The following is a 111,437-nucleotide window of genomic DNA, read 5'->3' as shown; positions in this document are numbered from 1 at the left end:
CCCAGGGATTGCTGAGAGAGGCTGAGTGCAACCGAGGGGGCGGGCCGACAGCCCCCCACAAGAAGGCCAAGAAGGCTGGGAGGGGGTGGGGAGAAACCACAGGCCTGTCCCTGAGGGAAGGCTGTCAGGCAACATCTGACCCAGGGATGGGAAGCGCCAGGCCCTGCCTCCACCCCAGGGACCACACACCCGTGGCAGAGTTCGTGGCAGAGTTCGCTCATTGCACAAGTATTTATGGGGCACCCATTACCAACTGAGCACCCACGGAGCAGCTATAGGAGAGTTTCTTTCTCTTGGAGCTTATGTTCACGGGCATGAAAAATAAATAAGCTAACGTTTTCAGCCTCTAGTAAGTTCCATAAAGACCATAAGTCAGGGTGATCCAGCAAAGAGGGACGGAAGGCAAGGGGGACCACTTCAGATTGTGTGGTCAAGGAAGACCCCTGTGAGGAGGTAACACCTGAGTTGCAGTTTGAATCACGCGATGGAGGCAGCCACTGATGACCTGGGGAGATCATTCTAGGCAGAAGGAATGGTCAGTGCAAAGGCCCTGAGATGTGACAAAATGAAAGACCAGGGGGAGAAAGGTTCAGGGTGAGATCTGAAAGGCAGATTGGGGCCAGATCATAGCAGACCTGGAAGAGAGCATGGATTTCACGCCGACAGAAGGAGCCATTAGTGTATTTTCAGTAGCAGAGGGACATGATCTCACCATTAACAGACCAGCGTGGTATCCAAGTAATCCAGCTGGGTTCAGCATGTAGTTGGGAGACAGAGCTGACAGGAAGTGCACGTGTTTTGAATATGGGGGTGATGGTGGGAAGAGAACCCTTTCCACTGAGCCCAGATGTGTGGGACCTCAGGATCTCTCTCAACAAAGTGCCGGATGTGGAGCGTGTAGGCCGTTCCCCATCTGGTCCAGCCTTAAGTTTACAGACAGGGAGACTGAAGAAAGAGCCTTAGAAGTCTCCTTGTCCAGCCTCCTGGGGGCTGTGAATTCTCCAAGGTCCCCCTGAAATTCAGTGGCTGAGCTGGCACTCGAACCCAGGCCTCCTGGGCCCTGGTCCAGGCCTGTTGCTAGCCCGCCCTGCTGCCTCTCAGCGAAGATGGCAGAGGAGGGAGGAATCACTGCCGGGAATGACCTGACTAGTCACGACGATGTGGTGAGGTCACCCAGGAGAAGCGTCGAAAAGCAGTGGAGACTGGAGAGGGCAGGCCGAGGTGTCAGGACACTGCCGTGGAAGCAGCCAAAGGTTGGGGGAGGGCACCCTGGAAGGCTCTGAGGGCAAGGAGCCCAGGTGAATGGAGCAAGGCAGCATTTTCAGGCTGGCATGCCTGAGGAGGACCTCTTAGAGCAGAGCCTGTGTGGGCCACTGACCCCTGAGGGTCTTGGGAGAGACCCAAGTAGGAAGACCCCAGAGAAACTTCTTGCAGGGGCTTCCTAGAACCAAGACCACAGGTATAGACAGAGAGTGGGCAAGGCCAGTGGCTCACCGGGCCCAGCTAGGACTGCATACCTCCAACCCACGCCCACCTCGAAGGGGCTGGGGGCGGACCCTCCAGGGGGAGGTGAGGTAAGGAAAGAAGCTGGAGATGTAGCCTGCACCGCTAGAGAGAATCCGAGACCGGCAGCTGCATTCACTCCCTGTCCACTCCTTACAACAGTAATAGGATCAACGTCTTCCTCTTACTCGGGGCTGCTTCTGGACCAGGGCGTTTCTGTGCGTGAGCTTGGGCATTACCTCCATTTTACAAATGAGGCTCAGAGAGTTTCAGGAGCTTTCCTAGGGTCCCGTAGTTCAAAAGTGGCAGAGTCAGCATTTGAAGGCAGCTTCTTAACCACGGTGGGCTGCTGTCTTGGATCCCCTCTGTGACCTTGAGCAAGGCTCCCTGAGTCTCTGCCTGTGAAATGATGGAGTTGGCATAAATGAGCCCCACTAGGCCCTGTGGCTCTCAACTGGGGCCCAGAGTTGCTTCTCTAGTAAGGGAGCTCAGGGGTCTGATGGAGGGAGCCAGGGCCCTGTCCCGGAGCTGTGTTCTCCACCGGCCTGGGCGAGGTGGTTAAGAGAGTGGGCTCTGCCAGGCCGCTATCTCTGCTGAGGATAGATGCGAGGACCGAATGCACGTATCAGGTCTCAGAGAGGGCCTGGCACACAGTAGGTGCTCAATAAGTGATAGCTCTTCATGTGTCCTCAGAGAGAGTGGAGGCTGTCCCTTTACCATCCAACCATTCACTCATTCAGCAAATATTTGTTAAATCCCTGCAGTGCGCCAGACACCAGTCTTGATACTGGTGATGCAGTGATGCCCCCAAAGATCTGTAACTCCCTGCTTTCATGCAACTGATACTCCAGTGGGGGAAGCAGACCAAGAAAAACAAAAGTCAAATAAGTGCCATATAGAATAAGTTAGGTAGTGGTTAAGTGCCAGGAAAAAAAATGAAGCAGAGAAGGAGAGACAGATCTTAAATCAGGATTGGAAGGCCTCCCTGTGAAAGGGACTTGAGAGTCCTGACCTGAGGGAGGTGAGGTGCACAGCTGAGGGAAAAGTGCCCCAGGCAGCGGGAGAGCCAGGCCTGAGGTCAACCTCAGGGCACAGATTGTGTAGGGTCGTTTTAAGGACCCTCCCCTGCTGCGTGGTAAATCCATGGTGACCTCCTCCTCCCCACACCCCACCCCCAAGACTCAGGTTGCAGGTCCCTTGGGGGTGGTGCTGAAATCTTTCTCGCCGTCACCGGGCACCGCAAGATCCCCAGCCCCGTGCTCTGGGGTGCCGGGGAAATAGGAACAAACCGTCTGGAACGGCTCCCCTGACCAGTGCGGAGCAGCTAAAACCCAGGGTGGGACCCAGTGATCAGCTCTTTACTGCCACCTGTCTCAGCCGGACACACCCTTGGGCTTTAGAGTTGCGAGTTAAGTCCCAGGAGGAGTCATTGAGAACCCAGTCTGGAGAGAGAAGTCAGGCCCAGAGGCTGCTAGAACTCTGTTGTAAGTTTTCTTTCCCTTTGGAACCGCCTCCCCTCCTTGGCTAGGTTTTGTGTCCCCTCAGTTTCTCCTGAGAGTTGAGCTGCGAAGTGCTTCAGAAGGACCCATGGGTGGTCTCAGAGGGGAGTAGGGAGGAGGAGAACTTGGGTCCACAGAACAGCTAATCAGGGAGGGGGTGTGGGGAGCATTCTTCCAAGGCAGAGACTGGGGGGCGATGGGATGGGGTGTGTGTGTGTGTGTGGAGAGGCTGGGGGCAGGCCTTCAGGGGAAGAGTGGGTCTCAAGACTGGTTGACCAGGATCTTCAATAGTGGTGCAGAGGGGGGTCAGTTACAAGTTCTGGAATGGGAGGGGACATGTGACAAGATTGGGAGGGGAAGCTGGGACATCTGACTGTTAATGTGTACCCTGAGGCAAAGGTGAGGAGCCTCAGATTCCCCTCTGAACCTGGGAAAGGACAGAGTAGGATTTCATCTGTTGTTGAGAGGATTACATGAGATAACACCTTTCCCAGTGCCAGGTACTTAGTAGATGCTGGAGGAGTATCAGTCCCTTCCTGGAGAGGGAGGGCCGGGAAGCAGGGCCAGGTTGGAAGGCTGGGGTGGTAAAGACAGAGGACACAGTGGTGTATCCACCCTGCTCAGTAGTGCTGGGGGGCCCTCTGCCTGGGACCCTAGGCCTGGCACCTTGTCTCACGTAGGAGAACCTGCAGCCACAGGGAGGGCCGGCTTCCCTGGACACTGGAAGCAGGATTCAGGGTCGGTGAGATTGGGATGGAAACAGATGACGAAGGGAAGGGCATTGGTAGCCGAGCCTGGTGGCTGGCCTCTAGGACGGGTCACATTTGGAGACCTCCAGGAGATGAGGGAGTCATAAAAATGGGTAAAACAAGTGGGGGCCCTTGGGCTTTGATAAATGTGGGTGGCTGCCGCCCAGGCCTGCTGAGTATGGTCAGGGCCCAGGATGCGTTTGGGCCCAGAGTGGCAGTTCTCCCAGTGCTTCGAGAGAAGTAGGGAATACAGACCTGTCATATGAAATCTTCCCATTTTAAAACACTGGGAATCAGTTAACAGAACAAAAGAAATAACGAAAAACACCATGCAAGCCAAGCAAAGCCCACCACTTTTGCTGGTGACCCTCTTCTCTGCAAAAGTGGCTTTGAGGGCAGATCCCCAGCTGACTGCCCCAGGCCTCTCCTGGGAGGCTTGTCCTCACTCTCCTGCTTTTGGAAGTGAGATCATGATAGACTCATTTTCCCAGGGACCTATGAGAGAACAGAGCCATCTTGTGCTGTGTGGTCCCAGGCCAACCCCTTGCCGTCTCTGGGCTGCAGTTTCCTGGGCTCTGAAAGAAGAAACCAGTCTGTGGGGCTCCTGACAGTTTGGAGAGCGTGTGTGACTAAGTCCCTCAGGCTCCAAGGAAGGTGTGATTGTTCTTGAAGTGACTCTTCCCAGGAACCTTGCTTCTGGGACGGGATGCAGTGCACTCCAGCATTTTGTGTGTCCACAGCCACAGCTGTGTGCGTGAATGGATGTGTGTCATAATTTGGAGCTTTGCATGGTACAGGGTAAATATCATTTTAATAACTCTGCCCTGGAATCTTTCATCACCTGCTCTGGAAGCCAGTAGGAAGCCTTAATTAATTCTCTGTGACCTGGGGAGGGACGGGTGCTCCCTCCCGATTTGCAGATAAGGAAACCCCAGCCCAGAGCTGGGCGGGGACTTGGCTAAATGTGCACCACTTGGGGGACCCTGGCTCAAGTGTTGGCTCCATGGCAGTGTGTGGGGTCTCTCATTAAACGAGTGAGGACAGGATTGGGTTTGAGGTCAGCTCTGTACCCATCAGTTTGAGCTGCCGGAAGAGGAAGAAGGGTGAAGAAAAAGGTCTTTGCATTTGTTTTTTCCATGGGGGCAGAGCGCAGCATAGCCCCAGCTACCTCTCTGGGCCGTTTGTCAATATCCCTCCGTCTCTTGCTGTCCGGTCAAATCGCTGGCCCCTGAGTCAACCTGGCCTGTGTGCTCTGCAGCACTCAGAGCCCCGAGGCGGAGTGTCCCCCAACACTGTAAACATTCTCCTTTTGCAAACACCGGCCTTCAGAGGGGCCCACTACTAGGGTGTGAGAGGAGAGAGAACCGGACAGAGGGGAGAGGAGTGTTTGGGTCTAGAAGAACCCAGCTTTTTGTGCGCCCTCCTACTCCCCAACCCCTCCCAGGTTTTTCCACCTGTGCCCCCACTGGATCAGGGTGTCAGTGTCTGTGTGCGCTCCTCGGCCCCACACGTAAGGCCCCGTTCCTGCAAGGTGCTCCTCGCGAGGCTGGGGGGCCGTGTTTCCTGGCTGCGGGGCCCCCCAGCGTCCCCGGGAGCGGAGGGCGCGGGCCCTTTAAATCCTCCAGGGCGGCGGCGGCGGTGCACTCGGGTATGGGGGGGCTGCCCGGGCGCCGCCCGCTCGGCCCGGCGAGGACAAAGGCGCGACTGGGGACGAGGAGGAGGAGGGTGACTATTATTTTGCAGACTTGCCCGGGGGAGGCCCCCCCAGTCCGGCCCGCCTCCCCCTCCCCCAGCTGGACCGTTCAAGGCCCCAGCCAGCCGGGGCGGCCACCCCAGGCTGCGATTTGGGGACGCTGAGGGAGGGGGTCCGGGACTGGGGTGCTGGGGTGCACCCGATACTGTTGATTCGGAATTCTCTCCCAAATCCTGGGGCTTCGGTAGGGTTCACCAGAGCATTAGCAGAGCCCCCAACCCCTTCGCTCCTGGCTTGGGTGCTCCAGACCTGGGGGTCAGCAAGGCTACTCTCCCGCATGTTGGCTGGGGGTGCTTGGGGGCCCTGGGGTGATGGGGTGTGTGGTCACCCAGCCACCGATTCTGTTTTCCTTTGTGGAGAGAAAGAAAGGGGTGGGGGTTATTTATCAGATCGGATTCTCCCGTTTCTGCGTGTGAGAAATCCATGTTTTGCAAGTCTCTGTGGAACATAAAACTATGTTTGTGCCCGGGTGTCCTTAGAGAGAGGATTCCCAAGCTCTTCACGCCCAAACTCAAAGTGGGGTGAGCCCCCTCCCCAACTTTTTCCCTTAGTTTTCTTGCATATTTTCTTTTTGGATCAGCCTTCGTCAGCGAGCTAGATTTGGGAACAGGGGAAGGGGATCCTGAGTGTCTAAGTTGCACCCAATAAATGCCTGTTTGGGGCTCCTTTGCCTGGGTGTCTGGGATGTTCCTCCACTTTTTATTTTAATGGTCCAGGGACTGGGGCCCTGGCTGGGGAGGGGGGTGGGCAGGGAGTAAGAAAACTGCCCATGTGCCGTTCTGCTTGGTAGTTTGTCTAATTTTTTTTAACCAGTTGAAACTCCGGAATCTTCATGTCTGCCTTTTTTTTTTTTTCTTCGTTTATTGCAACGCCAACCCCCCCCCCACCCCCCAAAGGAGAGAAGCAGCAAAGAACTGGAAAGCCTCTTCCATTCCTGACTCAAGCCTCTCTCCTCTCCTCTGGGAGGCTTTTGGGGAGACAGTGCTGGGACAGTCTAGGCTCTCCTTGGGGCCCTGGCCCCCCGGGTGTAGGAGGAACGCTGGCGGGTCTGGGTGGTAGCCCAGAAAAGTGGTGGTTGCCTGCAGGGCTGATTGTTTGCACCCTCTCTTCTCTGCCCTTCTCTGCCGACAGCCCGGTGAGTGGGGAGGGGTTGGGGGGTCATGTGCATTGTGTTTATGTAAGACACCCAGACGGAGGGCACGGGTATTTATATAACCCGGCGTGGGTATTTATGTAATATAGGATGCGGGTGTATTTATGTTCCTTTCCTAACCTGCGGCTTTCCCGGCTGCCATGTGTGGTCTCTGAATTGGCCTTGGCGGAAGACGGACGGGGCCGGGGGTGGGGGTGGGGGTTGTTTGTGTGTGTACACACCCGCCCGCCCCCCACCCCCTTCCCCAAGCAGGGCTCACAGTGTATGTCTGCGTTTCTTTCTTCCTTTGGAGTGTACACACGGGACGATGTGTATGTGAGGTGTGTGGCATGTGAGTTTCCCGCATATGTGGAGTGTGTTCTGCTGGCAGCCCTGGCACCTCAGCTGGGACTGGCCAGGCGTGTGGGCAGAGGCCCTTGGTGGAGAGCCCGGAGTTTGGCTGGCGCCGGGTGGAGCTCCTTCCTTGTGACCATTGGTGAAGGGCTAGTGGCGGCTCCCTGGGAACTAGTGTTGGAGCTGGATGTCTCTCCTGGGCAGGAGCTATTGGCTCCTTGCCTCCACTGGGGTGGAGAGCTCCAGCCTGACCAACTGTGGAATAAAGCTCTCCCGTCTCCCCTCCTGGGTGGGTCTGGCTTTCGGGGTAGTCCTTGGCATGGGGAAGGGGCAGAGCCTCTGTGCCGCACACAGCTGCTTTTCCACCTTCCTGTTTTGTTTGCCTCCTGGCCCTGGCATGAAATAGGTCCTGTTTGAGAGGGTGGAGGCTGCCAGGTAGGGCAGCAGGAACCCTGTCTGGGTCTTAGGGGAGGAAACTGTCACTAACTTGCTGCCGGGGTGGGGTGGGGAGCAGGTGGCGTGTCCTCCCTGGGCCTCAGTTCCCTGTGCAGGGAGCAGCACCTCTTTATAGTTTTCTGCACTTGCCCTCTCGTAGACCCTCTGAGATCTTAGGGACCCCCCATCCCTCTCCTTATTCCATAGGCCAACCCTCTCCATCCCCCAGAACAAAAACCACCTCCTCCTGGCCTTTTGAGTTTCCTCCTCAGCTGCCCAGACCTTTGTCCCAGGCCAGAGCAGAGGCATCCCTACCAGGGTGGCCCCTGATGTTCCGTGAGCTTGGACACCCAGGGTGGGGCACAGGAAGGAGGGAAGTGCTCAGGTCAGCGCTTTCCCCCCAGACCTCCTCCCACACCACAGAAGCTGGTCCTTCAGCTCAAAACCTGGCTTTGGTCCCCTCAGTTGCTCTGCAGGGCCCTCTTAGGAGACCCTCCTGATCTGGAAGAAAACCAGCCCCAAACTGTTCATCCAAAGAGATCCTTGCAGAGAGTCCTTTGTGAGGTTCTTGGTGTTGTGAGGTCGAGAGAGGGAGAGGGCCAGAAGGTGGATGTTCTGGGGGCCCCTTTCTTGCCTTCCCCGTGAGTTGGGGAGGAGACCTCTCTGGCAGGGCACACTGCAGACTTGCAAGGTCTGCCTCTGGGAAGACCAGCCCAGGCTGTGAAGACCTGGCCTCCAATTCTTGGTGCTGGAAGCTGGAGGCCTGGGGTAAGGATGGGGGCACAGGGATCCTGTCAGTCCTGATGGGGCTGAGGAACTCCTTTGGTGACAGTTCAAGCTGTCCTCCTATCCCTGGAGGTTGGAATTTGCTGGTGGTTGCCATGGCCGCACCCCCAGGGTGATCAGCTCCTGCATCCCACCTCCCCATCACCCCCTTTGTCCTTGATTTTCCTATCAGAGTCTTTGCCCATTGTGACTGGCCTGCCTCTGAGAGGCTCCTATCGGAGGGTCCCTGAATGAGTAACCCCCGAGGAGATGCTTGCTTTGCTCTTTTCCTCCTGGGCCTTGTCTCTAGTCCCCCTTCTGCCTGGCTACACTGACACCTGTTCTAATAGCCTCAGCACAGGTGGAGGCTATTGGGCTACCTGACACCTGGTTGCTCTTAGGCAAAGCAAGGCCAAATCCCTTCCTGGACGGTGGGAGGGAGGATGGTGGTGTCCTAAGTTTCTCGTGGCTTTTCCTGACCTTTGGTGGGGGAAGAGTGGGCTCTGGGAGCTAGGCCCCCTTCCCAGCTTCCCTCTTCTCTGACCCTGTGTTTCTGCTTACTTTTGCAGCAAGAGTGAACCATGGAGCTACGTGTGGGGAACAAGTACCGCCTGGGCCGGAAGATCGGGAGCGGGTCCTTCGGAGATATCTACCTAGGTGAGTGCTTCTGGCTCCAGCTCAGTGGCTCTGGAGCCCCTGGGACAGCCCTGGGCACTAGGAGGAAAGATGCCAACATTTCATGCTTTGAAGTCAGAACGTGGCTCTGGTGGCATGTTTTGGTCATTTTGTCCCCAGAACCGTCCCAGGTGGGGAGGGAAGCAGCAGGCTGGGGGTGAGGCAGGCCGAGGGGCTCCTCAGTCAGGGCAGGATGGGATCCCGCTTGCTGCAGTCTGGGCAGGGGAGTGTATTTTTAACTCTGGTTTCTAGCTGCAGATGAGCTGGGTCTCCAGCTGGGCGCGAGAAAACTCAAGCTCGGTTAGCACCCCTGTCTCTTGTCTCCTGGGGGAAGGATGCTGGTGGACAGAAGAGGCTTGAGCAAGCTGATTGCTCCCAGCTAGGCCCCCTCCCTGTGGTCCGGCCTCTTGGAATTCAGCCCAGGAAGGCTTCGGAATGACGCAGGCTCCCCCGTAACCTCAGGGCCAACCTCAGGGCTGGGGCGGGGGTCGGTCTTAGCTTTTAGGATCTCTCTCCCTGGATGTGCTTCCTGTTGAAAGTCTGAGTTTGCTCTCTTGTTGTTGATTAAACAAATCACGGACATCTCACCCCGTCCTTGACCCAGGAGAATGCCCCTTTCTCAGCTGCCCTGGGGGTGCGGGGGCACAGTCAGGGGGCGCGGCCCTTCCTTGGCAGTTGTTGGTCTGGAGGGGAGAGATTGTGTTGGTAATCGTGGATTGGAGTTGTTAGAGCAAGGTGGCAGCCCCTGGGGTTTCTCCCCATTCCTGTCCCTGTGCCCTTGGAAGCATCTGTGCCTCTGTTTCCCTCCTGGGAAAAGAACAATAAGTCAGTTCTGTCCTGGGCTGAGGAAACTGACAGGTCAGCGTGCCGTGCTTGTTGCTTCAGAACTCGGGGGCTTTCTCTTACTCAGTGATCTGGGTCCCTACCCTCTTAGGGTATGAAATCTGCTTCTCAGTGAGCTGCCCCTTCCCCATCAGAGGGGAGGGGGACACGTATGCCCACACTCTCTGGACAGTACTCAGGCTGGGCTGGGCCCTGTTTGAATGCTGTCTTCCCTCACAACAGCCTCTAGAGATGGTGCCGAGCTGTCCCTGCTTCACACATTGAGACGGGGGCGGCACAATCAAGTTGGCCACCGAGGCTTCTCTCCAAAACTAGAGAAGACAGGGAATTCCCTGGTGGTCCAGTGGTTAGGACTCCGCACGTACACTGCCAAGGGTGTGGGTTTGATCCCTGATCGGAGAACTAAGATCCCGCAAGCCGCAAGCTGTGTGGCGTGGCCAAAAAAGAAAAGAAAACAAACAAACAAACAAACTAGAAAAGGCGAACTTTCTACCCACAGCCCTCCACGGGAGTGAGAGTGTAGAGGACAAAACGTGGGAGAGAGCCGTCAGACCTGGCTTTGTGCGGTTGGTGAAGGTTGTGTGATGCTGCTGCCTGGCCCACTAAGGACTTTCATGAGGCACAGGTGAAATGGGCGCGTGGGAGAGCATCTTGTAAACTGTGAAGTGCCAGCCAGATGTGCAGGTCATTGTCAGATACCTAGTAGATCACCCTCCTGTAAGCACTGCAGAGCTCAGAACAGAGGGAAGGAACAGTGCAGGCTGGAGCTGTTGGAAAGGTTTGCTCTGTGACTCTGAGCCCCTCTGGGGGGAGGCGGGGAGGCGTTGGGTTGTGTCCACCTTCTCGCCCCGGCGCCCAGCACGTGGGGGCTCAATGAAGGCCTCTCACATGAATGAAAGAGGAAATGGGGGCTGTGACGTGCAGGGGCCTGTGAAGCGGCTTCACTTATGGCAGGAGAGAAGAAGGTGGGGATATGGGGGCAAGTTCAGGTCCCCAGTCGATTTCTCATGTGCTGTGTGACCTGGGATCTGAGCCTCAGCCTCTCTTCTCATCTGTGAAAGGGGGTGCCCATCTCCTTACTGTGTGTGAAATTGGGGTGGCTATAAAGGACCCTCTTATCATGGAGGCTTTGGGCTCAGGACTGAAGCCTGGAGCCACTGGCTTGAGGGCAAAGGGCAGGGAGAGGCAGCTTTTGGCTGGTGCATACCTGCTGCTAGACAACACCCAGCCCCAGGCCTTCTCTTTGCAGAAGGGAAACTGAGGCCCATAGATGGAGGGGCAATCCAAGGTCATTCAGAAAGTCAGTGTCCCTGGTCCCTGTGGTGGGACCTTGCTGGGGGCAGTACTTCCTGTTTATCCAGTAATCATCTAGTTCATTTTTTAAAAAATATATTTATTTTTGGCTGCATTGGGTCTTAGTTGCTGCGCACGGGCTTTCTCTAGTTGCGGTGAGTGGGGGCTACTCCTCGTTGCAGTGAGTGGGCTTCTCATTGCGGTGGCTTCTCTTGTTGCGGAGCATGGGCTCTAGGCGCGCGGGCTTCAGTAGTTGTGGCACGAGGGCTCAGTAGTTGTGGCTCGTGGGCTCTAGAGCGCAGGCTTAGTAGCTGTGGCGCACGGGCTTAGTTGCTCTGCGACATGTGGGATCTTCCCGGACCAGGGTTCGAACCCGTGTCCCTTACATTGGCAGGCGGATTCTTAACCACTGCGCCACCAGAGAAGCCCCCATCTAGTTCATTTTAAAAACTAGGTCCGGGTTTACTCCCCTTTGTACAGGCTTTGGAGTAAATTCTACCAGGGTTTAGGTACTGGCGTTTCTTTTCCTCACTGTATGCCCTTGAGCAAGTGATGACCTCTGCCGGCCTTGGCTTCCCCATCTGTAAAATGGAGTTGCGAGGCCTCCAGGATGGTGAGAAGTAGTGAGGTCACAGCATGCAAAAACTCTGCACATGCTCAGCCCTGCAGTGGTGCTTTTATGTTGTGTCTGTCCCCCAACCCTCAGTCTTGGTTAGGATTTGCTACTGTCAGGAACTGGGTCCTCTTGGGCCTGAGCTGGGGGGTAGGGAGCTGGTTCTCTGCTGACTGTCCAGCCTTCGCTGGCTGCACAGGCCTCGGGGACCCTGGCCTGATGCAGTGTCCTGCCAGCTCCTTCCCGGGCCCCTCTCGCTGGTGTGGGGCTGGTAGTGATTGTAGGGCCTCCCCGGCTGGCCTCACTGGCTCCCTTTGTTCAAAGCTCTGGCCACATCCTTGTCACTGGTGCCAGTGCCAGGGCCTGACTCCAGATGGCCTCTGCAGGTGGGGCTGGGCGCGGCCTGCAGGCCCTGCTTTCCAGGATCCGCTGAAGGCGAGCACATTTGTGGATGTGGCCGCAAGGCCTATACTCCTCTTCCAGCCCCTCCTCCCCCTCCCCTCGGCATCATGCGGGGCCAGCTCTGGTAGGGCCTCACCTTGGCTGCGTGGGGTCCGGAAGTGGCCGAGCCTGTGCCACCCACGCTACCAGCCGCTGGCCATGTGCCTCAGGAGCTCTCTACACCTCTTAGTCTGGTCCTCAGTTGCAGATGGGGGAAGGAGTGGTGCACCCCAGCGGGTGATGGTGTGGGTACTGCCCGCCTGCAGTCCCGCCCGGCCCCCCGGTTGTACCGTCTGTGAGCTCCCGCCTGAGCTTGATCATCCCCCTCCCCGCCTAGAACTTGCCGAGGTCCCAGACCCTCTAGGGCTGGCCAGGTCTGAGCCCTTCTCTACATCCAAGTTTGTTTTCCACACTGGCTCGTCCCCCTACAGGGCTGCTTGTTCTCCGAGGGGCCACCTCTGCCGCCTTTGCCTGGCACTTTTCACTTAATCAAAGTTATCCTTTGTTGTTCCCACGGAAGGTGAGCTGAGCTCCTCCAGGGCAGGGCTGCCTCAGGTGGCCCAGAGCTCGGTATGCGTCTGGTGATTGAATGAATGAGATGCTAGGGAATTGGAGTAGAGAAAAAAGCAGGGGTTCTAGAGACTAAGTTTCAGATCCTGGCTCTGCCCCAGCCAGTTCTGTGTGACCTCAGGCCAGTTACGTATCCTCTCTGAGCCTCAGGTCAGTGGTTGTGAGAAGTGAGGGAGGTCAGAGAGAAGACTGGCAGCTTCCTGGTAGAGTTCAGAGGCAGTGCAGGGGTCTGGTGGTGGTGGGACCCGTAGGCAGCTGTGACAGCTTTCCAGCAGTTGCTTGGGGTCAGAAGCCTTTGCCTGACAGCTTAGGTCCCTGATCAGGAAAGTTGTGTGGCATTTGGTCATTGACCTTTGGTGTCTCCGTTTCCTCATATGATACAAACAGTAGTACTGGCAGGATGGTGTAAGAGCTCGAGGGGACAAAGGGCTTTTCCCCTCCACCTCCCCATTTCGGGAAGGGACGTTCTCCGGGCACCTCTGCTCCCTGAGCAATCTGCTGAGTCATAAGTGCTGAAGGCCCTGCATCATCCAGTGTCTCTTGGTCTCTTCCCCCTGCCTGGGCGGGGCCGCCATCGACTGGACAATTGCAGCAGCCTTCTAATACACCAGTGGGTCTCAACAAGGGGAGGGAGGCCAGATTTTGTCTCACAGGGGACGTTTGGCAAGGTCTGGAGACATTGTTGGTTGTTTCACCTCAGCGTGGGGGTGTGCTGCGGGCAGCGAGTGGGTAGAGTCGGGGATGCTGGTAAACACCCTGCGGTGCACAGGACTGCCCCAGAGCAGGGCGTCAGCAGTGCCCCTGGAGTCTCAGGCTCATGGCCAGGATCGTAGCTCGGCATCTGAGCCCCTTCCCATCTCCCCCTGACTCACCTCTTCCACTGTCTTCTTCAGCCACCTCGAGCTCCAGCTGCACCAGACCACCCAGCGTTCACTGCACCCGCTCCTGTCGGGCCTTTGCACGTGCTGTGACCACAGTCTGGGATGGTCCTGCTCACACAGCAGGAGCCCTTGCAGCCTTTCCTCCCACTGCATGGCCAGTGGACTGCAGTGAGCCCCAGCTCCCCCCCACCCCCACCCCCATCCTCACTGTTGCCTGGAAACGTGTGAGGCTCTCCCCAGTGATGAGCTTTGACGTGTCAAAAGCACTTTACAGTTTGCAAAGCACTTTCTCTCCCATTGCTCACTGGATTTGGGAATCCACTTTTTTTTTTTTTTTTTAAGTTTTAAGTGGTTCAGAAATGAAAACACAAAACCAAAAACCAAAACACAAAAACATGCTAAGTGAAAGAAGCCAGTCACAAAAGATCACATATCCCATGATTCTCTTTATATGAAATATCAGGAGTAGGCACGTCCATAGAGACAGAAAGCGGATTAGTGGTTGCCTAGAGCTGGGGCGTTGGGGGAGATGGGGAGCGACCACTAAGAGATGCAGGTGTTTTGGGGATGGTGAAAGTGTTTTAAAATTGATTGTGGTGTTGGTTACATGACCTTGTGAATATACTGAAAACCACTGAATTGTACACTTTAAAGAAGTAATTGTGTAGAATGTGAATTATGTCTCAACAAAGGTGTTGAAAAAAATGACAAGACGTAACATGGTATCAGAAGTGTCCTTTTCCCCTCCTGTCCTTATCCAACCCTGCCCAGTCTTGACTGGTTTCTCATGTTCCCTTTGAGTGTTTCTTTATGTTGATACAAACAAACACAGATACATATTGTTTCTGCACTTTTTTCTTTAACCACTGAAAGGAGAGCATATAATACATACTGTTCTGTACTTTGCTTTTTCACTTCCTGTATCTTTGAGCTCTTTCCACTTCTGCACCGAGAGAGCTTCCTCTTTTCTTTCTCCATTGTGTTCCGTTTTATGGATGGGCCTTTCTTTATTTAACCAGTCCCCACTGCTGGACATTTGGGTTGTTTCCAAGCTTTTACTGTTGCAAACAGCCTAAGTGGACAGCCTCGTCCAGGCCTTATTTTGCACCGTGCGAGGGTATCGAGTAAAGTCCCCAGAGTGGGAGCTGGAGGGAGCCGAGAGGCCTTGCAACCAGGCTTCCCCGGTTCACACGGCAACCGCTGGGGAGGAGTGACCCCTCCCACCGAGAGCGCAGGCCAGCTTGGGTGGGCGTGGTCTTTTAATATTTATTTATTCATTTATTGTGGCTGCTCTGGGTCTTGGTTGTGGTACTCGGGACCCTTAGTTGCAGCATGCCTGCAGTACCTAGTTCCCCGACCAGGATCGAAACCGGGCCGTCTGCATTGGGAACTCGGAGTCTCACCCGCTAGACAACCAGGGAAGTCCCTGAGTAAGCCATTTTTATACTAATGATTTCTTTCTTTCTCTGTGAAGTGTGTCTGAATCCTTTACCCTATTTCCTATGGAGTCATTGGTCCTTTTCCTGCTGCTTTGTGGGTGCCCATATATTAGTGTGATGTTAGCTCTTTGCTATTGATTAGAGTGTGCACTGTTTCTTACGACTTTGTTTCTGGTGTTTTTGCCGTGGAGAGGGATTCCTTTTTTTGGAGGAGGGAAGGGAGCCTTTTTTTTTTTTTTTTTCCTTTAATGGCTTCTGGATTTTAAGTCAGGATAAAAAGCCTTGCCTACCCCCAAATTAAAAGGCAGTGCTCCTTTCTTCTAACATCTCATTGTTTTACTTTTTTATTAAATGTATAAAACATGTCCATGGTATAAGGCATCCTTCCCAACACCCAGTTGGAGGGGGACATTACCTGTCACCTTGAAGGCCCCTGGTACCCCACCCCACCCCGTCCCGCCCTCTGCTTCCCCCACACAGAGGTAAGCACTATCTTGACATTTTAAGTTATTCTCTTCTGTTAGTTTTATCGCATGTTTATATCCCTAAACTATATATATTTCAGTGTTGTGTGTTTTGAAATTGAGACAATTAGAACTGTGCTTGCATCCTTCTGTCTCTTCCTTCCTCTTTTTTTTCCTTAAATTGAGGTGAAATTCACACAAAAAATTAACCATTTTAAAAGTACACAAGTTAGTGGTATTTAGTACAGCCCCAGTGTTGTGCGACCACCATCCCTACCTAGTTCCAAGACGTTTTCATCACCCAGAAGAAAACCCTGCACCTATTAAGCAGGCCCATCCTATTTCCCCCTGCCCCCAGCCTGTGGCAACCACCAGTCTACTCTTTGTCTCCATGGATTCGTCTGTTCTGGGCATTTCATGTAATGGAATCAGACAGTATTTCTTTGCCCTTCGGTGTGTGACTTATTCACTGAGCGTAGTGTTTTTAAGGTTCACTGATGCCACAGCATGTGTCAGTGCGCCGTTCCTTCTCAGGGACAGGCAGAGTCTGCTATCCATGCCTATTTTTTTTTTTTTGGTACGCGGGCCTCTCACTGTTGTGGCCTCTCCCATTGCGGGGCACAGGCTCCGGATGCGCAGGCTCAGTGGCCATGGCTCACGGGCCCAGCCGCTCCGCGGCATGTGGGATCTTCCCGGACCGGGGCACGAACCTGTGTCCCCTGCATCGGCAGGCGGAGTCTCAACCACTGTGCCACCAGGGAAGCCCTATCCATGCCTATTTTGATGGACGTTCAGGTGTCTCCACCTTCTGGCTCTTGTGAACGGTGCTGCTCCTTGCTGTCTGCACTCAGGGTTCAGATGCTGAGAGCCACCCGCTTAGCCATCGGGTATGCCTTCCACTGTTTGTGGCATCCCCGGGGCGCTTGCACCACCCTGTAGCCATCCTTCTGGTGCTGGACTTTGTGGTCTTTGTTGCTGTGCAGGTCCTTTCGTGTCCTCCCGGTGCTCACGGTTCTGAAGGGCATACACTTGGGAGTGGACTGGCTTGGCCGAGGGTTTGTGTGGGTTCAGCTTTACCAGGTAGAGGCCAGCCTGGTTTCTGAAGTGGCTGAGCCAACTTACACTCCGGTTTTTTCCCCCCGTACTATATTTTGCTCCACTTTGGACTTCCGGTGCGTGCTGTGAGCTGGGCTGTCTTTCCTCAGATGCCAGTTATTCCAAGGACGTTTGTTGCATAGCCCCATCTCGTCCCCTGATTTGAGGTGCTGGCTTTATCCTGCCTGTCCTCCGTTCTTCCAGTCGTTGTGCCCTCCTCCGGACTTTCTCTGTTGTCTGTGTGCTAAGACTACACCGTTTAGTTGTGGCAGCTCAGTCCCGCTTGGCCCCAAGAAGGAACCAGCCTCTCAGCCTAGCCCCCAGCCCTCCAAGTCAGCCCACCCCTTACTGTAGCTGGGGAAACTGAGGCCAGGTGCAGCGGGGATTTGGGTCTTTCTTGAGACAGCCTTGCCCCCCTCCCTTCTCTCCTCCTCATCCCCACACCCCAATGACCTTAGCTGTCTTCAGCTCGGGAGTCCTCAGTAGCTCCCACGCTCCAGGATGAAGTTCCCCTTACTGGTCTGTGAGCGTTTTTCGGCTGTGCCCTGAGCCCCCTCGCATCCAGCCTTCCTGCTGCCCCAGCCTCCGGTTCTCTGAATGGTCCATAGCCCTCACCTCCTTCCCCTGGCATGAGCTGCAGCTCTGGCTCTCCCCTCCCACCCAGGCTGGGTCAGGTGCCTGCTCTGTGTCCCACAGTCCGTCCGCTTCCCTTGGATACAGTGCTGGGCCCTCTGTACAGCCTCCCCCAAGGGGCGCTGAGCTGCTTGGGGGCAGACACTTAGTTGGTCCTGGTCTGGTGCTGCCTGCCCTGCTGAGTGTGACCCCGGTCCCTTGCCCCTGGCAGGTGCCAACATCGCCTCTGGTGAAGAAGTTGCCATCAAGCTTGAGTGTGTGAAAACGAAGCACCCCCAGCTGCACATCGAGAGCAAGTTCTACAAGATGATGCAGGGGGGAGGTGAGGGCTGGAGGGGGCTGGAGGGGGCGGGGCCTGAGGAGCTCTGTGCATGTGCATGCTTGCGCACGCGGGAGGGGCCCTGGGGCTGGGCCGGGTGGGGAGTGACCGACCCTGACAGCCCTGCGTCCCCCTCAGTGGGAATCCCGTCCATCAAGTGGTGCGGAGCCGAGGGAGACTACAATGTGATGGTCATGGAGCTGCTGGGGCCCAGCCTCGAGGACCTCTTCAACTTCTGCTCCCGCAAGTTCAGCCTCAAGACGGTGCTGCTCCTGGCCGACCAGATGGTGAGTCCCCCACCTGCCCACTCGGGCTGGGGACTGGGCTCCCAGCTTCCCTTCCAACCTCCCCTGCCCCGTCGTGCCAGTGGGCACTGGGTACCCAGCTGGAGGATGCTGGAGCAGGAGGCAGTGACAGCGACGTAGGACGGGCCTGGTTCCTGGACCAGGACCACGGGACCTTGACCATCAGCCATGGTTGGGGGGTAGGTAAGGAGGGGGTATTAAAATGCAGGCTCCCAGTTTCCACTCCAGACCTGCTCGGTTGGGCTTCCGGGCAAGGCCTGGGACCCTGCCCTCAGGTGAGTGTAAAGCCTGTTGTCGCACAGACCTGGGTCCTGTCCCCGTGGGGTGACTTTAGGTGAGCTGCTGGGCTTCGGTCTCCTCAGGAGCGTCTTCCCTTTGCTGGGTTGTTGTGCGGTCACCTGGGATGCCACACGGTGCCTGGACCAGAGCAGGAGCCCACGGACAAGCAATGCTTAGGTCCTCAATCCCTTTATAAGTTCAAAGGAGGAAAATTTTAGGAAAAGAAAATTTTAAAAGCATAGAATTCTAGCCCTGGAATGATATGTGGAGATCTTGTTACATAGGGGTCTGTAGCTGTGGCTGCCCTCCAGAACGTCTGCAAACATCCTCCAGTTTTAGGCTAGATGTGTGTGTGCAGAGGAGGGTTGTCAGATTCTCATAGGACAGGAGACTCAAAAAGGGTTTAGGAGATACTCAGAAGCCTGAGGCCCAGGGAGGGGACCAAGCTGCCAGAGGACCTATTGTGTGCCTATATGTTAATTTAAGTTTCTAACACATTGTTTAAAGGAGGACAAGGGCCTGTGTGTCCGCCTTACTTTGGTGTCCTCTGGAAGCCAGGGGACAAATCCTGTCGGTCTGCTCCATCTCTGTCACCCCTGCCAAGTTTAGGGTTCACTGGTCCTCCTGTTCCCCCCAGTCTGGTTGCCAGAACAGCCTTCGCGATGCCTCTTTGGTCCCTTGAGGGCCTCTCATGTCCTCTGTGGTGTAGAGCCAGGCAGGTGAGGCCTGAATGCCTTTCTGGGCTTCATTTCTAGATCTTGCCATTCGCTTTCCTGCCTTGCTCTCTTTCCTTTGTCACAGCGAACTTGATGAACTCTTCCTTCAGAGTTCCTCTCTACTGTCACTTCCTCCAGGAAGCCTTCCGTGACCTGACCCTTGAAATCATCATACATGGTGATTGCAGACTGATCTGGCCCTCCCCCCGGCCCATGGCAGGGACCACGGATGTGTTTTCCATCTGTACGGCCCCAGCCCCTCTGTGGAACGTGTGCTGAACGACTTGCTCTCCCCTCCCCCAGATCAGCCGCATTGAGTACATCCACTCCAAGAACTTCATACACCGGGACGTCAAGCCCGACAACTTCCTCATGGGGCTGGGGAAGAAGGGCAACCTGGTGTACATCATTGACTTCGGCCTGGCCAAGAAGTACCGGGACGCCCGCACCCACCAGCACATCCCCTACCGGGAAAATAAGAACCTGACTGGCACTGCCCGCTACGCCTCCATCAACACCCACCTGGGCATTGGTGAGTGAGCGAGGCCCGGGAGCAGAGTACACCCACAGGCTGCTGGCCAGGACCCTGGCTTTCCTTCTGCAGCCTGGGTTTATTCCCCTGGCTGGCCGCACAGGCAGGTCTTCTCTTTCACAAGAAGAGCTGTGGGGTGCTGAGCACCCGCCCTCTCGTGCCTTACTCATCCCCGCAGCAGCCTTGGTGCGCAAGGCTGTTTCCCCATTTTTTTTTTTTTTTATAAATTTATTTATTTACTTTTGGCTGCCTTGGGTCTTTGTTGCTGTGCGCAGCCCTTCTTTAGTTGCAGCAAGCGAGGGCTACTCTTCATTGTGGTACGCGGGCTTCTCATTGCGGTGGCTTCTCTTGTTGCAGAGCACGGGCTCTAGGCGCGCGGGCTTCAGTAGTTGCGGCACGAGGGCTCAGTAGTTGTGGCGCGCAGGCTCTAGAGCGCAGGCTCAGTAGTTGTGGCGCAAGGGCTTAGTTGCTCTGTGGCATGTGGGATCTTCCCGGACAAGGGCTCGAACCCGTGTACCCTGCATTGGCAGGCGGATTCTTAACCACTGCCCCACCAGGGAAGCCCTGTTTCCTCATTTTTACGTGTGGGGAATGCTGGCTTACCGTGTGACACAGGTCGCTTAAGGTCATACAGCTTAGCAAGTGCCAAAGTCAGAACTGACCCCAGCCCTGTCTGATGCCACTGCTTGAGCCTTATCCGCGGGGTGGGCCAGGCAAGAAGGCCCCGGGGTGCCTACTGCATAGTTGCTGAATGAATGAGAGCCTGAGCTGGAAAAACTAGGCCTAAGTTGTGTTGGAAAAGCTCAGCCTCAGGCCCCTTCTCTGTAGAAGGGGGTGATAACAGTGCCTGTTCGTAGTGGGGCCGCAGCAAGCCAGCATGTGACAAGGTGGGGCTCGTGCTGGGTGCACGGGGGGGGTTGTTCCCCTCAATCAAGGAGCATGTCCTGGAGAAAGGGGTCCTGACTCCCACCAGCCGGGAGCCCAAGTGGACCCTGCCCCTCACCTCGTCCTTGACTCTGCAGAGCAAAGCCGTCGAGATGACCTGGAGAGTCTGGGCTACGTGCTCATGTACTTCAACCTGGGCTCCCTGCCCTGGCAGGGCCTCAAAGCGGCCACCAAGCGCCAGAAGTACGAGCGGATCAGCGAGAAGAAGATGTCGACGCCCATTGAGGTCCTCTGCAAAGGCTACCCCTGTGAGTAGCCCAGTGGGGCAGGTTGTTAGCCTGGGACCCCTGAGGCCCCTTCTGAGGGGCAGACGAGCCTGTCCTGGGCTACCACTGCCTGGCACCAGAACGTCAATCACAGGCTCTGCCACTGTTCAGGCACAGCTGGGAGGCCTGGCTGGTAAATAGCGAGTGTCCCCAGCCCACACTCCGGCCTCACCTCGTAAGGGCTGAATGTCAGGAAGAACTCCAGACCTTCCTCTTCCTGGGAGTCTCCTTCACTACTCTCACGGAACACCTCACTTCTGACACTTCTGGTCACCAAAGGTCTGGGGTTCTTTTCCCCTCAGCAAGCCATTCTCTGACACCAGCCGGGTGTCCTAGAGTTTAACTCAGTTCCGACACTATCTCCCTGGAGGTAGTGTCAGATCCCACAGGGTAAGGGCTCAGTCCCACAAGGCTGTCCCCACCACACTTCAGATGCCGGTCACGAGTCCAGGTTGCCACCTGTGCGTCTGGTTGATGGGCTATAAATAAACCTGAGGTTCCCATGACTCCCTCCTTGGGTTTGATTAATTGGGCTCACAGAAGTCAGGGAAGCACTTACTTGTTTACCAGCTTATTATTAAAGGATGTGGTAAAGGATACAGATGAACAGCCAGTGGAAGAGATAGGTAGGGTGAGGTTTGGGAGGGTCCCGAAAGCAGGAGCTTCTGTGCGTGGAGTTGGGGGGTGTCACCCTCCTGATGTGGATGTGTTCACCAACTGGGAAGCTCTCCAAACCCCATGCTATTGGGATATTTATGGAGGCTTCATCACGTCGGCACGGGTGATCATTAACTCCATCGCCAGCCCCTCTCCCTTCTCTAGAGAAGTGGGTGGGGCTGAGGGCTGGAAATTCCAAGCTTCTGATCATGGATTGGTCTTTCTGCTGACCTGCCCCCATCCGGGAGCCCTAACCCAGAGTCTCCTCCTTAGAGCAAAAGACACTCCTACTGCCCTTACCACTTAGGCAGGTACAAGGGCTTTAGGGGCCCAGGGGCAGGAGCCAATATGTATATTTCCTGTTGTCTCACAAGGGTCCTCTCTTGCCTCTGATTTTCAGAGGAGGAAAGGGAAGTTCTCCTCCTGGGGCTTAGAGTTCCCATCGGGCTCTTGACAGGCTGAAGTTCATGGATTGTTGTAGGGAGGACGGCCTCTTGGACCTTGTCTTGACCCCTCTTAGACCAGCAGTATCTGTGGGGACGGTGGCTGGGTGGGACTCCGCCGGCTGTTGGGGGCCCTGGGGGCACATGGGCCTCATGGTGACACCTTATGTCCCCTCCACCAGCTGAGTTCTCAACATACCTCAACTTCTGCCGTTCGCTGCGGTTCGATGACAAGCCCGACTACTCCTACCTGCGCCAGCTCTTCCGCAACCTCTTCCACCGTCAGGGCTTCTCCTATGATTACGTCTTCGACTGGAACATGCTCAAATTCGTGAGTCACCTGGAGGCCGAGGCGGGCTTGGGGGACTGGACTGGGAAAGCCAACGTGACCCCGTAGCGGGCGGGGCTCCCGGAAGACGGGAGCTATGAGCCGGACAGTGCAGGTGACGTCACCGGGGTCCCGGAGCCCCCGTTCTCCTCCCACTCCAGCGTCATCTGTGCTGACGGCACGTGCTGCTGCGGTCAGCGGGGCCCAGGCGGGGCACCACCTCCCACCACACCCAAAGGGCCTGTTTGGGCCTCGAGTCCATCGTGGGCGCCTGGATGGGTGGGGCCCGGATGGCGCTGGTGGGCCCCCCTGCTGTCTTGATCGTGGCCTACACCATCCTGCTCTTGTTGCTCTGTACCTCCCAGGTGGCGGCCTTCACTGAGGCCCCCTTGGCCTGCCTGGACCCCTTCATTGTGGTTTCCTTCTTCCTGGTCATGGGACCCTGGGTCTTGCTAGGCGCCTCCTCTCTGTCTCTCTCTCTTTCTCTCTCTCTCTCAAGAGTCTTGGGGGTGGGGTGGGGAGAACTGTTGTAGTCAGCTGGGCCTAGAGCCCCGGAATCTGTGAAATCCTATGTCTTGTTTCCCGTCTCTTCTGGAAAAGGGGGCTTCCTCGAGCCAGGCTCAGCCCCGTGACAGCGACGCTATTGCACTGCCCAGGCCCCGCCCCTGTGCCTGTGCCGGGTCCATGTACCCACCCACGTACTGGTAAGGACCCTCCGAGACCTGGCCTCCAAGACATACCGCTCGGTGGGGTGAGCACAAGAGGCTGAGCCCCTGCTGTGCTCTCTCTGTCCCTTCCAGGTGCCTGGCACCCCTGGGCACCCAGGACCCTCCAGATAGGCCCATGGAGGAGCTGCCCCACACACACTCCTGGCCTGTGGTCTGGACCTCAGGGCCCCAGTTCTGACATCCCCAGGTGTGCCTGAGCCCACCGGGGCTAGGCCCAAGGAGACATCCCTTGGCATGGTGGGAGTACAGTGGAGAGGCATGATGGAGAAGGCCCCGCTGCGAGATTCTTGGGGACAAATCGGCTGCCTGATGAACAGAGCCTGAAGGAGGGACGATGCTCACTGCCCTGGAGGGGCCTGGTGGCAGTGGGCCCAGGAGCAGCCTCAGCCAGGCCCTGTCGGTGGCCTCTGCATCGAACCTGAACTCATTAAACGCCGCTGCCGTGTACGGCGTTCCATCGTGGCGTGCCTCTTGGTGGGTGCCCTCGGCCTGCCCCACCAGATGCTCAGGACCGAGGCCTTGTTCTCCAGGACGCTGGGATCGGCACTTGGTCTTGTGCCCCTCCTCCCTCTGGCTCTCATACAGTGGCCTGGTACTGTTCCCTAAGGAGTGGGGCAGAGGTTGGGGGTCCCACAGGCCGAAGGGCACCAGGGGTGAGAGATGGGCAGTGGGGCACCTTTCACCCCAGACCTTCCGGCTGGGAGCACAGCTGAGGGCCCGGGGCCAGCTCTTCTTGCCCCAGGGCACTGCTCAGGGCACTGGGTACCTGCTCATCCATGTAGAAAGTCATTCCTGAGCCTGGTTCTGGGCTGAGTTTGGCCCTTTTCTCGGTATAGCTCCAGGAATGGATTTTGCATCGTCCAGGCCTGTGCCCTCCAACGTGGTAGCCACTGGCTACATGTGGCTAATTTTTAATTAAAATTAATTAAAGCTGAAAACGTACTTCCTCAGTTGCATTTGGCACATTTAAAGTTCTCAGGAGCCACAAGCGGCTGGCTAGTGGCTGCCATACCCAGCAGGGCGGATGTGAACATACCCATCATCACAGAAAGTTCTGTGGGACCTGCTACTCCAGATGGCTCCTCACAGAGCTTCTCATGGGACCATCCAGCCGACAAGATCTTGCCTCAAACCAGGCCGGGAGCACGCTCTCCACCCATTGCTGGCACGCTGACCCCTTCCTGGGATTCCCTTAGAGACAGGCCCTGGACTCAGAAGCTGAGCAAAGGTGCCAACAGCCTTATCCTGCCCCGATCTCTGACTTGAGGGCCATCATACTGGATAATTGGGCACCTTTGACCCGTCACCACTGTAGTGGGGGCAGAAGTATCTGCAGACACGTGATGGAGACCTTCCACCTTTCACCCCGAGGCCGAGCGCCTCCCACGTCACCCCCCTCCCCGCAAGAAACCTTCATCAGCACCTACCAGCAGACTGGACACCATGCTGGACGCCGTGGGCCACAGACTCTTCCATGGGAAGGATCCTGCCCTTGACTGAGAACTTCCCTCCTTGGAGTGGCCGCCTCATATCATTTGGCATCAGGGCCCTGGAATCCCCGGATACCTGGAGCCTGGGGTGCTGCTCTCAGCACACAGAGCCACTGTGTTCCGAGGTCTAACTAGCTGACCAGGTGGAAACTCGACACAGCCAAGGACAGGGGTCCATACGACACTGGTGAACGCTTGTGTGACTTTGACGTTGACCTTTCTGTGTTTTCACATGGGCAAATAAAAAGCCAAGAGACCTCCCTGGTGTGCGTTTCTTGAGGCATCACTTGGGTTGGTTGGAAATGGAGAGAGTAGCTCACCTCAGCCTGCCGCGGGCCTGAGCCTGCCGTTGGCCTGAGCCTCCTGAGGTCACAAAGGGCAGGGGCTCCAGCCCTCCGCTCATCCACGGCCCCTGGGCTGTGCACCTCTGAGTGAATCCCTTGGCTTCACTGAGCCTGAGTTTCTCCCACCAGGGAGTGAGTTCATACCTGCCTTGTGGGGTTGATGTGCCCTCTGGCCATGGGATGGGATGTTTAATGAGTGGCTGCTGCAGCTCGTATCATAGGTTTTGCTGTGCTTCTGGCCAGACGTTCTCTTTGCCAATCTGTAATTGAGTGGGTGGGAACCCGGGGTGAGGAGTGGAGGTCGGGAGATGGTGCCCTGGTGCTTCCATCTTCCAGGCTTGTGGGTGGGAGGGCTGGGAATGTGCATCCCTAGAATGTTCTGCTAAGTCCTCTGGGGGTGCGGAGAGCAGAGCGGGACCGGGTGGCGGAAGCCTGGGTTCACACCCCAGCTCTGCTCTGAGCTGTGTGGCCCCAGGAGGGTCCTGAGGCCTCTCTGGGCCTTGGTTCTTCAGTAGGATTCAGGGATCATTCTGATCCCCAGCTGCTATCTCTCGGAATTGCTTAAAGTCAAAGGGCCACCCCTACCCCATCTCCCAAGGACAGCAGGGCCTTCTCCGCCAGTTCTCTGGGAGAGACAGGGTTGCAGGAGCCCGCACCCCGTGGCCCGTGAGCAGGCCCCCAACTCGGCCTGCAGGTCTCTCCACAAATGCGGCCCCCCTCATGCCAGCCCCCGCCCTTCCCTGTGGACGACCCCAGGACCAATTAGGTGACGCGGCCTGGCGCTGCTCCCATGCTGCACTCCTCTCTGGGCCTTCCTCCTCTCCTCCTGCACTGGGGGTGGCTGTGGCCAGACGGCAGAGCCCCCAGGGGCTCACGCATCCCTTCTGCCACAGCCTGCCTGCTGGGCCTCTTTTTCTTCCATGGGGCATCTAGCCCATTCCTTCTCCAGCTCCTATCCCAAGGCAGGCAGCATCTGTGCGGGTCCCCCGGGCCTCTTGGTTGTGGTCCCCACAGCACCTGCCAGAAGCCATTGCCAGGTCCAGGGGCAGGGGAAGAACAGCCCTTTGAAAAGATTCCCTGGCTAGGCACTGGGAAGCCTGGTTTGAGTCCTGGCCCCACCTTCAGCTAGCCTTGTAACTCTCTCTCTGGGCCTCTGAACACCTGCCCTGCTGTATTTGGAAACCTTGAGGAGCTGGGGCCCCTCTGTACACGGAGGGGACCCAGGTTGGGAGGGCCACGGAGTACCCTTGGTTGTCTTGGGGCATGCGACCTCCCTCTGCCCCTCGGGCCCAGCTTCCTCCTTCCGGGCAGTTGCGTGTCTTTGTTTCTCTGGGCGGTGTGATCATGGGTCATTTCCAGGTCTCTTGGGCTTCCTGCTTTGTGGGGAGGAGGTCGGACCAGAGGGTTTCTGAGACGCCACTTCCCCAAGACGCCCACCTGGCCTGCCTCCCCCTGCTCTGACCCCGAGGGAGTGCCAGATCCCGGAGCACACTGACCTCGCAGGGCTGACCAGGTCTCATGTCACACCCACAGGGTGCAGCCCGGAACCCCGAGGACGTGGACCGGGAGCGGCGAGAGCACGAGCGCGAGGAGAGGATGGGGCAGCTCCGGGGGTCCGCCACCCGCGCCCTGCCCCCTGGCCCACCCACTGGGGCCACCGCCAGTCGGCTCCGCAGTGCGGCCGAGCCTGTGGCTTCCACCCCTGCCTCCCGCATCCAGCAAGCTGGTGAGCAGACACCTTGGGCAGCGCGGGGCCCGGCGGGGGGTGGGGGCGCGGGGTGGCCAGGCCCCAGGTGCTGAGGGCAGCTTCCCCCCGCTTCGCTCTCCAGGCAATACTTCTCCCAGAGCGATCTCACGGGTCGACAGAGAGAGGAAGGTGAGCATGAGGCTACACAGGGGCGCCCCCGCCAACGTCTCGTCCTCCGACCTCACTGGGCGGCAAGAGGTCTCCCGGATTTCAGCCTCACAGGTGAGCTGCCCTCACGCCAGCCCTTCTGTGCCTCACAGCCGAGCCAGGAGAGGTAACCGCCCCAGCAGGCAGTAGAGCTGGAACCCAGCCCTCTGCCAGGGGCCCAGCCTGCGTGGGCGGCGGGGCGCTCACAGAGGAGGGGCTCGTGGTCCCTGCCATCAGCGAGCCCCCGCCGTCCCGGTCCGCACAGCATGGAGGGATGGGTGGACCCTGTCGGCTGGCCCCACTTAGGGACCATGTTTGGGCTAGGGAAGTTGGGAAGGGGGAATCCGGGGTTGCCCAGGGAAGGGGTCCGGCAGAGGTGGGCAGGAGACCTGCTCTGGGCCTCCTGCCTATGGTGGAGGAGTCTCAGCAGGACAGGCCACAGGCTGGGAGTCCAGCGGCTCCATTCACATGTGGCCTTGAGCAGCTGCTTTGTCGCTGGGGGCAGGGTTCTTGTCTTACAAAACAGAGACATCCCGGGTCCTTGAGATCACGTACCCCTGCCCTTGGCTTGAGGGGCTTGGGTTGGGGGTGGGGCTCCACGGTGGGGAGAGACTTGCCGAAGTGCGGTGGCCAGCAGCTCACCCCTCCCACCTTTCTGCCTCCCTTCCCAAAGACAAGCGTGCCATTTGACCACCTCGGGAAGTGAGGAGCCACCATCGGACCAGTATTTGCTTAGGTGAGCCGACGTCTGCTGCAGACGTAGCCCCATCAGGTCTGGAAACACCCACGGCCCCCTGGAGGAGCCCAGTGTGTGCGCTGAGAGGGCCCGGCCCACGCCAGCTAACTTCTGCTGGAAAACTCCCTCTTGCGTGGGGCAGTCCTCCATCCCCGCTTTGCCTTAACTATTCTGGAAGGTTGGTAGCAGGGACTGAGTCCGGGGCCCCACACCCCGACCTTCCCCAGGGCTCTAGCCTTGTCCCAGCCTCTGGGCCGTTAAACGCTTCATTCATGCAGAGCACGGAAGACAGGGCCCTGTACTTAGGAGTTTATCTGCTGTCAAAGAAGGCCCTTGGTGGCTCCGCAAGCCCAGGAGAGGCCCTCTGGCTAGTGTGAGCCTCCATGGAGCTTGTGGCTGCCCGAGGCCTTGAGGTGGGATGTCGCAGCTCTGCATTCGGGCCCCGCTTGGGAACCCGCTTGGGGCTCCTTTGGCGGTACGTAGGGGGATGTCGGATCTCCCTGGGGAATATGTACATGGCTGGCAGCGGCTTACATTTCACAGGCTTGACCTCGCACCAGGACATCTTGAGTACGATCTGCTTTTTGGAAATGTATTCCACAGGTAGCTCTGGGGCATAAATCGGAGTTTACCTTCGTCAGACCTCAGGCCCAGGAACCAGTCCATCCGTGGCAGGGTGGGGCAGATGTGTGGCTGGGGGTTGGCTGCTCACCAAAAAGAGGGAGAGAGGTTCTGTGTCTTTTCTGTGAAAATGGAGCACCTACTTTGTGCCCCAGAGAGGGACCAGCTCAAAGCCTCTGGGGCAGGAAGACAGGAGCTGAAGGCCGCTGGCAGATGGGTAGCCAGAGGCAGATGTGCACCTGATCTGTCTTCTCTCTCCCCCTTTCTAGTGTCTTCACTGTATTTTCTTTTAAAAAAACAACAAAAAGATGGGGAAAAAAAAACCACTCGAACAAAAAGAAAAAAAACCCAGCACAAAACCAACGATGGATTCTATTTCGAGTCTTTTTTTTTTTCTTTTTTTGCCAATGGCAAGAAGATGGGATGCCCTCGGCATAGAGGATCCTCGTCCTTTCACACTTCCCGCTGCCCACAGCCTTCAGGCTGCCAAACGCTCCCAGACATCAGGCTCCACTTGGCGGATGCCACGGCCCTGCCACGGCCGCCGCCTGACGTGGCTGGGAGGGGGGCACTTCTGCACTGGAGCTGCAGCAGGTCCTCACGGGCCCTCAGGAGGTGGCCTGAGGAGCTGGGGGAATGGATTGGTTGGTCAGAGGCAGGTCCCACTGGGTGTCCATGAGCCTTGGGACCACGGGAGACGTGCGCAGCCCCACCCCCCTGAGATGACGGCCGCCGACTTTCTGTGTTGGGCTTTTGCCAGTGCCCCCCTCAGCGTTCGGGTCCCTTCTTTGCCCGTCCACAGAGACCTTGAGGAGGGGGTAGTGAGGCAGGGGGGCCAGGAGTCCTTGCGGGCGTGTGTGTATGTATCTGACCTGTATCTCCCAGGACAGCAGGTGTGCCGCCCACCTGCCAGGCCGACTTTGTGTTCTCATGCCCCTGACAAGGACATGGGGGTGAGCGGTGACCTCCATGTCCCTCAAGGAGGGCACAGAGGGTCTTTGACACCACTGACCCCTGAGACTGTCATAAGCCTGTGGTCCCCCTTTTCTGGTCTTAGGGCAGAATCTGTGGACACTGCTTCCAGAAGGCATCTGGCTCCTGGGTTATAAATTAATTCCCTGGTCCTGACACTCACCTGGGGTCAGGCCTGGGCACTGGATTTATCCATCCTGCCTAGTTAACACTCGTTTTTACTTTATTTTTGTTTGTTTTTTTCCATGTGTGTATTTCCTAATTTATTTACCTCTGTTTCCCCTTTATTTTCTTTTTCTTTTTTTTTAATTAAAGAGCAAAGCTTTTTATTACTTTGTAATTTAAAAAACAAAAAAAATACTGATGAACTTTGGGGGGAATTTTGTACTTTTTTCCTGTGTAAATATTGGACTTTTTTGAGCTTTATTGTGGTTGTTAATTTGAAGTAATAAAGTAGAAAAGGATAAAGTGACATGGGCAGCCCTTGGTCCACCCACCTCTTTGCTCTAGGGGCTTCTGTCCAGCAGACCTGGGAGCCGGGGATGGCTGAGGACACTCGGAGAGTACTTGGTACCTCCCTGGGACTGTTTTAACCCTGTGCTTCAAAGACCACACACAAACCACCTGGGGACCTCGTTTAAAAAAAGCAGCTTCTGACTCAGGAGGGCTGGAGTGGGGCCTGAGAGTCCGCATCCGAACAAGTTCCAGCTCATGTCCACAGCCCAGGACCACACTGAATAGGAAAGTTCAAAACGCTCTTCACGTTGTCTTATCCACAATTCTGAGTTATCTTAGCCATTAATTCTGAGTTAGGTGTTAATCTCCCTGCCTTCAGATGAAGAAACAGTGTGAACGTAAAATAACTTGCCCAGGACCACAGCTCTCCTGGGTCCAATGGCACCTGTGCCACAGATGAGCCTGGGCAGTTCCTTCGGCCAAGCTTTGATAAAGGAACAGCCCTCAGCCTTGGCTGCCTTTGTCTGGCCAGCTTATACAAGAATTTGTCTAGCAGTCCATGTTTATCCAGCACACGTTACTTTCCTGCTTCTCATTCATTAACCCAAAAGCCACTGTTGCCACGATCTCCACTCACAGGCAACAGCTCAGCCTGGGGAGGAGGTGGAGGGCTCTGAGAGACCGCTTGTAAGTCCTGGGCATCGCTCAAAACCCTCATAATTCAGGTCCCTTCCAGTGCTGGCATTCGAAGACCCTATGACCCCACAGCCTGGCTCAGGCCTGATAAAGGGTCTCCTTCTGGCCCTCCTTGTGAGGCTGAGGCAAAGGTGGGTCCTTCTTCTTAACCACCAGGAGATGCCAGAGCTCCCTGCATTGTAGGCAGTGAACCACAGGGAGACCTGCCTTGGAGCAGGGTGACAGTATAGTTGGTGATTCCTAGCCCCTCCCATCTGACATCAAACAGTGTGATGTTACCAACTGTGGGCCCTAAGGGGAAATACAAGGAGTTAACCTTTTTTTTAAAAAAAATTTTAATTTATATATCTTTTGCAGTGAAAATCTTAGATCCTATTAATACTAATGTGCTTATTTGCTGTATCCTATAATATACGTAAGTTTCAAAATTACAATTTTAATGTTACTACTAAAAGTATTCCTATGGATGGGAATTCCCTGGCTGTCCAGTGGTTAGGACTCCAAGCTCTCACTGCCGAGGGCCCAGGTTCAGTCCCTGGTCAGGGAACTAAGATCCCACAAGCCTTGTGGCCAAAAACAAACAACAAAAAAAAGTATACCTATGGAGTAAAAAGTTTTTTACAGGTTTTTTTTTCCCCCTTAGAATGTATCTAAGGAAACTGTCAGAGTATAGTGCCCAGAAGTAACTTGAAATTACTCTTTTCTCTGTGCTCTGTGTGGTTATTTTATTAATTTAAATAATGAATGGGTGGGGCTTCCCTGGTGGCACAGTGGTTAAGAATCCGCCTGCCAAGGCAGGGGACACGGGTTTGAGCCCTGATCCGGGAAGTTCCCACGTGCCGTAGAGCAGCTAAGCCCGTGCACCACAACTACTGAGCCTGCCTGCTGCAACTACTGAAGCCCACGTGCCTAGAGGCCGTGCTCCGCAACAAGAGAAGCCACTGCAATGAGAAGCCCGCGCACCGCAACGAAGAGTAGCCCCACTCGCCGCAACTAAAGAAAGTCTGCACACAGCAACAAAGACCCAACGCAGCCAAAAATAAACAGATAAATAAATAAATAATTAAGAAGAAAAAAAATAATGAGTGGGCTTCCCTGGTGGCGCAGTCGTTAAGAATCCGCCTGCCAATGCAGGGGACGCGGGTTTGAGCCCTGGTCTGGGAAGATCCCACATGCCGTGGAGCAACTATGCCCGTGCGCCACAACTTCTGAGCCCATGTGCCTTGAGCCTGTGCTCTGCAGCAAGAGAATCCACCGCGATGAGAAGCCCACGCACTGCAACGAAGAGTAGCCCCCGTTCGCCGCAACTAGAGAAAGCCCGGGTGCCACAACTAGGAAGACCCAATGCAGCCAAAAAAAAAAAAATATATATATATATATATAAATAATGAGTTAGTGTGTCCCTCCCCTTTTGGTTTAATTCTGTTTTTTTGGAGGTATTACATATATGAACGTCAAGCTATATAAAAGTCAAGTAACAATTAGAATCACTCCCATCCCTGCCCCCTCCACTGTGTTCCTACCCACGATCCTCATTGGTTTCTGGTTTGTCCTTCCTGTGTTTCTTATTCAGGGAGCTAATGTATAAGAAAGGGGGTGGTGGCTGACAGCCTCTGAGGAAATGATATTTAAGCTGAGGCCAGAGGAGTGACCAGGATGCGTCAACCATGCAAACAATTTATTTTTATCGAGTATGCCAAACAATTGCCCAGAAGTTTTGCCCAGACTGGAGGGGGCAAGCATGCCACTTGGTGAATCATTTTTATTCATGCAACAAACAATGACTGGGCTTGTGGATGCCAGGTGCTGGGCTGAGGTGGAGTGGAGTGCAGGGGTGAGGGGTGGAGAGCACAGGGTTGGAATCCAGAGGGCTGGCTCCATCTCTCTGTGATCTTGGGCACTGTCTGGGTCTCGGTTTTCTCTGTAAAGTGGAGGTGGCAATACCTACTTCAGAGGTTATAGGATTAAATAAAACCACAGATGCACGTAAGGGCTGAGGAGGCTCCTTGTGCCAGGCCCTTTTCCCACCCTCTGCTCATAACAATCCTATGAGGTTGGTGCATTATGATGCCTGAGCTGCAGTGTCCCATCCTCTTAACCTTCACTACAGTCAGGCCCCTCTTAAGTGCTCAGTAATGGTAACTACACATTTCAAACACAAGGTGTGGCTTTGGCTTCCAGGGGCCAAAGTTAAGACTCAGGTTAGCAAGTGGTTCATCCCAATCCAAGATCCAGTGTGAGATACCCAGTGTGAACTAGGGACAAAAGAGGGAGGAATGTGTCTGATGTCATCAGGAAGGTGTTTCAAAGATGCTTGAACTGGGACTTCCCTGGTGGCCCAGTGGATAGGACTCTGCGCTCCAATGCAGGGGGCCCGGGTTTGATCCCTGCTCAGGGAACTAGATCCCGCATGCATGCCGCAACTAAGAGTTCACATGCCACAACTAAGGAGCCGGTGAGCCGCAACTAAGGAGCCTGCCTGCCACAACTAAAGGAGTCCTCCTGCTGCAACTAAGACCTGGCACAACCAAATAAATAAATAAATTCCTTTTTTTAAAAAAATGATATTTGACCTGAGCCTTGAAATGTGAGTTTACTGGGAGGTGGGGGCCGGGTTTGGGGAAGGTGGTGAGGTGGAGACAGTCATTACCAACCAAGGAAACAGTATGTGCAAAGGATCAGCTTGATACAGAGTTTCCAAGCTCAGAGGGGGAAGAAGATCTACAGCAGCCAAGGCTGGGAGAGGCAGAGGCCAGATCCCAATGGCCTGCTTTCCATCTGCCAGCACCTGCCCTGCGGGGGACCGCTGATTAGAGAAGAGGACACCATGGATGTGAACTTGAGGAATGTGCATCTGGGAACAGTGGATAGGGAGATTGGAGGATGGAGAAAGGGAACAGGGAGAGTTGTCAGGGAGCTATGGTCACAATCCAGGCAGGAGGCAACCAGAAGGCAAGGATGACTGAACCGTCTCAGAACGCGGTGTGCTTAGCCAGCTGAGAGAGGGAGTCGGAGGCTGTGAGGTTCCCTGCCTGGGAGCCTGGGAGCACAGCAGGACCACTGATAGAAAGCTAGAACACCGATGGGGGACGTCCATTCTCAGCTCGAAACTAAGGGGGCGCGGCCAGGGAAGGAGGAGCAGGGCTGGGGGCGGGGCAAGAAGGAGGAGGGTGTGGTCAGCGGGCTCAAAGCCACCGGGCAGAGGAAAGGGAGGCTGGCAAAAAAACAAGCTTCCTACTGATCATTTTCCCCTAGTTCTTTATCTTTTTCTTTTCTCTTTTTTAAATTGAAGTATAATTCGTGTACGAAAAGCGCACACATCTTAAGTGTACACGGATCCATAGCTCTTTACCCGTTTCTATATACCCGCGTAATCACCACCTGATGCAGATGTGGGCGATTGTCAATACCCCAGCGAGTTCGCCCATGCCCCTTCCCGTGCAATACTCCCCCTCACAGACACACAGGTGACCACTCCTCTAAAAATCAACAGGTGACCTTTCGACTGGGGTGGGTGGGAAGTGGGGGGAAGAGGCAGCTGAGGGTGAGGCGTGGAAGGAGGTGGTTTTGAGACTCCAGGAGGTCTGCTCTCGTTTGGAGGCCAAAGAACCCTGGAGAAGGGGGATTGACGACTGGATGGCAGAAGGTTTGGAGGAGGAAGGAGGGGAGGAGACACCGGGAGAACGAGGTCTGGGACAAAAGGAGGGACTAGGCTTCCTCTGAACTTGGTTCATTCACTCTCCCCCACGCCCCGTAAAACACGAGCCACCCACGCCCTGCGGCTGCTGCCTCCTAGGTGGTGGCATCCCCTCTCCTTTCCTACCTACCTTTTGATGCCTTCCCCCTCCCTCCGCAAGCCAGGGCCTCCCATGGAGGAGTGGATGGGGCAGACCACTGCCGTCAGCTCCAGTCGGGGGCGGGGTCACTCCAGCGTAGCTTTAGAACCTTCCACTCCTGTGTTCCGTCTCATTCCCTTGCCTCCCCCTCCCCCACCCACACTCTATTTCAGAAACAGATACAGGAATAGTTACAGCCAAAATGCTGAGCCCCCATGTCACATCCTCTCCCAGAGCCTGCAACACAGGTTCCCGCAGGAACCCATCTAATCCTTCCAAGGAGTAAACCCATTCCAAGCTCCAACCTCAAGCTGCCCAATCACCAAACATCTACCCTCGCTCAAGCCACACTTCTCTGGGGCCTGCTTTCCTGGCTGCACGTGAATTGGTGAGGGAGAAGGGGTCTGGCGAGCCGGATAAATGTTGCCATGGTGACACGGAGCCACCTTCCTCCTCTTCCTCTGGCCTGCTCCCTGCCATCCTTCCTTTCACCCTAGCCTTGAGGCACCAACAGCATCTCCCTGTCTTCCCAACTGTCCCATGTGAGGCCATGTCCCGTCGCCTATTGAGGTTCAGGAAGCTGCACATCTGGAGCCTGGCTTCACTGAGGCTGCGCTACCCATGCAGGAGACACTGATGGGACGGGAGAGCAGTCCAGCCAGCAGCCAGGGTGAGGGGAGCAGAGGGCCGAGTCCTGGGGTACTGCCCGTTTAAGAAGGCCCCACTGGGGACCTCTACAACAGATCCCTGCAGATAGTAACTTGGGCTCCTGCAGGCTCCTGGGAGAATAGCATCTCAGGTAATTATGCCTCTCAAAGCCTTTCATCCCAACATCTTCAAAGCACCTATGGTCAAGGTGCAGCCCCTCCGAAGTCATGCCCTCCAGGTCACTGGGACACCAGGCCTCTTGCTCCTCCTCTCCTCTCCTCCCTTTTTTTTTTTTCTTTGTGCAGTACGCGGGCCTCTCACTGTGTGGTCTCTCCCGTTGCGGAGCACAGGTTCCGGACGCGCAGGCTCAGCGGCCATGGCTCACAGGCCCAGCCCCTCCGCGGTATGTGGGATCTTCCCGGACCCGGGCATGAACCCGTGTCCCCTGCATCAGCAGGCGGACTCTCAACCACTGCGCCACCAGGGAAGCCCCTCTCCTCCCTCTTATTAAAGGCTTTCTCAGGAAACCCTGGACCGAGCTTCCCCAGCTCCTGCATGTCCCTGACCTGTGGGAGGACCTCCCTCTCCTGATGGCAGTGCTCAGGATAGTTGGTTGCAACCTGGGGTTTTGTAGAGAAGCTGAAACAAGTTCCTAGTGATTCCAAGGAAACTGGCAGTAAATCCTTCTCTTTGGCCTGTTTTCTTTTGCTTGTCTTGGCTAGGTGAATTTGAAGTGGGACCCACCTCACTTCTGTTGGAGGTACAGGTGTGCACGTTTGTGTGTGTGTGACTGACAGGCAGAAAGAGGAAGCTCCTTCTCTCTGTGTCTCCAACTCAGGGTCTTTTCACAGCAACCTGTAAATCATCACCAGCCACATCCCTGATTCACACACATACATACACACGACCTAGATGGTGTCCCCAGGAATGGCCTTGTTCTGCTTGTGGATGGCCACTGATGCCCTGAAGATCACCACCCTAAGAGGAAAGGCTTTGTGAAGTCAGAAGCATTTTCTCTCACTGGCTGATTTTCCTAGTTCCCTGTGGGGGCTACTGTGGGTTCCGGGTTCATTTAACAAACATTCATGAGGGCTCCCTGTGTGCCGGGTTGCTCAGGTGTGACCTTGGCCAAGTAATGATGCCAAGGTCTGTGCCTCAGTTTCCTCATCTGCCAAACGGCCGTCACTGCTGCTTGTTGAGATAATGAGGAGCTTAGTATATGACGAGGAGCTGCCACATAGCAACTGCTCAATGAAAAGGAATTGTGATGAAGATGATGACCCTGTGCACCAGGTTCTGAGCAGAGATGACTAAGACCTAGTCCTTGTTTGCCCTCTGTTCACGTGAGGGTCCATTCTCAGGAATTCCAGAAAGTTACTATGCATTTTATTTCTTTTTTAATTTTTAAAATTTTTTGGCCACACTGCACAGCTTGTGGGATCTTAGTTCCCCGACCAGGGATTGAACCCACACCCTCACAGTGAAAGTACAGAGTCCAAACCACTGGACTGCCAGGGAATTCCCTACTATGCATTTTATTTATTATTTTTAAAAATATTTATTTTTATTTTAATTAAATTTTTAAAAAACTTTTGGCTGCGTTGGGTCTTCGTTGCTGCGCGCGGGCTTTCTCTAGTTGCAGCAAGCAGGGGACTCTCTTGTGGTGCGTATGCTACTCATTGCGGTGGCTTCTCTTGTTGCGGAGCACGGGCTCTAGGCGCGCAGGCATCAGTAGTTGTGGCTCACAGGCTCTAGAGTGCAGGCTCAGTAGCTGTGGTGCACGGGCTTAGTTGCTCCGCGGCATGTGGGATCCTCCTGGACCAAGGGATTGAACCCGTGTCCCCTGCATTGGCAGGTGGAGTCTTAACCACTGCGCCACCAGGGAAGTCCCTATTTATTTATTTGGCTGCACTGGGTCTTAGTTGCGGCTTGCGGGATCTAGATCCCTGAGCAGGGATCGAACGCAGGCCACCTGCATTGGGAGCGTGGAGTCTTAACCACCGGACCACCAGGGAAGTCCCCCCTACTATGCATTTTAAATCATACACGCACACAAATAGACATACACACATATATTTCCATAAATGATACACCTAATACTGTTCTGTGTGATATTTTCTTTTTTCCACTTAATGACATACCCAGGGGAACCAACGTTTTATCAGGGACCTGAGGGAGGGGCAGGAATTAACTAGGGAAAGGAAAGGGTGTGAGAAGAAATGTGTTCCAGGTGATGGGAACAGCAGCAGCAAGACCCTGACACCAGACACAAAGTGGCTGCTGGGGTTAGACTCACTGATGGCAGAGTTTGAGGCAAGTTCATCAAAATCATCTCAGTTGGGCCTGTTTATGTTTTCAGCTGCAAACAGGAATTTCAAAATAGGCCTTCTTACTGTTTATATATATTAAAAACAGCACTTCCAGGACTTCCTTGGGGGTCCAGTGGTTCAGACTCCGCAATTCCAATGCAGGGGGCGCAGGTTCGATCCCTGGTCAGAGAACTAAGGTCCCACATGCCATGCGGCGAGGCCAAAAAACAAAAAAACCAAACAACCCCCCCCCGCAGCACTTCCTGAGTGCTTATAGCATGCCAGGCCCTGTGCTAACAGCCTTACTTGTGTTATTTCATCTGCACATCAGCCCTGAAATGATGGTGTGGTTATTAACCCCATTTTACAGATGAAGAAACTGAGGCTCAGAGAAGCTTAGTGATTTGCCCAAAGTCTCACAGACTGTCAGTGGTGGAGTCGGATCTGAACTAGGCAGTCTGGCCACAGTACAGGCTAAAGGCTTCCAAAAAGCCACCCCATCCAGATGGCTCTCGTAGTTCCCTCCATCTCTGCTCTGGTTGAGGTTACACTTCTGCCTGTCCCTGATCTTCCTTTCTGGGTGACCTGGGAGAGCCACTTAAACTCCCTGAGCTGCTGAACATCTGAGGTTTTTTTCCTCCCCAGCACTCTTTCTTGGTTCTTTTGGTCACAGCATCCCATTTTCCTTAATGGGCCCACCCTCCGTCTCAGTGCTTTTGGTTCGGTAGGAACTGACTCCTCCCACTGGCTCCAGGGGCGGAGCCATTGACCTAGGCCTGGCCAATTGGAGCACTGCAGTTCCTGGCTACAGTGATTGGCTCAGAGATAGGAAAGAGACCCAAGATGGGCCAATCCGAGGCAAGTATGGAACAGAACTTTCGGAATTCTTAGGAAAGACGTATTCTCTGTGCCTTTGCGGGGTAAAGACCACCTGGGAATGAGTCAAATCCAGCTCTGCCTGGCACTTCCTAATTAAGTGAGCCCTTAAATTCCCTTCCTTTGTTTAACTTAGTTTGAATTGGGTTTTAGTCCGTTGCAACCAAAAGGGTCTGATTCAGGTAAAAAGTTAGCTGGGCCTTCAGCAGCCCCATGCTATAGACTGCAGCATGATCGTCAGCTGCGTGCAAAATACCGTGTCGACATTTTCATACATATTGATGGGGAAACGGAGCCTCAGAGAGGCAAAGCCACATGCCTAAGATCATACTGCTAGGAAGTAAATGGAGCTGGCCCTGTGCTCTGCCCTCCACACCACACTGCCTCTCCAGGACACCTGGCCAGGGCTCCCACAGCATCCTTGGGGAAACGTGGGAGACGCAGAGACTGCAGGTAAATGGATTCAGAGTGCTCTGGGCTCTGGGCTCTGGGCCACTCATTAGCTAGCACCAGTGAAACTGGAGGGAAAGGGGGCAGGGCACAACCTTTGAAAGAATGACATAGCCTGAGGACATGACATAAACTGATTAGAACCAAATGGGTTCACTATGGCAGACAAGTCACTTCCACTAAACCTTGAGCCTCAGTATTCGATCACATCAGCAAGCTAAATGACACATCCACAGGCACTGTGACAGTTCCAAGACAGGCCATAAAGATCAAAGGTGGATGGTGGCCCAATTCCTGGAAATCCCCACCCCTTCCTAAAATAGCTGGAATACCCCTCCCAATCATTAGCCTACGAAATTACCCACCCCCATAAAAATTGACAACCCCATACCCTGGTGCCTTTCTCACGTTCTGAGATGGCCCACACCCTGTGGAGTGTGTTTCTCTCTAAATAAATCCACTTCTTACCTATCACTTTATCTCTCACTGAATTCTTTCTGCCATGAGACATCAAGAACCTGAGCTTCATAAAGTCGAGAAACCAGGTGTGTTATCTCAGTTGGAAAACTGGGTTTTGGCCAGGTTCGAGTCCCAGCCACGTGGGTTCAAGTCCGAATCTGAGATGCACGGTTTCACCAGCACCGCTGAGGCCCTGGCTCTTTCCTCTGCACTCTCCTACAGATGCTAGGAGTGGATTTTGGATGCAGAGATAATCCAACTTGATCCCTATTACCCTTGAGAGGCCCTTAGTCTGGTGGGGGAGACAGATGCATTCAGATGAATTATGACGCACAGAGAGAAGAAAACAGAAGGGAACAACACACCATTTCTTCTTTTTTTTATAAATTTATTTCTGGCTGTGTTGGGGCTTCGTTGCTGCGCATGGGCTTTCTCTAGTTGCGGTAGGCCGTGGCTACTCTTCCTTGCGGTGTGGTGGCTTCCCTTGTTGTGGAGCACGCACTCTAGGTGTGCGGGCTTCAGTAGTTGTAGCACGCAGGCTCTAGAGCGCAGGCTCAGTAGTTGTGGCGTACGGACTCAGTTGCTCCGCGGCATGTGGGTTCTTCCCGGACCAGGGATTGAACCTGTGTCCCCTGCATTGGCGGGCAGATTTTTAACCACTGTGCCACCAGGGAAGTCCCAGACCATTTCTTTAAATAACTTTTTTCTTATTTTGAAGAGATTGCATGCTTTTTGCAAACATTTTGGAAAATACAGAGAAACAAAAATTAAATAAGGGAGAGAGAGACGGTAACCAATATTCATAATTCTGCCACTTAGGAGAACCCACTGTTAACATTTTGTTATATTTCCTTCCAATCTTTCTTCTAAGCCTAAAAAAAAAAAGGTTTTTTTTAAACAGTTCAGTGGGCTTCCCTGGTGGCACAGTGATTGAGAGTCCGCCTGCTGATGCAGGGGACACGGGTTCGTGCCCCGGTCCGGGAAGATCCCACATGCGGCTAGGCCCGTGAGCCATGGCTGCTGAGCCTGCGCGTCCGGAGCCTGTGCTCCGCAACGGGAGAGGCCACAACAGTGAGAGGCCTGCGTACTGCAAAAAAAAAAAAAAAAAAAAAAAAAAAAAAAAAAAAAAGATGTAAACAGTTCAGATCAGGCTATCATGCAAATTTATTACTACCTTTTCCAGTCAGTATTATTCCTAATCATTTCCCCTTATTATTTGAAATGTGTAAAGTGGCTGTTTCAGTATCTACACAATATACCATTGTATGGATCTACCATAATTTGCTTAACTATTCTTTGATGAATTTCAGCTTATTTGCAATTTTTTTGTTGGGGAGAAACTAATTAGACCAGAATGGAGGAGAGGAGAGTGAGGGAGGTGAGAATCAAGAAAGAACCAAAAGATGACATCGGATTTGGCCTTTGAAGGAAGAGTAGTTGGTTGCTGGAGGTGGAGAAAGGCTCCTTCAGTAGCCAGTGAGCTGGGGTCAAGGTGACTAGTGGGTTGGGGGACTGTTACAATTGTCCAGAAATAAGGGGACCTGAACCAGGACAGTGGCCCCAGCATGGAAGGGAGAGGGGCCGAACTGAGTGGCATCTTTGAGCCAGGGTGAATGGGCATTTGCACGGAGTGGGGTGGTGACTGAGGGGTAAATTTTTACTTCTAAATTAGACAGCCGGGGGAGAGGATGAGGAAAGCCAGGGAGCAACAAACTAGGGCTCACAGTGCCATCTGCTGCTGACCTGCCATGTCACTCAGGCCAGGTGACTTTCTGTCTTTGAGCCCCTTTCTGGCAACCCAAGCCTAAAAATACCCACCACCTGCCCCTGCCCCTGTCAGCCTAGGGCCTCTGTAAACTGAGACTCGGAGCGCCCTTAATGAACAGGGGGTAACAACTTGAGTTAGGGTGTGGTTTGGCCTGACCACTCTGGATGTCAAATCGTGTCGGTTTCTATGCTAAGCATAAGATATGGTGGTAATTACGACAAGGACTTTGCCCTGGGGGGGCGGTTCATGTGCAGGGAGGAAGAGCTGGGAAGTCATGAACAAATGATGATGATGCAATTGATGATAAGCCTTGTTCGTGTGCTGGAAAGCCCTGAGCAACTTCCTACCTGGGGACTGGGAAGGACTTTTCCTAGAGGACTCTTCATGCTACAGAACGTTTTGAAGCATGTTCTCTATACCAACCCTTGTACTAGGTACTGGGATTATATCAGGACACAAAAAGGACAAAAATCTTTGTCCTTGTAGCGCTTACGTCTTACTGGTGGAAGACAAACAGTAAAACAGGCAAACTATGTCACGATAGAAATTAAGTGATGTGGGAAAAACTAGAGCATGGAAAGGGGGAATCGGGACCGCATGTAAGGGGTTTGGCAAGTTTACTAGGGTGGTTAGGGCAGGCCTTACTGAGTGGGGAACACGTGAGCAACCCCTTGAAGAAAGTGAAGGAGGGGGCATTCAGGTGTCTGAGGGAACAGCAATCCCAGCAGAGGGAACATCCAGTGCCAAGGATTTGAAGTCAAGCGTGCTTCATTTGTTCTAGGAACAGCAAGGGGTCAGTGTGGAGGGAAGCAAGAGGAGGAGATGAGGTCGGACACTGCTGGGTGGATGGAATGTTAGATGAAGCAAAGCTCTGCAGGGATTTGTAAGAACTTTGGCTTTTATTCAGAGTGAAATGCACAGCCAATGGCAGGCTTTGGGCAAAGAAGTGCAGTGTTCTGACTTAGGTTTTAAAAGAATCCCTCTGGCTCCTGCAATGAAGTAGACTGGGACACGGGGCAGGGCTGGAAAAAGGGAAACAGGTTAGGAAAATGTTGCAATAACCCTGATCACCTTGGGCTGCTATAACAAATTACCATAGATTGGGTGGCTTATCAACAACAGACATTTATTTCTCATAGTTCTGGAGGCTGGAAGTCCGAGATCAGGTGCCTGCTAGCGTGATAGATTCTGGTGAGGGCCCTCTTCTGGATTATAGACTGCTAACTTCTTACCGTATTCTCACATGGCAGAAAGAAGGCTAGAAAGTTCTCTGGGGTCTCTTTTTTAAGGGCATTAATACCATTCATGAAGGCTCCACCCATATGACCTAATCACCTCCCAAGGCCCCAGCTCCTAATACCATCACATTGGGGGTTAGGATTTCAGCATATGAATTTTGAGGGGATAAAAACATTCAGTCCATAACAAGAATATTGCAATAATCCTGGACAGAAAGTGGATGGGGTGGTGGCAGTAGAGATGGGGTGGAAGAGGTCAGAGTCTAGATGTATTTTGCAGGTACAGCCAACATAATTTCCTGCTCCAGTGGGTAAAGGGGTGAGAGGAGGGATTCAAGGATGATTCCAGGAGTTCTAGGCTGGGGGCTGGAAGGATGGAGCTGCTAACCGTTCTGGTGGGGAGGCTGTGAGAGTGCAGGTCTCTGCGTTTGAGAGGAAATGGTTCTGTTGTGGGCATGTTGACTTTGAGATCCTATTGGAACCTCAGGTATGAGATGGTGAGTACACAGTTCACGGGAGGAGCCTGGGCTGGGGATAGAAATACATTTGGGGATCTTGAACACACCAAAGCCGGAACTTGATTGGATTTTATGTTTTTTAGTTAAACTGAGTTGGGTGTGAACCTGGCAAACAGAAATGGGCTAGGCGGTTTGAATGATATCTGAAGAATTTTGCCGGTTAGACCACCTAGAGCTCGGTGGGGCAGGAAGGAAGCGCTGCTAGGTGGAGTGGGAAGAAAAACCTCTTTCTCTGTTTTGCAATTTCATTTCGCGTTATTGCACACAGCACCTCAGTATGCATTCATTCCACGATTCCACATGCATCCTTCACTCGACAAATAGCCGTTAGATATTGTTTCATCTTCAAACAGGCCCAAATGGAGGAAAAGAGGTGAAGCTCCATACAGCCAGCGAGTGCCAGGCACAGAGCTTGGAGCCCAAGACTCTGTCCCTGCACCCCAAGAAGCTCACTGGTGGGCAGGGTTTGGGGTGGGATGGAGGTTGGGGAGGCGACTCTTGACTGGTTTACGATCGGCTGGAAGAGAGCCGGGATCGCTCCCACCACCTGGGGTTTGGGACGGCGGCTCCTTTAAGGCCGGGAGGGTGATCTCAGCCTCGCGCTCGCCGCCCCGCCCTCCCCGGCGGCGCGCTCGGTGCGCAGGCGCGCCGCGGCGGCACTCTGCTGGGCCCGGGACGAGCCGCCGGCGGCGAGATACTAGGGCTGCTGTGCCGTCAGCCTGCCTCGCTCTCACAGTCCGGCTTCCGCGCGTCGCCCGCACACGCGCCGCCATGGGCTCCTGAGGTACCCTACCCACCGGCCCTGAGCTGTAGGCCCCGAGGGGGTCGGCCGAGGGCTTCCGGGGGCGGCGGGGCTGCCCCGTTCTGGAGAGGCCCGCTCGGGGGGCGCCCCGCGGGTCGCCTTGGCCGCGGGTCCCCGGGCGGGGAGCGGACGAAGGTGGCCGGCCTGGCGGGGAGGGAGGGGGCGTCTGCGGCCCCGCCCGTCTCGCCCTGCGCTCTCTCCCCACCTTGCGAGGTCGCGGGCCGCCCGTGGGTGTGCGCTGCCCCCTCCTCGCCAGCGTGGCGGGGCCCGCGCCTGGAGTGTAATCGGACCTGCCCGTGGGGGTGGCCGGGAGAGAGGAGAAGCGGATGGACAGGCCCTTTGCAAGTGGGATGGTGTGCGCCCGGTGGGTGTGCTGGCGCCTGGCACAGCCTAGTGAGTGGGGGAGTCGGCCTTGCCCTGTGCGGGTAGCTGTGATCTGGGCTGGTGGCTAGCCTGGCGAGGCCTCTGGGGATGCGTGCATGAAGGTGTACACGCGTTGCATACAGGTCAGCAGTTTGGAGGGGCACCGGCAGGAACCTGGGGCTCCAAGGATATGTGCTTGGAAAAGGAACACAGAGACTGGTTTAGGGTGTGTGCATCCATCCCAGACATTTCTTCTCTGGGCACACTGCTTGGGTCTAGTGCTAGTTGACTCTAGGCCAAGGCAAGGAGATGGGGTTGAGAGGTGGGCGTGAGTATCTGTTCCCAACCCGTATCCCCTCTGGGGTTGTGCAAGGCCAGACATCACACACCCACACACGCACACACCCACACCCAGGGCACTGTGGGGCAAAGCAGGTGTTTGCACGTCTGATACCTGCATGTGAGGAGAAGGTCATGTATTATTTATCTGACTGCTGGGTGCTTTATGTAAGGAAAGAAGCAGCAATCTGTGCCCTGGAGGCCTTGTGCTGTGGAGGCAGCCAGGCAAATAAGCTCACGCACCTGCAAAGGCGACGCAGGTCTCAGAGGTGTGACTCCTGCCCAGCTTGTGTGTGCAGCGTCCCTTCCTATCTCCCTTCCTTTCCAGCGTGCTTGGTGGGCCCCCTGGGCTCTGCACATTGGGACATCTTGATGGAGGGTGCCGTGTGTATGAGAGCTGGGACCGTGGGGTGGGAAGGCCCCAGCGGTCAGGTCTGTGTGCCATTTTATTAGGCTTTGAACAGAAACACATGATGCCCCTGGGATCCAGGACCTCTCAGGTCGGTCGGGGAATCAAACTTAGAATCAAGTAGTCACAATGATGTGAAAAATATAAAGCAATAGAGGGGATGCAGAGTGGGTTCAGTGCTGGGGGAGGGGAAACGTGGCCAGCAGAAAAGGTTCCAACATGGAGTGGAGGGGGCGAGGGGAGCTGAGCTGAAACTGGAAGGCTGACTAGCATTCCTCTGATGCTTTGGTGCTTTCCACGTATATTTCCCCACTTAATTCTCTCGGAGGCTGTGCGTGTACAGAAATGTTTGTTATCCCTCTTTACAAATGAGGAAACTGAGACCCAGAGGGAGTACATGACTCCTTGTCCATGTATGTGGCAGGCCTGGATGGAGTCATCCATGAACCAGGACCTCTCTTGCTGCCAGGTGTGCTGCCTTGTAACTTACTGAGCATCTACTACATGCCAGGTACTATGCTAGGGGCACAGGGGTCTAAAGATGAATGGGACCTGGTGCCTGGCCTCTAAGGGCTTCCAGTCTGCTGGGGAGATGGACATAGACAGTGACCCCAATCCAGACACAAGGCCCCCATAGCCAGTGTGTGTGGAGAGGTCACCATCAATTCCCCCCCAAGAATTGGCCACTGGCAACCTGGCTCCTTTGTGCAGCCTCTGGGATTCTGGATGTGTTTTAAGTTGCTCCCATGTGGTAGTGGGTTACCCCAGGAACCCCTTCTAAAGGCCTCCAAGTGGGTGGGAAGAAGAGCTTCAGGGCAGAATGGGTGCAGGTGATCTTGTCCTAGTTCACTGGTGTTGGCCGAGTTCTGTGGAGCTCGGGCTTCTGTCTGGAGGCTGTTTTCTCTTCCTCTGCCTTTGAGGTTTTGCTCCTGGTTTCTGGCGGGCCGGCCGAGCTCTCTTCCCCAAGAGGAGCTCCATGCTATTTCCAGTCCCTCCTGTGCTCATTTCTCCCTGTGAATTCCCTGGAGTGGGAAGGCAGAGTACGGTCCTTTATTGTTTTGAAACCAAGTAACTGTGAATACCCTTCTCACTCTGCTGGGCCTTGAGACTGGGGATTTGGTGTGTGAGTTGTGGAAGGCCGGCTGCCGGGCCCTGGGAGAACTCTGGCGGGGGGGTCTACCACTGGACCGTCACAGGCACTAAGCACTTGCTGAAGACCTACTGTGTGCCCAGCACCGTGCTGAGTCGTGGGTTGTGTCGTTTAAGAGGCTGTGGTTGGCTGAGGCTGTCCACCGTGTAACAGATATGCGACAGAGAGAGCTCTGCTTGTGGTGGAAACAGAGGGCCCTAGTGGGGCCGGAGGACAGTAGGAACAACAGCCTGTTCATTAAGCACTTACTGTGCACCAGGCACGGTTCAAAGTTCAAACCGACTGAGTTTCATCCTCCCACCACAGTGAGGTGGGAACAGTTACCTTCACGTTTTGCAGAGGAGGCAGCCTAGGAGGGTAAAGCCGCGCTGGGCCGTGGAGCTGACCTTGGAGCCCACACTCTTCCCCCACTAACCCTGGGGTGTGCGCGACATCATCGTAGAAGCGAAACCTCCTGCACCTTGAAGGACGACGGGGAGTGCTCTGCCTGTGGAGGGAGAGGGCATTCTAGGCAGAGGAAGCCCCCCTGCGCAGAGGTGCGGAGGCCTGAAATAACCACGCCCAGACATGGCTATGGTGGGCCCAGGGCGTGAAGACCTTTGAAGGCCCCACTAAGGAGTTTGAGCTTGACCCCGGTGTGGTCACCAGGGAGCCCTGAAGTTATCCAAAAGGAAGCGACAGCCTCAGCCGCGTGTTCCGGGACAGTGTGCCCGCGTCTCCTTCTTCCTTCATTCCTGCAGGTAACTCCAAGGAGACTGGGCCTTTCCCTCCTTTGCTTTCCCTCGGGTCACTGGCATCCTTTTCGGTCCCTGCTGCCTTTCGCTTCTATTCTTCCAGCAGCTTCTGGTCCCGACAGCCCTGTGTGACTCAGGACAGGCCTCTGGAGCTCAGTGCTGTAATGGTGGCTCTACCCTGGCCTCCGTGGCTGGCGGTAGGGTGGCCCCCTGAACTGGAACCGGGTTCTTCCTGGCCCTCCCGGGTCTGGCAGGTCCTTGCTGACCTCTCACACTGTGGCTGTGGACAGGGTGGGCCTCTCCTTTTTCCCCATCTTCCATCCTCCAGGCCCCCATGCTCATCAGTGCTATAAATACAGGCAAAGGGGGGTGGGGATGTGTGGGTTCACTGAGGGGATGCCTGCCCTCCCCGGCTGCTTTGCTGGGTGTTGAGCGGCCAGCTGAGTGCCCCAGTGTGTCCCTCCCTCCAGGGCTGAAAGACTAGGGGTCTTCGCACAGGATGTCTGCTGAAGCACAGCTTTGGCCCTGGGAGCCCATGGGTGTAGGACGTGAGGGGAGGAATCAAGGAAACCTTCTGAACTGAGTGCCTGGGGAGAGGAGGCGGAGAATTCAGGAAGGGGACAAAAATGGTCACTGGGAGCATAGGAGAAAGAAGCACCCCTTTGGGCACCGGGGAGAGAGGGAGGTAAGCTGAGCCTTCTGGAGGAAGAATTGGGAGCTGCGGCTCTCTCGTTAGCTCCGTGGCCTTGGACAAGTTGCTTACCAGGTTCTGATTCCCATTCGTAAGGAATAGCGGGAGATGCTGCAACTTCCTTCATTTGTGAAAGAGGAGTAATAATAGTGCAGCCGTGATACGGCTGTGACCTCTGATGTCTGCACGGAGCTCAGCACAGCATTTGGCTGTACGTGGTACGTGCTCAGTAAACACTGGCTTTTATTGTTACCTTACAGGCTGTTTAATTTATTCAAGAAAGAGGTGTTGCACGCCTGTATGCCAGTGCAGGGAGCTGAGTCCAGCTGGGGAGAGCCATTCCAGTTGTCATAGGTGCTCTGAGGGAACACTGAGGCATTCCCGCCTGGGCAGGCACTTCTCTGACCAGGTGACGTTTACGCTGTCACCGTGTATAAGGAAGCAGGTTCCAGGCAGAGGGAACAGCATGTGCAAAGCAAAGGTCTGAGTTCTTTGTCTGCAAAATTGTTTGGCATTGGGGCTCAGCACGTAGTGGGCCCTCAGTAAATGTTAATTGAATGTGATCTTCTTGGCCTCAGAGAGGACAGGAAGGGGAAGAAGTAAAGTGTGAGGGGCCCTGGAGAGAAGATTTGGAAGGTCCCCCAGTTTCGGATTGTCTCCCGTTTCCTGCCCATTTTGTCTACCTCTGCCGGGTGGCATGTGGTGCAGGTACCTTAATGCAGTGCAGCTGAGCTGCCAGTGTTCTCTTCAGGGACTCGTGCTAGGCCCCTGCTTTGTCAAAGTCCTGGGAGGGGTGGTGCTGGAATTAGGCTGCGTTTGTTCACATTCCTGTTTGCTGCTGTTTTAGTGCATCTGAAACCCTGTGCTTGGGCAGAACTTAGAAGGATGACATGGGGCCTCTGTCTGGTTGGTTGTTTTTCCAGTCTTGGATTAATGGTGGCTCAGTGTCTGTCACGATGCCTTGCACAGAGTAGGTGCTGAAATCGCTTTGACTAACAAACCAACAGTTGGATGGGTTAGTATCATTGCCACACAGGATAAAGCTGGAATTATTCTTGAGAAGTGATAGGTCCGAACAGGATTGTTTATTAGAACTGAGTTATATCAGGAGCTGACAGGTACATTAAACAGCCTTGGGTGTGTTCAAGGACAGGCTCCGTCCAATGGTCTGGAGGTCTCAGGCCTGGGCTGAGAGGCAGGAAGCCCCACAGTCACCTCCTTTTCCTTCTCCTCTGGGGCGGAAACCAGAGAGGGAAGATCCCACCCAGAAAACTTTTGTTCCTAACCTACTAATCACTTCCAGTTCTACCATGTTTTTAAAAAGTCACACGCAACAAAATGAGTATTTCATGGAAGGTTTCAGCCTGTGAAAAACAATGGGGTTCTCTGCTTTTGAAAATAGTACTTGTTGATTATAGTAAATTTGGAACCCAGAAAAGATTGGAGGATAAGAATAGAAATCACCCCAAATTTCTAATAACCAAGAAATAATCACTGTTGAAGAGTGGGCATATTTTCCTTCTAGGCATCATCCCGCATTAGCTCATTGTTCACATAACACCAAGTTGCAAGCGTTTACCCATGACATGAAAGTTAGCCGTAGAATGAAAGAATCAGAGAAGTTCTAAAACAGAGCCCCTTGGTGCTTTATTTCAAGGTCTGTAGGAAAGACGAGGTCTCCACCCTTTTTGCTGGATGCACCATGATGTGAGGAGCAGGTGGGGCACTGCACAGAGTCAGAGAACCTGGTGATGACCTTGGGCCAGTCACTTGCCCTCCAGTGGGGTTATTCATCCTCCTCTGCCCACCTCCTGGCTGCCGCAGGGCTCAGATGAGGTCCCAGGTTAGAAAACCTTGAAATCCACCCCGCCCACAAGAGGAGGGCCTGGTTTCTGTCTTGGAGGGAGAGCTGGTCTTCACTGTCAAGTGAAGATGGATAGAGAAGGGGTGCGTGTGTGTGTGTGTATGTGTGTGTGTGTGTCTTATTTTCCAACCTGCAGTCTGTTTTGTGACCCCCTGAAGACTTCAGTATCCTTGTTCAGGAGCCACGATCTGAGGACCCTGTAGCTTCAGGCCATGGGTGGTCCCAGGATGGCTGTCCCCAGCCCTCACCTCAACGAAGCGGGTGGCATGAGACCTCTGGAAGTTACTACATCTGCCGCCCTGAAAGTGATTTTCAGATAAGACAGCCTCCCCACCCTGGGAGAAGTGTGTGGAGTTTGGTGCCTTTATTTTTCTTCTGCTACAACCCCTGTGGGCAGCCTGCACCCAGGGAGGCCCCCGTCCTGTTGGCAGGTGGCTGAACACCTCCACTCTGCTGGGTGGGGCTGTTTCCCAAAGCCCTCTGGGTTATCTCTTACAGGAAAGCTCCAGGGGGAAAATAACTAACCCCACAGCTGCTGCTGCTGTAGCCACTGGCAGAGGCGTCTCCATCTCTAGCAGCTGTGGTTTTTGTTCTGTCTGGAATGAACAGAGAACCTGGGATTCCATCAGCAGTCATTTCGGGTGCCTGCAGGCACGACGATAGGTGTTGGTGAACGGATGTGTGTGAGGAAATTAATATTAATTAATGTTAACATACTATTTATTACTAATGTTACTCTTTTTTTTTCTTGTTTTTAATCTAGTTTTTAAAAATTTTTATTGGAGTATAGTCGCTTTACAATGTTGTGTTAGTTTCTACTGTACAGCAAAGTGAATCAGCCATACGTATACATATATCCCCTCTTTGTTGGATTTCCTTCCCATTTAGGTCACCACAGAGCATTGAGTAGAGTTTCCTGTGCTATACAGTAGGTTCTCATTAGTTATCTATTTTATACATAGTATCAATAGTGTATATACATCAATCCTAATCTCCCAATTCATCCCACTCCACCCCACCCCTTCCCCCTTGGTATCCATACATTTGTTCTCTACGTCTGTGTCTCTATTTCTGCTTTTTATTTATTTTTTTAAAAATTTATTTATTTTTGGCTGTGTTGGGTCTTTGTTACTGCACATGGGCTTTCTCTAGTTGCGGTGAGCGGAGGCTACTCTTCCTTGCAGTACGCGGGCTTCTCATTGCGGTGGCTTCTCTTGTTGTGGAGCCCGGGCTCTAGGCGCCTGGGCTCAGTAGTTGTGGTGCATGGGCTCTAGAGCACAGGCTCAGTAGTTGTGGCGCACAGGCTTAGTTGCTCTGCGGCATGTGGGATCTTCCCGAACCAGGGGTTGAACCCGTGTTCCCTGCATTGGCAAACGGATTCTTAACCACTGTGCCACCAGGGAAGTCCTCTGCTTTGTAAGTAAGATTATCTGTACCAGTTTTTTCAGATTCCACGTATATGCATTAATATATGATATTTGTTTTTCTCTTTCTGACTTACTTCACTCTGTATGACAGTCTCTCTGTCCATCCATGTCTCTACAAATGACCCAATTTTGTTCCTTTTTATGGCTGAGTAAGATTCCATTGTATATGTACCACATCTTCTTTATCCATTCCTCTGTTGATGGACATTTAGGTTGCTTCCATGTCCTGGCTATTGTAAATAGTGCTGCAGTGAACATTGGGGTGCATATGTCGTTTTGAATTATGGTTTTCTCTGGGTATATGCCCAGTAGTGGGATTGCTGGGTCACATGTTAGTTCTATTTTTAGGTTTTTAAGGAACCTCTGTACTGTTCTCCATAGAGGCTGTATCAGTTTACATTCCCACCAACAATGTATGAGGGTTCCCTTTTCTCCACACTCTCTCCAGCATTTATTGTTTGTAGATTTTGTGATGATGGCCATTCTGACCGGTGTGACATGATATTTCATTGTAGTTTTGATTTGCATTTCTCTAATAATTAGTGATGTTGAGCATTTTTTCATGTGTTTGTTGGCCATCTGTATGTCTTCTTTAGAGAAATGTCTACGTCTTTTGCCCATTTTTTGATTGGGTTGTTTGGTTTTTTTTGGTATTGAGCTGCATGAGCCGTTTGTATATTTTGGAGACTAATCCTTTGTCAGTTGCTTCGTTTGCAAATATTTTCTCCCATTCTGAGGGTTGTCTTTTCATCTTGTTTATGGTTTCTTTTAGTGCAGAAGCTTTTAAGTTTCATTAGGTCCCATTTGTTTGTTTTTGTTCTCATTACTCTAGGAGGCGGGTCAAAAAAGATCTTGCTGTGATTAGTACTAATATTTCTTATCCTCACTGGAATTGGTGTAGGGCTTTGCAGTTTGCAAATTGCTTTTCACATGTATCATCTCATCTAATCCTCCCAATGGTCCTGGCAGCTTGGAATTATTGTGCCTACTTTGCAGACGGATAGACTGAGGCTCAGAGGGGTGAATTTGCCTAAGATCCTGTGGAAGGAAGCACCCAAGTTTTTGATTTCGAATCCTGTGTGCCCTTGCTCCCCTGAGTGACCCCTTCAGCACAGCCGTGGCCCCCAGAGAGCCTGCATTCCCACTGGGAAGGCCAGCAGGTGGAACTGCTGCTTAGACTTGGAAAGAGCGTTCATAGAGGATCCGGTCGAAGCTGTGGGGGCCCCAGGAGACAGCAGTCTGCTCTGCCTGCAGGTGGGCGGGGGGGCCCGGGCTCCCTGGGGGAAGGGCAGTTGAGCTGGGGGCTCTGATGGACAGTGGAGGTGGGCAGGTGGAGAAGCAGGGGAGGGCTTTCCAGGTAGCAGGACCACCTGGAGCACAGGTACAGGCAGGTGAGCAGAGGAGTGGAGGGAGGGAGCTCTCCCAGAGCAGTTGGCGTCAAGGCCTCACCTCCCGGAAGAGAAACACATCTCTACATGTTTGTCAGTAGGTTTTAAACAAATAGGGTGTGTGAAAATCTAGATTTAGCAAAACAGTACATACTTGCTTTACAAAGAAAGCTTGATGCCCTGGGCAGTGGTTAGAAAAATGTTAATGGCGATATAACCTCGGTGCATTTAAGTATGATTCGATTTACAGGCGTTCCTGGCTGTCCAGTCTGTTGGAGCAGAGCACGGGCTGGGAAACGGGAAGGTCGGCGAGGGTTCTGCCTCTCAAATGCTGGCTTTGCTTTGCCAAGAGGCATCTCCCGCTTGGTTGGGGGCGGAAGACCACTTCTTCCATTTGCAGTTCTCAGTAGTTGAGCCAGACTCGTGAGGGTGGGAGGAAGCCCTGCCCTGCCCGCTGCATTTACCCAGCTGTCCTCACTCACAGGGAGGACACTAGGTATCCAGAGGCCCTCCTCCATCCTCTGCCAGCCACCGCTTGATGCGTGAGGTTTAGGTGGCCGTGGCTGTTACGTAACAGGTCCGTGATGGACACAGCAGTAAATGTCGTGGAGCCTGAGTGTGTCTCGCATGGCTGTGGTGTCCCTACAACTCACGCACAGGAAGTGGCCAGAGGTGCTTGTCACTCGTTCAGGATAGCTAGACTGGAAGCACCCCGCCGTCTCGGGCTCTGCACTCCCACCTGTCCCCTCCAGACCTGCTTCTGGTGCACGCTCCGTGGCCTGCCTGCTGTTCCCATGGCGCCTTTGCCCAGGGAGACCAATTAGGGCCGGGTGTCGTGGTGACTCCAGTCATCTCCCACACTTGCCCCTGTCCTGGGACCAGGGCACCAGAGCCTGTCCGTTCTGGGAACGGCCGAGGGGCTGAGCGGGTCTGGCCCTTCACTCACAGGTGAGGAAATGCGAGTCCATGGACCAGGACGCTGGGCAAGTTGGGGCTGATTTGGGTCCAGAGCCATCTTCCGACCTAGTGCTCTCTCTGTGTCTACTGTGTCTTCATCTGGGCATCCTTGGAACTACATGTTGTCAGTATTTTCCCCAATAATTAGGCTTATTTTTTGGATGAGCAATTAAGATGTATCCTGCCTCTCTAGCAACATTTTCAAAATTACAGATCCTTGAAGGCTTTCACCCAGCAGTTGCACTTCTAGGAATTTATCCTACAGATGAGTTATCACGTGTGCAAGGTTAGTCATGGCTGCCTCGTTTTTAATAGCAAAAGGTTGGAAGCAACCTGAAAGTCCACCAGCAGGGGCCAGGGACAAATTATGGTCCATCCAAACCATGGACTGCTGTGCAGCCATAAAAAATAAGATGGAGACTCCATGCACGGGTACAGAACAGTCACCAAGATAGATTGCTGTGAAGGTAGCGGGTACAGGATGTATGTCTGGTGTGCTTCCATCTGCGTGAAAGTGAAGGGAAATAGAAAGTGCATTTGCTTATGTATGTGCTCAGGGTCTCTGGGGATTCACACGGAGTTGGTGACTGCAGTGCCTCTAGGATGGTGGCTGGTGCCGGGAGACTGTTCACTGGAGACCCTTTGTACGCTTTGAGTGCCAATTCGTGTGAATATGTGACTTTTTCAAAAAGTTAAACTGAATGCAATTAAATAAACAAGAACCATAAGAAATGTATCCTCACCCTCTTGCCCAGTGCAGGAAGGTCAAGGCTACCCCCTCAAGGACCAGCCATCCTCATTCAGGCCCCTGACCATCAGCTAATCAAGAATGCAAGCTTGGGTCTCAGGAAGGGGACCAGGTGTATCTCGGGAAATCTGACCCGTGGCCCCAGCCCTGGAGAAATGTAACCACCTCCCTGTTGTCTGGCTTGTCATTTAAATCCCTGCTCTGATATGCTTATTTCCCCTGAAACCTTCAGGGGCTTCCCCACTGACACATAAATAAAGACCCTGTCCCAGGCCCTGTTTACTGGGTCCCCTGTTGTTGGGCCACACTTGACTGGTCGCTCTTTTCTCCATGTGCCCCCTCGCCTTCCCGCCTCCGTGCCTTTGCTCATCCTGTTCCCTCTGCCTGCTTGCCTTTCCCTCTCTAGCAGTCTCCACGTGCCCAAATCCTCTCTGCCTCTCAAGGCCCAGCTCAGACCTCCCCTGCTTCTTTATCTGTTCCTCTCCATTGGCACTTAAGCCTTTTATATTGTGTCCTAGGTGTCTTGATTCCCCACTGGGCTGTGGGCTCCTTTAGGGCAAAGTCCACTTCACAGCCCCTGTTTTGTTAGATGTTTGCCGAGTGGGTGAATGGTGGCTGCTCTCTTCATGGTGGGATCGGGAGCCATGGGGGGCGGGGCCCGTTTCACATCTGTGAACTGTGGTGCCTGGCACAGGGCAGGCCCCCCCCGCAACAGGAATAACAAGTCTTATGCCCCAGTGCTTTGTGTACATTCTTTCCCTCATCCTCACAAGGACCCATGAAGTGCTGTGGTTCAACTGTGGTTCCCCCGTAGCATGAAGCAGAGTGAACATCTCGTCCAGGTCACACAGTTAGAAATAAGATTTGGACACAGGTCTGGCTGCCTCCAAAATGCCTGCATTTGATCAGCTTATTCTACCACTTCCCCTGACTCATGAGTAATACTGATCCCTTGGCCCACTCTTATTAACTACCCCACTGGCCACGGGCAATCTTATATTGTTATTTGAGTGTATTTTCTTCCCCACTGGACTGTAAGTTCTTAAGCAGTTAGAGTCTTGCTGGAGATACCCTTTGGACTTAGCACATAGAAGGTGCTTGAAAGTGTATGTTTATTAACCTACTCCAATAAAATACACAACTAGATGTACAGTGTGATGGATTTTTACCTCTGTAAATACCCGTGTAAACCGCTGTCCAGATCAAGCTGTGGAACATTCCCAGCCTCTCCCTGGGGGCTCCCTGGAGCCTCCTCCATCCAGGTCATGAACCTCTGAGGTAACCACTGTTCACACCTCATCACTTCTGACTGTTTTTGACCTTTTTGCAAATAGAGTCTCATATGGGAAAACCTGTAGTGAGAGTCACCCAGGTTGTGTAGAGCAGTCCTTGCTCACTGTGCCACGGAAGTTCACACTGTTTAAATATACAGTTGACCCTTGAACAGCATGGCTTTGAACTGTGTGGGTCCACTTATACATGGCTTTTTTTTCAATAAATACATACTGTGCTACATGATCCACGGTTGGTTGAATCCGAGGATGTGGAACCGTGGATACAAAGGGCTGACTATAAGTTATATGTGGATTTTTGAGGGTCGGCGCCCCTGACCCATTGTTGTTCAAGGTTCAGCTATCACTATTCATTCTGAGGATAGGCATTTGGGTTGTGTCCAGGCTTTTTCTGTTATAAACAGGCCTGCAGTGAAATTTCTTGTTCTTGTCTGTGTGGCACACATGGACTCCTGTGGGCTGTGCACCTGGGGTGGAACGCTGACATGCCATCCACGTTGGCATGGATGAAGTTCAGGCTAGGATTTCTCACCGGGCTGGAGCTGGGCTGCTTTTTTTTAGTTTTATTTTATTTATTTATTTATACAGCAGGTTCTTATTAGTTATCCATCTTATACATTATTAGTGTATACATGTCAGTCCCAATCTCCCAATTCACCCCACCCCCCCCCCCACCCCGCCACTTCCCACCTTGGTGTCCATATGTTTGTTCTCTACGTCTGTGTCTCTATTTCTGCCCTTGGAGCTGGGCTTCTTGTCAGAGGGGTCCCAGGGGTCAGGGCAGGTTCAGGGATCTCAGTTTAGACAGCCTGCACCCAAGGGCTAGCGGGACTGTTGAGGGTTCCACATCCCAAGGGGACCCGTTTGCTTAGGGCTGGGTGGGGTTTAGCTGGATGAAAAGGTGGTCTCATTAGAGGGACACAGTCTAGCTAGAGAGACCGAGCACTGGCCCATCCGTTCTCAGTTTGAGAGAAAACCGTAAAGATCAAAATTTGGCCTGGTATGTGTTGAAAAAAAAAAAAAAAAGACTTAATTACAAGGCTGAATTAAGTAAGTGTTTGCTGAAGGATTTTGGATTACTTTGTTGTTCTCTTTTTTTTCTGCACCTACCCCCTGCCCCCAACACCACGTGAAGGACAGATACATGATTGGATGGTTTTTCTTTCCTGTTGAGAGATTCGTGGGAACTTGACCCCAGGAGAACAGGAACAGATGTGGAACCGCTAGCGTGGCCTCAGCTTGTCCGTGTTGATCAAAGGGGCGTGGAACTGAGAGATGGGACCCTGCCCCCTCGTGAGGGCATGTGATCCTTTTTCCAAAGGCTAACCAGGCAGCACTGCCCAGCCCATGGCTGCGCTTTCCCTCTAATCTCTGGAGAAGGGCCAGGCTGTGGGTTGCTGACCTGCTCTAATGTGGGTCAGCCTCCCCCAAAAGATAGCCACCCAGAAGTCCACAGAACAAACAGCCCCCAGAGACCGGAGGGCCCGTCATCCCCAGGCAACTGAAGTGAGCAGTGGCCAGTTCAGATTAACCATGTTCAGGTCAAGTGCTGCCTGGTGAGCTCTGCGAAGGTGGAGATTCCTCCGTGTATCTTAAATAAAAGAACCGAAACCCCGCCCAGGCTGCGTTCGTATTCCGTATTCTGGAGATGTGCGTGCGAGCGTGTTGCCAGCCCAGCTTGGCCCGTGGGTGTGTAGCAACTGCCCGAGCGAGCACTTCATGGGTGCAGCTCAAGAGGCTTTGGATCTGAAAGTGATGAATGAAACTATGACCTCAGAAGATTTAAAAAAAGAGCCAAGTACCAGAGACAGGACTGGCCCGGGTCTCAGAGGCCGTTGGGAGTGTGCTCTCTTGGCCTGGCTGAAGGATGCAATGATTGAAACGGGAGTGAGTCATCACAGGTAACATCATACGGTGCCGGGCCCTGTTCACAGTGCTTTCCTTATAGTGACTTGTTTCGGTGCCGGGTCCTGTTCGCAGTGCTTCCTTATAGTGACTTGTTTCTTCCCTACAGCTCCCTCGGAGCTAAGTGTGGCTACAGCCCATTGTACCGCTGAGGAAGCTGCAGCTGGGAGAGGTTGTATAACTTGCCTGCAGACGCAGAGCGAGTAAGTGACGGAGCTGGAAGTCAAGTCCAGGTGTCTGACTCCAGAGCCCACGGCTCTTCAACAGCCCTTGGATATCTGGGCCCCTGACAGGACGGCACGGGCAGCGTGAGGAGCCGTTTACCAGGATTCTGGGGACTTTTTAGCCCTCCAGGCCTCTGTTTCCTCATCTGTAAACTGGGTGTATTAGTTTCCTACTGCTGCTGGTAACAAACTGCCGGAAACTTAGTGACTTAAAATGCAAACTTATTATCTTCTGGTTTTGAGGCCAGAAGTCTAAAATGTATTTCACGGGGCTAAAACCAAGGCGCTGGCAGGGCCGTGTTCCTTCCGGAGGCTCAAGGGGAGAATCTGTTTCCTTGCCTTTTCCAGCTTCTAGAGGCCACATGCATTCTTTGGCTCTCAGGGCCCTTCCTCCAGCTTCAGAGCCTCTCTTTCCCGCTCCTGTAAGAACCCTTGTGATAATATCTGGCCTACTCAGATAATCTGGGATAATCTCTTTATCTCAAGATCCTTTACTTAATCACACCTGCAAGGTCCCTTTGGCCATTTAAGGTAAAATATTCACAGGTTCAGGGGTTTAGGATGTGCACATCTTCGGGAGGCCATTATTCAGCCTTCCAGGCAGGAAATCCGTGGGAGACACGAAACAGCAAGGTGTCTCCCAAGCATGAAGCGAAATGGTCGAATAAGATCTGGGTGAGATGGTGAGATTCTCCGAAATACCTAAATTCCAAGGCAGGTGTCTGAGTCTAGTGACTACACAGAGCTCTGTAGCTTTTCTGGAAAAGGTGGGTGTCTTCAGAAAGGGAGTCAGCCAGAGACGTCCTTCCCAGAGAAGGACGGGGTGGGGCTTGTGTTAGGGGAAGTGAGCGTTTGCATCACTCTGAGTTGTTTGCTAAGGCGTGGCTTGGTTCTTCAGGGCTCGCCAGGGCCTGGTTGAATTTTACTCGAGACCCCTCACTTCCCTGTACTTCGATCCTGTGCTCTCAAGTGCCCTTCTGGCAGCTAATACGAGGTGGACAGGACATTCATAAACTGGCACTCCTCCCTTTTCTTGGGAGCTGGGTCTGCCCGACCCTGTTCCCTCGATCCCCTGAAGCCTGGCTTTCTGCACCCACAAGGTGCACTCTGTCCAACCTTGCAGCCTGGTGCTCCCCAAGGCCCTCTCCGGGGACCTTGATACCCCTGCCAGGATGTTCTGACTGCAATAAGACCTACTCCACACGGCTGTCAGGAGCGCTTTGTCAACTGTAGAGTGCCACAGGCCTGCTCTGGGTACACCCCCGGCCGAGTGTCTGTCAACATATCCCCAAAGCAGTCGTTCAGCAAGTACTTTTTCATCACAGTACTTGGTCCCTGCCCTCATGGAGCCCCACTCACAGGATGTTAAGGGAACAAATCTAATCACAGTCATGGTAAAGACCAGGGAAGACATGCCACGTGCAAACTGTAATAGGCCGTAGAAGGGGATAGCTACAAAGGCAGGTGGGAATAAAGATCTGGGGGTGTGAGGGGGGAGCAGGATAACATGCCATTCCCGGGACTTGGTACAAGGATGGTGGAGGGTGTCAAGGAGTTTTAGAGTTGGAAGGAACTGCAAAGCCCAAACATTCATTCGGTTGCCCCCTTATCCAGCCAAAGCCTGTTGAGTGCTAACCATATCCAGGCTCTGAGGTAGGTGCCGGGGATCAGAGCTACACATAAGACATGACCTCTGACCTCCACAAGCTTGCAGGCTGGTTGGGGAGAAGACAGGGATGAGCGATCACCCTTCAGAGGTTCCTTGATCAGTGTTCCTGCCGGGAGACTTCTAGCCCTGTTTGATCGGGAGCTTCCTTATTCTGGCAGAACATTGCTAGATTGCGCCAGCTGGTAAAAATGTGTCTATCTTGGCAGGTTCTCACCTTCCTGTTGCTCGCACCAGGTGGACTGGGCTGTGTCCTGATGGAGGCACGTAGGACAAGTTCTTTGCCCTCATTGGTGTGGCTCTCCACGATGGAAGATGTGTGTGAGATGGTGTGACTCAGCCTCCATCCTTTGCCCTCACCCAGCCCATCCCTCCCTCCAGCCAAATGTCCAGGTCCTTAGCTGAGCTCTGGATGGTGGGGAGGGGACCAGGTGACGGAGAGCTGGCAGCGTGCAGCACGTGGCTTAATGCCGGACATTCATCAGTCGTCTGATTGATTCTTCTCTTCCAGGTCCCTGCTGTGTGTCTGGCACTGTGCCAGGCCTACAGAGCGATGACTCAGGTGTGGGGAGACGGGAACACTGTCAGAACAAACCTCATGGAGCAAGCACGGTGCGGCTGGGCGGGAGTGAGTGGGCCGGCCCTCGGTGAGGCCGTGACGTTGAGGATGACCTGTGAGTGAAAGTTGTCACCTGCCACGAGGACCAGGGCAGAGGGGAGGGTGCGTTGGCACAGGGGCCAGAGCTACGTGTGGAGGGACCCGGTATTGCCAGCACTTAGGGAGGGAGGCTGGGACCCAGCTGGCAGGACCCTGGGCTCTGCAGAGGAGTCAGGACTGCATCCCACCTTCAGAGCCTCACATGTTCTCAAAGGATTTCAGGTCAGGAGGCGGGATGGGGTCATGTTTGAAAATAAGTGAAAAAATAAACCACACTGGATTCCTGCTTCCTTGAGCATCAACCTCCCCGGAGCTCTGGAGGATGGTCCACGCCCAAGTCCCTTCTCCACCTTTCTGGAATCCAGAGCGCTCGAAATCCCAGAGGTTCTTCCTAAGTCTGCAGCAAGCTAATTTCGTGGCAAAAATCTGACCTGAATTGATGCGAGACTAATTAGGGTCTTTAAAAATATCTCACCTTTCTCTGTGGAAGTACTGTGTGTTTGATTTCGGGGTGCCGCCCAGACCCCTCTGGGGGTGTTACTGCCTGAGCACCACATACAGCACCGTAATCCTTCCTAAAGTCTGAAAAGCTCTGAATTCCTAAACTCATTTGGCCCAAGGGCCCTGGTTATAGCACGATGCACCCAGGAAACAAATTCAGAGACATCCAGTCCCGGCAGGGTGGTGGCGCCAAGATTCCAGCTCAGTTTCCCCGACTCAAAGCCTAGGACTGCAAGGGAGGCGGGTGAGTGAGGGCCTGGGTGTGGAGCCACCTTGCCAGTAGGTGGGCCACTGGGAGAGAGAGGCAGGACCGGGCCTTGACTGGGCTTTTGGTCTGATTCAGCCTGGGACTGAGGGCGGCGGGAGGGCAGAGGCAGAGACATTGCAGAGAAAGTTAAGAGCCATGTCATCGTCTGGCTTTTCCCACTGCTTACAGCACCACTCTTTAGACCTTCTCTACCCACACATCCCTATCAGTAGAAGAACTTTGGGGGCATGCACCCCCAATATATGGATAGTGATGAAGTTATTCTATACTTGTATTACGTTAGTTATACTTTGTAAATCATAAAACCTACACCAAAAACAGAAATCAAAGGATGAGTTAAAGATGTAATAATTTTTAAAAATTAAAAAAAAAAAGTTTTGTTGGTGGTACAAAAGCCTTTTGACTTCATGTACTTATTTTTGGAAACTGTCCTCTGATGCTCTGGGAAAGAGCCGTTTGTTTAGATACTTGGTTTTAATGGCCACCGTCCCTGAAAAAGATCCCTGCCCAGGACATGTAGCTGCACACAGAGGAAATGCATCATTGGCTTTTTTTCTAAATCGGGTTACTCATTTTTCCATCCCATCCACTGTGTACGCAGAGGATTTGTTGAAATTTGGCTAGTACATTTCCATCGTCCCTGATGCCAATCAGATGTTCTTGTGAACTAAATGGAAGGTATTTTAAAGTTCTTAACACATGAGTCCAAAACCCACTCAAATGCTTTGGAAATTTTTAAACAGATTAGAAAATTCTGTTACGTAGGCTTTTAGGAGCTCAGATATGAGCGTTTTTTGTAAGTTACAGACATGCTGTTTTTGGTGATAAAATCCTACAACAGGAGAAGCATTTTCACATATACTTTTCCAGAAAGCTCTGCCCTAACTGAGGTTTCTTTCGAAGAGCAGTTCCTTTCTCATTCATTGTGATAACATGCCTTTCCTGTGAAGGGACATATTAAATATGCCTTAAGATGTTTTTGAAACATCCCTGGGAAGCATCTTTCTGATAACCAGTGGTCATAGGAAAAAATGGGGAATTGGAACTTTTTTTTTTTGGTAAAAGAAAGATGTGTTGGGCTTTCCTGGTGGCGCAGTGGTTGAGAGTCCGCCTGCCAATGCAGGGGACACGGGTTCGTGCCCCGGTCCGGGAAGATCCCACGTGCCATGGAGCGGCTGGGCCCGTGAGCCATGGCCGCGGAGCCTGCGCGTCCGGAGCCTGTGCTCTGCAACGGGAGAGGCCGCGGCAGTGAGAGGCCCGCGTACTGCAAAAAAAAAACAAAAAAAAAAGATGTGTTGAGCTCCGTTGTTAGGTTTGACAAATCTTTCTGATTGCATTTCTACAAGATAACCAGTAAATCTCTGATACAATTTCCTGAGTGACTGCCCATCTCTTTACAAATTTGGTGGAAAATTCTACTGTTCTACAGTCTAAAGCTTTTTATTATGGAAAATTTCTAACACAAGTAGAGTGCATAGTATTGATAGAATGCATTTCTACCCGTCAGTCACTCAGCTGCAACAGTTAGCAACATCTGGCAGTCTTGTTGCATCTGTCCCTCTCCCCCTTTTCAAAGAGCAAAAGCCCAGATGTCATGTTCTTTTTTGCCCTTAAGTAGTTCATTGTACAGCTCTTCTTAATAAGAACCCTTTAAAAACTTTTAAATTTGGAAATAATTATAGGCTCACAGGAAGTGGCAAAAATAGTATGTAGAGTCCCATGTACCTTTTTTCCCCCCAATGGTGACATCTCAAATTACTGTAGGACGGTATCAAAACCAGGACATGGACATCAGTACAGTACTGTTAACTAGACGAGAGACCTTATTCCGTTTTCACTGTTCTTACGTGTGTGTAGTTCTATGCAGTTTTGTCTCCTGTAGACCCCTGTAGCCACCACCACTATCAAGATACAAAGTATCTCACCGCCTGGAGGGAACTCCCTGTGTTATCCTCTGGGTATCTGTGCGCCCACTTTCCTTGCTGCCTCCGCCAACCACTAATCTGTTCTCCGTCTTTATAGATGTGTCATCTTGAGAATGTTATATAAACGGAATCGGGCAGTATGTGATCTTTTGAGATTGGCTATTTTCACTAAACATAGTGCCCTGAGATCTGTTTGGACTGTTGCCTGTGTCAATAGTTTGTTCCTTTTTGTTGCTGGGTAGTATTCCATGGTCTGGATAGAGCAGAGTTTAACCTTTCACCCGTTGAAGGACGTTTGGACTGTTTCCATGTTTTGAGGATTACACACACAGCTGCTGTGAACATTTGTGTATACGTTTTTGGGTGAATGTACAATCATATCTCTAGGATAAGTGTCTAAAAGTAATTACTGGGTTGTATGGTAGGTGCATGTTAGTTTTACAAGAAACTGCTAAACTCTCTTCCAGAGCCGCTCAGCCATTTTATACTCCCACCAGGAACGTATGTGAGAGCCAGTTTCTCTGCATCCTCACCAGCATTTGATGTCACTATTTCGTATTTATATGTGGGTAGTGATATCTCATTGTGGTTTTAGTTTGCATTTCCCTAATTGCTAACGTTGAACAGCTATTTATGTGTTGGCCACGATCCTTCTTGAGTGAAATGTCTGTTCATGTCTTTTGCGCATTTTCTGATTGGATTGTTTGGGGTTTTTTTGGTTTGTTTTTTTTTTTTTTTACTGTTGAGCTTTGAGCATTCTTCCTATACTCTGTATTCTAGGTGCTGGTGTGTTAGGTATGTGGCTGGAAGATATTTTCTTCCACTGTGTGGCTTGTCTTTTCATCCTCTTCCCAGAGCCACAGCATGAAAGTTGTTACTTTTAGTGAAGTCCAGTCAATTTTTCCTTTTACAGGGTCATGCTTTTGGTGTCAAGTCTAAGAACACTTCGCCTAGCCCTAGGTTTCAAAGATTTTTCTCCTGTGTCTTCTAAAAGTTCTGTAGTCTTACACTTTACATTTAAATCCATGATGCGTTTTGAATTAATTTTTGTATATGGTATAGGGTTTAGGTTAAGGTTCTTTTTCTTTTTTGCTTCTGGATATCCAATTGTTCCTGCACTATTTATTAAAAAGATTATTCTTCCTCCATTGATAAGGACTTTTATTTTTACATACCCACCATGCACCTAACAAAATCGTCAAGAATTCCTGTGTGCTGTGTATTTCAAAGAGGTCTTCTTTTAATCATTGGTTTGTTCGTATCAGGACCCAACAAGGTCTAGTAGACATTGCATTTAGTTGTAATGTCTCCTTGGCTTTGTTCTATAACAGCCCCTCAGCCACCTTTGTTTATAAGCCCCTAATTCCTGGGAGAAACCAGGTCATTTGTTCTATAGACCGTTCCCATGGTCTGGCTTTGGCTGCTACTTCCTGGTGGTATCATCTGTTTTGCTGCTCTCTATTTCCTGGATACTGGTGGTTAGTTCTAGCGACTTGTTTTGATTCCAGTTCACTTTTGGGGTGAGGTCCTTCCTAGGTGGTGCTGTGTGCTGCCTGTGCACCTCACTAGGGGGCTTCTGGCTGCCCCTCTTTAGTGATGTTGACCTTGACTGTGGGTTTGGAGGGTGCTGCCTGTTCCATCCCTTATCAAGTTGCCCATCAGCCTCTCACTTAGTGGTTTCATCATCCACTGATGATCTGTATCTTTGCCCATTATTTGTGTTAGGAGTTGCAAAATGGTCATTTTTTTGGTCGCATTCTGTCTCCATTTACTAATGGGCTTGTGTAAAGCGGAACACTCCCCCGACAATGACGTCGTTACCCTCAAATATTATAGATGCAGCAGCTGAAGCTCTGAGAGATGAAGTCAAGCCAGCAGGCGGTGGAGTCCGGCAGGAACTCGGCTTGGTGACTTCACAGCTGGAGCTCGGTTTCGCTCCATAGAGACTCTGCCCCAAAGTCCCTGCCCCTTCAAAGCCTGCCCCACCCCTCTCCCCAGCCTTGGCCAAGGCAGTTGGTGCTTCCTCGGGGCTCCCTGGGTGCTCGGCACTCACCCTTGTGCAGTGCGGTGGGGTAAGTAAGGCCTCTGGGTACCCCTGTTGCATCGAGCAGGCGTGTAGAGGAGCCGTGAGTCCTTGAGGCCGAGGCCGGGTCTTCCATGGCCAGCACAGCACCCAGAGGCCTCCGGCTGTGTTTGTTGGAAAGATGACTCCAGTGTGTCCCCTCAGGCTCTCTGCCTGACCCTGGCAGAATTTTAACGTTCAGTCGATTAAGAAAATACAGGGGACCTGCCAGAGCATCTGGGGTTCTGAGCTGCATCCGTGTATCCCCCCCTCTGGCATGTGTGTGCCGCGTTGAAGAAAGGCAGCTGGGGGGGTGGGGGAGGCTTTTCCCCGGGGAGCAAACTCCCACTTCTCCCAGGTCCGGGGCTCCACCGGGCCAGTGTCCTGCTCACCTGTGGGACCCAGGCAGGCAGAGGTCCTTTCCAGGTAGGTGCCCGTCCCGAGTGTGAAAGGATGGGACCCCAGTGTACATCCTCTGCCACCAGCACCCACAGTCTGTGAAGTTTGCGGGGTCTAGTGCCATGAGCTGCCTGGGGTGCTGGGAACAGGGTGAGCTCTGGGAGGCAGCCTTCCAGGAGCTGCCTTCACCTGCCTCTCTGGGTGCCGGGGACCCTGCGTCTGTAAGTCAGAGCATTGTCTGAAGTATTTTGAGGGGTTATTATGAAAACCCTCAAGTCATTTGGTGCTACCCCGGGAAGCTGTAAAACCCAGTTTCACATCATTTTTCTCATCTCTAAGATGTAGATAGTGTTACTTACTTCAGAATTGCTGTGAGAGAAAGCATGAGATCATGTTGGGGAAGATGGTTTGCAAACAGCGAGGGCCGCCCGAGAGCGAAGTAAATGGTTTGTATATCACAGGGCCCCCAGTACGAAATGTGGCCAGCGTGGGTCGGGCCGCCAGAGTGCTCGCTCAGGTTGTGGCTTCCCCTCCTGGGAAGTACCTCCCTCCCCTTCCTGCAAGAAGAAGTCAGGGCCCTGGTGAGACGGCCGTGACCCCTGTCCTGGAAGGGGGCTCTGGAGCCCGAGGGCAGCTCATCCACGGCCCGGGTTGGTAGACAGTAGGCACCTAAAACGTGTTATAGGACCTGGGTTTAAGTCCAGCATCTAATTTGGGGGCAAGTCACCTGCCCTCTCTTGAGTGGACTTCTTGGGAACCAGATGACCTACATAAGGACGGCACTTGAGTGTGAGGAAGCAGAGTCCCAGCAAGAAACGGGGCGGAGCCTTCATCAGCTCCCACAAGCTACATAGATGCCCTGGAGGGTTACCTGTGGTGCGGGTTAGGGTGGGGTCAGAGCTCAGCCGTCTCCCCTCTGGGGAGTCTGTACAGGGCCTTCTCAACGCTGCCGTTAGTAGAGGACAAAACAGCCTTTGACACACCCGGCCCTTGCTCAGAAGGAGAAGATTGGGGAGTATTTGTACTTCCTGAAGCCCCCCCTCCCATTTCCTTGTGTTTGTTCATTTAATTTGGGATGACAGACAAAGATGATGATTTACAACCCAAATCTTCTTTTTCTGGAAATATTTCTGGCACTGCTTTTCAGTTTTGCAACCATACTTACAGGAGCTATTCTTAGACTTGTCACTGTGTCTCTTTTTCAAAGCACCACCAGTCTTTATATAGGCACCTTCTCCAGTTTTGAATTTCTTTATATAGATGACGTCTCCAGTTTTGAGTTTTTAATCTAGATTCTTCTCTTGGTTGGTGTGTTAGAGATCATTTATTTTTATAGGAAAATAGCAATATAGAGGGCTCTCCTGGGGTAATAACTTACAGCTAAGAGCAGACATGGCTCAGATGGAGGCAGAAGGGTGGGGAGATGGTGGGCAAAGAACCTCTTCTTCATTGCGGGGTCATGGTGCACCCCAGGAAGGCCCAGGGAAACCTCCCGTTGGTGTCAGAATGTTTTGGCTGAGAATATCAGCTCAGACTGGGAAGGCACTGAGAGAGGTCATCTGGGCTGACCTCGGGGTTCAGGCTGAGATGGTTGGGTTTGGGGGTTTGGCCATTTTCTGGGTCAGGCAGTGGGGACCCTCTGGGCCCAGTGAGCCCGTGCAGACACACGGCTGGTTGGGGTGGAGCTGAGACGTGAGCCCCGGCCAGGACTCTTTCAACTCTCACCTTGGCATCTGTTTGCATCAGTGGTTGGTTGGTCCCCTGGCCCATTGCAGGTTAGTCTTCCAGGGCCTCTGTTGCCAGGAGGCTCCGTGGCCCCAGGACGGCGTGCCTAACCTGTCAACAGGTGGCAGCACTGAAAGGCACTTCCGTCAGGTCCGTGGGTCTCGGAAGCTCGCGGACGCAGGAGTGGCCAGCCCTCCCAAGAGCAGTTCCGGGTGGTTCTGACAGAATGGCTTTGCTCTTTGAGAGCGGTTCTAGCCCCTGGCCAGCATTGGTCCCTGTTTGTAAACTTGCCAGGAGATCCCTAACAGCAGCTCTTCCCGTAATATCTGGGTTACCATCCAGCGTGAAACCATTAACTTGTTGCCACCAGGAAGTGCGGGGCTGACATGACAGCCCACCTGGGGTAACTGCCTGGGACCCTGGAGTGCCATCCTGTGTCCCGCCCACTCCCATCTCTCCCACCCAGAATCTTCCTTTAGGCCAGCTTCCTCAACTCTGTTCTTTGCTTCTCTCTGAAGTACCTCAAATTCCTTTTGGAATAAGTTGTGAAAATCAATAGATAATAAAATAAATGTTACAAATGGCCTTGGTGCTCAGCTCGGTGCTGGGGGTTTAAAGATGGAAAAGTGGTCTTGCCTCAAAGAGTAGGCAGACTTAGGAGCATAAACGTGAGCAAATGACAGAACTGCGTGTTACGTAGAACAACAGAGGCGGGTGAAATGCGTGGAAGTACCTGACTGGGGAAGGTGAACAGGACAGGCTTTTAGGAAGAGTGATACATGAGCTAAATTAAAAGGTGAGCAGTTTGTTGGTGGGGAAGGGCCGCAAAGTCTCCAGAACGGCACAGCTGGTTGGTGAGGAGTGGATGTTAGCCATTAGGGAAACGGGAGAAATGGCAAAGAAAAGACACATACCCGTAGAGGGGATGCCTCAGTGCTAAAGTGATCTTGCTAGACCCGGAGGTGTAAAGATGGGCGGAGCCAGCAGGTAATTACTGAGCACCTGCCGTGTGCCCACCCTGTTCCAAGTGCCAGAGATGCGGCCGTGAGCAGAGTGGGGCCCCTGCCCTCAGGGAGCTTGTGTCTCCTGCAGGAGGTGGTTAACGAACATGTGCGTAAGGTACAGTTTGTCAGATGGAGTCGGATGGTAGTGAGTGCTCTGGAGAGAAATCGAGCAAAGCAAAGTGGTCAGGAGCGCCTGGGGTGAGGGAGGGCTTGCCACATTTGAGCAGGTGGTCAGGGCAGAGGCCTAAAGGAAGTGCGGGAGCGAGTTGTGTGGCTGGGCAGAGACAGCCAGTGCAAAGGCCCTGTGGCAGGAGCAGGCTTGGTGTGTCCAGGAAACAGCAGGAGGCCAGTATGGCTGGAGGGAAGGATCGAGATGGGAACTGTGATGAGATCAGAGAGCACGGAGGGCTCATGTGCTCTGTAAGAACAGCAGCTTATACTCCGACGGAGATGGGAGCTGTTGGAGGGTTTTGAGCAGAGGAGGGACCCAATCTGGCTAACATCTTAGAAGGTTCACACGGCTGCCGTGTGGGGATGGTGTGGGCAAGGGCAGAAGCAGAGAGATTGGTCAGGAGCCTGTTCCATTAATCCAGGGGAGACATGCTGGGGGCTGGAGTGAGACGTGGTCAGGGTCTAGTCACATTTTGAAAGTGGAAGTAGAGACCTGGAAGGTTCTTTCCAACACCGCCACTGATGCTTGGAAGGAGGCTAACGTTGCGGTTCCCTCTCTCTAGGCCAGCTCATCGCTTACCCCGAGGGTTTCTCTCAGGAAGCCCCCTGCTTCCGGGCACCATGACTGTGAGGGGGGCCGCACTGGCCCCAGATCCAGCGTCGCCCACAACAGCAGCAGCCTCGCCCAGTGTCTCCGTGATGCCCGAAGGCAGCCCCACAGCTATGGAGCAGCCCGTGTTCCTGATGACAACCGCCGCTCAGGCCATCTCTGGCTTCTTCGTTTGGACGGCCCTGCTCATCACCTGCCACCAGGTACCCAGGCCGGGCAGGAGCCCCTGAGCCAGTGAGCCCCAGCCCTCTAGGGAGGTCCTGAAAGGTTTGTTGTCCAACAGAGTATTAGTTAGGCCAGGCCGGGCTACACTGCAGTAAAAAATAAGCCCGAAATCTCAGGGGCTTCACCCGGGGGAGTCAGGTTCCTGCTCAGTCAGCCCAGTGCAGGTCAGTTTCTGTTCTGTGGCTCCAGCATCTTGCAGCTTTTAAGACATCATCCATCTGACAACTGTGGGGAGGGGCGTGTGCAGAAAGCACTCTGGGTGTTTAACTTTCTCAACCAGAAATGGCCCACTTCCAAGGGCCAGAACTGGTCATGTGTCTAGCCTAAACTGCAGGGGAGCCTGGGAACTGTTCAGGGGCACAGGATGGCAGTGACCCCTTTGCAGATGAGAAAATTGACACCCAGAGAGGGAGGAGGGAGGGGAACTAGCCTAGTCACGTACAGGTTGGTGGCGGAGCTGGGATAGAAGTGAAGTCTCGCGTCCCCCTGTGCTCGCTGTCCCCGGGGAGGCTGCCATGGGCTGGGATGTGCCTTGGCTGCCCCAGGAAGAAGGTTTGAAGGTTGCCAAGTGAAGAGGGGAGGCTGAGCCTGTTCGGGTCCCAGTGTTCCCCGTCCCTTCTAGAACTCGACTGCTTCCAAGGTGGTTGGCTCACAGCAGATGGGGAATACTTTGTTCTCTTCCTCCCAAGCCCAGGGCTCGGCTGGGCCAAGCATGAAGTCATGGGAGCGGAGACGAGAGACTCTGGCTGCTGGGACTGTGCATCGTGGTTAGAGCAGTTCTTGGCACTTGTATGCAGCTTTTTTTTTTTTCTCCTGCTTTCTAAAAACCACATTGCATTCTCCCAACTTCCCAGCAAGGCAGGCAGCACTGCACCTGTTCAACAGATGGGAAAATGAGACAGGCCATCACTGCAGCCATTCAGCCAGGAAGTGCTCCCACCTTCTGTGAAAGCAAGGGTCCCGTCCCTCCCGCCCTCTACACCATAAGTTAGTTAAGGGACGGGGTGGGGTGGGCGACCACCTGGACGCCTGTGTGTTAGCTCCATGCCCTAGGGGCCAGGTGTTTAGAAAGGCCAGGCGGCGGAGGGACACGCACACGCATGTTAATAGCCTCCTCTGCACCAGGCACCCAGTTCCCAAACCTGGCCGTGCACACGGGTCCCCAGGGAGCTTGTCACAGCTGTGGATGCCGGCACATCCCTGGCTGTTGTGCACGGTCTTGGGCGTGGCCTCGCGGCCGGTGTCTGTGTGGTGGCCCCGGCGCCACCACACGCAGCCTGCAAGCTTCACGCGCCCTGTGGTTGATGCTCCCACAGCCTCACGACGGAAGTTTTGTGTCATCACACTTTACAGAGGAGGACGCCAAGGCTCAGGGTTGAGTAACTTGGTCCCAGCGCTAGTGAGGACGGAGCTAGACACGGGCTGGTCTCCTCCTTCTGTGGAGCAGGCGGGCCAAGGCGGGCCGTGGGCCCTGACTGACCCGGCCCCTCTGCCCCCAGATCTACATGCACCTGCGCTGCTATAGCTGCCCCAACGAGCAGCGCTACATCGTCCGCATCCTCTTCATCGTGCCCATCTACGCCTTCGACTCCTGGCTCAGCCTCCTCTTCTTCACCAACGACCAGTACTATGTGTACTTTGGCACCGTGCGCGACTGCTACGAGGGTGAGGACAGCGCGAGCGGCGCCGGGAGGGCCAGGGGAGGGGGTTGCAGAGCTGGGCCGGGGGCTGTGCACCCACCTTGTCTGGGTGTCCCAGCTTCCTCCCTGAGGGGCCAGCCGTCACTTCTTGAACCCCTTCACGGTTTCCATCCAGGTACCAGCACACATGTAGCCAGCGTCTCACCTGCTGAGGCGGCCCCCAAACACCTCCACAGATACCTGGGAGCAGGGACCCTCCACCTGTGTCCCATTTCTCAGTGCCGGCATCTCTGATGGGGGAGTGGGCAGCAAATAAGTGGTCCATTTGTAGGTAGAAGCCCCAGGTACAGACGGGTAAGGGGCTTATCCAGGGGTCCGTGGTAAGGTGGTAGCAGGACTGGACCTCCCTCCCCACGTGTCTTAATTCTGAGGGCTTTGTCCCTGGAGGAGCCTGTGCTACTGGGACAGGTGACTTGCTGCCTTTCGGGGCAGTTCTCATGTGTGGTGTGAAAGCATCACCCGCTCCTATACCGAGTTGCAAGCACCGGCCAGGCCCTGTGCTGGGCCCTGGGCAAGCCCGCCCTCAACCCGCCTGCTCTCCAGACGTCTGTGCCACCTAAACTGTCAGCACAAGGAGACAGGGACGCTCTCTCCCAGTGGCCCTGGCCTGGGGTGGGCAGAGAGGAGTCCCAGCATGCTGGGCTGGGAGGTGCTGGGAGCTGTGCAGGGGGCCGGCCACAGCCAGAGGAGAGACCAGCAGCTGGAGGGCATTGCCATGGGAGCAGGGATGGGGACATACAAAGCCTTGTGGGACATAGAGGGAAACTTAGATTTTCTTTTTACTGGTGATACACAAAAATACGATGTGATTGGAAACTGCAGTTTAGAAAATCTCCAGGTGGTGGGTGGGTGAAGGGGAGGGGGTGGCCAGAGGCCCCAAGACAAGTCACAGGCCAGCGATGCTTTGGCCTGTACCCAAACAGGCCAGCAGGGATGGGAAGGAGGGCCCTTGAATTCAAGATCCCTGCTCTGATGCCCACCCTCCTCTCATGGTCCTGCGTTTTCCTGTTTTCTCCCCGTACCTGCACTGTTGGTTTCGGGTAGAGTGACCAGACCTGGTATTCCTTATGCCGAGGCCCGGCAGCTCTGACCACGACTGGTTATTTGCTTCCCGGACCCCAGAGGGCTTTGCCCCAGTCCTGGGCTCCGTGGATATTGGGGTGCAGCCTGCTCATTCCCAGAGAAGCCAGAGTCTCTCTTCTTGTCCCACTTTGAACCTGTGCATCCCTGAGGACTCGCAGGGCACAGGAAATGCCTTTGGACTTGGCGAGGGAATGCAGGCACCTGACAGGCACAGACTGCGCCCCACCAGCCCTGCGGTCACATTGACCCCTTTTCCCGCCCACCCGGCACATCAGTTTCCCCAGTGGCTGCAGAGCCTCCTCCTTCATCTTGCCTCCAGCATCTCCTCGGAAAGGCCTCCCCGTCGCTCCCGCTCCCAGCCCCCTGTCCAAGTCCTCTCAGCCTCACCGCGGTTTGCAGTTAAGCTCAGACAGCCTGCGAGCCCGGTTTGCTCCGTCTCCCTCGTGGACTGTCAGCTCCATGAGAGCAGGAATGGGCGGAGAGCCTGTGCGACAGAGCCAGGCACGTGATGGGTGCTCACTCCTTCTGCATTTTTCGAATGAATAAGGGACTTCATTGAACACCTGCTGCATGCCTTGCGTTCGCCCACGTGGGGCCTCATTGAATCCCCAGGCTGGCCCGGCTCTGTCAGGTGAGAGCACTGCGGCCAGGCGGGGACCTGCTCAGGGCATAACTGGGGCTCTAGCGCCTGGTGTTCCTGGAAGCAGTGGAGTCCCCAGGGAGACCTTTGGGCACCTGGGGAGCTGTAAAGGCTGGGGATGGGGAAGGCGGGGCTGAGAACCCTTTTCCGTTCAGCTGCCAGCCCTGCACGGTGCTCAGGAGCAGCCAATGCCGACTGGTTTCTTGAGAAGCAAAGAGCTGATCCCTGCTGGGGGCGGAGGTGGGGGGTGTCTCCTATGTGATGGGGGGCAAGTATAGGCTCTTCTCTCTCCTGGGCCCTGAAGTCTGGGGCACATGGCAGAAGGGGGGGCACCGCCGGGGCCTCCGCACCATCCTCACTCCAGGCCTCAGAGCAGATGCTTGGTAGCTCCCCCCACCCCAGAAGCCCTTTTGTTCAGGCCCTGCCTGTCCCAGCTTTCCTCCCAGCCACGTAAGGGTTCTCCCGGGAAGGCTGCTGCCCTGCGAAGCACATCTCCTAGCAACGCTATTATCCGCTTGGCCTCTCCGAGGGAGTTTACAAACAGCACAGCAGCTGCTGTGAAGTTCAGGCCCCCCCCCCCCCCCGTTCACCGGCTTGCAGTGTCTAAGTCAGTGGGCTTGGCCCTGGCCTGGCCAGCTCGAGCACCTCTGCTCTGTCTCGGACCCTCCCCTTTTGTGGTCTTATCCGCGGCTGCCAGCAAGAGCTTCCCCTGTAGAGTTGGTGATGGGGTGTGTCCCTTACAATTCAAAAAGAAGCCCCCTCCCCGTTCATTCCTCCTCCCACCATTCCTCCTCAGTGTCCCAACGCCTGGAGCCAGCCCGTCCTGCAGGCCAGGTCAGAGCCAGACTCTCTGCCGGGCATCGCAGAGACATTTGCTTTTCTTTTTAACAAAATTAAAACAACTAAAATTTTACTTTTATTAAGGTAATACATGCACATGTTTGAAACACAGAACTGCCCCAACTCCTCCTCACTCCCAAAGTCATCCTACTTTAAACTGGTTTCTTTTTCTAGAATAACCTAAAAATATGATTATACTGTTGTTTCTTGATTTTTCAATTTTATGTAGTGTTACATAGTGACTTCCTGCTGTGGAAGGTCCTGATTTAGGTATGTTATTTTTTCACACACACACACACACACACACACACACACACACACACACACACACACACACACACACACACACACACGTTTTCTTTCCTTCATCTTTTTAATGTGACCATATCATGATTTTTCTTAGTCTGTGTTCAGCGTGTACATCATTACACGTCTGTAAATGTTGTTCAGAGCTGAGCCTTACAGTGTCCCAAGACGACATTTCCTCGTTTGACTTCATTTTTCCTCTGGTTACTACTTGTCTTGCTTTTTGGTTTGCTGTTTTCTGTGTCTCTATCATTACTTTATTCCGCAAATGCTTCAGTCAAGTGAAAAAAGAAGCCCTCCTGTCAGTGACGCCAGACACATCAGCTCGCCTCCTAGCTCTAGGGTTTCTGGGTGGTGGTGCTCCTGGAGCCCTGCCCTTCTTGCTCCCGTCTGCACTGCTTGCCCTTGAGGCCTCCTTCTGCTCAGCTGTTGTCCTGGGTCTTTGCTTCACCGTCATCCCGGGAATCCTGTCGCCTCTCCTGTCCTGAATCGCCTGCTCCCTGGATGCCCTCTTTTCCACGTTTGACGTCTGCTCTCTTTTTAGTTCACGCACATCTTCTAGGAGCTCCCTGAGAAAAAAAGTTGCATGGGAGTTTTGTTTTTTGAAATCTGAAAATTATCTGCAAATATCTTTATTATATTGTTTATTCGATTGGTGTTCAGTGGGAATGTGATTCTAAATTGGAAATCATTTTCCCTCTGAATTTTGAAGACATGATTTTCACATTCTCTTAGTTTCCAGTGTTGTTTCTGGAAAGTCTGCTGGATTCTGATCCTTAATGATTGTATGTGACCTTTTTCTTTTTCTTTTTGCGGTACGCGGGCCTCTCACTGTTGTGGCCTCTCCCGTTGCGGAGCACAGGCTCCAGACGCGCAGGCTCAGCGGCCATGGCTCACGGGCCCAGCCGCTCCGCGGCATGTGGGATCTTCCCAGACCGGGGCACGAACCCGTGTCCCCTGCATCGGCAGGCGGACTCTCAACCACTGCGCCACCAGGGAAGCCCCTGGAGTTTTGTTTTTTGAAATCTGAAAATTATCTGCAAATATCTTTATTATATTGTTTATTCAATTGGTGTTCAGTGGGAATATGATTCTAAATTGGAAATCATTTTCCCTCTGAATTTTGAAGGCATGTTTTTCACATTCTCTTAGTTTCCAGTGTTGTTTTTGGAAAGTCTGCTGGATTCTGATCCTCAATGATTGTATGTGACCTTCCCCCCCACCCCCCCACCCGCTGGCTTTTAGGATCTTGCCTTTATCCCCATTGTCCTGAAACCTCACAAGAGGTGGGATGTTCATTGTGCCGGGCACCTGATGGGCCCTTTCAGTTCAGTGTGGAAGCGACTCCCGTCCTGTGGTTCTGGGAAGTTTTCCTGAATGTTTTGATCGTGTCTCCCCCTCCACTTTATTAGCCCTTTTTCTGGGATTCCTGTTAAGCAGAATGTTGCACTTCTGGATTGAGCCTCAAATTTCCTTTACAATTTCCTGGGATTTTCCATCTCTTTTTTGTTCTGCTTTTCAGGAGGTGTTTTTTTTTGTTTGTTTGTTTTGTTTTTTAATCTTTACCTTTGAGCTTTTCTGTTGAAGTTTTTCTCTCTCTCTCTCTCTCTTTTTTGGCTGCATTAGGTCCTCATTGCTCCGTGCAGGCTTTCTCTAGTTGTGGCGAGCAGGGGGCTGCCCTTCATTGCTATGTGCGGGCTTCTCATTGCGGTGGCTTCTCTTGTTGCGGAGCACGGGTTCTAGGCACATGGGCTTCAGTAGTTGTGGCACACGTGCTCGGTAGTTGCGGCTCGCAGGCTCTAGAGTGCAGACTCAGTAGTGGTGGCGCACGGGCTTCGTTGCTCCACGGCATGTGGGGATCTTCCCAGACCAGGGATCGAACCCATGTCCTCTGCATTAGCAGGTGGCTTCTTAACCACTGTGCCACCAGGGAAGTCCCTCTGTTGAGGTTTTATTTCCTTTATCATGTGGTAAAATGTCAGGAGCTCGTCCCTGCTCTCTTTTTCCTAGCCTTGTTCTTGGTATTGGTTCTTCTTTTTCTGGGGATGCTAATTACAGTTTTCTTCTGTTCCCTGCATTATCTCTGTCTCCTGAGTTCCTTCCATCTGTTTGTTTGCTTTGCTCTTTGACCTTTGGGTAAGAAGCTTTCCTCAAATGTCTCATGTCCTTGGCTATTTTTTATATTTAAGAATGGGGGGCTTCCCTCGTGGCGCAGTGGTTGAGAGTGCACCTGCCAATGCAGGGGACACGGGTTCTGCCCCGGTCCGAGAAGATCCCACATGCTGCGGAGCGGCTGGGCCCGTGAGCCATGGCCGCTGAGCCTGCACGTCCGGAGCCTGTGCTCCGCAACGGGAGAGGCCACAACAGTGAGAGGCCCGCGTACCGCAAAAAATAAAAATAAAAAAAGGATGGGGCTTAAAACTGCTGGGCCTCCTCCCAGCTGGGTGATAGGACATGGGGCGTTTCCTCTTCCATGTTCGTGTGGTCGTGGGGCAGACACCAAATGAAGGCTTTGATTCTGGACCTGTTTCCCCAGAGAATAATGTTCTCATCTCCTGCCTGGGAGGAAGGAGCTGAGGGGCTGAGCTACAGGTGCAGCCGGGGAAAGGCCTTGGACATCTCCCCTTGGTATTTAGACTTCCTCTCTATATTTTCTGCAAGTCTTCGCATTGCTGTCCTCAGCTGGGCCAAGTTCTGTGAGGACAGAACCATCACAACCTGTCTTGAAAGTAAAAAGCCAAGAGCTCCACGTGGACACTTGTAGGCCAGCGTTTCTGTTTGCACCCCTACCCACAGCCATCAGAGCTGCGTGGTGCGCCCAGTCTTCGGGTTCCTGGGGTTCTCACTGGCTCCCTCCTGTCCCTGGGGTTAGTGACCATGCCGCATCTTCCAGAGCTTTGGTCGACATCCCTTGTTTGCTGCCTCTGGTGCCATGTCCTTGTCCTTGAAGGTTTGTACCTTTCCCCCTGTTCGTTCTCACTTCAGGGGCATTTCAGGGGAGAGTGGAGGTAAACCCTGCGAATTTGGAGGTAGTGTTTCCATTTTCCAGGGAGAAGTGAATGCTTGTCCACGGTGCCTCTGCTCTGCATCTACTACCTGGTAAGGGCCGGAATTCACAGAGCCTAAGGAATGTGCCACCAGGGTGTAGGGGGCAGGCAGATGGTGGAGGGGTAGAATCCAACCCCCTTACCTACATTTAGTGTTTGATTGTGTTTGGGGTGAGAGGTAGCCCCTAAAGTTGACTCTGAGACAGCCTGGGGAGCTCTGTGGGCAGACATGTGGGTGGCCAGAGCTCAGACGGGGGAGACGCCCTCCACAGGTGTTTCGTGCGGTGCTGTTTTTTTAATAACGTTCGTGTGGCACTTCACAGTTCACCATGTATTTTTCATTACTGTTAGCTCATTCTCACCTCTCAATTACCTGGTGGGGTATACATTATCACCCCCGTTTTACAGATGTGAAAAAAAAATTCACGTAGGCTAAGAAACTTGCCCAAGTTACCTAGAGAGTGATTGCCAGAGACTGGACTCAGCCCTGGGTCTCTGAGGCCCAGGAATTGCTCCGTGCCAGGCTTGGTGAAGGAATACAGGACAAGTCTCTCCCCTGCAAAAGTGTGAACTCTTGTTAAGGGAAGAGATTTTACATGCGTGAAAGAAGCAAAGAATGATGCCTCATTTTCTGAAATCTGTCCCAGTTTCAGATTTGGGACAAAACTTAGCTTCCTGGAATCTGGCCCAAGTAAAACGTCTTCCCAAGTAGGGAGCACACAGCCTGGATGAATACAGCTGAGGACCACAGAAGACCCAGAGGCCGGTGTGCTGCCAGGAGGACTCATGGGCTGGTGGTGGCCCTTGCTGGCCATGGCTCTGAGAGAGCCAGGAATCAGAAGAGCTCAACCAATCAGAATAAAGGCAGACATCCGGAAGAAACCAATAGAAAGAGGGACCAGAATCAGTGTTTCGGGTGGCAAGAAGCATCAATGAGCAGGAACGGCAAAGGACAGAAAAGCTATGAGGAAGGAAGAGCAAAGTGCCGTTGGAGCAGCTCAGTGTCTGGGGACAGGTGCTTAGGGAGGACCCCGCCCACCTGGCTGTGGCACGTCGCCGCATCCGTCGTTGTCAGTGGTGATCACCAGTCACAGAAAAAGCGGGAAGGAATGTTTGGCTGCCCCTGTTTACTGAGCAGAGAAGGTTTCTGTCCAAAGTGGTCAAAATTAAGTTTTCTGGGCTCATCCACAAGTTACTCTGAAATATATCTTTCCAAATAACCAAAGTATTTCTGTGCAGCGGAAAGAGCTAGGCCCTGAGGCCGGCTTTAGGGGCTGCAGGTGTGTGGAGGAGGTGAACTGGGGATCGTCAGTGACCTGTAGCCAGTGTCACTTGCAGTGGGGGACTCATGAGGACAGTCCCCTGCAGCTAGCAGGGACAGTCAGAGTATGCTTCTTAGCGGTCCTCTCTTGAAGTCCCTCGGGCCCCTGAGGGCTGTGTGGTTGCAGTTGTCAGGCCAGGGGGGATGCTGGATGGGAGGCTGGGTGGAGAGTAACCTCTTGGTCTGCGGCTTCCTGTCCAGACAGCTCTTGATGGGAGAAGTTGCCAGTGAGGAAAGAAAGCCTCGCATCTCAGCGTCGGAAGGGACCTGTAAAATCCTAGCTGCTTGGAACCCCTTTAATGTCTCAGCTCAGAGGCTGCCTAGCCTCTGATTGCATGCTTCCACTGGCAGGGAGCTCACTACCTTTCATCTCTGAAGACTACCTGCCAGAAATTGTTTCTTATACTAAGCTGAAGTCCTAGGATCTGCCCCTGGGATGAGTGGGTCCTCTGGGCGAAGGTGGTCATCACTTACATGAAAGTGATCCCTAATGTCTTTTCTCCAGGCCTCAAGTCTCCAGTGCCATCCTCCTTTCATCTCCATTCTGGTCCTTTGCCCCTGATTGTGTGCATTTGTCTCTAGTTCCTTTAAGATTTGGTATCTAGAATGGAGCTGAAAGTTCCAGGTACCTGATTTTCCAGGGCGAGAGAGAGAGAGGCCGGGGTGGGGTGGGCGGGAGCCCATCCCTTCCCTCATGCTGGATGCCCCCTGTGGGCCCCTTGGTCCCTTGTGTGTCTGGGGCCTCTCCAGGGGACCAGAACTGGAGCTGTGGTCAGAAGCGTGGTCAGGTGGCAGTGCTGCTGGCCGAGAACCCCACTCATAATCTTTTTTGCTCTTCTGACGTCCAGAGCCAGCATATCTCTGTGTTTGTTCCTGGGGTGTGTGTTGAGTTGTCCAGTTTAAACATGCCTGCTGGGGTGGGGTGGGTGGTATTTTGCATGGCTCGGAAGGGCATTGATTTGTCCAGATGGTCAGTGGGTCTTGGTGTGGGCTGGGTGAGTCATCTCGAGGAGATCCTGTCTTGTCTCCCTTCTCCGAGATGCATTATTGACTCACTAATGACTCTTTAACAGACACCGTCAGCAAACTGGTATTTGGCCAGACTGTCTGGCCCCATAGCACTGTGAAAAGGTCAAAAGTCCTGAACTGAGAGAGACAGATGAAGTTTGATGACCTGACCAGTTGAATGCAGAGCTGCACGTGGACAGACAGGTGGAGCACGTAATCCAGAGCGCGCTGCGTGTGCTGTGACACAGGAAAGGATGTGAGCTCAGGCACCAAGCTCTTCCCAGGAGTGGATTGCAGGACAGCCTAGCTTGGTGGTTCTGGACAGAGAGGCTGATGAACCTTGGGCCCCTGTGGCCTCGCCTGAGGGTTTTGTCTTTGGGGACTGGAAGTCTGATCCCCTTGGGGAAGGTGCAGCTTCCCAGGCTGTGACAGGGTGAGCTCCTTGAGCGCAAGACTGAGTGTTGGCCATACCCGCCTGCCCCGCCTCTCTGAGCCTCGCCTGGAGCTGTGGCCTGTGTCCATCCTTCCGTGTTGATTGAGTATGGAAGTGTCAGGCCCTTTGGTAGTTGTTGTGGGTGGGCCTCAGTTCCTGCCTGCAAGGTGTTTACAGAAGACAGTGGGTAACACTATGGACTGTTCATTGTGAGCACAGGCTTATAGATAAGGCATCACACTCCCACCCCTAAGGCCCATCCTCACAGCAGCCTCACCAGGAAGAAGCTGTTGTTATCCCCGGCTTAGAGATGAGGAAACCGAGGCACAGAGCACTTAAGAAACTGGCCTGAGACCACACAGCTCCTAAGTGGTGGAACCATGATTCACACCCAGGCAGTCTGGCTCCGGGATCCATGGCTTTCTGGCTGCTTTATGCTGCCTCTTGTACTGGAAGGATCAGACAGATCAACAGAGAGATTGTGGGGTGTGATGTGATCATGGCGACAGGACAGGGGAGGCTGCCAAGGACAAGGTGGCATCTGAACTGGGTCTGCCTCTGGGGTTTAGCAGAGATCGGGATGTACCACCAAGGGGAGGTGTGGGAGATCACGGCATGTCCTGGGAACTCCGGAAGGGGTTTTATGTACATTCCACTTACTGTAGCTGTGTACATAACTACCCCCAAACAGACTAGTGTAAAACAGCCATGTGTTGTGTTCATGGATACTGCACGTCAGGAATTTGGACAGGGCACGCTGGGGACAGTTGGGTCCTGCTCTGTGGTACCTGGGCCTCAGCTGGAGACCTGAAGGCTGGGGGAGGGGCCATCTGATGTCTGGTTTACTTACGTGTCCAGTTGATGCTGATGTCAGCTGGGGGCCTCACTTCCTCCCCCACATGAGCCTCTCCACGTGGACTCTCCACGTGGGCCAGCATGGGCTTCCTCACCGCATGGTGGCTGGGTCCAAGGGCAAGCGTCTCAAGAGAGGAAGAGCCAGAAGAAAGAGGCCTTTTCTAACCCCAGCATCAGGTGTCTCCAAGCTTCGCTTCCGCCGTGGTCACCCCAGTTCACCCAGATGCAAAGAGAGGGAAGAAGACCCCATCTTCTGAGAGGAGTGTCGTTGTCATGGGATGTGGCTGCCTTTGGAAGATACCATCAACCACAATACAGCTGGACCCAGACCGGAATGGGCACATCCACCCTACTTGGCCTTATATGGTTTTGGATGAAGGTTACTAGCAGGCTGACATCAGATTGGGCGTGATGCCCCCCGCCCCCTCACCCCCCGGCCTTCAGATACCCCAAAGTTTCTGTCAGTGGAGAGTGATCTGGAGCCCAGTCAGTGGCGATTCCTGCAGCCACCAAACATCCTGAGCTGCTTCCGTGTCGGACAGGCAGCTCACAGGGCCCTCAGCCCCGTCAGGGGACAGATAAACAATAGTGGCCGTGACAGCCAACACTGAGTGCTGGCCACTCTTCTGAGCACTTTGCATACTCACTGACATCCTGCCACCTCCTAACTCCGTAGGGGCTCTTTCTGTCTCCATTTTAACAGGCGAGGAAACTGAGCCACAGAGAGGCTCCCAGCAGAGTCACACTGCAAACCCTCTGCTGTGTGTCTCTAGGGGGACGGCTGCAGCACAGGTGACAGATGCTATGGGTCATGTTTATGCAGGGTGCCACTTGGGCCCCTGTTCCCCAGCCCCAGACGTGAAACCTTACTAGGTTAGAGCAACTGAGGGGCGTACAGCCCGCAAATATATTCCTTTCCACGTTGCTGAAGGCCAACTTCTACCTCCAAACGTACGGCCAGGATTTCCCGTGTTCCAGTTTCAGGCAGTCAAGCGTTTGTGGTGTGGTTAGTATGTGCCGAGGGCTGGGCCCACGCTCGAGGGAGAAGCAGGCTCCCAGTCCGGGGGTGGGCGGGGCGGGGGCACAGCGTCCGTCCGGTAGGTTCCGTGGGTGGGGACGCATGAGCCCCCATGGTGGTGGCCGGGGACTTCTCATGGTGGGTGGTGTCTGACGGGTTGACGGTACCAGGAGGCCAGAGGGCAGGGCGTCCAGGCCGTAGGATCTGCAAGGGCAGAAACACAGAGGGCACGAGACCCTGCCGAGGGGAAGGGGGCGCCTAGTGTTGCTGGGAAGGAAGTGTGACGGGTGGGCAGGGACCAAGCCACCTGGTGAGAGATCTTGAGCTGAGCCAGGGGGCTGCACCAGGGGGTCTTGAAGGCCCTTTTGCTGCACCGGGGTTGGCTGGTCAGATAAGAAGGAGCCCGCTGGCTGCGGGGCTGCTGGTGCCTCTCCCTTGATCTTATTATCCCCTGACCCCGCCTTGACCCTCCCCTTGGCCTCACTCCTGCGCTGGACACGTCTCCTGTTCCCCTGCGCTAGGTCCCTGATCTGCCTCCTGCATCCTCTCCAACGTGGCGTCCTCCGCTGTTCACCTTGTCCTCCCCTCCACGCCCTGTCTCCCTGGCTCCCGGCACTTCTGTGTGCTTCTAGCACCCTGCAGGCAGCAGCCTGCGTTTGCTGACCCCGCAGAAGTCCTCTGACCAGGAGACCAATTACAACATAGTGCTGTGCTTGCAGCATTTACAGCGTGCTTCCACTGTGCCCTAGGTTGCTGTTGTAAATTTTGGACCTCTGTGGGTGATGTCAAGCTGTGTCATGATTCAGGATGAGCTGGCCCAGCTTCCTAAGAAATTTGCACTGTATTTTGTGCACCTCTCATAGGTTGTGTTACAGCTTGTCATGCTGTGCTGAGATGCCGCTGCACGCTGCTGAATGCGTAAGGGGTTCTCTCTCATTCTTGCTGAGAATTTCTCCTGAGATCCCTCTGGAGAAAGTTTTACTGTTGCTTTGTCATAAAGTTGTGATCTGTGACACGCAAACAGAAAAGGGCATAAAGCTAGTAATAGCGAAGTGTAAAGCCGAAACCCAGACCACGCACGCTGCCAGCTCCTCAAGCCCCCGGCACCCCGTCCCGAGCTCCCCCCCCACAGCTTCCCACACGGCCCTGGGTTTGGTGCTAATGACTTTCTTGCCTTTCTTTGTGGTGTGACCGGCAGCGTGTGTGCGCCTCCCTGAGCAGCATGATTTAGCCGTGACTGACTTTGATTACAAATGGAATATTCACTGCGGATTCTTGCGTCCCTGAGGTTCCCTCCCCGTTGCCGCCTGTGACTGTGGTTCTTTCACTTTCGTTGCTGTTTAGAACTCCACCATCTGTTTATCCATCCTGTTGATTTGAGTGGTTTCTCTCTGGACATTGTTTTCACAGCCTTGGTCATCTATAATTTCCTGAGCCTGTGCTATGAATACCTTGGGGGGGAAAGTTCCATCATGTCAGAGATCAGAGGGAAGCCCATCGAGTGAGTATGAAGTCCCCCCAGAGCCCCCCCACACCACCCTGTTTCCCGGGCCTGACGTTCTCCGAGCTCTCCTGGCGTCAGCCGGTCACACAGACCATCTCTGCCCGTGACCTTGACCTCTGCCTCTCCCACACTTCCTGAGCGAGGCCATTCATTGGAACTCTTGGGAGGGCCTGTCTGGCTCTTTCTCCTTCTCTCTCTTCCTGTCCTTTCCTGTTTGCCTGTTTCTCCCTCTTGTAGTTTTTACATTCAGTGCCTTTTAAGTTGGTTTGTTATCCCAAGGTCAGTGTCTCCCGGCTCCTGCATATACCCTACTGCATATGCAAACACTCTCCTGCTTCTCTCCCTGTGCTTGGCCTTGTGCTCAAAGACTGCCCAGGATCCAAGCCCCATCCTCACTCTACCCCGCCCTACCCCAGCTTGTCTGGATCTGCAGGAGGGTGAGGGCGGCCTCCCCCAGCCCTGCCTTCCTGAGTCTGGCTCTTTGCTCACCAACCCCTTCTCTGCTTATCTCTTCCAGGTCCAGCTGTATGTATGGCACGTGCTGCCTCTGGGGAAAGACTTACTCCATCGGATTTCTGCGGTTCTGCAAGCAGGTGGGTACCTCCAGCAGCTGCCCTGGTCAAGAGTTGCAGGCCAGGCACCAGGAGCCTGGGTCTGTGCCCTGGAGTAGCAGCTGCAGGGGCCGTGCTGCCCCTGGTTGACATAGGGACAAAGACGGGCATAGGGCCCACCTGCAGGGTTCCCATTTCCTGTGAGGCACCCCAAGCCCCAGCACCCACTCCCTGAGCAGTTAGGGATGCACCTGCATGGGTGGGGTGTGCTCAGAGGGGAAGCAACAGGTCTCCCAGGAGTGCCCGATGCAGCCCTGGGCAGGAAGTGGTCCCAGACTCCTGCTCACTTTGACCAAGTTGTGGTGTGTGAGTGTCTGAGGAAGTGCATGGCGATTCTAGAATCTCAGTTCAGAAACTTCGGATTAGCTGCGGCTAGAGGCCAGGAGGGTTTCTGCACTAAAGAACGTGACAGAACAGGCCTGAGCAGCCTCTGGTCCCTTCCCCCATTTCCCACTTGTCAGGCAGTCTATCAACTTCCAGTTTGCAGAGCTGCTGCCCCAGTGGCCTCGAGTGGCCTGGGTGGAGGCAGTGTGGTGGTGTGCCTAGGTGCACGGCTCTGGGTGTCTGACCATCTGGGTTTGAATTCCAGCCTCTCCCGTGACTGTGTGACTTTGGATAAAGTACGAAACCTCTCTGAGCCTTGGTTTCCTCTTCTGTGAGATGAGTGTAATGATACTTACCTCAAGGGATGGTTTGAGGAACAGGTGAGGGAAAGCCCTTAACACAGCCCTGGCTCAGAGCCTGCTGTCCCTTGCCCGGGAGGCAGTCAGGCACCACGCCCAGCTGGCGTGACCTCGATTTAGTCTCCTCTGGGGCTCCACGGGGCCTGTCAGCCCATCCAGCATCATGCAGCGTCGTCACGAGGGGAAATGAAACCCACGGCCCATCACCGTGACCTGTGGGAGGACTGGCCTTTCTGCTCCCTTTTGGGCGGGGCCGTGCCCGCAGTGCAGACGCACCCACAAAGCACTGCCTGGACGGCCCAGTCTGCAGTTCTGTTTCCAGATCCTCTTTCCCTAGGGTGTTTCTAAATTCAAAACCTCCCCACAGGACCTGCAGGGAAGGAGTTCAGACTGTCCTGGGTTCAGGGTGGGGCCTGTCAGAGCCATTGTTTACCAGCGCTGGCCCAGCTGTGACTCACCGCCTTCTTTGATGGTGATGTTGTGTATGAAGTTTTGACCCCAGATCACTAGCTGGGTTGCCTTGTTGCACATTATTCCCCAGCCCTGTGGGCTGTGATGTTCCACTGCTGTTCCTGGAAGTGGCAGGGTCAGGTAGTAAAAGGAAAGAACTGAAGAAGCCTCCTCCCCCCTTTCCCACGTGAGAGAGGACCCCGCAGCTTTGCCAGCAGTGCCGGCGCCCGGGTCTGAGTCTCCTGGAGAGTTTGCCTCTTCTGCCACTTCAGCTTCTCTGTGCCTCAGTTTCCTCATCTGTACCCTGAGGATGCCGACAGTACTTATAAGTCACGGGGCTGTCGTGGGCCCCAAGTGAGCTGACCCGGGGCAGCACCGGCCTATCGGCAGGCTCGCTTGGGACACGCTGCTGACCCTCCCTTTCCCCAAAGCGTGCTGGTCCCGCTTCCTCTAGGGGGTGGGGGGCAGGGGAGTTTTGCGGGGTTTGCCGACAGCAGCATCGCCCCTCTAGCCCCCGTCACACGCGCCTCTCCTCCTGGCAGCCACACGGCTCAGGCCGCCCCGGGCTCCCCTGCAAACTGCACTCGAGCCTCTTTCGGGACAGAAACTGGGGGTTCCACAGGTTACTTTCTCTGTTCCGGGGTCCTTGTCCCATTTGGAGTCACACTAGCTTAGCCTTGTTGAATGACTCCCATCTCCACGGAAGGGGCCTTGTGGCTTAGACTTACTTGGTTTCAAGGGAATCGTGCTTCTAGTGATTTTATGGGCACCGAGGGTACCTCTGGCGTTTACTGGCGCCTCTGTAGGGACTTGTGGAAACCTGGCTGAGGGATTCTTTCCGTGGCAGAGGCCTCTGCTGAGTGCTCAGAAGTGGGAGACCTCCAAGGACACCCCGTGCGGTCTTGTTCTCCAGTCCCCGCACAGCGGCCGTGCAACACGGGGCTGGTTACAGCCATCTACCGTGAGCAACCACTCGGAGGCTGGGTGACTGTCCACTCGGGCTTCCGCAGCGGTAGTTGGCAAAAGGCCAGAATTCAGACGCCTGCCGGGACTCCGGACCTTGGGCTTCAGGCTGCTTCCTATTTTGTGCTCCTGTGGGGTCATCTCCGTCCCCAGTAAGACCCCAGCTTGACAGAAACCCTGGACCCAGGCCTAGAGCATGGGGCAGGGAGCCAGACCCGGGGCGGACAAGGAGACCCTCACCTGCCTCTGCTCTCTGGGGCCACCTCCCTGCTGCCGCCCCTCACCAGCACTTAACCCCTTGCACTTGTCTGCTCTCTGCCCCTGGGCCGAGCTCGTGCCCCTGGCACGAGCTGCTCCCTCTGCCCGTTCCCCCGTCCCTGGCACATTCACGGTGGCCCCTCCTCTGGTGGAATCTCTGTCTCCTGCGTCTCTGCCATTCTTCCTTCACACCCTCCTGTCTTCTCACGCAGCTGCATCGCCCTGTTACTGTCTCGTGTATTCTGCCTTCCCCTCCTGACAGCAGTTCCCCCAGGGGCGAGAGGTTGGGCCGCCCCCATCCCCTGGCATCCAGCCCAGGCCCAGCTGGCCAGAGGAGCTGCTGCTTCCGTGGTTTCTGTGCTTATCCTTGACTCTTGACCTTCTCTCTGCAACAGGCCACCCTGCAGTTCTGCGTGGTGAAGCCGCTCATGGCTGTCAGCACCGTGGTCCTCCAGGCCTTCGGCAAGTACCGAGACGGTGACTTTGAGTAAGCAGTGGGTCCCCCCACGGCGCGGGGGGGGAGGAGTGGGCGGCCCTGCCCCGAGGCTCATGCCCTGGCCTCAGATTGCCCCACCCCCGTGTCCATCCTCTGAGCGGAGGCCAAGCCTGACCCCGGCCTTCCTCCCTCCTGCTGCACCCCTGAATTGTGAGGACGGAGCCTGGCAGTGGTGCCATCGCACTTGGCCCCGCCTCTGGCACCAGAGTGAGCACTCAGCATCTGTCACCTTCAGGCTGCAGAGCGGTGCCGGGTGGGGGCCGGGGAGAGCAAGAAGGGACAGTGACTATCCCAGGGCAGGGGGCGAGAGGGCCAGAGCCCTGAGGGGCCTGTCTCGAGTCTCCTCTCCTGTGTGAACTGACGCACACACAAGACTGCGGGGGGTTAGTGAAAGTGACCACGTGGCCCACGTGGCCCTGAGCTTGCACGCACGTCAGACACACTCCCTGTATCCTACACGACAGCCCCCAAGGGCCGGTGAGCAAACAGAGGCTCACAGGGGACGTCACTTGGCTCAAGCGCAAAGAGCAAAGCTGAGCTTCGTGTCCCTCCGACCATCAGTCTGAGGCCCCGCCCCCGAGGACACCTAGAGTCCTCCACCAGGAGCGTGGGCACCGGAGCTGCAGGTGGCAGGGCTGGCCTGTCCTGCAGGTGCTCACCCTTGCACTCCCCGCAGTGTTTGGACCGCTTTGATCACCCGTCCCCTCCCTTTGATGGCTCGGGGAGCATTGCTGAGAGCTGTGCAGAGTGGCATGTGGGCAGGGCAAAGGGGGGAAGGAGGCCCCTTGTCCTGCACAAGGGTCAGTTCAAGCCAGAGAATGCTCCCCGTTCCCACAGCGTCACCAGTGGCTACCTCTACGTGACCATCATCTACAACATCTCCGTCAGCCTGGCCCTGTACGCCCTCTTCCTCTTCTACTTTGCCACTCGGGAGCTGCTTAGCCCTTACAGCCCCGTCCTCAAGTTCTTCATGGTCAAGTCTGTCATCTTTCTCTCCTTCTGGCAAGGTGAGCCTCTTCCCAGTGCCTGTGAGGCTGGCCTGTGCCCCTCTGTCCCCTAAGCCTTGTCCTCTTCCTCCTGCCCACCGTCCCCAGTGCCCCGAGGGCCCAGGCCATGGGGCTGTCCCTAGGCGATCCTGGCCTGGAGCTCAAAGGGACCTCTGTCCACTGAGCACCTGTGGGATGTGATGTCTGGGCCCTCAGGGCTCTTTCACAGGAGCCATGACCGTGGGCGGGACTGCTTCCTGGACAGGGGGATCCAGTCCAGGTGGTGTCCAGCCAGGACCTGGGGAGTGTGGTTTCCCTGAGGCCTTGGCTTGTGTCTGCATCCCTGCCCAACAGGGGTAACCGTGGACCCTGCTTCCAACCTCCCTGGGGAGTGTGGCATTTGAGGGGGGCTATAAGGAAGAAGGGAGATGGGGAAGGGCATCCAGTCTGGGACCAGACGCCCATGCCTCCCCTTCCACACCCCCCCTTCCAGGCATGCTCCTGGCCATCCTGGAGAAGTGCGGGGCCATCCCCAAGATCCACTCGGCCCGCGTGTCGGTGGGTGAGGGCACCGTGGCTGCTGGCTACCAGGACTTCATCATCTGCGTGGAGATGTTCTTTGCAGCTCTGGCCCTGCGGCACGCCTTCACCTACAAGGTCTACGCTGACAAGAGGCTGGACGCACAAGGTATGAGCCAGGGTCCTGGAGTCGACACCCCCCCAGTAGGAAGGGTGCTTCCCGGCCCCGCCCCAGGGTCCCTCCTGCCTCCCAGGGTCCTTCAGGTGTTGATGGGTCAGGTCAGGGATCCCAGGTATAGGAAAGGGGCCACAGAGGTCCAGGCTCCCCTGTCCCCTGTCACAAGGTGTCAGGGTCAGGGACTGGTCCTGGAAGCTACACCCACCTGTCTCTTGCAGGAGATCTGGAGTATGGAGATGATATAGCACAATATCCCCATGGGAAGGTCAGGACAGAGACCCTAGAATAAGCAAGTTCCTAAGGGTTCCTGACATCGAACACTGTTATCCGTTTTGTCCTGTAATTCCCTTGTCTCTAAAGCTTTTTTTTTTTTTTAACCTGATCCCTTCTAAGAAACAGACTCAGATGGTAATAGCTTTTAACAGCTTTCTTTTTACACCTGCTAATCTTCACTTTGTTAGAACAGCAGCTGGCAACCCCGGTTGTATATTAAGATGCCCTGGAGAGTCTTAGAAGTCCATGCTGTCCAGGCCCCACCCTCGGAGCTTCTGCATAATTGGCCTGGGTTTGGGCCTGGCAGGATGTGCTGACAGATCCCCAGGTGATTCTAACTTGCTGGCTGGAGAAGCAGGGGCTGGGGGCTACCTCTGGCTGCTGCTGGGCAGAGAGGGGATGCTCGTGGGGGCGGAGGATGCCTGAACTGACTCACCCCGTGGGGGGGCAGGGCCTGGGGAGGAGGAAGCCTCCTGGTCTGACACATCCACCCCGGGGTTTGGCTGCTGCCAGCTCCCTGCCTGTGGGGCTGAAAGCGGGACCCACTTGCCCAGGCCCACCACCTGTGCCCACCTCGGGCCCCGGGAGCGGCATGCTGAGAGGAGTGTAGAAGCACTGTCCTGGCCTGGCCTGTGCAGGGCTCCTCGGGCCCCCCACCTCTCGCCCTACCTGCCTTGTTCTTTCCCTGGTTGGGAAGAGGCCTTAAAATACCCGAGGCTGCTGGAAGCATGTGGACTGAATCACCCTCCAGGCCTCGCGACTCGGGCACCTGACACTTGCTGCCTGGGCACTCTAGGTACTTTTTCCGGTTTGCGTTCTACACTTAGTGCTGGGCGCTGTACTGGCCAGGGCTCACCGCTGCCGGCCGGCATCCCACCTGCTTCCCACCAGGCCCCCAGTTGGAAGGATCTGGCTGACACCCTCCCAGTGTTGAGGGCGATGTCCCTTCGACCTGGTCCTGACACCCTCTGCCCTTGGGAACGTCACCCTTATGCCAGGAGTCTGAGGCCGTGGCCAAGAACCCTTTCTACACCCTTGAGGTTTAACATGGTTCAAGCTGGCGCTTCTGCACTAGTGGCCCTGCAGGGGCTCTCCGCGGTTGCCTGGGCTGTCTTCCCGTCCACCGCCCACAGACACATCCAGCTCCAGCCAGAAACAGCGTTGTCAGGCATCCAGCTGTAGCGGGGATGCCAGCCCAGCCCAGCCCAGCCAAGGTGCTGAGAGCCCCTGTCCACCGCTGTGCTGGTCCCAGGCCGGTTGTCCACCCACTAACCGCGGCGCCCGGCCCCTCTCAGCCCGTCAGGGTTGGGTGCAAAGCCGTGGTGCGGTCAGTACACGTCACCTGCCCCCTCCTCCGTGTCCCGTCTGTGGAGTGTTGTGAGGTTTGTAAAGCAGGCGACACAGGCTCAGCAGTTCTAGCTAAGCCTGAGGAGAAGTGGGGTGGGCGGTCCCTACTTCAGTGCGGAGGTGGAACTCCGACCAGCGTTCTGGGGGTCCACTCTTTGTCCCCCACCAGAAGAAAGCGTGAGCCTCGAAGGAGGAGTCTCCTAGGTGGACACGCCCCCCAGGCCCCCAGCGGGCAGCGGGCTGCCTGGGTGCCGGCAGGGCCCGGGGCGGGGCGGGCAGGGTGCGTGGTGCGGTGCCGGCCTCGGTGGTGGGCACGAGGCGTTCACTCAGCTGTCTCTTGTCTTCTCTGTTTCTCTGGCTCCTCTCCCCCTCCCCCTGCCCCGCTTTTGCCCCGGATTTGGCCGCGGGCAGTGCCGACATACGGCCCTTACGGTAGGTTCTGCTCTCAGTCTGCACGGCTGTCCTGCACGTCAATCCTGGTCCCTGTCACCAGCATGTGTGTCTCCCAAGCTCCTATGCTGTGTCCCCGCCTCCTCCCCACCAGGCACCCCTGGGCGGCAGAGCCCAGAGCACTCGCCTCCAAGGGCTGCCCTCCGTAGAGCTTTCCTCTTTCCGTCCTGGTCTCCCATTGTCCTGGAACATGCCCTGCACTGTCTGGGGGCACGGTGCCTGTTAGTGGGGAATTGGGGAGTTAGTTCTGTTCCGTGGCAGAGAGCGTGAAGGGGAAAAGAGCATGCAAGTTTGAGTCTCAAGACCTGGGACCAGAGTCGGGCTCACCCCTTCCATCTCAGTTTGGGGGCCTGGGCCATTTCTGCCCCCACAGAACCTTGGGGATGATTTGTTAGGGAATTACGAGGAAGCACCTCAAGGCAGGTGGCCCCTGCCCTGTCAGAGCCAAGATGTCTGCTCCGTTGTGGGTCCAGGCCCCTGTCGGCCTGTCCTGACGGAGCAGGTCCCTGGTCCACTCCCCAGAGTGAAGGGGAGCACCCCGCAGGCGAGAGGGGCCTGGGCCAGTGCCGTGGAGCCTGGGCCCCTCCCCTCCACTCCCTGTCTCCAGTTGGCGCGGAGCTTGTCTTGGCCTCCCCAGGGTGCTCGGGCTCACGCCTGCAGCACGCCAGTCTCCACCCCAGCTCCCTTCCCGCCTGCCAGACTTTCCCGAGTGGCTGCTTACCTTCTCCCCGGGGGTGCGCTCCACTCTGCACCCCGCCAAAGGAGCCATTTCTTTGCTTGTCCCTTCTCATGTCCGGGACCCCATTCTCTGTCCCAGGAGGGGTTGGTTAGATGACACAGCCTTGGGGCAGGGGGTTCGGTCCCGGGACCAGGGGCAGGGGCCCAGGCTGCCTTGCCTCCCGCTGCCCGGACCCCTCACCCCCGCCTCCCGCCCTGCAGGCCGCTGCGCCCCCATGAAGAGCATCTCCAGCAGCCTCAAGGAGACCATGAACCCGCACGACATCGTGCAGGATGCCATCCACAACTTCTCGCCCGCCTACCAGCAGTACACGCAGCAGTCCACCCTGGAGCCCGGGCCCACCTGGCGCGGGGGTGCCCACGGCCTCTCGCGCTCCCACAGCCTCACTGGCGCCCGGGACAACGAGAAGACCCTCCTGCTCAGCTCTGATGACGAGTTCTAGGTGCGGCTGCTGGCGGGGAAGGACTGGGACCTTGGCCCAGGGCAGGGTGTGCCCCTCCTCCAGCCTCACATCCAGGCTGGGAGGCAGGCTGCCTTTAATTTATTGGACCAGAAACACATATCGCTTCAAGAGGAACAGCCAGATGCTGTCTGCCCAGAGGATGGCCCAGGCTCACCCAGGAGCCTTCAGGAATGTTTATACAAGGCCAAGGCTCTACTGCCTGGACGACGGGCACCGGACAGTGGGAGCGACTCCCACGCCCCTGCAGCTCATCCTTTGGCGGCAGCATGTTGGGAGCAGCCGTGCCCAGGCCCAGACACTTGTGTTGTGGACCAGCGGCCGCAGCCTTCTCAGCCCCTCCCCCACAAGACGTACAGCCCCTCCCCCAAACACCGTGCAATACTCTGACCCGGGCTCTCCCTCCCGCCTGCTCCCTCCCCTGTCCCCCTGTCTGATGCTAGATTAGCCTCACCCTGGGCGGGAGGAGGGAGGAGGGAACGGATGCTCTCTGTGGACCTTCCTCCTGACCCAGGCCTGACTGGCATGCTGCAGGGCTCAGAGCCAGACACCGAGAGCCATGGGTCCCACCTCAGAAGGGTGCTCAGGTGCATCTGGGCTCCTGAGTGATCTCTCTGTGGCTGCACCTTCCGCCTGCCTCATGCCCCTTCCTCCTGGCCTGCTGAAGACAGCCGGCCGCCCACACTGCCCTCCCACTTGCGGTCTTTCCTCTTGAGAGCATTTTGGGTAGAGCCCTTGCTTCCCAGCTACTCAAAGGGTCAGGGGTTCCCACCCCTCCTTCCCAGGCTGAGCAGTCAGCACCTCTGCTGGATCCTCGTCTCTCTCCCTGGGGCTGCTCCCTCCTGTTTCCTGGGGAGGGTCTGGTCTCCACATTTCAGACCAGCTTCCAGCCTCCAGAGGACTCTGGGAGGGAGGAGGGAGGGATGGGGCATGTGGCGGGGAGCCAGGAGATGGGAGACTCCTCTCTCTGGCCCCGTATCCAAACAGGGCCTGGTGTCCTGCCTCATCTGGCCCCAAGGCCCATCTCTTCTGTGCCTTAGTCACATATGAAAGCTCCCCCTCACTAGGCCCTCAGCCTGTCCCAGACACTCCCTGGGGGCCCCCTGTTAAGCTGCTGGCGCTCAGAGGATCCTGCAGTGCTGGGCCAAGCGCCCTTGGACAGGCCTCGGGTGGCCAGGACCACCAGTCCCCTCCCCCTCCCCCACCTCCACGCCCATATCATGGAGCCTCCCAGGGCCACAGCCCCCAGGCAGGCCGGCCTTACACTGGCCGCTGTCTTCAGAAGAGCCTTGTGATGGGACACAATGCACATTCATACAGGCAGAGCGTTCTGTCACTTGAAACCCGGAGAGCACATGGGTTTGGGCTGCAACAGCCTGGAGGACGGGGCAGAGCGGGGGAGAAGGGCCTTGCCCTGTGGGCGCAGAACTTCGCTGTGGCATCTCTCCTTCTGGCCACTCTTGGACTGAACTGTGCCGAGGTCGGGAGGGGGGTTCCATCACAGTAGTGTCCCCCGGCCTCCTTCAGTGACCAAGCCAGCTCTGCAGGTGGCAGGCACTGAGGCCTGCATGTCTGGTGCCGGAGACCAGCTCTCAGGCCCCTGGTGGGCCTGGCCAGTGGTGGCAGGCTACGCAGGAGGCAACCCGTCCCAGGAGGACCTCTATCCACCCCCACCATCTGCTTTCATGAATCTGTTTCTCTGATTCTCCTTCCAGGCCAAAGTGTGCTGCTGACTCCCTGCCCCACTGGTCTTTGCCTACCCTGCTACCTGCCCGCTGGCATGGTGGATGCAGGGCTCCGTGGCAGGGAGCTAGCAGCCCCTGGGGGGCTGGGGGCTGGGAACACGTGCCGACCACTCCACCCCTCCTTCCTAGGGTGTGTAATCTGCCTTGTCTTTTTATTTTTTATTTTTTTGTTAATTTTTTTCCCTAATAGAGTAGCTCTTTGTACATAAAAAATACTTGAAAAATTAATTGTATGATGTATGAGAAGACAGAGTCCCCTAGTTTTGTATCTCGTGTGTGACTGCCATGAGTTCCACCAGAAAGCCACTCTATTTTGGTCTCTGTGACATTTTAAATGCGTGACAGAAGTGAGCAAATACAGTGAGAAAGAAATATATATATGAGATAATATAGATTGTATTGAAATCTCTGCCTGTGGGTAAGGCTTTTTCCTTCCTCTTCTTCGGCTCCCTCGTATGTGTTTGGGGGTGAGTTTAGTGGTTGTGGACAAGGGTGTCCTAGGAAACCCCCTTCCTTCCGGGTGTAGGTGTAGGTGATGGGGCGATTCCCATTGCCAGAGACTGAAGTTGGGGTCCAGGCCCCTGTTGGACAAAGTGTCTCCCCTTCCCCTGGCCAGTGGGACACGGTGGCAGCCTTGGTCACTAGGGGTCCACCCTCCTCAACACCCCACAGGGCTGGCGTGCACAGTGGGTTGATAGCTTGTACCCAGTTTGGTCAACCAGATCGGGGGAGCCCATACTCTGGCAGCCCCATTCCTGCAGGTGTCTCCCAGGGTTGGAAGAGATTTCCCAGGGTCCTCACGCCTCCCAGGCTATCTTCCTGCCTCCCTGGGCCCACCCTCCACCCTGGGACCCAAGGCGCCTTCCCCCAGGGGTAAGGAGGCCTGGAGCAGGGCCTGTGGGGCAGTGGACATGCGCCAGACACCTGGCACCTTCCTACCACCGCCGCGTGCCTTCCTGGGGCCTGGCCTGGCTGACGGGGGCACTCAGGAATGCAGCGTGGGTGGGGGCAATTCCCAGCCCAGCCAACCTCCACTCGTCCCCCTGACAGCTTCCTGCTGCCCTTTCAGCCGGCCTGAGCTCAGCGTCTCTGGATCAGGATCCTGGGCCCCAACCTGTGAGGGGAGAAAGGCCTGTGGACCAACCCAAACCATGTGGTTTGGCCCTTCCCCAGCTCTCAGATCCTGCAGCTTCCAAAGGAGCAGCCTTCTCCCAGCCCCGCCATCCCTCCGTACCCAGCCGCGCAGAAATCCTCCTCACCGCTCTCAGGTGCGCTGGGTAAACTTTCACTCTGCGTGTTAAAGCTTGCAGCCCCTCAGGTTCCCAGTGCTTGTCACACCTACACCCTTAGAGTACCTTGGTTGTACACACGGGTAAACCGAGGCTGCAAGAAGTGAAATAAGTCATCAAAGGTCATACGGCTAAAGAAAAACACACCTCGAGCTCCCTGACCCACAGGCCACAGAACACCCCATCGGGCTAGCAGATTGGGTTGAATTACAGGGAGTTTGGGGCCTAGGATGAGACACAGGGTTGTGCTTCAGGCCCGCAGGCGGGGGTTGAGGAGGCTACTTCTCTCCCTGCTTCTCAGTGCCTTTTGGAACACGAGGAGAATGTTTTTTACTTGGCTGTAGAAAATCTGACCTCAATGTGAAAGGCTGGAAAGATTACTCTCCAATCGGGGCATTTTCCTCCTTGGGTGGGGCTGTTTATTTGCTGAAGGGATGCCCAGGGAATTTAACCCCCCATATCATTATCCTCCTGGCTCTGCCTTCCCCAGGGAAGCTCCTTGGCCCCAGGCAACCAGATGGAAGGACAGATGTTTGAGCACCACCCTGCCTGGTTCCACCTCCACCTAACCTGCCCCTGCACCAAGCCTGGGTGCGAGAGCTAGTGATGGGGCACAATTCCTTCCTCTGCAAATTGGGGCTAAACTTCCCACCCAGCAGAGGGGCCTGTCTGGGGTTGAAAGCAGAACCCCCTCTTGGGCCCCTCATTCAGAACCCCCCCCCAAAAAAAAAACATAGACCAGGACATACACTTCTAAACTGTGGAAAAAGAGAACTTGACTTTATTCAGAAAGTCTACAAAATACAGAAGGCGGATAACTCGCTTACTGTAAGTCAGAAAAATAAATAAATTCCGGGGGCCGGGCAATTATTTTTAAAAAACATTTTTTGGTTGTTTTTGCCATCCGGCTTCTCCTAAGTATAAGATAAAATGTGATTTATTTGCAGATATAAAATATAAAGTCCAGCTCAGGGCCACACACCACTTTTCCCGGGCAGTGGGCGCTGGGCTCTGGCTGGGGAGAATAACTTAGATTCATGCAATAAATAAACAGCAGGGAGGAGCGGCTGTATAGTTGGGGGCGGGCAGGCGGGGGAAGGCTCGAGCCGGGCTTCCCAAGAGAATGGCGATCAATGGCAGTGGTCAGCCCCCATCCCACAGGGTGGACAGGTGGGACCCTTCCCTTTAGGGACCCCTATCCCAGGCTGCAGAACCATAGGATCTGTCTTCTCATCTCCCCACCGCCACAGTGGTCACCTCCTTGGTCCCCTTTCTCTTTGGCTGGCCAGCTCCCTGGCTGCAGGGAGAGCCCAGGGTTGAGCCTGGCCAGCTCCTTCCCTCTCTTCCATCTGCATCACCTTCTCTCTCCCTCTACTTCTCTTCACCTGACTCACAGAGAGCCATCTCCCAGGCCACGGAGGCCCTTTCACCACCTGTTCAGGCCCTGGCCGCTGTCCCCCTGACAACCATGGCTGGAATCTCAGGGCAGCGTGGGAAGACAGGGTTCCAGCTCAACCACTAAGCATATGTGGCCTTGGGCACGTCCGATAGAGGCCTGTTTTCTCATCTGTTAAGTGGGCTTCACTAGGTGATTTCTAATGAGTCTTCCAGCTTTGGAAGGCCAGGCATCCGGGTGCAAGGCGGAGGCGGGAGCATCAGCTTCCCAGCTAGACAGCCCCACAAGACCCATACCGGGCCAAGCCTAGTCCTGTATCCCTGGCGGGTGGGGAGGGGCTGATGGCACAAGCTGAGCTGTTACAAAATGAGGGGTGGCCGTCTTCCCCTCGATGGCCCTTCTCTCACCCGCTCTGTATCCCCTCCTCCCAAACTAAGAAGTCTGAAATTTTCTACCAGAGGAAACCCCAGACCCCGACCCCACCTACCTCCTATCTCATCACCGTTGCCCCTCCCCAGGGCCATTAGGTCCCAGTTTCAGGGGCCGCAGGAGGAAGACAGGCTCTGGGGAGGGGAACGTGTGTGTTCACCACGGGGGCTGGTGGCTGCAGAGATATGGCACTTGGAGACAGAGACTGCGCTTAGGCACTTAGGGAAGGCAGCTGGGGTCAGAGGGGCCTGTGGTTTGGAGATCCGGACCGGGGGCGGGGCCGGGGCTCGGGGCTGACTTGACGATGGTGATGACGCTGGCCGGAGCCACCAGCGCGGCGGGCCCGCGGGCGGCGGCCACGGAGCGGGCGAAGCCCTGCAGCGCCTCGCACTTGCCGCGCAGCGCGTCGAGCTCCAAGCGCATGGCGGCGTTCTCGCGCGCCAGCTTGTCCACCTCGCGCTCCAGCTCCGACTTCTGCTTCTGCAGCTCCTCTTTCTGGCACACGCGCTTCACGCGGCAGCTGGCTGCGTAGCCGCGGTTCTTGAGTGTGCGGCGCCGCTGCTTGAGCCGCGTCACCTCCTCGGCTGAGAGCCCGCGCAGGTGCCGGTTCAGCTCGCGCACCGACAGCCCCATCAGCGCCTCGTCGGACAGGTGTGGCGTGTTCTCGCTCAGCTCGCGCTTGATCTGCGGGCAGCAGGTCGGGTGCATGGGGAAACTGAGGCCCAGGGTCACAGTGCGACCTGCGGGCCCAGAGCTCTGGACCTGGCGCGCAGCAGGTGCTGGGGACGGCTCCCCCTCCACCGCTAGTATTCCCCCTTCACCGCCAGGGGCACTGAGGTGGTGGCTGGACTTGCTCCAAGACTCGGAAGGGGAGCAGTAATCCCGAAAGGGGAAACCGGGCCAAACCGGGATCTGAACACAAAAGGAGCCACCCCAGAGCTCAGCCCAGATTCTAACCCAGCGACCGGGCCTGGACTCAGCCAGAGAAACCCAGGAAAGCACTTTGAAGTCCTACAGCCCAGGGAACGTTGTTCCATGGGGAAGCAGGTCCAGAGAGGGAAGTGACCTGCCTCGGGGCACACAGCCTGTGGCCAGAGCCCTGGCCTCTTGGTTTCCCAGCCCGGGGCCCTTTCAGTGGCTTCATGAGTGCTGAGCCACTCTTGGGGATTCCAGAGGGGAAGTTGGGATGGGAGCTCAGCGGGGGCAGGGAGGGAGGGGAGGACCAGAGACAATAAGGGCTGCCTTCTCACCTTCAGGGCTTTGCTGGATAAGGGATCCACAGACATGTTTGCAGAAGGTGCCCTCTGGGCTGAGACCTAGGGGAGACAGGAGGCCAAGGTCAGTTTTTTTTCCCACTTGGAATAAAACCCAAACACACTACCTTGGCATTCAAGGCCCCTGCTGTCTTACAACTCATCTCATACCACTTTCCTCTGCCCCAGTGGTCCAGCCACAGTGGCCTCACTGAGTGGTTCATTCCAGCCTCAGGGCCTTTGCTGTTCTCTTTACTGTTCTCTTCCAGACTCTTCATCATTTAGGTCTTTGCTCAGTGCCACCTGTTCAAAAAGGTCTAACTATCCAGCTAAACCACTCCTTGTGCCATATCACATAACCCCATTTACTAACCCACAGGCACCCCAGACTCATTTCCCACTACTGCCCGCCTCCATTCGGCACTCCAGCCACAAGGAATTTCTTCTTTTTTTTTTTAATATTTAGTTATTTAATTTATTCATTTGGTTGTGCTGGGGCTTAGTTGCGGCAGGCAAGCTCCTTAGTTGCGGCACGTGGGCTCCTTAGCTGTGGCATGCATGTGGGATCTAGTTCCATGACCAGGGATCGAACCTGGGCCCCTTGCATTGGGAGCACGGAGTCTTAACCACTGTGCCACTAGGGAAGTCCCAGAATTACTTACACTTCCTCTCACCCTATGCTTTCTTGCCTTTGGGCTGCCCCAAACCTTGTGACACTTCTCCCCCCACCCCCACTTTATCTGGCAGACCCTACTATTCAGCCTTCTGCCCTGGACGTAGACATCTCTTCCTCCAGGAAGCCCTCCCAGGCTCCTAGGACTTGTTCAACACCACCCACCCCAGCAGTTCTCCCCTACGTTGTAATGGTCTGTTTCCTTGACTCCCTACCAGACAGGGAGCTCCACAGGCAAGAACCAGGCCCAGGCAGCTTTGGGTGCTGAGGCTGCCAGCACAGGGGCTGGCAGGGAGCAGGCACCGGTGAAGCATGGATGGGTCTATGACACCGTCCGTCACCCAGCTTGTCAGAGTCTGAACCGAACGCCAAGCCCAAGCCCCGCTGAATACCATCGAGAGACAAACCTCTTGGCCCTACCTCCGATTCTTCCTGCTTTCCATCTGCCTCCTGGCTTCTGCATGGCAGGGATGGTACACAGACACCAGGAGGATGGGAAGGGAGCAGAAGGGATTCTATCCTCATGACTGGCTCCCAGGTGGGGTACGGGAGAGGAACATGGGATTAAGGGTAAAGCCTGGGTTTGAGTCCCATCTCTCTTTTCCCCAGGCTGTGTGACTGTGGGCAAGCCCCTCCACCTCTCTGGGTCTCCACTTTCCCATCTGTAGGATGCAAACAATACCTGCCTCGCAGGGTTTTGGTGGAACTAAGTGGTACAAACCAGAGAGGTCAGTGAGCACCTGGGTGGTTATTAGAATTGCCGAGTCTGTCCAGGAGGGGTTGGGCCTGTAGCAGTTCCTGGGACCTCGCTTTGATTTGGCAGCTCCGGCTGGCCAGAGCCACACAGGAAAGGTCCTGAGAGACCGTCTGGCCCCTGCCTCCTCACTTCACCCAGGGGGAGGTGGAGACAAGAGAGGGGCATCTCTTGCCTGAAGTCACACAGCCTGTGAATGGCTGCCTCCCCCCAAATCAGGAGGAATTCTGAACACCTGTAAAGGCCCCAGGACTGAATCCTGATCCCTTTCACACCATCATCACCCCAGTTCTCCCAACAACCCTGTGAGGCCAGAGATGTCAATAGAGTAGTCCAGGGTCACACAGCTAACAGGGGGTGGATCCTGGGACTGAGGCCACATTGAGCCACGTGTCTCCTCCCAGTGTGGCCCTTACAGGGCACCCTCTCTGGGCCCTGTTTCCCCAACCCTGTGAAGCGGAGGACTTGCCAGTCTACAAGGCTGCCCAGCTCTGATGTGCTAGGATTTGTATTGGGTCTGTTAGGGATATGCAAATGACATACAGATATCCAGGCCCCCTGGCCGGTTGTTCAGGGAGCTGGGGTGTTAGGTGACACCCAGGCAGTCTGGGCTACGCGGAGAGCCTAATGGGAGAGGGGAAGCCTCTCCTGACATAGGTTAACTAAGAGCCTGCTGGGTGCTGAGCACAGGGTGCTATGGCTGATGCAGAACTTGGGAGGCATGTCCCCTCAGATAAGTCATTTTTCCTCTCTGGACCTTGGCTTCCTCACTTATAAAGTGGGGACAATCATCATAGTATTAGCGTGTAAAATACAAGAGGCTTAGACAAGATCAGCAGTGGCAGACGGTTTGGTTTATCTCACCATCACCCCTCCCTCCACTCCTAACACAGACATCAGTAATCAATCACAGCACTTTTTCCCACTGAGGTTGGACACAACCTCAGAATCCTCGTCAACGCAGCCCTCCAGATTAGGCCCAAGAGGAAACTGTTGGCCATGCCCTCTTCTATCTAATGGCTGAAGGCCCCACCCCCTCTGCTGGCTGTGATTCTAAGTACTTTGGGGCCCTAGGGAAGCTCTGAACCTGTTCTTCCCTCCTTTCATCTTCCTCCCCCTGACCTCCCCTCAGCAGCCTCAAGCACATGCTGGATGTCAGCTGAGGCACCTATGTTTGCGCAGGAATGTCCTAGCTCAGCAAAGTCAGGCAACCACAGAGGGAAAGTCACAAGAAGGGGGACCTTTCTGATAACCTCAGGCTTTCAGCCTCCAACTTCAGGCCAGGGGCTGCTGGGCTGTCAGCCAAGGGGCCAGGGTCCTCCACCAGGCTGCCTCGGCCAGTCCGGTAGACCTGGGACCTGAGACAGCAGCTGTTCCAACCTCCTTGTTCTGTAACTGAAGCAACAGGGCAGCTGTTTGGTGGCAGTGGTGGGCTGGAACCCAGGAGTCCCGACCCCCAGCTCAGGGCTCTTTCTTCGTTGCCAGTCACCGCACTTCCCTCACGCCCCCAGCCCTGCTTCTTCCCTTTTTCTTCTTGAGGCCCGCAGAGCTGACCTCTGGGGTCTGCAGGTTCCTAACATTCCCTTGGAGGCCTGGAGAATGAACTTACTCTTGGGGGATTGACAGCTTACTCTTGGGGGATTGACAGCTGCCCTGCCCAGTCAGCAGCCACATCCCCGGCCCCCTAGTAGACGGCCCACCCGCTGGCATGGGCTATTCGCTGACTGCTGAGCCATTTTGCTTCCTCTGTGAGGACAGAGGGAAAAAATGTGTTTTCCTGGGCCTTGGCAGCCAGCACTGGTGGAGCCTCCTCCCTGCTGGAAGGGGAGCAAAGCTGGGAGAACCCAGCTGGGAAGTGGGAGCCTGGGGGTCCAGCTCAGGTTCTACCACCTGCTCACACCTGCTGTGTGACTTCAGGTACGCCACTCCCTCTCTCTGGGCCCAACACGCAAAACCACCAAGCCTAAGGTACCTCCTAGCACTGACAGTCTCAGAGTTTAGAGTGTCAGCTTCTGGCCCAGAATGGAGCTCCAAGACCACTAGCAGAGTAGAGACCCTGGAGGAAGGGAAAGGAAATCAGGGAAGGCTTCTTGGGGGCAGGGGCATGAGAACACAAACTCAGAGACTATCAGCCTCAACCTTCCCTCTGCTCCACTTGCATAGCCAGGGACCACTTCCTCTTTCAGCTGAACCATGACCAAAGCCACCTCCTCACTGGCCTCTAGTTGTGCCTGCCTCCACCTCTGACTCCACCATCTATCCTCCCCCAAGAGCTGTCAGAGGGAGCATTACTGACACAAGCCTATAAACCTGATCATGTTCGGCCCATTTCAAAACCCTAGGACGCCAGCCTCCCTTCCAGCCCTTTGGGCCTCCACTATGTTCTCTCCCTACTCTCTTCCAGGATCCTCAGGCTGACAATAAATGAATGAGCACCCAGTAAACTCTACCATCTCTGCACTTTTCCTAGAGGGTCACACGGGGTGTGTGTGGAGGGGGGTGGGGGGAGGATGTCACCTGGACCCTGAAGTATCTGCTCGCTTTGGAAAAACTGCTTCAAGAATCCTACAGCCCATGCCCAGGCTTCTTGCTTCCCTGGGGTTCCCAGGGCTTTTTCTCTAGGTGTTGTGGAGTTCTACCAGAATACTGACCCAGTGCTCATTCATTCATTCAATCAGCAAACACCCAAGAAGCACCTACCCTGTAGGTGCCAGGATCAGTGCTGGGCTTCCTCAGACCCAAAGTTGAATCAAAGCCCCTGCCCTCAAGGCATTCATAGATGATCATCACTTGAACTGACAACCTGGCTGACTGGTCACCTCCTCAGGGAAGCCTTCCTTGATTGCCCTGGCTAAATCAGAGCTCTGTTATATACTTTCTAACCACAGTGACTTCTCCCTCATACCACCCATCTCAGCTGTGGTTTTACATTTAGGTTAGTGGCTCTTCCTTCAACTTCATCTCCCTTCCTTGACTGTAAGCTCCCAGAGGGCAGGCTTTGGATCTGATTTGTTCACCATGTTATCCCCAGCATCTAGGCCTTGATGGGCTCCACGGCAATGCAGGCTAAAAGTGTTAGGACTGAGGGAGGCATAGAGGCCAAGGGAGCCGACATTGGGTCCTGGACCCTACTGAAGGCCCAGGGGTGGTTCCATGGGAGGTTAAACCTCTCAGTACTAGCTTTCCATCTATGACTGAGTCAACCAGCCATTCCCTCTTGCCCCCCAACCCCCTGGTCCCTAGCCCTATGCAGGGATGTTTCTTGCCCAGCTTTGAGGATGGGCCTGCTTGATTCCTGTGCTCCTGGCGGCCGCCTCCCTTACTTGGACCCCACATACTTCTGGACACCCTTGGCCTCAGCCCGGGGTGGTCAGCTCTGCTTTCTCTCCCACAGTTCCCCTGGAAATTAGTCTGTGTGTGCAGGCTGCCATACCTCCCCCATTCTACTCCCATCCTACCACCTTGGATGTTACCTAGTTCCTGTTGCAGATGGGGACATGGAAGTTCCCAGCTGTGGTAGCTGCTCAAAGATTCAAAGTTAAAAGTTTATCTGATCGGACTTCCCTGGTGGCTCAGTGGTTAAGAATCCGCCTGCCGATGCAGGGGACACAGGTTTGATCCCTGGTCCGGGAAGATCCTACATGCCGTGGAGCAACTAAGCCCGTGCACCACAACTACTGAGCCTGCGCTCTAGAGCCTGGGAGCCACAACTACTGAGCCCATGTGCCTTGCGCCTGTGCTCTGCAACAAGAGAAGCCACTGCAATGAGAAGCCCACGCACGGCAACGAAGAGCAGCCCCCCCTCGCTGCAACTAGAGAAAGCCCACATGCAGCAACGAAGACCCAATGCAGCCAAAAATAAATAAATAAAGTAAATTTATTTTTTTAAAAAAAGGTAATCTAATCAAGCTCAATGCCCTCCTCCCAACCCCCATGATTCTGTAGCCTTGTGGGTGGGAGGACAGGGAGGGCAGAATAGGACCAAGGAATCCCTAACCCCCAGCCCACCCCTCAGCCTCCCTCAGCAGGGGGCTGATGGGGAGGGGGCGGGGTGAGGTTGAGGGCCCCACCCCTCACGCATTACCCCCTCATGCACCAAGACCAGCAGTCCCACTGCTTATTTTCCATGCCTGGCCCAGGCCCTCAACTATCTCCTCAGGTCCAGTCATCCATAGGTCTGTCTGACTAGTCCCACCTGTGAACTGAAACCACCAGGAGTGCAGAAACCAGCTCCACCCCAACCTTGGGTTCTCACCCTCCCTGACCCAGCAGGTACAACCTCTAGAACCCAGACCACCCAGAGGAAGCGTGGTATCCCTTCCTACCTCCGACTTTTGCCGTGGGTTTTTCTGGCTCTTCCTGTTTCTCCTGAGACTGAAGGGTTGGGCAACCCTGGGGATGAAGGAGAGTCCTGAGGGGAGAGTCTGTCTTCCCCCAGCTAGCCAGAAAACCTTGGGACAAGGACCTGGACCCCAGCCTACTTTGTTGCCAGACCCACTAGGGTGCTGGGGCCAGGGGTGGCCCCCTCACCTCGTCGCCCAGACGAGCCCGGTGGGATCTTTGATATTTCGCCCCACCCTGTGGCTGAAGGCGCCGGCTCTGGGTGGGGGAAAAACACCGCGGGTCACATGGCTGCGGTCCTGGGAAACTCCGGGGAGAGCAAGGGCCTGAACGCCGCCGGCTGGTGGAGAGGAGACAACCCGGGAGAGAATTCCCGGACCCCTTGTGACTATGGACTGGGGCGCTTCTCTAGCTGCGTCCCTATTCCGTGTTTATTCCTGTGGTCACTCTCTCTCCGAGGTACGCTCCGCTGGTACACAGGCGCCAGGGTCCTTATCCTCCTGGGAGCGCGCGGACACACACACACACACACACACACACACACACACACTCACACACGCACACTCCCCAAGGTACACGGCGCAAGCACGCACCTGACGGCATACCCAGGAAGGTGGCCAGGGAACACACACGCACGGCCGCCCTCGGACGTAAACAAACCGCGCACGCACGGCCCGCGGGCACCGGTCCAGGGACTGTTCTCACCGAGTCACGTACTTTCACACACCGCTCCCGGCCCCGCCTGGGCGGACGCTGACGCTCGCCAGCCCGCGCTGTCCCTTCCTGCCTGGCTTCGCCGCCTCTCGGCCTGCGCCCCCCAAATGGGGCCCATAACCCCCGCACCCCGCCAAGCTTGCTTCGGCCGCGTCTCGGCCCCGCCGGACCTCTGCCCTTCCCCCACCACCAACTCCTCAAGCCAGTCGTCCCAGCGAGGGATCCACGGGAGCACCGACTGAGTGAGCCCCGGCGCCCTGCCCCAGGCACGTTCCCGGGGTGCGGAGACCCTGCCGCCTCCGGGTCCCGCGCGCCCGTCCCGGTCCAGGACCAGAGACACTCACCCGCCTCTCAGCCTGCTTCGCCTGGCGTCCCTGGCACTCGCGGGTCCCGCTGCCTTCTGAGCTGCTGTCCCGGCCCGCGCCCTGGTCAGTCTCCCCTCAGGTCCCGACCGCGGGTCGCTCCGAGCCCAGCTCCCGAGAGCGACGCGCCGAGTTTTGTTGTGGGGCGGGAAGCGCAGGGGGCCGCGCGGAGTTGTAAGGCGAGCTTCCCGGAATTACTCACTCATAGGATTCCTTTCATTCATAAAAACTCAGTCATGCGGTGATGGAAGACCCCCCCCCCAGCCAAGCCCCGCCCCCAGAATTTTCAATCCCAGTTAGAGTGCGGCTAGGGGCGTTCACGTGACACCTCACTAGAGCCGCTCGGATGAAGGTGTCATTTGTCTCATTTTACAGTCGACAGTTCTGGGCCTCCTTTCGACCTACACCCTCTGCCTTGATGATCTCATCTAGTCTCGTGGTTTTAAATGCCATCTATAGGCTCAGGAGCTCCAAATTTGTATTTCCAGAGCGAACAGCTTCTCTGAGTTTCAGACTGTATCCAACTGCCCACTCAACGCCTCCACGTGGGTACCAGATGGGGCCTGCATACCCTGCACGGCCAAAATCCAACTCCTGAGCATTAACCCTACCTCAGCAACCCACACCTCCAGTCTCTCCCACATCAGCTGTTCAAGCCCAGACCTAGGAGCCTTGCTGCATCCCTTTCTCCTTCCTCTTCACTTCATGAGTCAGGCTGGCTCCACCTCCAACACTACCCTGCATCTGACCGCTTCTGGCCACCCCCAGTCCTACCACCTGATCCAGGGACCATCAACTCACCTGGACAATGGCGGAGGGCTCCTGATAACTTCTTCACTTTGCCCCTAAAGGCTTTCTTTGCACACCAATGTTCTTCTCGAAACAAAGATCAGATTGTTTCACACTCTCCCACCCTCTGGCTTAACGCCCTCAAAGGTTTCCCTTTGCATTTAGAATATAAACTGTACTCCTCTCTTTGGCATACAGGACCCTAAGCCATCTGGCCTCTACCCAGCGCTGCAGCCTCACCTCCCGTCTCTCTCCCCTCACCACTACTCTTCAGCCACACTGCCCTTCTTACTGTTCCTCAAACACACCAAGCTCATTCCTGCCACAGGTCTGCGGCACTGCGGCATTCCTGCCACACTTGCTGTTTCCTCTTCTGTTCACTGCCTGGCTCTTTCTCATCTTTCAGGTGAGCTCAGATGTCCCTGCCTCAGAGACGTCTTTCCTGACAGCCCTGGCTAAAGGAGCCCCCACCTCTGAAATTCGTTTTTATACTACTTTAATATTCCCATAGGGTATTATCTTGCTTATGTATTTGCTTATTATTCAGTGTCAGTCTTCAACCAGAATGTAAATTTCATGAAGGTAGAACCTTGTCTATCTTGCCGACCACTTCACGTCCTGTACCTAGAGCAGTGCTCTGTACATAGTAAGCCTTCAATAAACGCACGTTGAAGAAATAAATGAGTGAAGGCTCAGAGAGGTAAAGTGACTTTCCAAAGTCACCCAGCCAGGAAGTATAAGAACTTGAGTTTGAATCCAGACCTAACTAATTCCTGATCCAGACGTTTGGGGCTCTGTCCAACTGGGTGGGGCCCAGCATAAATGTGGGGATGTATTCAGGGCCTGGAGCTCCACCCAAAAGAGGCGGCTTTGGGGGCAAAACGGGAGAGTGTCCCAGTTCCTTCTTTTCTTTGCTCATGGTGTTTCCATTGCCTGAAGTGCCTGCTGTCACTCTAAGAGCCATGTCTTTTTTTTTTGAAACTGACAACACAGCACCTACCTTATCTTACTGAGTAGGGCATAGGACCTCACCAACTAGGAGGTCTTTGTGTGGAGCCCTGGTCACCAGCAAGGCTCCCTCTTCCTTTGATGTAGTGTACTTTGATTTCAGAGCCCTTGCTATGCTTCCTTGCCTCTGGGCTGTGGGCCTTTGTCCACCTGGGATTGTGACATCTATCCCTTACCTCCCAAAAGCCTTGGGTTTCATATGCAGGTTGGCCCACTAGCTTCCCAAGTGACCAGATATTGCAGCAGTTATGTCTGGCACTCAAACAATTCCCCTTACCTTATATTTACATATCAAGGAGAGCCACTCATGTTACCTCTTGGGGTAAAAAGTTCTCAGTTTTAGAAACTGCACAATTGCGATTGTTTTCTTTACCCTCCATTTTCAATGAGCTTTTCAAAAGCTGAGGTCATAGTAGGTGCTCAGCTAGTGAATGAATCCCCAGTGGGTCTGCACAACACCCCTGGACACCAGGCTGCCTAAACCCTCTCCCATCCCCTGCCTGCCTGCATTAGGGGGTCAGGGCTTCAGTATCCACCCAGCAGGGACTGCTCCCCACGGATGTGTCTCCCTTTCTGGTCAAGGTCAAGGGACATGGTGCAATGTCATATTTAAAAGTGGGAGCTCTCTGGCTTGAAGGGGGTTCCTAATGGCCAAATCTGGGACAATTTGAACATCAAAAGAAGTAACAGTAACCATGGATTATAACCTACCGAATAAGGGAGGAATCCAAACTGATATGAATAAATAAATGAGAAAACTCCTCCTTCAAGTAAAAAGAAGGACAGAATTAGAAAATGACAATTAAGACCACAAAGTAATAATCGATTCCTCAAAGAATCACCAGTGGACACAAAAATTTGATGAGGAACGTGATATTACATGGGTCCAAAGTATTTCTCCATGGACAATTATTAATTACAAATAGAGTGAGAAACCTGGCAGGTACCATCTTCACTAAGTGACCAAAGTTAATATCACCAGGAATGGGATAAATTGACATGTGTAGCTCCTCAATGATTCATGGAGAAGGAGACAGCATCACTTCTGTGGTGTTCCTGCCAAAAATTCATACGATCGCTCTCATAAGGAAATATCAGACAAACCTAAATTGAGAGAAGTTCTATAAAATAACTGGAACTGTATGCTGAGAAAAAGTGACAGGATCATGAAAGATAAAGAAAGGGGAACTGCTCCAGATTAAAGGAGCCAGAGGAGATGATCGAACGCAACGTGGGACCCAGAATTTTCTTTCGTCATGAAGGACGTTATGAAGATAATTAGTAAAATCTGAATAAGGTCTGAACCCTAGATAATAGTATCGTATCGATGTTAATTTCCTGGTTTTGATCATTGTCCTATGGTCATGGTAGAGAATGTCCTCGATTTTAGGTAACACACACGGAAGTGCTTAGAGGTAAGGGGCATCTATCTGCAATTTACTCTCAAATGGTTCAAAACGAGATTGAGAGAGAGCAGATTATTGAGAAAATGTGATGAAATATTTACAATTGGGGAATCTGGGTGAAGTGCATATAGAAATTCTCTATCATTCCTGCAATTTTTGGTTTAATAAAGGAGTAGGTTTTTGTTTGGTTGGTTCTTTTTTGGCCGTGCCACGTGGCATGCGGGATTTTAGTTCCCCCATCGAACCTGTACCACCTGCAGTGGAAGTGTGGAGTCCTAACCACTGGACCCCCAGGGAAGTCCCTGTTTGTTAGTTTAAGGTAGGGGCTCTCAGGCGATTCAGTGGTTAGGACTCCAGGGTTTCACTACTGAGGGCCTGAGTTCAATCCCTGGTGGGGGAACTAAGATCCTGCAAGCCACTCGGCCCGGCCAAAAAAAAAGAAAAATTAAGTAGGGGCTCTCAAGTTAGCCTGTGGGCTCAAATCCCAGCCTCACCCATCACGAGCTGAGTGACTTAACCTCTCCGTGCCTCCTTTGTAACCTGGGTTTACTAATAGCGCCTGCTTCATAGATTGTGAAACAATTTCATGGGTTCACACTTAGAAGCATGGGGCACAGAGTCTCGTATGGAATAAATATTGGGTTAGAGAGAGATAAGTCCTCTGGAGTCCCCTAGGACACTCCCTCTGAGAACCTGCGTCTTCCCCAGGTGAGTGACTCGAAGCCAGTGAAGACCTCACCCTGCCCAGAGACCCCACCTCCTGTCAACAGGGAGTGGCCTTGTCGCCAGTTTCTACGAATAGAGCCACCCTCTGCCAGCACAGTCCAGCAGACCTCTAACTGGCCCAGCTAGTCGCTGTTCACCTGCTCGAGGGTCCAAAACACCAAACAGCGCCCAAGCAGGTCCCTGTGGGACCCTGGTGCACAGTAGGCACCTTGCCCGATAGTAGCGGCTCAGTAACCAGGCTTGACCCAAGCCAGGATCTGCAGCTCAGATCGCACCCCTGGCTGACCCCAGAGTGGGGCATTCCTTGCTCCGAGCTTCAGTTTTCCACCTGCAGAGTGAGAGTGTAGAATTAGGGCAGTGGTTTTTAAACAATCTCAAACCACAGTAAACTTTCTTCACATGAAAGTTGACTCTGCAGAATGTCCCTCCTCCTAAAACAGCTAGAGGCTGGGCTGCTATGGAGGAGACCAGGTTTGGCTTCAAGGTTCCCCTGTTGAGTGTTCTCTGGAGGCCCTTCCTGCCCTGAGATTTGATTTCCAGGCCCCCATGAATGCCTGTCCCTGGACCCTGGGGCCTTCCCTGCCCCGCTCTGCAGGGCAGCTCCATCAGCTGGGCTGGGTCCCACATTTCCTGCAGGGCCCTCTACTAGGTGGGAGTGATAATCAGAGGCATCCCTTTCGGCACCTTCAGGCACCTTATATTGTCCCAGTTCTTCCACCCACCGCACGGCCCATATCAGTTTCTTCTTACAGCTTATTACTTCTGACTATACTTATTCCTATTACGTTTACGAGATGCTTCCTTTGAGCCAAGCACAGTGCTAAATGCCTAAACCTGTTTGCGTAGTATATATTTTCCCATAGTGTATCTTTTCTCCCACTGCTAAACAAAACAATTATCCGAAACAAAAATTATCTGTACTTTTTATCACATTTCAATATCTTTATAAATTCAACTTTTCCTTCTTACCATAGCCCTCCCCAGTGAGGTGGAACGGTGGTGCAGAAACAATCATCCTCATTTTAAAGCTGACGTTCTGGGGATGACCTTGAGCCTTCAGGAGCGACATGGGGACTCTCTGGAGGCTGAGTGTCCTCTGTGGTGCCGGAGGAGGGCGAGCTCTGTTCCTCTAAATCCCAGTGGTCAGACTGGCTCAGGTCTCAGCATTTCTCTAGGACCGACCTACCCCAGGATGGTGTGGAATACAGCATATTCACCTGTCACCCAACCACCATTCTGCTTCCAAGGCTGCATCTCTCCACTGGATTGGTGAGAGGATTGTCAGTGTTTTGCTCCTGGGCCTACTTCCAGCTGCTTATTTGTGTTTTGTTTGTTTGTTTTGTTTTTAATATTTATTTATTTGGTTGCACTGGGTCTTAGGTGTGGCAGGCGGGCTCCTTAGTTGCGGCATGCGAACTCTTAGTTGCGGCATGTATGTGGGATCTAGTTCCCGGACCAGGGATCGAACCTGGGCCCCCTGCATTGGGAGAGCAGAGTCTTATCCCTGGACCACCAGGGAAGTCCCCCAGCTGCTTATTTGAATCCTTGCTCTGCGATGCACTACTTCCTGGCGACAGCCCTCACTCTTCATAGTCACTGAGGCATTGGACCAGCTGTATGTTCGAGGGGATGCATGGCAGAAAGCTGTCAAGGCAGGCCTTTTGGTGCCCTCGGCTTTCACCTTTGCTGGGTGGGCTTTGTTATTTCAACTATCAAGATGTGGGCACCTGCAAAGCTGTGGCTGTGCTGTGGAAGCTCTGACCCTTTAGACGTAATACCTTGAGAATTGATTGTAGACCAGCTCGCCTTTGCTCCGTCATGCCATTCAACTCACAATAACAAGGCAATAACAGATAAGTCCACTGGTGAGACAAACCTCTTCTCCTAATCACCTGGTTATTTTTTTAATTTTTAAAATATTTAATTAATTAATTTATTTTTTGGCTGCGTCGGGTCTTAGCTGCGCACGCGGGATCTTTCCTTGCGGTGCGCGGGCTTCTCTCTAGTTGTGGTGTGCAGGATCAATAGTTGTGGTGCAAGGGCTTAGTTGCCCCACGGCATGTGGGATCCCCTGCACTGGAAAGCGGATTCTTAACCACTGGACCACCAGGGAAGTCCCCTCCTGGTTATTTTTAGAATGTAATCTTTGAGGAAAGATGTGAGAGGAGTTGCATCCAAAAAGCTGTCAGACTGAGTTCTGTATGCTGGGGAGTTAATGGGGTGTCTCTCAGCTTCTCACAAGACTCACAGTATAACTAAACATTATATATGAGCTTTTGCCTTTTAATTTATCAAACTCTTAGAGGGAAATCAGCTTTATTACTCTCAATACCCGATCAAGCATCTATGTTTGTCCTAGGATGGTGGAGAAAGGGAAAGACTGTTATTTCGTAAGTAAAGGCTTGGCAGAAAATTAGGCAGTGTTTAGTTTTTGCAAACATCCCCTCTCTGTTCAGTTGATACCAGTTACCAATGGTTCTGTGTCCCGGGGAAATTTGAAAATTAGAAATGTTGATATTTCACATTACTGATTTCTAAATACTAGGAAGAAGAGCCTGGAGAGTTTCTGAATATAGAGAAGTTCCACGGAGGGAAGAGGTCCCTTTATAGACGTTTCAAATTGTTACAGATTCTAAACTGAGACTTAATCCTCAAATGTGTTTGTTTTACTGGTCCTAAAATAATCTGTCCACAAATATAAAATTATAAGTAGTAAGTTGTTTTTTTCCCACTGTGGGAATCTCTAATGTGAAAATGTATTCTATGAAGGTAAAGTTTTAAAAAAATCGAATGCTATATAATAAAAAGTAAATAAATAAGGCAAGCTGAGGTTCTGACTGATTTATGGGTTCACTAACTGTCCAGGGAGTACCCTCCTGTTGCTGGATGTGCCTCATGCCCTTAATCCTCTTCCCACATCTTAGGAGTTAGACGTTGCAGGTGAGGAAATTGAGACTCTGAGTGGTGAGGAAACTTGCCCAATATCACACAGCTAGTCCCCAGCAGAGGAGGACTTGAACCCAGGTGGTCTGACTCAAGGGCCATGCTCTCCCACTGCCCAGGGCCAGGCATAACCATGGGCTTTGTTGGAGAGAGATGTCCCCTGTCACGTGGCCATTCCCCACCCTCTTCTCCCTTCCTACTTTTAAATCATAAGGCAAACTAGGGAGGGGCTGGCAAAGGGTGTCCCTGCACTGGGCTGCTGTCTGCAAGGGTCCTGGGTCTGGGCTAGAGATGGTCCAGCAGGGAGAAAAATGAGTTTGAACAAATCCAGACAATCGCAGTAACTACTGTTGTCCCGTTTATGAGACACTTCCCTTGTGAACCTTTTATCACACAAAACGCTGTGAGATGAGTGTCTTTCTTGTCCCCACTGTGCAGATAAGGAAACTGAGGCTCGGAGAGGCAATGCCATTTGCTCAGGATACCCCAGTGAATAAAGGCCCTCACGACCTCTGTGTGAATATGAGCGTTTCGCTGCCACTTCACCAGCTTTGGGTGTTCCCTTTTTTTTTTTTTTTCTCATGGCCACGCCACATGGCATGTGGGATCTTAGTTCCTCTACCAGGGATCGAACCCATGCCCCCTGCAATGGAAGCACGGAGTCTTAACCACTGGACCACCGGGGAGGTCCCTGTTACCATTTTTTTTTAAGTTCTGCTAATTTTCTAGGCAAATAACATTGTCTTGTTTAAATTTACATTTCTCTGAATATGAATGGGCTTGGACACATTCCCTTACTTTTGCTCATCAGTTGAGTTTCTTCTCTGCAAACTGACATTTCAGGGTACTGAAAAGTACAGGTACATTTCTCTGTACTCTGCAAACTGACATTTCAGGGCCCTCAGACTTAGAACTGTACAGATGCCCTTTTTTCTCCCACCCCTCCATCATATTTTCCCTCTAAAAACTTTTTCCTCCTGACAGCTTCAGTGTACTTGGAAATCTGCCACTCCCAGTCTGAGTCCTTTCCATGCCCCGAGCCTGTAAACCCGTAACCTTGGGCACCTCGTTTGTCTGCTACCCTTCTGCCCTGCCAGCTGCTCTGGGCTTCAGAGAGAAACTACCACCGTGAACACGACACCCACAGCAACAAGACTCCACTGCAAAGTCATCCTCCCGTCACAGCCAGGCACTCGGGGTCCCTGATCACCGCCTCCCTTCTCCAAACCCCATTCTCGCTGGCCTCGTCCTCGCCCCCACCTGCGAGGCCCGGCCTCAGCTCCCTGCACTGTTCATCCCCTCCCTCTCAGTCCCGGCACAAGCTGTTCCTCCTCCGGCCCCAAAGCTACCTCCCTCTCTTCTTTCCTGGACCCTCAGACTCACCCTCCGGCTCCTGTCCTCTCAGCCCCGAAATTTCCCCAAGCGGCTGCCATCTGTAACACCCACTCCCCTACATTTCACTCCTCCACCCACCCAACCTTTGCCTTTTCTTCCCTTTTATGGCCAGACGCTCGAGTCGTCTCTGCCTCTGAGCCCTCCCTGCCCCCTTCCCTCCCAGCCTCGCTCCAGTACCCACAGTCCTCTGAAGGGACTCTTGCTGAGGTCCACGTGACCTCTCTGTTGCTAAATCCGGGGTCCATGTTCCGTCCTAATCTGTCTTGTCCTTTGACAGCCCTGGACCTTGTTGCTCCCTCCCCTCCTCCTTTTGATACACTCTGGCCCCTGGGGTTCCAGGGCGTGGGTTTCTCTCCTCCTTTTTCAGTCTCCGTCTCCGGCTCCTCTTGACCTCTCGGTGACCAGTGATGCTCAGAGCTTCCGCCTTTGCCCGCAGCCTCTTCTCCCAGGGGAATCTTATTAACCCTCGAGAGTCCAGGCGGCACCTGATGCTGATGACTCCCTAGTCTCTCACCTGTGCGCCTCTGCGTCTCAGGGGCCAGATCTTCTTAAACAGCTACACAGAAAATGTGG

The 111,437-nt window shown here is 54.3% G+C and overlaps 3 protein-coding genes and 1 pseudogene across 9 annotated transcripts; 3 read left to right on the top strand and 1 right to left on the bottom strand.

The window, feature by feature from the left end:
- The first annotated feature begins 8,771 nt into the window (after positions 1 to 8,771).
- On the top strand, positions 8,772 to 30,566 carry CSNK1E (casein kinase 1 epsilon). 6 transcript variants are annotated; one of them, XM_024761637.1, is made up of 10 exons: positions 8,772 to 8,847; positions 17,349 to 17,459; positions 17,595 to 17,743; positions 19,060 to 19,288; positions 20,311 to 20,481; positions 21,782 to 21,930; positions 26,023 to 26,215; positions 26,319 to 26,458; positions 27,057 to 27,119; positions 28,010 to 30,566. In XM_024761637.1, exons 1-9 carry the CDS (start codon positions 8,772 to 8,774, stop codon positions 27,087 to 27,089), a joined length of 1,251 nt encoding a protein of 416 aa, XP_024617405.1. In that variant the 3' UTR covers positions 27,090 to 27,119; positions 28,010 to 30,566. The 6 variants fall into 6 exon arrangements, with proteins under 6 accessions (XP_024617405.1, XP_024617406.1, XP_024617404.1 ...); XM_024761638.1 differs by having other exon boundaries at positions 27,663 to 30,566; XM_024761636.1 differs by having other exon boundaries at positions 27,057 to 30,566.
- Positions 30,567 to 42,630: 12,064 nt separating this feature from the next.
- On the top strand, positions 42,631 to 91,774 carry TMEM184B (transmembrane protein 184B). Of its 2 annotated transcripts, XM_024761516.1 has the most exons (10): positions 42,633 to 42,750; positions 58,437 to 58,599; positions 67,202 to 67,451; positions 68,973 to 69,138; positions 81,135 to 81,225; positions 81,746 to 81,821; positions 84,589 to 84,680; positions 85,527 to 85,696; positions 86,169 to 86,363; positions 89,382 to 91,774. In XM_024761516.1, the coding sequence occupies exons 3-10, from the start codon at positions 67,260 to 67,262 to the stop codon at positions 89,621 to 89,623; spliced, it is 1,224 nt and encodes a 407-aa protein (XP_024617284.1). In that variant the 5' UTR covers positions 42,633 to 42,750; positions 58,437 to 58,599; positions 67,202 to 67,259; the 3' UTR covers positions 89,624 to 91,774. The 2 variants fall into 2 exon arrangements, with proteins under 2 accessions (XP_024617282.1, XP_024617284.1); XM_024761514.1 differs by lacking the exon at positions 58,437 to 58,599 and having other exon boundaries at positions 42,631 to 42,750.
- Positions 91,775 to 94,719: 2,945 nt separating this feature from the next.
- Positions 94,720 to 102,775, bottom strand: MAFF (MAF bZIP transcription factor F). The gene is made up of 3 exons (XM_024761551.1): positions 102,580 to 102,775; positions 95,751 to 95,816; positions 94,720 to 95,184 (listed from the first exon to the last, which is right to left on the bottom strand). The coding sequence occupies exons 2-3, from the start codon at positions 95,784 to 95,786 to the stop codon at positions 94,720 to 94,722; spliced, it is 501 nt and encodes a 166-aa protein (XP_024617319.1). The 5' UTR covers positions 95,787 to 95,816; positions 102,580 to 102,775.
- Positions 102,776 to 107,593: 4,818 nt separating this feature from the next.
- Positions 107,594 to 108,287, top strand: LOC112410837 (succinate dehydrogenase [ubiquinone] cytochrome b small subunit, mitochondrial-like; annotated as a pseudogene).
- The last annotated feature ends 3,150 nt before the right edge of the window (positions 108,288 to 111,437 follow it).

This window comes from Neophocaena asiaeorientalis, unplaced genomic scaffold, assembly GCF_003031525.2.
Source record: "Neophocaena asiaeorientalis asiaeorientalis breed wild unplaced genomic scaffold, Neophocaena_asiaeorientalis_V1.1 scaffold473, whole genome shotgun sequence".
Taxonomy (NCBI): Eukaryota; Metazoa; Chordata; class Mammalia; order Artiodactyla; family Phocoenidae; genus Neophocaena; species Neophocaena asiaeorientalis.
Note: the sequence above shows the minus strand (reverse complement) of the source record. Positions and strands in the feature narration are given on the sequence as shown.

Coding starts and splice junctions, on each gene's coding strand:
- MAFF (XM_024761551.1), bottom strand. CDS start 95,786: ATGTCTGTGGATCCCTTATCCAGCAAAGCCCTGAAG. Junction 95,185..95,750: donor TATCCAGCAAAGCCCTGAAG/GTGAGAAGGCAG, acceptor TGCTGCCCGCAG/ATCAAGCGCGAGCTGAGCGA.
- TMEM184B (XM_024761514.1), top strand. CDS start 67,260: ATGACTGTGAGGGGGGCCGCACTGGCCCCAGATCCAGCGTCGCCCACA. Junction 81,226..81,745: donor ATCAGAGGGAAGCCCATCGA/GTGAGTATGAAG, acceptor TATCTCTTCCAG/GTCCAGCTGTATGTATGGCA. Junction 86,364..89,381: donor CAAGAGGCTGGACGCACAAG/GTATGAGCCAGG, acceptor CCCGCCCTGCAG/GCCGCTGCGCCCCCATGAAG.
- CSNK1E (XM_024761637.1), top strand. CDS start 8,772: ATGGAGCTACGTGTGGGGAACAAGTACCGCCTGGGCCGGAAGATCGGG. Junction 19,289..20,310: donor CAACACCCACCTGGGCATTG/GTGAGTGAGCGA, acceptor TTGACTCTGCAG/AGCAAAGCCGTCGAGATGAC. Junction 20,482..21,781: donor CCTCTGCAAAGGCTACCCCT/GTGAGTAGCCCA, acceptor CCCCTCCACCAG/CTGAGTTCTCAACATACCTC.